The sequence below is a fragment of the Varanus komodoensis genome, unplaced genomic scaffold (assembly GCF_004798865.1).
Source record: "Varanus komodoensis strain SLA01 unplaced genomic scaffold, ASM479886v1 scaffold21, whole genome shotgun sequence".
NCBI classification, from domain to species: Eukaryota; Metazoa; Chordata; class Lepidosauria; order Squamata; family Varanidae; genus Varanus; species Varanus komodoensis.
In genome coordinates, this window is record NW_025335589.1 from 15,485,338 (window position 1) to 15,629,516 (window position 144,179).

A 144,179-nucleotide genomic window follows, 5' to 3' on the forward strand; every position below is an offset into this window, starting at 1 on the left:
CTCTTCAGGAAGGTAGTTGCTGTGATGGTGTGATTCTCTCCAGCTGCAAGGGGGCAGGGCCTGGACTCAGCTTTTGAAATAATCTGAATAATCCTATGGTCCTGACAGACATCAGGAAGCCAAAGGATTTATTATTATTATTTTTTATTTTTCGATTTATATCCTGCCTTTTTCCTACAAAGGGCTCAAGGCAGCTTACACCTCCTCCTCCATCTTATCCCCACAACAACAACCCTGTGAGGTAGGTTGGGCTGAGAATCTGTGACTGGCCCAAAGTCACTCAGTTGGCTCCATGGCTGAGCGGGGACTAGAACCCAGATCATCTGAGTCCCAGTCCCATGCTCTTAGCCACTACACCACACTAGCTATCTTAAGATTGCACCCTTAATTGCTACCTTGTTATTATTTCATTTCAGCTGAAGCTCTGGTATCTACTGTGATATCAATTCATTCTTATTCTGCTCACTAGAAGTCAACAAGGACTTGCTTTGTTGCACAAGTAAGCCTTAGAAGAGCGATTTTAGCAAACCACCAAATTATGGTGGCTGGGGAGAGGAGGAGAAGTGGGGTTCAACAGTCCTGCTGTACACTGGCATCATTCCAGTGGTGACCAAGCTTTGCAAAGTAATTCCACATTACCAGTAATTTGGTGCTTAGGAGAAACATAGCTGCTACCATTGCATTGAATTAGAACAATTAATGGTGAATGTTGAGGCATGCAAGGATAAAGGGATCTGTCTGCATAATGCAGAGGTGGACCACTCATGGGCTTCAGGACACAGCAAACCACCAAGATAGCCTCTGTCATGGCTATTTTATTTTTACATTTGAAGGCTAACAGGTTGGAGAAGGAGGGCCTGAAGGAAAGATTAAAATATTTAAATAAAATAATATTTTGAAATAAAGGCTCAATGTTCTATTTTTTTTAAAGCTAAGGCCTCAAAACATTGTCTTCTTAAAAACACTTAGCTACACTTTGCTGTCTGGATCCCAGCAGAAAATATACATGTTTAGCAAGTGAAAGAAAATAAACAATACATTTTTGGAAATGGATCCAAACAAACTAGTTTCAAATGTTAATCTAAATAGCATTCATACCCTTTCGCATCCTGTTGCCTTCCCAATGTTTTGAACTACAACTCCCATCATTCTAGCTGGGGATATCCCAACACATCTGAAGAACACCAGATTGGGAAAGCCATGGCGTATTTACTTCTCAGATGGTTACTTAAGCAAAGCTGAGAATGACATCAGGAGTCTAGGACTATTCTCTAAGGAGTGGGAGATATTTGCTCATTTCTTTTAATTTTCTCCCAGTCAGGAAGGAGATCAGATTTAGGCTGGAAGCGGGCAACACATTTTAAGAGGACTGAAAGTGATTTCGGAGGCATTGCTTGTCACCTTTGGTCAAATAGCCTTTATGAGTTGCATTGCAAAATTGTAAACCTGGTTATTCTTTCATCCTATAAAGCTGGTAAACAGGAGATGAAGAATACTTGGCTATAGCTGCTGGTGAGAGATGTTCAAGGGGTAGGGGTTCAAGTGTTCACTGAAGGTAGAGACTTGAGGCAGGGTAGCAGCTCTGCTAGTGCAAGCCCATACAGTCCACAGTAGTATTAACCACAGAAAAGTGCATGGCACACTAAGCTAAAAGTCAGTGATATGCTTCAGGCCATCCAGTTCATGTTTAAACCGTTTTCATGTACAACACTCTTTGACACTGTGACTTACCTTAATAGTAAATAATTAAAAGAGGTAAAATCACTGTAATTGGTTGTTTCAGCGAATATTACTAGATTTTCTATCTTTCATTTAACTAGCTAGGCACATTTCCTTGTTTTTGTATGCACAAAGTAAGCACACACATCAGCATAACCAAACTGGATTTTCAAGGCAGTTTTGGAGGGAATTTTCTAAATTCCTTTGCCTACAGGTCAAAGGAGACAATTTAAAGTTTAGGGCAAGTTTAGGCATTGCAGTAACTAAAATACTTAGAGGGACATTAAAGGGTATCCCAGTCTTCCCACCACACATTTGAGGCTACAACATAATCTCTCCTTGCACAGTGCCTTTGGACTGGTTGCTGGTTTCCACAAGAGTAGAAATCTCTCTTTACGGTTTTAACCCAAATGCTTTTTACCCTCTCCTTTTTGTAGTTTCAGTGTTCCAAACCAACTGTCTGATCCTCAGAAAAAGTGGACCATCCTATTTCTTCTGCAGTCATAAAATAGAACCAGTAGTCTTCAACTGCTTTGGTATTGCCAAATCTAAAAAATCCTGTTTTCAATTCCTGCTTACCTTGTTTCAGTGCCCCACCCCCTCCTATGCCTTATCCACTTATTATACCCCAATGGCCCATTGTCTAGGTCACTGTACTTGATGGCGGATTGCACCTGACTTCAGGTGGGTCATGCTGGCAAGTGTTAGGTAATTTCTACAGTATCTCTCTTGTTCTGGCCCTGCTGCTATGCAGCACTGTGAAGCAGCCTCCTTTGGGCAGCACCAGGCCAGAGGAATAAATGAAGGCAGCTGTTTGCGACTGTTGGCCAGGAGGGGAGTATTTTGAGTTCCCTTTCAGGCAGCAGAACATCTTGGGCCCCCACCATATCTTGGCACTGAGGATTTTCATATTACATTATGAAGTACACCATGGAGCTTCATAAATGCAGAAAGTAAAGAAATTAGACATCTGTTTGAAATTAGAGGGCTATTTGGAATAAAGTAAGAGTGTTTGTTACCACTTAATAATGTGCATTGTATGTGATACCTATTGAACTATTTGGGTTCCATTCAAAGGACATTGATATATTTAGGTTGTTTATTATTAATACCTATTATCTTCTTACATTAGCAGCAGCCTTTGTTCACAAGGGAGCAGTAAGTTTTGAAGCAATGCATTTTGTGTTCTGGGTACTTGTTTTCTGTCTAAAACAAAGCCCCTACATTGAGGCAGGAAAGTATTAAAAAAAGAGTGGAATATAACCATGCATATGAGCAAAGACTTCAGGCAACCTTTTAAAAAACAAGCACATGATCTGTAGTAGATCTGAGAAGCTGCCAGTTTTGAAAGTGAAGAAATATAGCAATCAAAAAAGGAATAAATTAAGGAAAGAAAACTCTGAAAGGGGTTCCCTTGAATTTGCTTCAGCACTGCTATAAGAAACCTAGATTGCAAAGCTACTTGCCAGAATTAATGTGATACCTATGGATGGTCTTTTTGTGAATGGGAAAATATTGCAAAAGCTTTTCTTTGCATAATATTGTCAAGTAATTATTCAGCCATAATATATCTTCTAATATTCATGGATTTGTTGTCACTGATGTCAGTATGTGTAAGATTTCCCAGGCATTTCTTTTTGCAAGCATGATACATCATTGCAGTATATGACGTAGAGTGGAACCCAGAAGAAAATCTAGTTTGCAGAAACAAAGGGAAGTTCTTTTTATTGTTGTTGTTTCTATATGAGTTGAATCTGAAGCTGTAACTGTCTGCCTAATAAATCAGGTATGTGGTCATAAATGTTCAGTAGCTTTGGACTACAGTTCACAGCATTTGTGGCCATTTATCATTTTGTCAGGGGCTTCTGGAAGCTGAAATGCAAAACATGTGAAGATCTACCTCCTGGCCAATATGCCAACAGATTTCTCCATTTCTTTAAATAAGCATATTGGTGGTGCTTTCCTGTTAGGCTTTTATGGCATCATCACCCTGCTTCATGCATGGAAGTTTATCAGGGTCCAAGTAACATCATCTTCTATTTGTGACCTTTCCATGTTTTTTTTACCGCTTGCCTTTTACCGCTTCCCTTTTTTCTTAATACAGAAATCTCTTAAGGAGGAAAAGATAGAACAGCAGAATAGTGCCTCCTGGCTGCTGGCACTCAGAGCCCTCTGTCTGGGAGCACCTTTTGTTCCTTAAGTGCAAATACACTTAAATGACAATGAAACTGCTCTACGGTTGAAGTGAATGGAAGATCCCTTGATTGTGGGGGCAGAAGTCCATGCGCACACTGTAGCCCCCTATTCTATTAATGCAAGATGAATTGGACAGGTGGCTCTAAGCTTGAATACATGAAAGCCTGTCCTAGAAGTCATAATTAAAACTAAATAAGATTTCCATTGGTGTATAAATTATGATGAGTGGGATCCAAAGAGCTAATGGACAAAGGACTGAGCATGCCAGTGGTTGGTTTTTTTACTCTTGTCCTCCCCACTTGGAACATCAGGCTAATACAGAATCACCAAGGCTGTCCTATGACTTTTTGCTTCCTGAGGTGAAAGACAAGATGATGTCCCCTCCTATTCCATGTACTAATGTTAACAGGACTAATGCTTTAATGTTTCCTTCAATATTGGCAGCATCTTCTACCACACCTGAAGGCACCAAGCTAGCTTAGGAGGTGCAGGGCAGGCTGTATTGTTTTTTCAACACCATGCTTCTGCCTCCAAGCATCTTCTCCCTGGGGCAACTATATTATTCTGTGTAGTGGCAGAGCTAGCCCATTAGTTAGATATGGATGACTATGTGACCTCCATGTATGCAATCTGGGAAAGACAAACCCGCTTTAGGAGTATGGGGCTCTGGTTGGGAGGGACATTCTTTGCATACTAAAAGTCCCAGGTTTAATTCCTGGCATTCCTAAAACACAAAAGTGAATCATAACCTCTGCTTGAGACCCTGTAATACCACTGCTAATCTGAATGAACAATAGTGTTGTAGGGACTGGGCCCACATTTCCCAAAATGCAGCATTCCAAGGCGGATACCTCTGATTCTGTATCTGAACTGGAAGAAGTGAGGTCAGAATGATTAGCTGAATTTCCAAGGTCAATGAATTATAAGATAATCCAATTGGCTGGTGAGAACTAGACACCTCTGGTTTCACAGGAGAAATGGTAGAATGGGAAGAGTCACAGGGGAAAGGTCTAAGTCAATCATTCCACTTGTCTGACACCAGGTCAAATGGGAGAGACCAATTAAGTAACATCTGGTGTTCCCACTGTCTGATCTACAAGCAGTGTGAACCTCCGTGAGGAGAGATCCAATCCCATTTCATGGGGAAGGGAGGAAGCATCAGTTTGAAATTGACTCCTGGCAAGGACAAAACTAAATCCACAATGAAAGCGTTCATTAATTTGATGGCTGCCTCTTGCTAGCAACCTTTCTTTTACTCACTTTGTACCACTCACTTTGGCTAGCTTTAACATAATAACAGACTGTAGAAGCTTCTCCTCTTGGTCTGCTGGGAATGGAAAAGGAGAGAAGTTGAGGGAGAAAGATACTAGCTCATAACATAAATCTGGTTGAACCCAGATTTAGGTTCAACTTGGTTGTCAGAAGCAGGTTCCCTGCTTCCTCCTTGCAGCAGTTCCTCCATCCTCCAGAAAATACTGTGTAGAGGGTTTGGGGAATGGCTTGAATGGGCTGAGCAGGGGGAAGGGGAGATGCACTTTCAGGAGTCCTTTCTTCCCAGAAAGCAATTCCTGGATCTAATCCAATGAGTGTAATAGATTAATTATTTAACTTTCTAACCAGGTTGCTTGGTTGTTTGGATTAACATCCTTACATTCAAATCTATTTAATTTAGTGGGGTAGGGGTTTGCTGTGTTTTCAAATGAGGGACTGTTTTGGCTACCCTTCGTATCTGCTTCACTCCTCCCCATGTGTATTGATCCACTCATGGCAGTGTCCTGCCACTGATTCTCCCTAATATAATCTTAGGGATGTGAGAATCTGGAGATATTTTCACTAATATCTCCAGAAATTCATATGGTTTTCTCATTCATTAGTTGTTTTCTTAGTGATTGGTTTATACTTGACCTGCATTGCAAGAGAATACTCCAAAAAGGATTAGATGCATCAGAGAAAGCACAGATTTTTTGCTTTAAACCTCTGCTTCCTCCATCCTCCATAATACCAGTATAGGAACATATGGAATTCCTGTAGTAAATGAATAACAGTTGTAATATTTTGGCCTTTTGTCTTTTACTCTAGATATCACCAAGTTGTAGGACTGCTTCTGGAGGCTTTAAAGAAATTGGCAAAGCAATTACAATAGTTTAACCTCTGTGATTGGAGCACAAAGTAGGGACTGTATATTGTAGTGAGTCATATTGCAATTTTGTACCAAAAGTCTTGTTGACCTTTATTCAGTCTATTTGCTTTAGAATTTGTTTCCTGCAAGGCTCACTGTGCACATCAAGTTTTTTCACTTGGTTGAAGTATAAATCTACTCTCATCTTTTGTTCAAACATCAGATAAACCACAAAGCAGAAATACCTATTTAGTAACCCAGTTTCACTCCTGTCAGGGTTGCTTCTCTTACATCTAGGTGGTCAATGATTCTTACTGATTCCCTAACATCAGCTCTTTGTTTTCTTTTAATAGTATTTCCAAATAGGTTTAGAGTCTACTGTGCCACTTGGAGAACTCACCTGTTGGATGCAGATTCAGGTCTTATATGGAAAAGGTACCTCCTTAATTTTCTGCCAGTTAAATTTATCAGTGAAGTATAACCACCTTCAAGAAAGAAGTAATTGTTACAAGCTGAATCTTCTCCTTGAGACTAGTCAAGACTGGTAAATATGCACTTTTACAGTGCAGAAAAAGCAGCAAGGCAGGAGAATTATTTAACATGGTTCAGGTGGACCATGAATGTGTATAGACCTTCCCTGGGTCCTTGTTTTATGCCTCCTTACCTTGAACTGTCTTTGTTGTGTTGCAGATCTCATTGTAAAGAAGCACAGTAGAGTGGCTTGTTGTTCAGAAATGTCATATGCTTCATTTTCCCTTCTGTTGTATGGCTTGTGGCTGTTAGAGATTCAAAAATCTCATCTGCTTTTGGTGGCCTTATCCTCAATCCCACTAGCCCCAGGTGACACCAGTGACCACTGACTTATGCACTGGCATCCTATCCAGGTGGAAGCTATTAAAACAAGAGAGACATTACAAGTCAGAGAGGTGGCTCTGACATAGGCTGCATTATCCAAATAACTCATAGCAAGGGCTGCAAAGTTTGAGTTAGTAATTGTCCTGGGGAGCAGGGGATGGATGATGAGAAATATTTTTCCCCAAGCACTAAACCATGTGAGTCTTCACCTTTGTCTACTCTGTACACTGCCCTTATTTTCCACATTGCTTTACTTCCAATACTTTTTTGTAAGTATTAAGCCAGTTCTGTCTTAATAGTGGTCGTATGGGTTATCCCAACCAATCACATATTGTATGGCATGATGTTGTGGTACTAAGGTAGCCAGTTGGATATGATTATTTAGTAAAATAATTGAAAGTGAAAAGTACTGCTTTACAGTGGCAATGCTTCCAGAATAGGTAAACAGTTTCAAACCCCCCTCCCCACACCCAACAATCATCATAAAAATTGATGAGTTATCCACTATTTGCTTCTCCAGAAATTTTAACAAAAATACCTCTTTTTGGTTTAGTGTTATTTAAAAGTATTTTGAAAGGGTGAACAGAATCAGTAGGTGCTACGCTTTTGAAATGGTCTGCAAATATTTGCAACAATGTCTTTGTCTATCCAATTTACTTTACTTTGGGTCCATAATGCAGTATGGAGTCTCAGAATATTTCAGTTCTTCTCTTTGCAAATATCTATACTGACTTTATAGACATATCTCAAGGAAAAAATGTTATTCCTGCCAAATTGTGATATGGTTTTATTTTTCTCAGAAGCATCCATTTAGGCTTGCCCTTGATCCACTTGAATTAATTTAATGCACAGCTTTAACCAAATTTCATTTCTCTAATTTGATAGGAAATATTTGATGTCCAGTTTTGTTTTTAAATTGATGGAAAATAAGCATTAAGTGTATGGGAATCAGTGAAATTTTATCCAAGTGAAGTCATTCAAGAAAGTCTTTCACTTTATTTCTAGTTTTGCAGGGTAATTTTGTGGCAATCAGTTCTGTTTCCTGCTCAAATATTTTGATGATCTATTCACTCCTTTTAAGAAGAACTGTAAAGCCAACCTTAATAACTAATTATAAAGCTAACCTTGAGCAAAGGAAGAGTTCCTCAGAAAATTATTTCCCAACTGCCCACTTTTCTTATCAGTACTTTTCCCAGATTGAATGCATTTTACTTCTTCATGAGAAACAATTCCCCTTTGTAATTAACTCAGCTTAGTTGATTTCCTGCAATTTTTTTTCTTGGTGTTTCTCTCTGCTCCTATCTTTTTTAATTACTCTTGGGTCTTTTAAAAAACAAATGGAAACTCATAAACAAGTATTCTGATAGCCCAATTAATACAGTTAATTCTGAAGATGTTGACAGGCTGCTTGGAATGGTGAGAAAAAGCACCTTCCCTCTTGATCTGTGTCCTTGGCTGATAGTCCAAGTTTTGGACACTTTGAGGGAGCAATTATGCCCTATCATCAATGCTGCCATCAAAGAGGGTAGGGTTCCCCCTTAAGAAACCTAAGAAGAAGCTGCCTTAGTCAATCCATTTGCTGTTTAGTATTTTAACACTAACCCCAACCCTAAAAAAGGTTTAAAACAATAGTAAGAATAGAGGAATTTGTATCAAGTGGGATACAAATACTTTAGCTTATATTTCAGGGTGGGAGTGAATGAGTGACTTAGTCATGATACAGTAGTTTGTGTTGATCTTTAATTTGCTTAAATGCTTTGGCAGTGCTTAACTCAAATGTTAGGTAACACACCCACTGGCTGATCATGTGTTTTTACTTCTATGCTTACAGTGTACAACAAATAGGAATTTGCACATTTTTTGGAGGCTAAAGGAACCTACAACACTGAAAGCAAGTGCTCAGTATAGACCCTTTTTACTCTGGTTTAGAGAAGGATCTATCTGAATAATTTGTTAAGTGAAAAACTGAACGTAAATTAGGTGCACATTTGAATGTGGAAGCTGTTTATTTTTCTGTACTGCATTAGTTTCAATGAGATGTATACAGAGTGTACATTCCTATCAGTTGTGGATGAGAACATACATTTGTGCATCCAAATGAACATCCCACTGAAATTGTGTGTAAGGGGATTCTTGATTTGGATGTACATTTCTGATGTTTATGATTCCTTATCTAGCAAGTAATAGATCCAGACACATATGTACACACCATAAATGCATGCCTTCCTGCTTTCTTGTGTAGATCTGTTCCTTTGGTTTGGGATATACCTTATTACTGATTGTTATTGTGCTATATTTTATATATACTGCTGTATATATAAACACCTGTGTAATGTACTTATTCCAACAAATGAATTAACGACAGCTTAATGAAATCAAAGAATCATTATAGATCTCTGTAAATACAGGAATTCCATAATTGAAAAAGAGCCTTTCTCTTTGGGAAAAACAGAATTTATATCTGTTGTACTTCTGTAAATGTTTCTCAAGTGAAATAGAGAACATGTGAATGAAACATGATTACTGACTATAAACAAAGTATAAAACCACAATCTTTTGGTTACAGGCAAAGCTGGTAAAGATGTAGACTGGTGTGGATCCCCCCAGAGCCTGGTACTTGCGTTGCATGTAGATGATGCCTGGATCAATCCTCAGCATCTCTAGGTTGGGCTGGAGAAAATCCTGCCTGAAATCCTGGAGAAGCATAGTTGCCAATCAGTGCCAACTGTACTGGGCTAGGTGGACAAATGGTTTGACTATGGCAGCTTCTTCTGTTGCCAACTTTCTTGACTTTGAAAGGCTCAGTTCCCTGTGCAGTTCACTAGATTAGGTTTATTATGTGGAAATAAACTCTGGCAGTTTCAGTGGGGATTATTTCTGTAATATATTATTTATTTCTAATATAATTTTGTTTCTGCTAGTAGTGTCAGGGTACTTACTAAAATTCAAGTGAAAGCATATGCTCAGAATAGACTTTGACTGGTGGGTTGAATGTAGAACTGCTGCTTGCAATAAGAAAACTATTTCATTTGATGCCAGCAGTAGCAATCACACCAATACAGCTCTAGCTTATCCTCAGATTTGCTTAAAATTAGTTGTTTCTCAGCTCTCCTGGCTTTGATTTCAACAGAGAAACTGACACTTTTGGCACCAAATCAAAATCTGGCAAATGTTGCATTGCATTGGACACTGCCAGTTTGATCAAGTATAGTTAGCTAAACACACTGATCTAATGATTTAAAGGAAAAGGTCTTTTACCTCCTGTGCCCAAGTCATCTTCACAAACATTGCTGCCACATCCTTGCCACTCACTGAGTGGGAGAGCAGCAGCAATAGCAGGAAAACTGGTAGGGGAATTTAGTCAGTCATAGACTGCATCTATGGCCCTGGGGTGAGAGGGCATGTGGCACAGGTTTGCACCCCCAATTTAACTGATTTATGAACTAGATTGGAAATCTATTTTCAAGGGGGATAAAAGATAGTTTCAGTGTTTTTTTGGGTATATGTACCCACGTATTAAATTAATTGTGGTATATATCTAATAAACCCCTCCCCCACCATTATATGAGCTCCACTAAACTGGAGGCAATTTTAAATGGTGGTTTGTATAAAGATGTTCTTGCAGAGGGACGTGAAGTTGCAAACCATGATATACTTTTCTCCAACTCAGTAGGCTTTAATAGACTTTCTTCATGTGTTGTGAAAAAATGTAGCATACTTGTCAGAGTAAATTTACCTGAGATTATCAGGTGGTTCAGCTGTATTGCAGGAACAAGCCTTCCTGTTCTCTCTGATCCTTATATAAGCTCCTTTCTGCAACACCTGTTGAGCTGAAATTAGCAAGTAGTGATAGATTTGACTGAAAGAAAAGAATTTATCTAAGTCCTGGCAATTGCAGTACTCTAACCCTAACCATTTAACCTTAACTGTATCTTTAAAAAATTAGCATTTAGCCTTCCTGGGTATCCTGGCCCCATGCTCTGTCTCCTCTGAAATTAAAAATGACACCCCTGGTGAGCAAGTTTAGCTTTGGTGCTTCTCACTAAAGAAACAAGCACCATTTTTTTCATTTTCTCTGAAAGCTAATAATGAACTGCTGGGTTTTTAAAAAAATTTGCTGTGAACATGTTGACTTTATTTCGTTAATCTTGATGTTCCAATGCCAGATAAGTTGGCACCAGCTGCAGTGTGCCTAAAAAGCTAAACATTCCTCTAAGGGTTTCTCTTATAAAAAGTTAATTCAGTCAAGTGTGTCTGTTTGATCAAGTCTTCTATGTTCCTTTGATCCTAACAAGCTGTTTTGGTGACATAGAATCTAAGTGTAATTTAATGCATTTGTTTACATGGAGTTCTTCCATCTGCAAAAAAAAAGGCATCAACAACAAAGGATGCAGCCCAAAGTTGCATGAAGTGACACACTTTCCTGGCCTTACTTCTGAACTAATGTGGAAATCAATGACTGTCAGGAAAGAGAAATGTCTTGAAATTTGATTTACTCTATTATCAGCATTTCTTTTGTGCAAGCTAAGATATATCCTGTAGGCACAATGAAAAAAAAACACTATTAGAGTTACTTTCAGGGTAGCATTAATAATTGAGTTCTCAGTTATTCCAGCAATGTCGGGATGCTATAGCAGGCAAATCTGGTTGGCAGAAGCATGCTGTTATTTCACCTTTGCCATAACATCACCTGGAATTTGAATCATTTAGGCTCTGAGATTGAAGGATGTAGAAGCACAATTCCCATGTTTATGTTGTACCTTCAGTTTGGCTGATGCAAGATCTGGACTGGAATAAGGATGACAACAAGCCAGAATCTTAAACCAACTGTAAAGCATGGTTTAAGATCTTGGCTTGTCTGGTAATCATAGTTGCAAGGCTGGGACATGATTGGAAATTAAGTCTAATTAACCAAAGAAGTAGAGAATTATAGGATGTTGAAATGGGAGGAGAGAAAGAATTGTGCAATGATGGAGTACACAGGCAAAAACCCCAGGCCTCTCTTGCCTTAAAATGATGACAGTTATACTACTGAACTAGGCATTTCTGTGCACTGTTGTCCTGTGGAGCATTTAATCAAAGCCTCTCGAAATACCTTATTTTCAAAAGCTGTGCAAATGCAGCATTTTTGCTATAAATTTGGATATTTCATAATAGAAAGTACTTCCACCTACAATAATTATTTCAGACTCAACAATAGCTTCACACAATGTAAAAACTATGGTGCTCACTGCCGCGGGTAGTGGTGATGGCCACCAATTTAGATGGCCTTGAAAGGGGCTGGACAGATTCACAGAGGAGGAGGAGATCAGTGGCTGCTGTGGGAGCCCTGGTGTCCTGACAGGCCCACAGCTATCACCCAGGTGAACCATTTCCTTGCCCGTCATGCAAGCAAGTGGTAGCAATGACGAGAAAGAGGACAAGGGGCAAGAGCAGCTGGTGACCATGGTAATGAGAAGATGACTTGCCCTCACTTGCTGAGGGTATCCTGCCAAAGGGTCCTCAAGAACCTGGAGCCCACAAGGCTACTGTACGATGTCTCTAAGATACTTCCCGACTGTTTCCATCAAGATGAACTCACTGAGGCTGGTTCATCTGGTTGGCAAGGGAGAGCTACCCTGCTTGCAGAACAATGCATGAACATGTGTACATTATGTGTACTTCAACCCATAAACATCTGACATGTGTGCTCTACTTACAGCCCTCTTCAAAAACTGAGTAAACTCAGTACTCTGTAATTTTTATGATTGAGGCCCACAGCACATAGTAATTAAAAACTGGGTGCTTTTAGCTTTGTGTCACACTGATTTCAGTGCTTAACAGTATTGCTTTCTTCTGACTATGTGCCTAGTGCTTCAATTTGTTCCAACTTTAACCCTTTTATCCACCTTTAAAAGTGGCCCTTTCCTTTCTTTTAAAGCAGCAAATGCTTTATGCCCTTGTACAACAAAGACTGCCCTCTGTTTGTGATTGAGGAGACCCTTAATTGGATTAATGTGTAAGAAGTATATCTGAGATCAGTAAATTTAACAAGTGTGACTGTCTGATTTACAAAGTTTTCCTTATTGAATGACTGTGGATTGAGTCTCACAGGAAACATTAGGGAATGCAGACAATGTCAGACTTACTTTTCTATTCTATACACATCTCTCTGATCATAAGTCATCCATGAAAGAAATCAATGATCTTTGTTTTCTGACAGCTTTTCTTACTGTTCCCAGAAACTGCTTTCTCTCTTTCCTCAAGAGGGCATTTAAAATTTTAAGCACTCTTTCTCTCGCACACAGCTTGTTTATATCTTATGTGCTGTACCATTCATTTGCAGAATGATTTCAATACCAAATCCTATCTTGGCAGTTGTGGAACCTTCTCCTTTCACACCCCAGAAAACAAGTGCTTCTCAGCTTCTCTGGGCAATGAATGGTTCTCCGCAATCCTGTGGAAGAGAGGTGATCTGGAATAAGGCAGGCTAAGAAGTCCTTGGCATTTGTGCCTATTTCTATGGTGACAGCATGGATTGGAAATAACAAATAGCTTGTAATGTTTCTTTAAGAGAAGAAGAGACAGCTTGTGTTTTCTTCATCAACCTGACAGAAGTCTGACTGGAGATGAGAGCCCTGCATATTTTCCCATGGTTTTATAATTCATGCATGGTGAGTTTTAAGCTTCCTTGGTTTCTTATTCTACCCCCAGTTCCATATGCATTTTGGAGCCAATGAAGGAACCCAAATACAACCACAAATAAATGTTCCCTTCAAGAAAACAGAATTTAGTTCAATACTTTATTGCAATAAGGGGCCACAAAGTTCCTTATGTTCACTGAGATTCTGGCACAAGACCAGAGCAAATGGTATTAAATGATTCATGGAACAACGCAAAGACTTGCCAGATGAGGTACATGTTTTGAACTTGTACCAAAAGATCACCCAGAGATGTCGTGACACATTGGTGCAAGGCTTTAGCAGCAGATATTATAATGGTGGGTCTCATATTTCACAGAACCTTCAGCTCTTGTGATGGAATCTGTCGCACAGCCTTCCTCAGCCTGATGCCTGGCTGTCAGACTCCAACTCCCACCAGCCACAGCCAGCATGTCCAAGGATCAGGAATGCTGAGAGTTGTACTTTGCAACATCTTGGGGCCACAGGTTGGGGGAGAATGCTGTAGCTCATCATTATATTTAAGTGGTGAACCAGTTTTTGTTTCATTCCCTGGGGTGTGGAATGAAGGAGGCTTCCAAACAATTAGAATCAAATGACAAATGAACAACTTCTTCTCTTCCAGCCGTCTGAATGGGAAAGTCTTGTTTTTTGACTGACAACAAAACTATTCCAGCCATTCTAGGTAAGTAATATGAGCAAGTAGTGAAAGATGTGCTTCCCCTCTCCAGCATGGAGACATTTATTAAAAAAAAGGGCAGATATGGCCAGACTATCCCCCCCCCCCCCAGTCCTCAGCAAGGCCCCCTGCTCCAGTATGTTTGCTGCATAGATAGGCCATTAGTGCTAAGGGCCTTGAGGATTGTGTAGAGCAGGGATGGGCAACCTCTGATCCTCCAAATGATTTTGGACCTCCACCCCCAGTAACTCTAGCCACTGTTGCTAATAGTGCAAGATCATGAGTTGTATACCAAAACATCTGGAGAGTCATACATTTGCCCACCCTGCTATGGAGATATGCATTTGTTGTGTGCTTTGTTTGTTCATGTGAATCAATAATCCCAGACACCACCACTGAAACAGTGACACGCAGTTCATTCTGTGCAAATTCTTTATTGAAACCAGGATCTCTCTGTACTATTGGCTACAAGTCCCCACTAGGCTGAATCAGGCTGCTACAGAGGCTTCTTTGCCTACAACTGTTTGGAAAGATTGAAATGAAAGCAGAGAAAGGTGGAGAGTATAAGGAAGGGATTGCCCTTGTTCATGCCTTTTTTCCTTTGGGTCCTTTGCTTTTTCTTCTTATCTTGAATTTCTCAGCTAATGACTCCAAGAAAGGGCACAGGCAGAGAGGCATATGGGGAACAGAATTCTCTTTGGTTATTTGCATGCTAGGGATGGCTCTTTCACAATCAACTCAATTCCACAATCCACTGATTGTAATTCCACAATCCACTGACTGTAATTCCACAATCAGCAGAATTAAAAAGGTGTTTGCCTTTGATAGGTAATATAGTGTTACATTAACATTTAGCAGTGCCTGAGCAAGATCTGATTTTATGAATTTAGGCAACTAGTGGCCCTCCAGATGTTTTGGCCTACAACTACCATCAGCCCTAGCAAGCATAGACAAGGGTTGAGGACTGATGGGAGTCGTATGTGAAAACAAGTGCAAGTCTGCAATCTCTTGCCCATCTCTGGTGTTGCTGATTCTAAGTCAGATGGACCAGACATCTGACTCGACACAAGGCAGCTGCTTAGGTTCCTGTGATTAATCAGAAATAAGTCCCATTACAGCAAAACTGCTTCTCTTGCTAATAACCCATGAAACAGAAGATGCCATTGCTCATTCTTTTACAAAGCTTTCTGCTTCTTTAACATTGCTTTCTGTTCAGGCCTGGAGCTGTGGCATTCCTGAAGTGCCCTTTAATGTCAGTGCTTGCTCAGGAATTTAGGGGTTTAACAACCTTTTTTTCCAGAGAATGCAATAACTCATTGTTTTATTTTGAGTAACATTTCATGTTTTAAAAAGCATGGAGAAAGCCAGTTAAAAGACCATTAGCCCTGAAGAGCTCCTATAACTCTTTGCCAGTCCATGCTGTACAGGATGGTATTGGTAAACATCAATGGGCGGACAACAGGGAAAACACCAGGGTGAATCTGTGTGACTGGACTTGAAAGCCAGATTTTCTCTAAAATGGAGTGAATGAATGAGGTCCATTCTGGACCACAGAGGAAGCAGCACAGCTGAGCTCCATCCTGGACCACAGAGGAAGCAGCACAGCTGAGCTCCTGTCTGTGCAGGAAAATGGCTTGGAACATGAGCTGGGGAGGAGGAGGAAGTGAGAAAGAAGTGGAGGAAGTGTGCATGCAGCAGAAAGAATTTTCCTGCACACCCCCACTAGCAACTAGTCAAGAGGAGCTTATTAGTGACAGAAGGCAGCCAAAGTCAGTTCTCTCTATAGTCCTCTCCCTCTCAGCTTTGCACACAATAATTACAGGCAAGAGGCACTTGCTACACTTCCCAATAAGCCACTTATGAGGACCATACTAGGACTCCATGACCCCAGTTCCATACAAAGTTGCCAATCAAGTCTGTACAATTTTCTTCTTTTAAAAACATAAGCACAGTTTTCCATTTGCAGCTATAAAACTGTGAAGACTTAATAAAATCAAGATACAGTCACAACACATTTCTGTAGCAGAATGTTACATTTGTCTTTAGATGAAGACATTTACTTCAGTGCAAGCATTATTTTGCAGCAAGGAAATTCTACATTCTGCAAATTTTAGCAGCTCACAAATACTCTTTTACCAAGAAGATAGCCTACATAATTATCAGCAACTGACAAAGTTTAGGCCTGAATAATTAACATTTTAATAGTTAATACATTTCCTTGAGATGTTGTCTATGTGCTGCCACAAAAGAAAACCTGATGATATATTACAGTACATGAGATTTGAACTATTGTAGGGTGACAAAGCCACAAATTCTCCAGGTATACTAGATCCACTGTTAACAATTTGGAAATATAGGCAGATACTGTCATCTTGAATTGCAGCCACTGCAAAATACACTGAAGACTATATTTAAAGAGAAGAGGGTATGAACTGAAAGCTGCAAGATCATATTGTACAAAACATGGGAAATGGGTAAGAGCCTTCAAGAAATGGATTACAACTAAACTAACCAAAGAACATTCATGGAAGTATCTGATCTGTATCATAAGACTACATGGATCCTTTTACCTCTGAGATTAGACAAAATTATGCTATGTGTTTACACCATAATCTAGTGAATTGCTTGTGTAATTCAGCAGACAAAGACAATTCCCATTCTCAACCAAAGACCACAATCCAGAGCCTTGTAGTCTTAGGCTGAGAGCCAAGGAAGCAACAGGTAAATGTGGGAAAGACCAGTTCACAGAACTTAAGAACTTTGCTTTCTGCTTTTACTGTGACAAGACATTGTCAAGGCTATGACCTGCTATTCAGATTGAGCACTATGTTTACTTTTGCATAATTTATTCTTTTATTGAACTGTTACAGATTTATACTTTTTGCATTTCATTGCCATTTAATCCCAATATTTAGAATTTTCCCCTAGACTCCTGTCCCTGCCAACTAGGGATAAGTAGGGATAATACTTCATTCATTTGGTGAAGTGGACTTTAGACTACAAAAGCTTATGCCATTCTAAATGTGTTAATCTTTAAGGTGCAATGAGACTTTTTATTGTTTAAACCTGTGGTTCATGTTATGTAAAAATAAGCATAATACAAAATGTTTCATCTACATATGCAATTTCTACCTATTTACATAACATTCTTGGCTTTCCATTGCTACCCTTTCAGAGCAGAAACTATATGTATTCTAAGATTTTTTTATCCAGTGCCAGTGCATATTAAATAGTGACTACAAAGGGTTGTCTATGAAAAGTAACAGGTAATAACCAGCAACTCTATTCATTATGACTTTAGAATTGCAATTATGCTATTATGTATTTATATTACTTTCAAGTATAATTCTAAAGATAATTTTTAATTCATGGTTTCCTCTAGAAATGCATTTTACTTACAACATTACATTGAGGAAATATGAAAACAGATAAAATTGGAAGGCTGTAGTCCTGAATTCAGTGGATTATATTCAGTGTTAGTCCTATGTAGAGAACACCCATTGGAATGAACAGGATTTAAGTTAGATCAACACAGATAACAACCCAGTATATCCCACTGAGTCCCACTAGCTTTACTATACCTAAGATTGCAGATACTGGTTTGCATAATTGCCACAGGCATTCTGAATCCATGGTGGGGGGCAGCACATACTACAGGCCGTTATTGTGGCTTGTCAAGGACTTACTCCGCACTGGGTTCAGACATCATAAACTGTGCAACCACTAAGCACAGCTTAAATATTCACAGTGGCTGTCAGCACACACTGTAGCTTAAATAAACCATGGTGAGCTGCAGCAATTGTGCAAACAAGCCCATATCTTTAGATAAACAAATAGAGTTCTATCTGTAGCATACAGAATGGCTGCTTCCTCTAACTTTTAAGTTCCACAAGGTAAGTAGATCTAATGCCTTGTGGAAATTAATAGCTAGAGGAAGCAGCCATTCTGTATGCTACAGAGGGAAAACCTTGATTTTTTTAGCCTAACTCTCTAGTTTCTCTTCTGAAATGCACACACAAACTATTTAGGACATACATTGTACCATACACTTGCAAAAATGATGATGATGATTTATGGCAATTAAGCCAAATTATGTTCACTGCAGGCTTTAGGCAAAATTCCCATCTGATTTGTCAGAGGGGACAAATAACTAATAGTTAATTCATGCTTTAAAAGGGCAACTCATGGACTGCTATGGATTTGAATAAGTTCAAATTCAGTTGACCTTTTTTGGTACTTTGTACTGCTCTGAATGCCATTTTTTTGATCATTAAACAAACATTAAATAATAATAAATCCCTACTTTTTAGGGTGACCAGCAGTCTGTGGCCTGCAGGGAGGGTGTCCACAGGGGCAAAAATGGCATCTACCTCTGCAGAAGTTGTTCACCCCTCACACAGACTATTTGTTAGGGAATAATTACATGAATTTCAATAAAACAATTCCAGATCTTTCATGATTCCCATGGTTTGGGAAACTATATCCCAAGGCTGGAATTAACAGGATTTATCAATAGCTGTACTCAGTTATTGCATCCTTGGTGAATGAATAGATGGAAGAAAAGGAGAAAGCAAAGACTGAAGTTTGAGTTACCATTTAACCAACTTCCCTTTTATCAATCAACCTTTTCCACATATTGTGTTATAGATCTGACAGTGTTTCACAAGAAAATATTTAACATTCCTGTAGTACTATATAATGAGATTTTTTGAGTTGATGGGAAGTCTAAAGGTTCTCCTTAGATCTATATATTCCTGAGTAGTGGAAGCAAAACTAGTCATTGGGTTTCTTGTTTCTTTTTAAGTAGCTACTAAAGTTAGTTTGTACATTATTTTCCAGGAAATTGTGCATGTATACATTAGGAAGTCTTAGAACAGGTAGAGAAAATCCTGCATGTGAGTTTTATCTTCTGTTCCTCTTTTCCTTAGCTTAATTTGATTGAATTAAATGACCTGCAGCAACAGCAGCAGCAAAAGACAAAAATGCTACCTGACTTAAGTGTGTTCCAAAGAGGAAGTTTACAACATCTGATGCTTTTTAATTGAGAAAAGAGGCAGGTAAGAGAGCGATCCTGTGGTCCTGGGGGAATGTTCTAGGGAGCATAGGATTCTTCAAAATTATCTCACTAACTCCATAGATACTCCTATGACCTCAGTGGAGAGACTGGAATTTCTTTCCCAGTCCCTTCAAGGTGTTGCAGAAGACACCTCTGAGGACTGGTGAGTGGGGAGGGGAGAGGCCAGAATACGACATTTCCTATGACCTCTCCAGACCCCATTTTGCTCCGAGCAGCACAACTAGTCTAGGTGAGCTCAGAAGCCCATCTAGAGGGAAATGTACCAGCCTGTCATTCCTCTTACCTTACTGGCAGCAGTCTGACAGGGCCCTGTATACTTGGACGTCTCCAAGGTCAGAGGGCTTTCATCTAGAAAGCATGCAACCCATAGGACTGTGCCCTAAAGAGATGGGCATGATAGAAGTATATAAAAGCATCCATGGTATAGAGCAGCGGTTCTCAACCTGGGGTGCCCACAACCCCGGGGTGCAAGAAGGCATGGGGAGGCAACAAAGAGAAAAGCTGTGTTGTGATTCACCAAAAACTATTCCACTGATAAAATTATTTATTACTGTTTTGTTTGCATTTGGATTCAGTTCTCTTTTGTTAATCAAGGCAAAATCTAGGAATCAGCTGAATCCACAGGCAAACTTTCAGATTGCAATCAGCAAGAAATTTCTACATTTTGACCAAATCATGAATGAGGAGGAGCTAAGAAGTCATTGAATTTTATGTTCATAGTTAGGATTGATTTTTCTGTTTACATTTTTCCCTAATTGCTCAATTTATATTTGAATTTTACACACTGAGTTAAAAGCTTATTTTGTTGCGTTCAGTTTGTTCACCCACAGTACTGTATGTGGTTCAATTTGTGATTCAAGAATTAGAAATGTGACTTCTTAATCTTCAAATGTGATATTGCATTTGTAGGGGGTGTGAACATAAATCAAATATTTTCTAGGAGTGTGGCGCATACAAAAGGTTGGGAACTACTGGTACGGAGAAAGAGAGATAGATAGATGTATGCTTTCTTCTATCATGCTCCCAGAACCTGGTGAGAGATGTAGGACAAACAGAAAGAAATATTTCTTCACAATGCTTCTTCCAGTTATGGAATTTGTTGCCACAAGATGTGACAATGGCCAACAGCTTAGCTGGATTAGAGAAAGGTTTGGGGCATTAGGGTATTGATGGCTGCTAGTCATGATGGCAGAGCTCCTTCTAGAGAGACACCATGCCTCTGGATACCAGTTGTGTGTGTGTGTGTGCACGGGGGGAATTGTGGTAGGGGGCTGGCTTCTTATGGGTTGGCCCCTATGGAAAATAGCATACTGGCCCAATCCAGCAGCAGGACTTTTTTGATGTTTTTAACAGGAGAGAGAGCAAAAATAAAGATGTTTTCTGTGACTATTCCACTGCATTATTCTCTTCTTAAATTCTTTACTCAGAGTCTGAACTGAACTATAAACATATATGCCTGGCTATTGAAGAATTAATAATTAATATAGGAAAAATATTTTTCTTAGGGATGTCATGGAAGTAAAATCGTTTTGACCCATGATAAAGTGGCCATCTGTGCTATAGTGATTGGCATCTCTGGGTCTAAGTTGTATATTATAACTAATAAGGTACAAACCAGCTCACAGTCATTATCCCCTGAATGATGGAAGCTTCAATTTGTTCACATCTATTTATATGGCAAAGTTACTTCATCTCCACCAGACCCAGCCTTAATACATGCCCAGTGGCAGGCTGTGTATAAATACCAGTGTGAATTTTCATCCATTGACTTCAAAGAGGGCTAATGACTTCTTTCCATGAAAATACAAGTTAGGTAAATTATTCAATTTTTCCTAATTACAGACTGTCATTGCCATTTACATAATAACAGCAACAGACTGCACAGTTACCTGCATTCATATCCCATTAAAATTAAATAGTTCTTTCCAAACAAGAGAAGGTTTCCAGCACTTTGTATAGAAGAGGGGATGTTTACAGGTGCAGTTTGCCATTAAAATGCCGGGGAAATATCACCTGTAGAAATTTCCCTGGTGAAGCTCTGTTCTTCTTTCTGTGGGGTCATTGTGATTGAGGAGTGGGTAGCCGTGCTGCAGGCTACAAGAGCCACTGCTCTTACATGACTTTCTGGTTGGAAGAAAAATCTCTCTTTCAACAGAAGCACATGACCTGTGCATCATTTTGTGAAGGAATTTTTTTTTCCCTCCCGAAGAAGAGGAGAAGAAAGATGGTGGGCATTTCCTCACCCTATTACAAAGTGTCTGACTCCAAATGAAAGAAATGGATTTGTCCTGGCACACACAGAAACCTTAATTCGGCTACTGAAATGTTATTTCTTGAGCAATATTTCAAACTCATGAGAGGTCACATGAATAGAGCGAGTGATGGGGCAATTAAAAAAAAAAGATTCCCTCCTCTGTGTAAATGGGAGCATTTCAACCATACAGCAAAACAGCTCTCCCATAGCTTTGACAGCTTTGCTCCAAAGTCAGCCTCCTCAGAACTTAGAACCCCTGTTTCTAAGCACAACACATGATTTCCGGTAACCAATTGCAAACAAGAGTTCTCTGAGGTAAATATTGTGTGAGCTTTTTTTTAAAAAAAAATTCCCATAACCAAAAAAGAGCAGTTAAATATTTGCACAGTTCCAAGTGTTTTGTCAAATCTGCTGGCTAAACTTAAGGTAAATTGTAAGGGGGAAAGGACCAAGGAAACCACATACATGCTTTGCTGCAACAGTCTTCAGGTAAGGCTTATTGGCAAAGACATCTTTTTGTTTTCAAAGGGCACTCCACCTAATTTTCTTGCAATGCATAGATTTGTGAAGAAACAATCATAAATGGCTTTCAAAAACAGTACATATGTCCTGGTCACTTTCCAGACTTGTCTCAGTAAGGCTGACTTCAGCAGATGGCTCTGAGGCTGGCTCAGCGGGTGGTGCCGATGCTTGGTCTCCCTCTTTCTCTTCCTTCTCTTCTTTAAGTTCTAGTGGTATGCCGTCTTGCGACTGGTCATCGACACAGTCCCTTTTGGTCAACTGGTGAACAGATACTTTGATTGCAATCTTGAGTGGTGGCTCGTGCAGAGAAGATGCATCTGAGTCAGCAGTGAGAGAACTGTTCCGCTTTAGGGAATTGGGGATCATGTACATCTCTTCCGTATCGGTGGTCTCCTGTCCTTCTGGTGACTGCCTTACAAAGTTCTGACCTTGCTCCTCTAGTCCCACCACTTCCATGATTTCTTCCATTATAGTTCTGCAGTTCATAATGAGTGGCGGCAGTGGGACACTCTTAGCCAGCTCTTCAATATAGCGGGCAAACTCCATTGTCTTGAACTGCGTTACTTTGGCAAGCTCAAGAGTTTTTGCAGATGTAATGATTGGGATGCGTTTAGCAATCTCAAAAGCTTTTTGCAGTTTTTCTGCTCCTTCTGTCCGAAAGAATTCATTAATAGCTTTTTCTGTCTTTTTCAGGTGACTGCTCATCATACATAGCCTGGTGATGTTTAAGATCAAAACAATGGTAAATGCTACAAGGCATACAATCATATAGTAGATCCCCATATCTCCAGAGGTAAAGACAACTCTCAACGTCACTGTATTATTCACTTGGCCATAGATATTAGAAGCAACACATGTGTATTTTCCTCGATCCTCAAATGACACACTAGTAATATTAAGTTGTCCATTGTCAAGAATCCATTTTCCTCCTGGAAGGAAAACAGAGATGATCAGTAGAATATATGTGCTATGATGAAATGATAGTGGAAAATTTATTATCGCAGCCATGCAGTGGAGAGCCGGCTGTGTAGCTGGGGATCAGAGTAGATGGCCTGGAAGACCCCTTCTGACTTGCTCTTTCTGTTTCTGTGCAGGCTTTTTCAGGGGGCAAAATGCCCAATGTGTTGTTATCTGCATAGAAATCAGAGCTTTTCTGATTAGCAATAATCTGTATTTTGGAATATCATCAGCTATATAAGCATTTAAAAACCAAGTCAGGTATTTGAATAGACCTGGGCATTAACTAGATCTAGCTAATATTCCAGACTGCTCCCTACAGGGCAGCAGTGGATGACTTGCCAAATATTCCTTGGTTCTAACACAGATTGTATTATTGGGGAAAACATCCTACAAGGCATTCCGGCTGATTAAATTGTGTACTCTGCTGGTAATTCTAAACTCATCTGACCTGCAGTTTAAACACCAATATTTTGTGCAAGTAAATAGAATTTAAGTGGTTTGTAAGCAAGCTGGAAAATGATCCAATCTTCTAAATAATGGATGTGTGGGGAAAGGGTCTTGGCTGCAATTTAGCACAGAGTTAGGGAGACTAATGCCCAATGAAATCAATAGGCTCATGTGCACTGAAACACCAATTCAGATTTTCAAAGCATTTTTGATTTGTTATGTAAGGACTGAGAGCAGAAAAAGAATGAGGAAGTGAGTGGGGGGAGCTGTTTAAGAATTTAGGAAGCTGTCTTAAGCCAGGCCAGACTATATTTTTCCCTTTAGTCTAACTGTCCACTTGGACTGGCAACAGCCCAGTGGCAGAAATCTTTCTCCACATTACTGCTTAGTTCTTTTAGCAACCATGGAAGCTGCCATGTGCCAAGTCAAATAATTAGTCCATCCATCCAGTATATTGGCTGGCAGCGCCTTTCTGGGGGTCAAACTGCACTAGGCATTCTTACTGACCTTGTAATATCTGTCTTGCTGGTATGACACATGACACCCACCCACCCCTCCTTGGTCTTTCTGCCATTATACCCTGGATTCCTTCAGACCAGTCATACCACAAGTAGTTTAGCTGTTGCCATTTCTCCTCTGGTGTATATATCTCAGGGTGTGCTGTCCAGCACTTGCAAATGCACTGCTGCACCCCCCTCTCCTCCCTGTCCTTTGGAAAAATAACGTTTGTGGTGGCTTTTCAAGCACTCCTGCTTGTCTCCTTTGTCCTTTTGCTCAGGAAGCAACTAGCTGAAATGCATGCTAGTTCAGAAATAGGTCAGGTTACCTTCAGTAGCCTGACCCACAAGTAAAGAATATTGACTTCAGTGAGGCTGAAGTGGGAAAGTCTGCATGGAAAGGGGCTTCACTTCCTCGTTTGCTATGGGATGGAGGGGAATGGCTTCACCCCACAGAGGCTGGGAGGCCAGGAGCAGGCAGCCCCACACCTTCTCATTCTCCATGACTTTTTGTGAGGGGGCAGGAGAGCTGTCAATTACCTCCCCCCCCCTTTAAAAAAATCCCATTCTTTTCTCATTCACTTAAGTATTTGAGCTAATAAAAACAGAAAGTGTATCTGAAAAGTCCATTTCTTCACACACAACCCCTTTCCAGCCCCTCCGACTTCTGCTGTTGCATGTGTATGGAAAGGAGCCATGCTTATATGTTCAGCTACATTGCATTTGTTAGCGTGTGCCTCAACTGTGATACACGTATTTTGCATAAATACTGGGCCACTACTAGGCCCCCATAAGTGGAAGGTCCTCTCCTACAGATCTCCTGTAGGAGCCCTTCCTAGTCATAGCTGGAGACTTCTGGGTTCAACTGCATACAAAGCAGGTGCTCTACCACTATCCTCTCCCAAATCCCTTAAAGCCTGAAATCCCAACATAAAAGCCTGTCTTAGGGGACATAGATGGGGACAGAAATTGGGTGTGGAGTGTGAGCAGGGGTGGCAGAGGCTGCCATGCTGCTGGGTGCCGGCAGTGGCCAAGTCTCCTTCCCATCCTACAAAGAGGTGCTTTGCTCATGCAGTCTTGCTGGGAATTGCATGTCTCCTGAAGAGCAGTGCGCTAAGGCCCCCAGCAGTATTATTCAGACTACAGCAGAATGACTTAAGCACAAAAGGCTGTGCTGCATTGCCTCCCACGCTGCTTCTGAAATTCCATTTTCCACAGTTCAGCTTGTTCCTTGCTTTGCCTTTAGACCAAAAATGTGTAAACACATTTCTGCCACACACATTTGGCTGCCCCAGAAGCAAGGATGGAAAGTAGTGTGCCCTTCTAGCTGCTTCTGGAAAGATGCCTCTGGAAAGCCCAAATGAGCACATGAGGTCAAGTAGTTCTCTCCCACTGCCATTTGCTATTGGCTGGGTTTCAGTGGCAGATTGCTTCCAAACAGGGAAATTTTACCTAGTTATCATGCCGAATTGCCAATGAGAGACCATCCTTCATAAGGTATACCTAGTTGCCCTTTAAAGGTTTGTAAGCTAGAAACAATCATTACATCTTGTGGCTGTGAGTTCCATAAATTAACTGTGTGGTTGTAAAGAAGAATTTCTTTCATCTTGAGTTTCTAGCCAATCAGTTTTGCTAGATGACTTGGAGTTCTAATATTATGAGTAAGAAAAATGTCTGTCTAGCCACTTTCCAAATTTCTATGGCCTCTCCACTTTTGTTACCTTTTTGCTAAATTAAAGGCATAATCTCATGTATGAATAGACAGGTAAAAAGGTGTAAAGCTCCCAACAAGTTGAGAGTTTATAGGCACTTTTATTTTTGGTCTATGTATGCCTAGGGCTGCAAACTAAGAACCTTTAGATATTGTAGCTTTCCCTTGTAGGGGAGCTGCTGTAACCCTGGCCCCAATCATTCCAGTTGATCTTTCCCAACTCTACAGTAACCTTGAAGACCACACTACAGAGGATGTTATACATATGCTGCTGGTTATTATTAATAAGAAAACTGCACAAGTTGATGTCACACAGGCATTTTTAACTGCAAATAGCGGCTGCTCTGGTGCGGGTCGACATGCCAACTGGCACCAATGGTACCTCAAGATGCGCTGGGCAAAACAGGAGCAAAAGCAGTGACCAAGACTCAGCTTGGCAGGGTTTTGAGGTAAGGCTGCTGAATTCTCTCTCCCTGACCTGCTCATTTTCTGAACATGCTGAAAATTCCAAAGAAGCAAGGGGTTTGTCTCTTCTGCTCAGATCCCCCTTTCTTGCTGTTCCCTGTAATATCTAGAGAAGTCAGAGGAAAGAATCTTTGTGATAGGCAGAGGTTTTTACTGGAGGAAAATGACGTGTCAAGTAGAGCTGTGGATCTCTGGATAAATACACACAAATTAATGTATATTTCCTTGTGATCCAAGGTAAAACATAATGCCATGATTGCAGCACGTCATGTATGCCACACACACATGCCACTTCTACTTAACGTTAGTCCTGTAATTACATATCATGAATGAAAAGTCTTTCAGAATATACCTTTGTTCCCATCTTCCTTCACCAAATGGCCATTGGAGTTGTACCACTTGTACTCTGGTCCTGGATGGCCTTCAATGTTGCAATCAATCAAGGCACTGTAACCTTCTTTGACTATAATGTGATCGATTCTGGAGATTACCACAGGCACAGATCCTAAGAGCGTGTTTGTGTGGTTTAAAGTGCTATCAGTAACATCTTCAGCAGTCATCAAAGCTGCTAGCAAGATGACAAGGCATATGGTAGTCCAATAATGCAAAAGGAAGGGACGGTTGAACATGTTCATCTGTCTTTGGTATACTGCTAAGCGAAGTCAGTGTTGGACCAGGAACTGTGTACTGTACAGTCCTGAAGAAGCCAGCAAAAGTATTAACACTGTTCCATGAAATGTCAAAAGCCAAGTAAATAAAACCCTGCAAAATATAACAGGTTAAATCAGCAAGAAGGTGTTGACTTAGCAATGCTTATAGCACCAATAATAAGTCTCAAAAGTCATCATTTCAGTGCTTAGCTCAATGTTAATAATATCACAGTTCTGCAAAACACACATTTTTATGGTCATTGAGTTCTAATTTTATAACAGAAAATACTGTTTTGTACAAATTAATCAGGGGACTCATTTAAATTTAATAAAGAAAATACAGTGAATGAAATAATCCTCACTTCCCATTAAAATATACATGGGAAAAGAAAGATACCCCCATTACTGTTGACATTGCTGGTTCAGTTCAAAACCATCATTCCAGTGAAATCAATAGAAAAGCATATAGGAGTAAGGATGATTAGTGTAAAAGCAATTGAGGTCCTTAGCTAATCCAGTTCTATCAAAATGCTTAAGCACATTTAGCAGAGGCTTCTAGATGGAGGGATTAAAAATGCATCTACAGACATAATATTTGCATACATGGTAGCATGTTCCTAATGGCATAGGTAAAATCCACGAACACATGTTAATCTCCTATAACCTTTGAGCAGTCTATTACCTAGCAAAAACGCTTTCCCCTGGAGGTGCAGTTATGCCTATTAACTCATAAAATATGAAATACAGTTCAGTATCTGCTCCATTAAATAAATGTAATGTGGCTGATTTCATTAACTCAGTAACAAAGTGGTTAATTGTTACACAGTCTTAAGCCATGGTCTTAGTGGACCATTATTCGTAATGTGTTCAGAACTGTCCTATTATTTGCTCAAAAAGAAAGGTAACTGACATGTTGGGCTTCATTAAAAAGGACCACTGAATCTCAACATGTATGTAAAGGGGAAGAGGACTTTTGTACATACAGAAGATCCCAGGTTCAATCTTTTCCATTACCAGGTAAAGGGATTTGGATCTCTGGTAGCAGGGCTGTACTGAGCTAGAAAAACCAGTGGCCTGCTTCCTAAGTGTATAATGGCACTTCTGGGTTATTGTTGCTAAGCATTTAGAGATGGACTGAGGCTATATATGCATGTCTGTTCAGAAGGAATTCTCAATTAGTTCAGCTCCCAGGTATGTATACATAGGATTGAAGCCTATAAAACATAACAATGTGTTTTCCATATGACTTACAGCTTTAGACATGACACTGATTGTTTTCTGCTTGAATCTAAACAGAAAAATTATAAAGTTTATATAGCAGCAGAAAAAAAATATATTTTCCAGGTGAAAAAATGAACGAACCACTGGAATTACATGTAAATATTGTATGTGCACGTATCTGAAGCCAATAGATTTTGACTTTGGAAAAAATTGCAGACATCAGAGTTTCAACACTTGCATTAGCAGGGTTGAAAAGTTCACTGGAAATTTGCAGGCTCATGGGTGTGAATTGTCCGGTTGAAGGTCAGGCAGTGGGGGACCAGAAAGGGAAATCAGTAAGTCAGTTCATTCAGGCTAGATGTGAATTGTCTAGCTGTTGGCAGTTTGTACATAAACATGCAGTAGTCCCTGTCTTTGAACAGTTTACAGCTGAACAACAATTTACATCCGCTGAGTATTTCTTTTATTGTTCTGTTTTTCCATTGTGTGTTTAATTGTTTTGCTTTCATGTTATATTTTAGCTATGATGTTGTTTTTAATCCATGTTATTATTTTGAGCCGACTTCAGTGCCATTGTTAGCAAATTACCTAGGATATATTGTTCTAGCCTGTTCACAGTACTATACCAATATTAAATTCACCAAACACAAAATATGTTCACTCAAACATAACTTTTTTCTCTCTCTCTTCACATCATGGCTTCCCAAAGCCCACCAAACAAACACCTTTCCGCAAGCAGAATTGGAATACAACTGGGAAAATATCACATGCTATGTAATTCTTTGCACATCTATTCAGAAGAAAGTCCCACTATGCTCAGTGGAACTTGTTCTCCATCCAGAAAGTATGGGTGACATTGCAACTTTACAGTGCAATGCTATACAAGTTACCTTAGGCGTTAAGTCCTATTCTTTTTATTGATACTTCCTCCAAGCATGTCTAGGATTTACCTGAGAGTAAAGCCTTGTTGAAGTTAATGAGACTTCTTGACAAAGGACTGTACAGTTAGGTAGGTAAAGCTATCTCACTTCCAGTTCCAGTATTTTCTTTTGTTTGTTTCATTTGGGGATTTCCCCTTGGACACAACAGCTTGTGATTCAAAACTGATATATATATATATATATATATAAAAAATAAATACAATGTCCTGGGGAAATCTGTGCATCATTGGAAAAATAGCAAGCATGTTCAAAGTGAGGGTAAATATAAAGAGGTACAGATCATGTTATGACTTCCCCTCCAGCAGTTGATGCTGCAATCTTATTTTCAAACAATTTTAGTTCTGTGATGGTTGTAACTGAAAGCACACTAGACCCACAGCCAAATATGCTAACCTTAAAGGCACAGGATTATGCTGTGACTGAGTGGTGGGGAAGGCATGTTCCCTGGGATCAGATCACACCAAGGGGCAGGCCTCTCCTCTGGAAGCCCCTCCACCCCAATCCTGGCTGCCGGACCCCATTGGATTCCTTTCTCTGTGTGCTTCCCTTTTCATGCTAGAAAAGGGCTGCCACTACTTCATCATTCTGCATTTTAAAAGTCCATATGGTGGGCTATAAAAATAATTAAGAGTAGGGAAAATATAACATAAAAGTAAACCTGGCAAATTCAGATGGGAGTAGTTGGTCCTGCAAATACCCCCCACCCCAGTCCTAAGCTGCTGCTGCTATTATATTTATTTATTTCCCACCTGTCTTCCTTTTGCAAGGAACTCAAGATGGCTTACAGGGGTTTCCTCCTTGACACTTTATCCTCACAGCAGCACTGCAAAGTAGGTTAGGCTGAGAGTACATTACTGGCCCAAAGTCATCCATTGAGCATCATGGGTGAGTGGAGACTAAAATCCAATTCTACTGAGTCCCATTCTAACACTCTAACCACTATACAATACTGTCTTGTTAAATCAATCATTTATAAAAGTTCAGCGCTTGGAATGTTATATTTTTGTGTGGGGATTAGGAAGCATGAGTGAGTTCTACATTAGCAAAACTGAATATTTTGTTTTATGTCTTGAATCAGCTATAAGGCTCAAGTAAAGGAAGAAGACAAAGTAGCATTGTTCAGTAAAGCATTTTTAGTGAATGAAAATGGTTTAATGGGTTTGTGCATTAAAATTTATCTGCATGCCTTTTAAAGGATATTGCTCTGCTACAGAAATCTGCTGAACAAAGACAACACTGTGCAATGTAGGTGAGTGTGTTGCTTTTCCAAGTTCTTTTGATTTTATGTCTTACTTTTAAGTTTGCTTAGCTCCTTGCTTGGTTGATTGCCTTCATCCTTCTGCAAGGTTTGTGACTACTACCATTACATAAATCGTCTGGCTTCATTTAGTAGTGCTGTTTATTTAGAAGGGGAGGCAAGCCATAGTCTGCAGTTTGGTACACAAAGCTCTTATTCCAGAAGCAGCTGTATCTCTTTACTAGATATTTGCTTAACCCATTACAAGACTACCTCAGGCTATGATTTGGAATATGGGTGCTGTTTCAGAGCCCTGGCATGTGCCCACTTACTCTCTCACACAGAAACACATTAGATAGTCAAACCCTGCATATTGTAAGATACAAAGGAAAGACGTGCAAAATTGGGCCTCTCAGCTGGAATGTTTCTTCCCTGCCATTTGCCTATTTTATTTTATTTTATTTTATTTTATTTTATTTTATTTTACATGTTCATGTTTGTTTCCATTGCTTAATTTCTAGAAAGAATCTGCAAGGGTTCAGGGCTCTGTTTGGGGAAGACACTCTGATCTAGAACTCTTTTCCCCTAATCCCTGTTACACAAGGATACTTTGTACTTACAGAATGCAGTACTTACAAAAACAACCTGTGCCAGCTTAGAAGCTTTTTTGTCCTTTCTTACTTAACATGCTCTTCTATTTCAGCTTTATACAAAGCAACAACAGTGAGAAACCCACAAATTTTCCAGTGTGCAGTATGAATCAAGCATTAGTCAGAGATGCATGAATAAGAAAATCAAATTCTGTATGATTGCCCTCCTTGCTTTCTTTTCTAAAAGGATCAAAGGATGGGGTGAACAGGAACTGTTTAGCCAAGCTCAGGAGCCATGGAACATGGGGGGTGGGGTTTGGCTTACACTGCAAACTCATTATCAGGAGGAAAACTGTTGGGTTAAAATAATACAGATTGTATTCATTCATTTTACATTTAAATCCCACTGTATATCCCACTTTCCTCTTGCAACAAAGTAGTTCACATGGCCATTTTATCTTCATAACAACCCTGCAAGCTGAATTAGATTGAGCATCAGTGCCTGGCACCCAGTGGGCTCCATGGAGAAGCACAGACTAGATCCTGGGTCTCCCAAGTTCACCACAACACTGCAGTGGCTGTCAAATTAATGAAGGTCATGCTTGGGGAAGTTGATGCAGTTATTTCTGTATATTTATGTTTCTATATGGTATGTTTAGATCTTGAAAGAAATATTCATTAGAAATCATGTCCCCCCCCCCCCATAAGCCTATTGCCCCATTTACTAGGGAGCAGAGGTGGCAGCAAACATGCTTTGTGTTAGGGCCCTTGTTAAGCCCTTGACATGGCCCCAGGCACATCCCAAGTGCTGGGAATTAGACATGTACCCAGAGCCAGTTCCTGCAACCCCAGCTGAGATTCTTCCCACCCCATTTATGCCTCGATCAGGATCTGCGTGGTGGAGCCTGGCTCAGTCACAGTTTGCAGGAATCAGCTTCTTTAGGCCGTGTTCAAGTTCCTTTCTTTGCGTGGAGAATGCTTTTCTTTTCCAAAGCCAGTGGTGCAGTTGATGTCAAGTGAAGGCCGGGGCTTCTTGACATCATCTAGTCTGCTGGCTTGACATGGGAGGTAATCCAACCCCTAAATGAGAGTGGTGGCCTCGCAACAACCTTTACTGCAATTTGTGATGTCCAGGATGCTGATGTAACTATGCCAAACAACATCCTGGGCATCAGCAGCCACGGTAACTATATTTCATTGAGTTGCTTCTGTCTGGGACACTGCTGAGACAGGCCAGTAGCCTTAAAGAAGGCCTCCCCATCATTGATGATTAACTAAATTAATTTATTTAAAGTCTTTATAAACTCTTCCTTAGTAAATACTCTCAGGATGGTGTAAGTGGGTAAGAATGGTTGGTTGAACAAGCAAGTGGGTAGAAAAGGGTGGTGCTGGGAAAATGCTGTTGCAAACAGAACTGCAACTCCAGTCATGTTTGGAGCAGGAACTATTTAGTTTGCCTTTCTCAGCCTTCACCTGTCCTAGACAGACATGCCTGTTGTGTTTTTTGGATTGAGTTCTAGGTCAAACTTCCTTATAATGCATTTGTAATTTTCCTGCTTGATGAATGAAAAAAGTTTTTAAAATTGTATTTCTCATGGTAATAACAGAATTCAGGGAAACCTCCCCTTGAAAGTTGCAAGGCAATGTGACACTTGCACATTTAAAAAAGTTATTAATTTCTTTTAAAAAGCTGTTAATGCTGATAAGAGCATCATAGTTCCTTGAGGCCTGTTTAGTGTTTTTTTTAATTGAACTGCTTGTTATTTTCACAAAAACTACAGTATTAGTAAAAGCCGTGATTAGCACAACACAGAGAAAATCCTCATTTGCATGCAGTAAAAGCATTTTTGTTTGAGTGTGGGTAGAAATTATATGAAGCTCTAATCCCCCTACCCTTCATTTGAAGTGAAATGTTTTAGGGGAACATGGTGGGTGTAATGTCCCCAGATTTTGCAACTCCATAGCATGCTGAGGGGAACCTGGATTCAGACAGGATGTAACCCCAGTTTGGGAGAAGTCTTCAGTTTTCCTTCTATTCCTGCTTGGCCAGAGGCTGTTGCTCTCCCATCCTCTTATTCTGAGGATGCCTTCCCTACTCCTAAGCTACACACGTGTTGAAAAGCATGAACATAAACATGCCACTTACCCAAATGAACCCCCAGCCCCCTCAAAATCCCAGAATTCTTTTCTGCCCCCTAAAAATGTATTTTTCTTATACCTTTTGGAAGAAAGAAGTCATGTTTTTAGTGGCAACATGTAGATAGGCCCTCTTTGCATTGGCACCCACCTTGCAGTGTGATTCCCCCTTCTGAGGCATGCCAGGGCTTAACAGTAGTGCATTTCGGGCATGTATGGAAAACACACCTGCCCAGTTTGGTTCCTCCCCAAAAGGTAGCTGTAGCTGCCTTTTATGACTGGTGTTTGTTTGTTTGACTGCCTTGCAATCTTGTTTAAAATGAGTGCCAATCTTGTGTTGCCAAAACAGCTCCATTAAGAAGAGGGAAGTTTCACCAAGCACAGAACTCCAGGTTTGCAGAAGTGCAGAAAACCTTTAGGGAAAAAACCTAAGCAGAATGAAGAACGAGCATACTTGCTGGCCACTGAACATCGAGTATTTGTTAGGGTGGGCTATGGGGCCACAGAATGGAGCCAGTCCCATTAGTTTCTTCTCCAAAAGTCAACTCCAAGCACATCCATACAATTTTGGCCCACCTGGTTCAGTCATACAAGGCACATTCAGAATAGCATGCTGGCAAGCCTATATGCCAACTGCCAGCTTTTTTACTTCATAACTGGTTTTATCTGTTCAGCTTTCTTGTTTTAAAAGTGAAAAAAACAACAACAGTGAATATCAAGCCTACATTGGCCCAATTTGCATGCCACAGCAATACATAATTGGTATCACTCATATATTTCATTGCACTGAAATCATCCTATGTTAGTTAAACTGCAGGATGTTGAAATTTGTTCCCCTTTAGCAACTCCGTCCACAATCAATCCACACCTCTCCCACTCCTCAAAATTATTGTACAGACAAATAAGAAGCAGGGCAAAAAGTAAATGAAGAAAAATACTGATTGTATTGTGATTCATTGTATGCAAAATTTTACCTATGTATTTGTGTCCATTGGTAAAACAACACAAAAAAGCAAAACTGGTGTGATTTTGCATAGGTATTCTTTTTTATGCAGTCATTGATCAGTGAATGTGCACATACAAAATGCTGCACAAAATATACGGAAGCAATCATGCCTATGATCAAATCAGAATTGCTCCTGCTTCTTCTTATCAGGGCACACATGTGTAACAGTATATTCTCCTGTGAATTACATTTTATTTTCTCCTTTATTTATTGATGTAAAACTGTTTCACTTTGCAACCTAGGCATATTAATGTACATCTAAAATTATTTCATTACTTAGCATGTGCAAATAACAGTACAGCCTTTTTCATTCAAGTGCAAAATGGTCTGGGAGAAATCCAGGACCTTTGGACAATAAAATCTTTGTATAGCAACTGTTGTAAACTGCCCAAAGAGCTACGGCTATTGGGTGCAGAAATGAAATAAATAATAAAACAGTAATACTTTAATCCAGTGCCCAAACAGTGGTTACTGCATTGTAAACAGAAAACTTACCTGCTCTTTTCTGACCAGTGAATTACGAATATTGAATAATATGTATATTGAAGAGACTACAATAGCCTATTTAGAAGCATACTTTCACTGGGGCTAAATCTGGCCAAAATCACAGCCTTGCCTAATATTTTAAGATAATTCTATAAACCAGCAGGTTTCTAGACCCAGGGTTTCCAGATCTTCAGGGTAAAATATCTACACTGTGTGTCTCCAACACCCCACATTCATTAATTTTTTTGTAATCCTTATTCTATTCCCCAGTAATAGCTTTGACACTGATTATAAATAAAACACCAATCTGGGGTCCAGCTTGCCAGGCTCAAATACTCACTGTTCATAAGTAATCTCTAACTTGTCTGATATTGATGTAGGCCAATCATAGCCATTTTGGACTTCAGCTCCCATCGGCTCAGGTAGAAACCATTGAAGGAGCATGAAGCACTGATCATGGCTTGTCAGCTCTGCTTTCTATGCTATGTGAATCCAGTGTGTAAGAGTGCGGGACTGGGACTCAAGTGACCTGGGTTCCAATCCCCGCTCAGCCATGGAGCCAGCTGGTTGACTTTGGGCCAGCCCCAGACTCTCAGCCCAACCTACCTCACAGGGTTGTTGTTGTGCAAATTTTATTTATTTATTTATTTATTAAACCATTTCTATGCCGCCCCTTGCCGAAGCCTTGGGGCGGCTCACAACATCTCAAATAAGATTGAGAGCTGTAGATCCTGTGTTAGAAGTCTACGTTTCTCCATTCCTACTCACTTTTCATTTGTGAACTACTGTTCAAGTTAAGGAGCAAGATATTTCTCACCAGGTGAAAGAGATTTTCCAGGTGAGAGAGACATACATATTACCAGTTAACTAAAGTGAAGAAAAGCTTCATTTCTAGTGGGACAGTGATCAAGAAACCCGAGCAAGCTGCTTTTACAGTAGCCAGCTGCTGGCAACCCTTGCTAAGGAATGTTTGCATTTTAAGTTTAACAGAAACTTTTCTACCATCTAGCAAACAATGGGCTGAAGACTGCAGGCACCACATGATATGGTGCTATCCTCCCTAATCATAGGTGCTGATGGAAGGTGCAGAAGTGGTTTCAGAGCACCCATGGGACATATGTTAATAGGGGCTAACAAAGACATGACCAGCTGAGTATACAGATTTGGAAGTGGTACCTGGAGGACTCATATCGTCTAAGAATAGCTGTATTAAGCCATTGGAAAGAACATAGGATGCTCTTGCACTGAGTTAGGACCACTGATCAAACCAGCTTGGTATTATACAACAGTGGCACCCTTTCCTTAGGATTTTAGGCAGAAATGTCATCTAGCACTGCCTGAAGTTGCCAGATTTGAATCAGAGACTTTAACTATGGAAACTAAGTATCATTCTATCATTTTTCTAAACAAGTCAAAGTGGCTTACATAATTCTTTTCCTCTGAATCTTATCTTCACAACAACACTCTTGTGAGGTAGGTTGGACTGAGAATCTGTGACTGACCCAAAGTCACCCAGCTGGCTCCATGGCTGAGCAGGGACTAGCACCCAGATCACACAAGTCCCAGTCCTGCACTCTTACCCGCTGCATCGCACTGGCTTTCCAATGTTTTACTACTATATACATACTATACAACTAATGGCATGTGGCTTCTCTTATTGCCCTATGCTAGGGAAAAATAACAAGAGCTATCCATCTCCTTATACAGGACCTTTTCAAGATCAAGTCTAATCTAATGGCTGCCACTGGAACCAAACTAGTGGAGCCATTTAATCTGATCTAATACAGAGAAAATTAGATTAAAATGCTATCGGGCAAATTATCTGCTAGAACAAAAGAGATCTCAAAAATTGCTTTCCAGTCTCTAAAGGAGTCAGCAATATTATTGAATACTAAAAATTTACAGCTTTATATATGAAATTCATTTGTTGTTTATAAAAAAACACAATACTCTTGTCTGCTGTTTACATGTGAGTATCCATTGGAGGGCTTGTATTGTACTATCTTATATTGCAGAAATATATCATGTAAGATTACTATGGAAGCTACAAGACTGCATGACTGTTCCTTAGGTGATTCACAGCATCTAGATAAGTATCACGTGGGACTACTGTAAGAAGATACACTTTATTAAAAGTGCTGAAAGATAGCTGACAGTCGAAATTAAAATCTAAGAACTTTGTGCATGTGTGTGCATGTGCGCCTGCACAACATTATAGTTTAAAAATTATTTGCTCATATTTGCTACTTCAGGGCATAGCATAATTAAAAAGCTAGTTCAAAGTTACTGATACTGAGCTGGGTAAGAGTTGGGGATTCTGGCTTAGAGATGTTCTTAAACTGATGAAAGCATTAAGAATAAATCTTGTATATTGGGCTGACTATTGTGGAGTGGAGAAAGAACAAATCTCTGTAAGTTCCAGCTGAATTTGCTTATTGGGGATTACCTTTTCAGTATTAGACTTGAGATGATGTGCATTGACTGCAACCAATGTCATAACCATTCTGGATCAGACTTAGCAGACTTCAAATCACAAGGGATAAGGAGTGGGTATTTTTCACTCTCCCTTTTTGCCACTGTTCCAACAATAATTGCAGGTCCAAAGGTTTTATTTGCATTTCAAGGGAATTATGTCAATGGAGGCTTCCATTGAAATATAAATAAGAGCTTTGGAAAGGTAAGTTTTGTTTGGGTTGCTGCAGGGAGAAAAAGGTTACACTCCCCATTCCAATGTTCCAGAGGTTTCTCGGGCTTCTCTGAAACTGCTATTTGTATTACTAAAAGCAGGCATATATACTTCCAACTCTTCTTTGTCCTTGATTCTACTTTCCTGAATTACTTGCAAACTATATTTTGTCTATCCTTGGTCTATAGAGGTATGTCCTTTCTGGACAGCTTGCCAGAAAGTCAAATTCAAATTATTGTATCTATGGTTCACCTTTGTGAAACACAGCAATTCCCTGCAAATGGTATAATAAATTCCAACAGCCACATTGTATTTGAAAGAAGGTAGCAGGGGGACGAAGCATGAAAAGTATTGCTATACCATTTTAGGACAGGTTAAAAAAAAAAGCCCCCTACAAAGCAGAATTTCATCCTGCTGCAAAGAAAAAGAGGGTAGAGGAAAAGATGCTGCCACAAGAAGGAATAATATGGCAATCTTAAAATGGGTGATTCATTATATTCTTTTCAGACTTACTCAAAAGAATTGTTTTTCGTCATATAATATTATGCAGCACAAAAGATGACAGCTTGTACTTATACTACGGGGACAAAGGAGCAACAGCCACTTTCCCTTTTAGAATATAATTGCTAGCAGTTCTTTGAATCTGACTACAGCACATCTGGGGGAGAGATCACTGTACAGTGACAGAGCATGTGATTGGCATTCACAAGGTCTCCAGCTCAATCCCAGAAAGCTCTAATGTAAATAGAGGATTAGGCAGCAGGTGGTGGAAAAGACCTCTGCCTAAGATCTTATAGAGCAGAATAGACCTTGATGGGCAAATAATCTGACCTGCTGCAAGGAAGTTTCCTATATATGGCACATAAAGTGCTTTTCCAGGGTTGGCTGCCTCCTCTGGAATTCTCTCCCTAGAGAATTTTGCTAGGGTTCTTCACCCAAGCTTTTGGGCACAGGGTTAAATCCCATTTTCTTTTAAACACACTGACATTGTTCAGTTATGTATTTGTGTTCATGCATGTCCAACCTCAGTTTGCTGTTTTACTGTTGTTTAAGCATCTATATTAAGGCTAGGCATGTTTAGAAAGAAAAAAAGTCTCACAACTCCCACATGCCTCAGCTAGTCTAGAGTAGAGTAGACAGCAATGTCCCACCCCACTTTTTTTAGGAGAGCCACTCAAACTCCCCCCCCCCAGGCTTTTGGGGGAGGCAAAGGTGGCTGTGAAAGGAGCAAGGAAGAGGGGATAGGAAACTGTCTAGTCACTTCTTTAGGTTAACTTTTATTAGGATTAGCTACTGTTCTAGCCTGCAAGGAGAAAAGGTACAATATAAATTTATTTAATCAACAGGAATATATGTCTTTCTGTCTCATGCTTTGATGCAGTTTCCCATGGCCCTGCTCAAGAGGGGAAGAGATGGCAGTGCAGAACAGGAACCAGAATAAAGTTGCATGTGGCTGGTTACTTGGAAATAGGGCCCAATGAGTTCAGTCAGATTGCCCTCCTGCTCTTGCTAAGGCATGCTGACATTCATAGCTGTTGGTGCCACTGGCACGCGAGTGTTGCCGGTTTGCCACCCACAGTCTCTGGCAACCAACTGCTCAAGTAGGTACACGTGGAACCATAATGGGAAATGCATGCAAAACAACATGTCAAAACAAAATTTCTGGGTGTGCCACCATATCTAACTGATAGATGACCTGATGGGCTTACTTCTGATTTACTCTTTTGTGTTGCCTCCATGGCTTCACTGTCCACTGAATTCTCCCTGGGCTCAAAGGAATGTGGGTGCCCAGACCACTCTCCAGCCCCAGAGTTGCACTTGCACAGATTTCTCATAGCAGAGCTTTACCACCTGGCCTGCAGTCTGTCATGCGCTGTTCTGACTGCAAGCCTTCTTTACTGAAGGACCCTTTGTGTGTTTCTGTTCCTTCCTTCCAGTGTGAGGCTACAGGGTGAAAGGGTGCCATCTGGTCAACCCCCTGCTCTTTCCACTGTGTAGCCTGAGAATTAACTCCTTATTTCTGTTGCGAGCTCTGGGGCTGGCAAAGACAGCCTTGTCTGACCCCTTTCCCCAAACGGATGCTTTCCAATGGCAAGGCAAAGGTTTCCACTTTCCTCCGTTCCTCTGAAATGTCACAGGTGAGTCAACATGACTGAAGGCCCTCCTACAAGAAAAACCATGACAGCTCGTAGCCAATCTCCAGCTTACCAACCTGCTTGGAACTGCTGTGAGTTCCACTTCTAGAAGCTCCTCCTCCTTTTATTATTATTATTTAGAAAGGTTATGCTCCAAAAATCAGGATTACTGGCCTGGAAGTCTTTCTTCCCATGTTAAATGTATGGAGGATTATAGCTACCTTCTGTGATGAGAGGAAAGTACTTTGCCCATGCTCAAAGGCATCTCTTTTAAAATAATTATTACTCCACTTGTTCCACTGCAGGAAGCCTCCTGCTGGAGATAGCTATATCTCTCCTCTTTCCCAGTCGTGTGTTCCTTTTATATCGCACCCTTTAAACCCAATCCTGTATCTGCATACTCAGACACAAGTCCCATACAGTTTAGTGAGTTTTGTCCCAGGCAAGCGGGTTTAGCATTGCATTCTATTTTACAGTGCAAATCTCCAGTGCTTTTGCCAGAAAGGCCGTGCATATAAATAGAGGTAATGCAGAGAAGGAAATAGTTCTGCCCTGGCACGGTTTGAACCGTGGCCAATTTTTACTGTGGAGAAGCGTGATTTAGACCTTGCCCGTCCTTTATCTCCCGAAAAGCCAGAACTTCTACAAGTTGTAACGAACGGAGCTGCCGAGGAACTGTCATCTCCCTCCGAAAACATCACCGATGCCTTTCTCCCCTCGACCTCCCTCGTTCGCCAGTCCAATCATTCCGCCTCGCTGGGCAAGCGCGCTCGCTCCTCTTTCCCATCCCCAAACCCCCGTCCCGACGTGATTTGGGCCACCCGTCGCCTTCTCCCCCCGCCGCGTTCCACGACACGGTAGCGACTCGGACGCGAGGGGCTTACGCAAGGGTGGCTCCGCTCGCCGTTTTCAGCCCGCAGCCCTTCTTAGGGGCTCCCGCGACGGCATTTAGCCCGCTGCTTCCGGGCGACGTTCGCTCGTGGAACGTCGGCGGGTCTAAGCCGGCTCTACCGGGGAACGTCGGGATGCGGCTGCACCATTCCCCGCGCGCGCGCGCCCGCCCGCCGCTCGCCAGTGCGCCTCTCCTGAAAGCCGCAGCGCCGCCTCAGTCTCTCCCTCTCCCCCTCTGTCGAGCACGCACACACACACACACACACAGCGAAGCGACAGTCGGAGCGCTCCGGCTCGGACACGCGTAAGGAGGTCAGGGAGCCACAGCGCATGCTCACCGCTAAGCCAGGGTGCCGTGGAAGCGCTTGTCTCAGCCTCTTTGCTCTCGGAACCCCCCCCCCCCCCCGAACCGACTGGATGGGCGGCGAGAAGGGGGCTCGCCGCTGAGGAGCGCTCCCTCCTGCCGTAGGGGACGCGCGTGGGGGAGAAAATCCAGCCGGTATCCCCGCAGCAAATTGCAGGGATACGGGGTTCACGGAACGGTGCTAGGTACCCAAAAGATCCGGGGTTCAGGCCTGCAACGCAAAGCAACACAAAAACACAGTTTCACACATGCTGATACACATATGCCCTAAAATGTGCGCACGTGTTCGTCTGAAAAGGACCCAGTCGCCTAAAGAAGCTTCTATTTGTTAAAAAAATATGCATGGATAGGGAAGAAGATGGCATTTGTTTCCAGAAAAAGATTCAAGGGAGGCAGCAGAAGGTGACGCACATGTGGGCAAAATGGCAACTGGAGGGCTAGTGGAAAGATCATCAAGATTCCTGACCCTTTAACTCAGCAAGTGTCCTTGGAGAGCAGGCAGGGGTGGGGGCAGCCCTTTTGGGTCTAGCCATTTGCACCTGGCCCTGCTCCATCCAGGCTCTCTAAGGAGCTACTGCCATTGAAACAGCTCTGCTGTAAGGCCAACGATCTTTGGGAAGCATGGAGAGTTTTCTTCAATTACTTGGAGGAAGAAAAAGGCGTTTTACAGCACCTGCCATATAATAGCCATTGGGGCAGTATCAAGCAGTTCATCAGTCTGGGCACTCACAGGACTGCTGCAGTCATTAATTTCATTGCAGACCTCTGCTACAGCAATAAAGCCCTCAGGTACTGGGATTCTGCAACCATTTCCTGCATTGCCATTGGTACTGATTCTCAGTTGCTTCTTCCTTTTTCTGCTGCATTTATGAGTTCACAGGTTTGTCAGTTCACTTTGGATTTTGGTAGTCTCTTATCACTCTGCTGGGTGATTGCTGTCCTCTGTTGGGCTTTGTCATTTCATGATGGGCATTGCCATTCCATAGGATAAGCTGCCTATCAAATGGTTGTGTTTTTATGTATTGGATTTGCATTGCATTTGATCTTCCAGTGTGCCCAGGCTTCATGATACTGCTTCTCAGCTTGCATCGTGCCCTCTGAAAGCCTGGCAGCTCGCTGAGACATTGGCAATGGGGCCCAGCCATTGTGGTGTGTCCACCACACCAGCCTGAGAGCATAGGCCAGGCAGAGTTTCTCATTAGTCTTTCAATAAGTGTGCCCATAATCTCCTAAATCTTACCATGGTTACACCCAACAAAATCAGGGGGCTGAACTGCTTGAAGAGGGATGGAAAATACAGGGTGTTACTTAAATGCTTATGATAGCAATTCAGTATTTTTAAGTTGTGTAAATTGGACTTGCAGCAAAATATTGCAGTATGGAATTCAGGCTGCCAGCCAGCCAGCCAGCCAGCCATGGTTTCTTTCTGTTAGTCCATTCTCCCTTTCCCTTGCTTTTATTTAGTTACTTATTATTATAACTTGCCTTTTTAATTTCTATGCCCTCAAGATAGCTTACATATTCCTCCTCCTCCTCTCAGTTTTGTCCTCACAACAACCCTGTGAGGTAGGCTGGGCTGAGACTCTGTAACTGGCCCAAAATCAGACAGTGAGCTCCATGGTTGAGTGGGAACTAGGAATTCCCACATCCCCACACCCCCAGTCCAACACTCTAGCCCAGTAATGACGAACCTTTTAGAGACCAAGTGCCCAAACTGCAACCCCAAACCCACTTATTTATCTCAAAGTGCCAACCCTACAATAAAACCTGAAAACTGAGGGTTTAGTTTAAAAAAAACTCACAGCCAGTCCAAGCAAATATATATATATATATCCTTGGCAGCGTACTGACCGGCCATGCGAAAGCTCGGTCAAGTCACTGCTAATGAGTTGCGGCTTGTGACATCATCGCCCGGTGCCGCTACTCCTTTCTGAGCTGGTGCATGGCTCCTGTGTGCGCTGTTATCTGATGCTCAGCTGCTGGGGCGATGCCGGGGCGACTTGGCTCGTGTGCCGACAGAGAGGGCTCTGCATGCCCACTGTGACACACGTGCCATAGGTTCGCCACCACTGGCCTAACCCTACCCATGTGCACTCCCTTAAACCTAATATAGAGGTAAAAGACATTGAAAGAGGGGATTTTGAAAAAGCCTTCCTTGAGTAACTTTTTCTGCACAGCTCAACATTTCTACCCATTCTAAACACATTCCAACCCTCAAAATCATGCCAGGACACCTTGTTTTTCTAACCCTAATCCTACCCTGGTGCACATGGAAAAGAGGGCGATTTTGAAAAAGCCTTCAAGTGGCTTTTTCTGCACAGCTCATCATTTCTGCCCATTCTAAACACATTCCACCCATCAAAATCATGCCAGGACACCTCATTTTTCTAACCCTAACCCAGTGATGGTGAACCTTTTAGAGACTGAGTGCCCAAACTGCAACCCAAAACTCATTTATCGCAAAGTCTGAACACTGCAAAAAACCTGAATACTGAGGTTTTCGTTTAGAAAAAAACAACTCACAGCCAGCCCAAGCAAATAGATATATATCCTTGGCAGCACACTGACCAGCCATGCGAAAGCTCAGATGAGTCGCGGCTAACGTGTCGTGGCTTGTGACGTCATCACCTGGCACCACTACTCCTTTCTGAGCATGCACATGGTGCACTGTTATCTGATGCTCATCTGCTGGGGCGATCCGGGGGCAACTTGGTTCACGCGCTGACAGAGAGGGCTCTGCGTGCCCGCTCTGGCATGCGTGCCATAGGTTCACCTCCACTGCTCTAGCCACTATGTCTTACATGCTCTCAACAGCCTCTTTACCATCTCAATAGCCAGCATTACATGCCCACTGAGCTAAAATTTGTTTTGGCAGGTGGAGGGCATTTTAAATAATTTGTCAAACTTCTGTGAACCTTGCATTTTCCCCAAGCCTCCATTATCTCCTTCTTGAGCACGGGTGGTAACATAAGGTTGCAGAAGGGTCCACACCAAACAGGGGTAATAACAGACTCTTTCTCTGGGGATGGCCCATCATTTTTCTAGACCAAACAGCTTTAACTAATCAATGCTTTTGACAGCAGAGAGTTCTCAGAGCTCTAAGCAGCCCAGCATCATCTAGAATCAGTAGAGCTGGAAGGGGGCCATAGGGCCCAACCCCTTGTTCAGTGCAGGACTCTAGATCAAAGCATCCCTCTTAGATGGCTGTCCAGTTGCATCTGAATGCCTCCGTATAGATCACTGGGAAGCATCCCAGCCTGTTCGTGTGCCACAGAAACTGCTCAGTAGCCATTCTTTTTTTTGGTGTGAACACTAGTTATTCCACATTGGAAATCAAAGTCCCATGAAAGAAATGTAGATCTTACTCTTCCATCCATCATGTGTTGTGAAAATACTCTGCAGTTGAATAGCAATAGTATTTTTTTGCTAGGGTAGTAACTATATACATAACATACATATAAACATACATACATACATATTGTTTTTCTGTTGCTTGGTTTCTGCTGCCTTTTTAAGGGATGTTCTTCACCTGCTAAGTAATCTGCATTAAATCTATGTCCACAGGTCATTGGCTTTTCAAGCAGGATGACTTGCAATTCCACGGTATGATTACAATATTAGGAGTCATACCATCTCAAGGAAAACAGCTTGCTTTTGATGCCAAATGCACTATTGAACTGTCTGGGAACTCAAGGGTGAGATGTGGGGTGTGTAATATAACCTTCAAAACATTCATAGTTTGTGTCATCAGGGAAAAGAGCCAAATTATGAATGAGGCTGTGGGAGAAGGTGATGAAATGTGCAGAGTGAAACTTGTCAAAACCATGTTGGGGTAGGTAGGAAGAAATAATTATTCCAGCCTTTGTTATGTTCCAGTGTTATACCCTATATGAAAATTAAATCTTTGAAAGGGGTTGCAAAGAGAAATCTGTCTCCATGTATTTATTTAAAATACTTACACCTTCCTTTCAGCTTAAATGATACCTTCATTATGTATAAAAACCTATGAAACTAGCTGTAGAACCCTATCTCCAAATTATGCCTGCTGGACTTGATAGGATCGGTCCTAAACCAATGTTTGTGGGTGGAACAGAATGCTGGTGTGCTGGGAAAATCCAAACCCATCACAGTGAGACAACAACACTGGTGTGCCAGCGGGACTTCAGTGCAAAAGGAAAAATAGGAGGGGAAAGTGGAGATGGATCAAAATCAAGCCACTATCCTTGCTTGACAGTTGGTTCTGTTTTGGAAATGGTTTCACGGAAGACCCACAAAAGAGTTGGCATTTTTAAATAACTCCATTGTAGTGCCAAAAGAATTGGCACCCCACCCATTGCCTCACTCTCTGCTCTTACAACCACATCAGAGGAAAAGATTCTCCTCACTATACCAGATCATGACAAAGCACTATGAGTAAGAATCAATAATAATAATAATAATAATAATAATAATAATAATAATAATAATACTGGGAGCAAGAAGAAGGCTTTTTTAAAATCCAATGTAATAATAGAATGTGCGCTGCAGGAAAGGAACACAGCTCACATATTTCTATACTAGAAATGTGTTTTTGCACAGGTGAGAATGACTTTCTGCTTGATACTGCACTTGATAATCCCTACTCCCCAATATTTCCCAGATTGTGCAGGGAACAGATCCCCAAATACAGGAAATTGTCCACCATGTGCTGGTGAAGGCAACAGAGAATGAAAGCAGTTCCACTGGTCAGAACTAGGCATTCCCTCTATTTGCACTTCTGGATCAACATTTATGACTCACTTTTCTTCGCTTGTACCTGCTGCCTGGAGATGGGTCTTGTCTTAGCAGAAATAAGATGATTAAAAATGGATACCAGGCATGTGCAGCTCCTCCCTCAGTAAAGTTGACCTACTACTAAGATGGCTGCAGATTAATCCAAGCATGAAAATTGAGATGATGGATCTTTTCCTGTCATCTCTTCAAATGTTCTGCAAGATGAAGTGGGTTCGCTTGCCAGGAGAGTTTAGCAAACACACGCATGCCCACACAATAAATAATAGATGAAGGTGTAACGAAAGAGGCAGGTTCAATAGTTTAAAAAGAAATCAATTCCCAAGCTAGGATAGGATCAATTATTCTGAAAATTCTCAACTGACAGTGCAATCCCGTACATGTTTGCTCAGATGTAACTCCCACAGTGAGCTATGAGGTAAGCATCTTAGTACATCTGTCTAAAATGGCAACTTTAGGCTGCAGTCCAACATACAGTGATTAGGGAGCAAAGCCATATTTAAATAAACAATTTAAATAAATAGGCTTAAAATGTAATTTTTATCCTGCTTCTCAGTCAAACAGGTTCTCAGAGAGAGAGAAGGGTGAGTAGGAAGAGCGAGAGAGAGAAAAGGAGATGGGAGAAAGAAAAGAGGAACAATCCACTAGGTTTGGCTTTGGCCCTGCCCACTGCTGACATATGCCTTGTGATGGGTTACCTTGGTTGGCATCTGCCCCTGGACAGCCAGTCCTGGTTTCCTCTTGATTCTTTCCTGTGGCAGACTGCATTTTCAGTGGATTTATTCTATATATTGGGAAGGATATACATCAACAGATGTATTTGCAAAAGTGCAGGGTGTTTGCTTTAATTACGTATATTACTACAATGCCAGTGAGCATGTTACTTGCCCATGAACACCCCAATGGTGTTATTAGGATGATTATTTTGATAGATGGCCTTCAGATTTATTATGTTCTGTGATAACAGGCAAACCTTTTAATAGCCTCATTTCACCAGCTTTGTTTGCTTCTGTGCTTTAATATAATCCAGAAATGAACCAGATACAGATTATGAGGTTAGGAATATCTCACATTGTAGCAAGGATGAAATATCCGTTAAATTGTCTCCTAAACCCCTGTGCCTCTGAATGTGGCTTTGAGGAATGCAGAAACACTTCTTGTATGCCACTGACTTACACTTCTATTGCAGTATAAAATTGGGATTTCCACTATTAACTAGTGGGCGTGTGTTACTCTCACACTTTCCCTCTGTCTGTTGTGCCTATATGTTGTCCCCTTTACAGCAAATAACAGCCGCCTTATGGTTGTGGCAGATTGTGGCTGTGTGGTGAAAGTCCACTCAGCCTCAGTGGCTCTGATTCAGATTGGTGGTTCCACACCTGCTTTCAGAAAATGAAAATTACAGGGTGGCTCCAGCCACTGATTCCCCATTTATTGTCTAGTGAGGTGTTCAGCTGTGCATATGTTAACTCTGTATATATTGGCAAAAGAAGAAGTTTATAAAACTCATATGCATTCTTCTTGGTGCCCAGAGTTTTATTACCAACATGCATTTCAAACATCTTTCATATTTACGCAGTTAATCCTCTAAAAGCATACACTGCAGCAAGCGTTCTTTTATGTTTAAAGACACATTTAAACAAACATTTAAGTTTTATGTTGCAGATAAATATAGGTAACCTATATGCTTTACATACAGCATCCTGAAATTATTAATAATTCATGTACTGTTTTAAGTATATCATGTTCAATACCTAAAATCCTTGGCTTTTTAAAGCTTTTTAAGCTTAGGTTTTTTTTCATGAAGCAAGTGTGCCACCTGCTGGTGATATGTAATTGGCATATAAGATTAAAAGCAAATTAAATAAAAGCGGGAGGAATTTCTTCCCTGAACTGGAGAGGGTAGAGTATGCTGTTTTCTTCATCCATTTTGTGAAAAATTATTATACCTATAAAATTATAAGGAAAGAGAAAGAAAAGTACCTCTTTTTTATTTTTATTTTACTTGAAACTTTTCTATCCCGTCCTTTGCATAGCCTCAGCAGGGCTTACAACAATTCCATATGTTTCTATCTTACAAAAGGAATTCATTTTCTATGTTCATGTGGCTTTGAGGCGTGTTTTCCCCTAGTGCAATTCCTATCGTTTAGGCCTCTGTACTAAACGAAGAATCAGCGCTTTCCCAAACACAGAGCAGGTGTGGATGAGCTTACCACGGTGGAAGACCCTGATCTTGATTGCAAAAACAGGTTAAGGAATTGCTCTCTCCCTCAGTGTTCCTGATGTGATAAACTCCCCGCATCCACCCCTAAATTCCACCGATGTTATGGATTGGTTTTGGATGGCTTTCATTCAGGGTTGCCATAAGACAGAGATGACTTGACGGCACGTTGTAGCAACAACATTCCATTGATGGGAGCGATGATTATTGTTGTCGTGAGTAAAATCTTGTGGCTATTATGTTTTTGAGAATGACCACTAGAGGGAGCTAATGTAAAGGTTTATACTTAAGCGAGGAGTGTGGGATTCCTCATTTTGCTGTGAAAATGCATGCAGAGGGTAACTGCTGCTTGCAGAGTTTAGAATGATAGGCTGGGGAGACAGATTTTTTTCTATTCTTAATCCCGGGTCAACACTCCATCTGTGTATGTTATGTCAGTTTGGGTAATTCAAATTTTAGATGTTTCATTTCCCCTGGCTGGAAATAGGCAGGGCTGGCACCAGATTTAACAGGGCTGCCAGTGCACCTTTTGGATAGAGGATTGCCTTCCCATGACAGGCATGGGCAGGTGCAGCATCAGCTAAGAAGCTTGTCTAGCTGGCAGTCACCTTGGAGCGATCTCTGTGGTGCTCCTGAAGCATTGTGGGAGAACTGAAAGGTGGGAGCCCCAACACCTGCCTACGCTTGAGGTCTGGTCGGCTGGGGGCTTTCCTTCTCTCAGCAGTGAAAGGATTGCTGGACCCAGGTGGCATTTCAGATTGGTGGCTGGCTGCACAGTAACCTCTTCTGAGGGTTTGGGCTGTTGCAAAGAGCCCTCCGATAACAAGCCTGAACATAGGCAATGCTTCTCCTGCCAATATGCTTTTAAAGAACACTTTATTAAGTGCCCTTGGCATAATGCTCTGAAAACAAATCTTTAGCACAAGTAAGGAATTATAGTAAGTACAACATTACAATATTACTATAATAACATGTTGGCTGCTGCTTTTGCAAAAGCAGCTGCATGAGATTTAAAAATCGTGGATGGCAGGCATACAATTAAAGTCTTAATGGACAGCTTATCCAGTGAAGTTAGAGAGATAGTTTCTGAATGACAGCCAGTGAAGGTTTTTGGTTGCTGCCAATTTGCCGTAGATTTCATTGAGTTTCTTCCTTTATAAGTTCACTCAGCGTCCGAAAAGCCTAAATAAAATGAGGAAGAATTTTTAACAGGAAAAATAATCATCATCATTCATTTTGGCAAAATTCAGTCTTATTGAATGAATGTTACACAATCACACAACTGCAACTCTCTTGGTTGTTAGTTAAATACTCTCTTTAGCGGAATGTTTTTCTTGGCATAAACTAAATGTCAGGAGCAGATAGTGTTTATCAGTGTATCCAGTATCGATAATTCTGTGAGGCTACTTCATTAACAGAGCCAGCCATGCGGGAGCATCTGAGGTGAGAGCTTCCAAGATCCCAAGGCCTTTCCAGCATGAACATGGCGGGCTGGAATTCAGGAGGGCATGGAAGTGGTTGCTTTCCCCTCTGCTTTCCATTGCCCCACCCCTCGATTAGGTTGGTTCCTTCCCACTGACATCGGTAAGTTTTTCTATGGGCCACATTGGGTTCACACAGCCCAACAACCCACACTACAGAGTAGTGTATGGGTTGCCCTTGAACTGTAGGTTGTTGTTAAAATGTGGGTTATTGTATTGTTTGAACCCAGCTGTGTTAATCACAAACAGGCATGAGGAGAACAGATGGTTTGTTGTTGAACTGTGGACTGTGGGTTGTTCATGGTTAAAAAACATTGTTTGATGAAACTGACTCAAAGCAGCGGATTAATTTGTGTGCATCTTAATGCAGACAAAGGAAGTGTATATCTCTGCAAACAATTTGAAAGAAACTGGACAGCATCTGAGTGGGACGATGTAAATTGGTGTCTGCAACAGCAGGGATTGGACCCAATGGCCTTCATGACCCCTTCCAACCCTACTATTCTATGAGTCTGTGAATCAAGAGAGAGATTTGCATACCTCCTTTGCCATACGCACTGTGTTAACTTACTCTTTGTAACATAATTTTTCATTTGTAAACATAAAAGGGAACACTGTGCACTTAAACTGGAATCTTCAAATCAAGGGGTCTGGTAAATAGCTAGATGGTCATAGTGGGGCTTATTTACCTGGACTAATAATTTTAAATGAAATAGTTGTAATTTGGTACAGTTTTCACATGCCAAGCTTCCCTTTGCTTTCCACAAAACCAAACGGCATGCCCAGCCCATGGGCCAAGTCTACTTGCCAGACTCCAGGAGACAACCTTCTCCCTCTCCAAGCCCTGCCTCTTCTGAGCTGTTCGGGAGAGGAACTCTGCTGTCATCCCCCAGTGTCATCACCTCCAGTTGGGAAGGGAAGTGATGTGCTAGCCCGGCTCTCGGTTGTGACTTCCATGCACTGTTCAGAGCTCAAGGGGAGGACATCCTGCAAAGAGAGCCCTTGGCCATCTGGTGGGGCTAATGGGAGTAGAAGACAACCAACAGCTGCCACATTGACCCTACAGCCAAATATCAAGAACTGTGCTAGTCTTTTTTCTTTATGAACACTGAGATGGCAGAAGCACTTGCCTGGTCCATTTGATCCGGAGAAGCAAAAGAGAAGGAAGCTCTGATATAGGGACATGGTTCTGAGGAATCCGTCATAAAAGCTGACCCAGGAAGCAAAGATACCTACAACGTTTATTGCTTTTATTACTCACGTGGCAGTAAATGTTAAAATATGCATTCATCAAATATAACCTTTCTAGACTTATAATTGTCTCCATATTATTTCCATATTAGGCCAGAACAAACATTACTTTTGCCTAGCAATGTATCCAGCAGCTATGTATTGTTTTCTTGTTTACTCAAGAGTAGACCCAGGGCTCTTGAGCCAGATCTTAAACTCTCCCCCTTCCCCATGCTAGGTTCTCAATTCAAGCCAGGGTCTCTGCACCTAATCTTGAATAATAATACCAGCAACAACATGTAGCTACCATATATGGATTTAAAGAGATGTCTGTTTTGGCCTTAAGTGAATGGAAGGCAGGAGACAGGACCAAAGGAGACAAACCATAGCTTAGAAATGAAGCCCAATTTATTTTAATGTAGAATAATTGGTAGAATAATATATTTCCCCCTACCTTTCTCTTCAATGCTTTTTCCATGATCATCGGATATGTGTCAGAAATCCCTTTAATTTTAATCCATAAATACAGACCAGCTTTAGGGACAAGCCAGTCTGCTAAACCTAGAGGACAAAGCAAAACTATTAAGCGAAGGTACAGTAATGAGATGATCAAGCATGTGTATTCCCACAGAACTGAACAATTGTGACAGCTATACTCCTGTAGAACAACACTTCAGCCTTCTTGCCTCTTCAGGGAGTTACCCAAAGTGTTTATTGCAGGAAAGTTAAGGTACTCTGTCAGATTGTGCCAGTTTGGAGATATCCAAAATAACTTGTACATGTGCATTCCATCTGAGCAATAAGCACAGTGTCTCTTAATATTTGAAGAACCCAGTTCACACAATCTGAGTTTACACATGTGGATCAAGTAGACAACCATTAGACCTGGGTCTATAGTTGCATTGGCCAGTTTATTGCTCAGCACTTGCAAAGCAATTAATTTGAGACACATATTAAGATGATTTTAAAGAGAACCAATTCTGAATCAAGATTAACTCTGCACCCAATTTAATCTAATCTTGGTTTAGTCAAGGCATTTTGTAACACAAAAGCCATGTGTAACTTTAAGGTAATTTTAAAAAATTGAGCTGCAGTCTTTAATTTTATCAGATGCAAGGAATGTGGAGATTTGTGTTATTGTCACTCTTATTCCAACTCTCAGTCAATAAACTCTCAACAAAAGTAAAAAAAATCTGGTGAATTGGATCTGCATGGCACTTTCTCCAGAGTGCTGTAATAACCCACAGGACAACATCGAAGTCACTTCTTTCACCTGACACAGAGCTTCCACACATGCACTTCTGGAGGAGGCCAGTGCTGCTGACACAAACACTTGTCACACATGTGATGTGGACATATAGATCAATAATGGACTGGAGAAGCATGTGGAGCAGATAACTGCATTCTCTTTCAAGTAGTATCTGTCCAATAAAAATGGACAACGGTGCAGTGTTATGCCTGCACGGTTTGCTCACTGACCTTTCAACCATTTCTCTGCTGCAGCCAGCATTGCATCTCTCTGTTTTTTGTATAATTCTGATACTCTGGAAGCAAACAATCACACATTGTTAGAAAACAGAAGTGTAGCACTTCCCTTCAATTACACTCAGGAAGTCGCATTCAACACAAATAGAACAAAAATGTGCTGTGATGCCCTCCATCTTTGTATGTTGGGAGCCTACAAGAGACAGATGTTTAGGTCAGATGAAAGCTAGAAATAGTTCACTGGGAAGAAGTGATGGTGAAGTATGTTTCTTCTACTTTTTGTTTTGTGTACCAGGCAAAATGCATTGATACTAACGTAGGATGATTGAGGAATTGGATCTTCGTGAATTCCCATGCAAACTCACCTGATTGTTATCTCCTGAACTAATAAATGGATTGGAATATAAAAATCGTAAACATCCTTTGGTTTTTGCACTTCTCAGGATATTGTGATGCAGTTGTCAGCTCAAAAATATTCCAAAATATATCTTGAAATATGTATTCCCCCATCCAGGTGTTGCTTTGGTGACTGCTTCATCCCGTACCTTCTGACCACATTTTCTCTGTACAATTGACTTTATTAAATGTTCTTCATATACCGTGGAATCAGCATTTGAGTCCTCCTTAGTATTTCTTGAAACCATTGTGTGAGGGAGCCTTTCTCTTCTGTGAGGTCATGGCTGTTATGCTAATGCCTGCCAAACTCCACTGTGGTAACAGGTCATCCAATGATACCAAGAGAACTAAAGTGGGCAGGGAGCTCAGATGTTAAGGAGTAAATGATTAAAGGGAGAGGTTCAAGAACGAAGGACTGCATCCATCCAAAGGTCTTCTCAATGGTAATGCCCTTCTTGAGGAAATCTTCCAAAAGAGAGACCCCCATATTTTATATTTTTTTATGCCAGGCCACCTTTTTGCCATATTTTAATTCATGCATTTCCACATTTTTATTTGTCCAGATAGATAAAAAGCACCACTTTTTATTTACTGAGTCCATTTGGTCTTTTATCTGATTTTACTGATAAATTGCTGCTGTTTTCTCCTTTTTGTCTGCTATTGGTTTTATTTTATTGTAATTTAATTGTCTCATTATTTTTGTTCTGTATAGCAAGCCACCACGAGCACTCACATTTGATAAATAGATAAATTAAAAACAAAATTAAGTGACTGCAGAACCATTTTAAGAGCTTTAAATGGCATGCAAAAGTAGTAATGTGTGATAGAAATTAATGAAGATGACACAGTATGTGGCTCCAAACATGTTAGTGTTTTCATAAATCCTTTACCTATCCACATGCTCCAGAAAACCATCTTGCCCCCACTTTTTAAGAAGTTGGAATATGAGGATCTGCAAGAGGAAAAAAAACCCCAGATTGACTTCGTAACCTAAATCAAATCTGCAGGATTTGTGACTTCAAGAAGAATTCCATTTCTGTAAAAGATTTATCTAGACAATGTTTAAAATGGCTTACTAGCAATATCTTACTAGCAAATTTAAATTTGGGGTGTGTGTGTGTGCACAGCGTTTTGGATATAAAAATCAAATTTGCCCATAGTACAAGCTCTTTCCACAGACTGCATTCGCAGAATTTCTGCAAGTTCTTCCCCAGCAAACTACAGTAACTTTTCTTCTTGAAACACCTCCCAGTCATGGTTTCAGAAGACCTTTTTGTGGCAGTGCTATGCTGTGTCTGAGCAGGGCTGTGTTCCCCCTGCCTCTCCCTGCCACTGAAAGAAAGGTCATCGCCTGTCCCCCCTGGGCAAGTGCTCAGCTTATTTTTCACTACATTTGCAGTGCTGTGCATGGCACTGACTCGCTGCTTCCTCTCCCTTGACCTCCTGCTTTAGTATTCCAGGTATGAACTTGTTGGGTGTGTGTGATGGGTGCACACGCTGCAGTTGTTACACCAGCAATGCAGTCAGCAGAAAAAGCTGTCAGGGTGCTTGTGAGGACAGCCCCACTGCCCCGCACATATGCGTAGGATGAGGTCTCCTGTGCCTGTGCAGGATCTCGCCCTCATTTTTGGAACAGAGTTCCATTTTGGAACAAGGTGCTTATCGCTAATAGCTGTAGGTGCGACTTCTTTCCTTTTTGACAGGGTCATTCACCAGCGTGTTCCTCCCATCCTGTCACTGAGGTGAGGACAGGAAGCGTGAGGTGTGAAGATGGCAGAACCCTTGGCTTCCGTCTTTTGCTTTCGTGAGCCCACACAGCACAGACAGAGAGCGAATCAATGCCCCCCATTCCCCCCTCTTAGTTTCTCTGTTCTGGTAAAGGGAGTGGCTGCTGGAGCAGAGAGCTATGGACCCGCAAGGGCTGATTGTGATGCAGTGCACCTCTGCCCTCCCACCTGTATTCACGGTCCTGCAGCAGTTTGCCTTAGAGTCGCTCTCCTGGGCCATCAGGATTGCTGCTGGAACTGAGAAATGCAAGTTCTGCTTTGTGAGGTCTCGTTTTGTGTTGCCCTTCGGTGGGTCCGAACACCTCACAAATCACCGCTTGCCCTTTCTGTGCGAAGGGTGGCCTCTTCCCTCTTGTAAAATGTAGTTTGGCCTCTAGGGTAGAGCATTGTCCAGTCCTGGCCTCCTTTAAGTAAATCCAGTTGATTGCAGTAGATTTTGCCTTCAGAGAGGCTTTTTACTGGGATCCTGTGCATGCATTAAAAGAACAGTAGGGTGATCTCTCAAGCAAGTAATTGTGGGTTGCAAGCCTATACTAATTCTCTAGGAAAAAGCCCTACTGCACTTAAAAGGACTTATTTCTGAGTGATATTGCAGGAGTGTAGTGTGAGTTCTGAAAAGCGAACTGATAAATTACTAACACTTACCTGTGTAAAAGTGCTGGTCTGCATTGTTGAAGCTTGTATATGTAGGATAACCTTGTTGATAAGAGGTTCAGGTCCTGTTAGAAAGCCTATTCTTAGCCTAAAAAGAGAGTACAAGAATAAGTTCAAAGGCAGGCAGGCTAGCAATATTTGTTACATAAGGCATTGGCACTATGTATTTGTTTTTCTTTTCTAAAACGGACTTCTAGAGTTTACTTTGCAAAGGCCATCAAACCACAGAAAACTGCATAAGCACACAGAAAACGTGAATTTTCTGAATTTGACAATGAAAACTTTTTCTCTGGCGATGCTGAATATGTTTGTGTCAAAATACCTCTTCTAAACTATCTGCCTAAAGTAGCTTCTAGTTAAGGTGATGAGTGCATTGAAGATGGTAAACATGTTCAGTTTGTACTCACCCAGCAGAGACAACCTTAGAGAAAGAATCCCCTCTGATGACTCGGCCGTCAACATCCATTGAAAGAAAGGATGGCGCTTTTGTCTTCAAACAGAAAAGGCACTTGGTTGTTAAAATGAAAACAGCCATTCAGCACATTGGATCAATAAGCAATCTTAAGGCTTGGTAAGGCACATGCGATGGGATGGAGTCTTTTCCTAGGTGTCAGCATTACCGATGAGGGACAGTCATCGGGCAGTAATAACTGTTGCAGCCCTCATAGCCACAGCCCCAGGGAGATTCCGAAAATCCAGGCGTCTTGTTGATCCTTTGCCAACTGCATGTATTCAAGGGCTGTTGGATCGCAGCTTTGGTTAAGCTGACACACTCACAAAGGTCCCATCATTATAGACCCTCAAATTCCACTGGTTATTAAAGCAAAACCTTTTGAGCTAGTAACTTGAAACTTGATGTGGTATGCAATTTTACATAATGTCAGGCTGAGCTGCTACAAAGTGCCACAATTACAGTGGCTTAAAAAGTGCTGAAAATTGACATATTTGTTCTTTTTGCTTCAAGCTGTGGCTCAGCATATCTTATACCACTTACAAATTTGGGTGAACACTGGAGAGGTGCTTTGTTCAGGCTTGTTGAGAAGGCATACCTTTCATCAGCCTGGTTAAGTTCGAAGCGGCAGTTCAAAAATAATTAAGGTTTTCTATCCCCTGAAAGCTCAATGGATGGCAGAGTCAGGCATTCTTTGTTTCACTTTGAAGTGAGAATGTTGTTTGTATTCCAAGGTTTTCAAAGGAATTCCGTAACGGGACTTTTATGTGCCATGCCTTTTCGTTAGTTATGGAACGTGAATTCACAAGGTGAGAGCCTGCATCTTATTATATGGAATGGGATCCCATCATGGGCAGCTAGGGAGACCATAATCCTGTTTAGTGGACATGCAAGGGTGGTATTTCACACTAGAGATATATCTACACTTTGCACGGAATGTCCGTTCACACTCACTAAGCTGATTGGGAGACTCTAGCCCTATTTAGAAATACACTGAGGAGAGGGTAGGATTACCAGCTCTGTAACTGTGAATTTCCTTCTCACATGGTAGGCACGTCATAAGTGGAGCTGGCTAGAGCCGGGATTCAGACTAGATGACCCAGGAGACCCCTTCTGACTCGCTCTGTTTCTATGTTTCTAAATCAGGGAAACTTAATGATAAACAATCCCTTCTGGTTTAGAAGGCTACATGTTGAGTTTAAGGAGATAAGGGTATTTCATGTTGGATCAAACTCCAGAGAACCGGGAAACTGGAAGCTAAGATAGGTTGGTGCCTTAACCAAGGCAGCAATATATCCTTGATCAGTGACACTGGTGCAATGTCACAAATTGTGCTTGCTCACTACTTACCCTCCATGCACCAACATTTTGCCTTGGTCATGACAACTGCCCCATGTTATTCTGCCCCTGTATTGCCTAATAAAGCAGTGAACCTTGCTAGTGGAAGAGGGCTACTTTTCACCATTCAGCTCCTTCTGTCAGCAGCAAATGTAAGCAGCAGACTGGCACAGTTCCCTTCATAAGAGGATTCCTCTAGAAAAACAGTAAAAATTCAGTTTTTTTCCAAGGCAATACATGGCCAGGACAACATGAAGCAGCTTTGTTGGTCCAAGGTACTTCATTCTTCCCATTTGGATTTAAGTCCATTGGGTTTCCATAGTGTTTATAAGCATTGCGTTTATTCATTATCACAAAGCACTCCTACCAGAGGCATTTAGTAAGCACTCATGATTCTTTACAGTTGTTATTGAGTTCCTTAGAGAATACTATGATCCCCTCCCCAGTTTTGTTTCTATGTTTTAAGAGCTCTTTTTCTAGGATGTTTAAAGCAGGGAAAACAGGGAATTATTTTTAAAAGCAAAAGAAAAGGTACTTGCCTACTTGTGTTTTTGAGCGCATTGCACTATAGAACAGTTCCACCTAGAGCAGGGGTCTCAAACTCAACTTACCTGGGGGCCGCTGGAAGTAGAGTCTGGGTGAGGCTGGGCCGCATCAAGTATTCCACCACCGCGGTGGTGGTGGGCCGCTCATCCCGCGTCGCTCCTGGAGGCCGGCCCGGGTGCCGCCGGCGCTTTGAAGTCCGCAGGGCCCCTCCCCCGTGCCCCGCCTGTCCCGGCAATTGGCCCGCGGGCCGCGAGTTTGAGACCCCTGACCTAGAGGCTGTGTAGTGGAAAAGCAGGAAAGGAAAGACTGTGCTGGGCTTGGATCTCAGTTGTGTGATGACACCAAAAGTAGTCAGGGTAATTAACAGCGTTGTGTAAGGAAGCTCAAAATATTTCATATTTTTCATCTCTTTTGACTGAAATGGCAGAAGGACAGATTTCCAACATTTTGTGAGTAATACACATGCCTCGGCTAGGATACAAGTAACCATTTTTTAAATTTTTATGACTTTTAGTTGCCTCTGATGAAGAGAGGTTGCTCTTCAAATGTAAAAAGGCACAACAGGTGTAATTTTATGATGTTAAGAATAATATTTTCTTCAGCACATTCTTCAGTTTTCTTCTGCCCCCCCCCCTTTTTTGGTGGGAGGGGTTCCACCCAAAACTCTGAGGATCAGCTACTGGCCCTTTCACAATGGGTTGAAGCCAGGTGTAGCTATATTTTGGAAAGACTCAAAGTCAGTTATGATAGAAGGCCAGTCTTGTGTTTCCTTATCCGCCTGAAAGAACTTAGAATTTAAAAACAGGAATTGTATGAATTTTTTAAAAAACATTACATTGAAAGGATACATCAAAGCATAACAATTCGTACATATGTACGTAGGTTTGGTTTTACCTTTTCAAACTGGAGGAAGTAGTATGGATCATCCTCTATGATAAGAAAGTTGTATTCTTGGGCAAGCTACAAAGATAAAAGATAAAAATGGTGAAATGGTGAATTGTGATTGGTCTCTATATCTCATGTTATCAACAAGCTGAAGCAACAGTGGTTCCATCAAAAATGTGAACAGCCTTGCAGGATTTCTGGATGCTTGTAAAAATAGGATGTTTCTGAACAAGGCTTTTATTGTGTAATTGCACTGCCTCATTTATGGAATTTTATGGGACTGGAAGAGATCCAGACATTGTTGTCTACAATGCCATCTGTGTTCTCTCACTGGCTTTTCCATCCAAAACAATCAATTAACAAGGAAAAGGCAGAAAAGTTGCACAGTGCCTTTTGACCATTCACCCTCTGCCTGGCAGGAACCATAGACTCCTTGAAGCTATGCCTTTTGCATCATTTTGAAGAAGCCTCTAGATTCCTTCATAAATGCCTTGTTGTACAACTCTATACCTAAGTATATATAGGGTATATCTATAGTATATACAGTATTATTGAAAGTACCCAAAGTGGCCATCTAAACAGCAATGGATTGACTATTTGGAGGATGAATCCCTGCCCCACAGGCAAGGAATCCTAAAGTTCCATGAGACCACCACCATCCCCAGCTGGCCTCAGTGGGAGTGAGCTAGCATCAGCCCAAGTGAGTGGAGAGCCAGCGTCCATTCTGCCACTTGGTACCATCATTCCAGGGAGCAGACAGTGCAGGCAACAGCAGATATAACGGGAGCAGCACCTGCTTCAAATATCATATGAAAACATGTGCGCGCGCACATGCTTTGGGAGGTTCATATTGCCGAGTATGCGTGTGTGTAGTTGTTAGGTGTGCATATATGCAAAAATGCCCCCTCTCAAAAAGCCAAGCCAAGCCAAGCCAAGCCAAGCCAAGCCAAGCCAAGCCAAGCCAAGCCCTTTCTAATGGTGATGATGTTTAGACCACAAGATTGGCCTGGCTGGTCAGTAACCATTTAACTGGCAACTCCAGCTCCTTCCAGTAAGTGTTTGCTCTTGCTAGAACAGTAGGTGCCTTCTGCTCTCGAGACTCTTTGATCTTGCACTTGCCTGGCATTCACTGGCCTGTCTCCTGTGCTGGTTGGCTGCTTCCCTTCCCTTTGGGCTGGCTCTTTCAGCCCAGTTTACAGCCCCCTGCAGCAGCCTTGCCTGGACTCTGGCTGCAACCTGGCTATTCCACATGAGACCTAATCTGGGGGTTAGGTCTCATGTGGAACAGCCCAATCTCAGCCTTTCTCTTCATCCATTCCTTGCCATAGAGGATAGTGTGCCAGGGAGAAAGCTAGGCTAGAACTTTTCTCTCCCAATACATTACTTTTCTATTTTAAGAGATATACATGTCATGAAGGAGCATTTTAGCATGTTATCTTTCCCGCGCAGTCTAAAGCAGTACAGGTCTCACACGTTATTTCTGCCTCAGGAAGAGCCAGGCCACAGCCATTACTTTCTTGTCTGTAACCTCATATTTTTTTCCCTGGTATTTCTCCCTGACTGTCTTGCCTTTTAGTGCCCCCCTATAGAACCAGGCTTTCCATTTTTGCTTCACTGCTGCAAGCAGCAGAGAAAAATAGGATCGATAGTTCCTGGACAAGTCTCTTCCATTCCGTGTTAAATTCATTGTGCTAACAGCTGCTCTAGGCACATGTCTAAAGTTGCCCAATGGAAACACTGCCCATGTTTCTGCTTGCAAGTAAAAATGATGCCAGCATCTCATGGATTACCTGGTAAATCTCTTTCTTGCGGTCTGCTGTCAAGGAGCTCCCAGAAGGGTTGCCACCATTGGGAACAGTGTACAGGAACTTGGGGATCTTGTTACCGGGCTTACGCACTTTGTCGGATTTCCACCTGGAAAGAATCTCCTCTAAGGCTTTTGGAATGATTCCATGAGCATCACTAGGGACTTTGATCATGTTGCATCCCAAGGGCTGCAGCTGTTTATGAAAAGAAACAAGGTGTTACAGATAATTCAGTATGCAGGTGACAGAAACAATTCAAGTCAGGACATTCCGTAGCAGTAGCTAAACTTGGAATCATGTCTCTGTTTGTTCCTTAAGGGTGGTCCCGAAAGGTCTGTAGCAGGTGGCAATGAAAAGACTTAGTGACAGACAGGATAACATCTGCCCCTGTTCCTGCAAATGGCTTGAAACTTTGTGCACCATTGACCTGTGCTGGAAGCTGGACCTTGTAGTATCAGGCTACAAGTGAATTGGTGTGGCAAGTGAATGCACCAAGTGCTCATGCAACCTTCTCCTCCACTGCTACCTCGCTTTCCTCTGGCCAGTGGAAGGTTTTAGGCTCTCCAATAGGCAGAAGAAGAGGGTGGTGACAGTGGAGGTAGCAATGATTAGGTTCACACAATCACCACAACCCAGTGTGGTTTATTTAAGCCACAGTGGATTACAGCATATGCCAGGCAACTTTTGAACATTCAAGCCATGACCGCTGCTTGTTGCATTGTTTACACCCACTGAGGATGAGCTGTTGGCATGGTTAACAAATCTCCTTTAACGCACAGGCTGTTGTAGAGTTTGTTGGCTGCTTCATTAACCATGCCAACAATCCACTTTTGCTGGGTTTGGGTGACACAACTAGCTATGCTCATGGTTTGAAGGTTCAAAAATGGCCCAGTATAAGTTTAAGGCACAACAGGCTCACGGATCATGCAAACCAGCCTAGTGCATTCTTCTCGAGTCCTTCTCCAATCTTGTTCATGGAAAGTTTCAAGGTAGGCCTTGCTTGGTGTGACCAGTTTACTGAGAATTCAGCACAGCTATTTGCAATTTTAGCAACACCTTTCCTTTCCAGTGAAGCATACATGGCCACTCTGATTCCCATTAGCAATCTTGATGATTTCTAAAGCATCTTATCTGCTGCACAGAGAAGCAGAGCTGCTGCATGGTTATGTGCCCCCCCCCCCAAAAAGGCAACTCACCGCTGCTAGTGTCCCAGTGAAGTTTGGATCATCTAAAAGGATATTATCTCCAGGGTTGAGGAGCATGTCATAAACCTGCAAGAGAAGAACAAAAAACTGCACATCAGGGAGTACTGAACAGTGCTTGATTTGGTGGGTGGCTTCTCTCTTCAGCTTTTAAGGTGCAACCCTATGCATGCTTAGACTGAAAAAAAGGCTTATAGCATCCAGCATGCCCCAACATTTTGTAGTCCCTTTTCTGCATAGGATCATGCCTTAATATTAAAATATTTTTGTGAAACATGAGGAAAAGAAGATATGCATGGGAGCTTTTTGCCCCCCTGTCTTGGTTGGTAGACATATGGATTATTTTTCAGGACTACAGTGCAGGAGAGAAGGTCTTCCCATGCTGTACTCCCAATTCAAGTTGTGTTGTCTCCATGTATTTTTATGTTTACATTAACCTTTCCACATGGATGTGCATGCCATGGGTTAGATCCAGACTTAGCCCACAGAAGCAGAGAACTCTGCCCCTCTTCCCACAGAGGCCCTTCTGGTTCTCTCCAAATGCTACATAATGACTGAATTTAGAGAGCATGCTATTCAAAGATTGAACTGTGGGCTTTTGTTGAAGCATGAGTTATGCTATTGTCTGAATCCCACTGAGCTAAGAAATAGTTGTGAGCAACCCACACTTCGTAACCCAACAACAAACCATGGGTTCTCTTTATGAATAATTCATGGTAAACAAACCATGGTTAAGCATGTTTCAACAACCAACAGTTTAATAGCAACCCACACTCAACCTTTGAATGTGGATTATTGTGTTGTCTGAACCCAGCCAGAGGATTAGCAATCCTACACAATGGAGTAGGCTGTGGTGTGGGAGAAAGAATTCTGAGGTCTAGGCAGAGGAACCTCCACGACTGGACATGATTCTATTTCTGTGGTTTGAAAAATCAGGCTAACTAGCATCACATAACTGTACAACTAGAAGTATTCCCATTTGCTTCCGGTTCTGCTTTCACTGAGCAGATGATCAATGTGGGTTGGATCTAGAAAAAGGGAAGTGATTTTTTCACCAATTCTTTCTTTTCAGATGCCTTGAAAAGCTGCTCTTCATGTGTGAGATGGTGGTAGAGGAAAGGGGACCCAGAGGGAGTTTCCTTTGGTGTATCCCACAAAGGAATGCTCCAAATCTATCCCTCATTGATCACTCTTAATGGCAAAATATGCACAACAGAACCATCATTACCTTTGCCAGAATGCTGTACTTTTATTTTTCATTGTGAAGTAGTCAATTCAAACATCTCCAAGTATTAACTTTGCCCATCTGATGTCATGGAAGGAAATAATTTCTTCCCCTCTTCATTTCTGATTTGATTGCAAAAGGTTTTCTTCCTACCCCACTGATCCTGAAGCCCCGATCCTGGCATTATCATCCCTCACAGCAGCAGTGGCACAACAATTGCATAAGTGAGGCAGCAGCCTCTTGCTTTCCCTAGGACCACAATCCAGTCTGGGTTGCTACTTGACTGAGAGTGATAGCAGTGGCAACACAGTGACCTGGTTGGAGATTGTGGTGTGTGAGTGTGAGAGACTGTGCGCATGTGCATACGTGCTGAGTCCCTGCACCCTTGTGGACATCAAGGGTGGCCCTGGGGCTGAAAAGGCTGTGCGCCCTTCCAGCAGAGGAACCCAACCATTGGACGCATTTAACTCAACGAGCCCATTTATGCCAGTATTTGAACTGAACATACTTTGCTGAGTCCATCTTGGCTGCCTGCAGTGACACATATCTTCATTTGGCCTTTCTCAGGAGCATATGAAGCTGTTGGTGGGTTATGGAGTTTCATCTGTAATTTTTCTAACCATGACAATAATTCTGGAATTCTGGAAGATAGATTTTATTATTTTTAGAATGATTAGGATGGCATACATAACATTCAACTGCAGTCTAGTTTGACAGTTTTGGATTAAAGATCTGATGAATAGCAAAACATAAAAATACAGGCTTGGCTCTAAAGATAGCTGAAAGAAGTTCATGAGGAAAGTTTCTCATTCTTTCTTTCCATCTGCAGTCACCCCCATTCCCAACTCACTGGAAAGGAAAATCTTCCTGGAAAATGTGAGGTAGGAACAGGAGGCTGCTGGAGGACTGAGAATTGAGGAGCCACCTGAAATTTATTTAGGAACATAAGATGGTGTGATTTTGAGTTTCCTTTTGCTTTCAGCCTCACCCACCCCTAAGAGGTTCTCCAAAATGGAATTTGCTCCTTTGCCTGAAAGAGGTTCTCCAGCTTTCTTTCTGTGTATGTATAATTTATTGCTCATGCGTTTTGTTGTGCTTAGGCAGGAAATCATAGGACGTAAGACTAGATCGGAGCGAGCAACTGTTTGGAGTCCAGGCCCACATATCCTCAGAGGTCACCGCTCAGATGCAACTTAGGGCATGGAGTGGAGACTAATTAAAATCCATTCATCTATCATCCATCTACCTTCCGATCCATTCATTATTTTTCATATCCATACCACCAACCATTCACACAAAAGTCAAGGACACCATGTGTAAACAATCTCATGGAGTGCCTTTCTCCCCATACTTCTCCAACTGCCTTAATCTCTCCTCAAATTCAGCATCACCCATAGATCTCCACCAACTCACTTTTATTTTGCTCATGCCCACTCCAGCCTGTGCTGTTATTTGGCTTACTTGAGCATTTTTGCTTGTATTACTTTGCTCCATTCAGGTGACAACCTGAATATGGGATTTCTCCTCAAGTACTAAGATTCCTCATGCACAGACTCACTTGCAACAGCTGCTACCCACTATGGGGCATAGATAATATTGGAACTCAGTCTGATCTAGTTAGGGTCCTTACTCCCTATTATCCTGGGGTTAAACTGGATTTTAAAAAGAAGCAGCTACTGTGTGTAAGGTTGGATGAGTACCCATCTGCAGAACTGTACTGGAGAGCTCTCTTCATCAGTTCTTCCCCAATTTCAATGGTTGTTCCATCGACAAGGGAGATACTTGCTGTTTTGATTGGGAAATAGTCCGGGTTTGGCAAACCTCCAGAAAGCATGATTATGGAGGGCATCATCTCTACCAGTTCATCTATTGTTAACATAAGTAAGAGAGAGTCCACTAAGAGATTTTGAAGCTACAAGAGACAATGACCATTAATAGAAAAAATGAGCAAGGTAGCACATATTATTGTTGTCAAAGATACAAATCTCATGATAGTAACTCCTACTAATGATGATAAAATATGTACTAGCATATTAACAAATGCATGAATAAGGAATTATATGAATATATTTATTATGACCAGCTGGTATTCTTTGGACAAGAAGAATGAGGGACAGTGGGACAGAACTGATGTGGCAAGGAAAAAACCTCGAATAAAGGTTTTGTCATGGTGAAAAAATGAAATTAAATTTGAAGTTGCATTTGTTGCATTATAAATTGGTCACTAGAACAAAATCCGTCCATTTCCTTTTTGAAAGAGCTTGATAAAGGCTCGTGTGTGAAATATTATTTGGAAGTAGTACTTGTAGAACAACTTATGTAAAAAAGTTTAATTTCAAAGCTACTAAGAGTAAAGGAATGACAGAAAAAAATCTATTGAGGCCACTGGTATCTCTTTTGAGCTCAGTGACAGAAAAGTGAGAAGCATGGCTAAGCCTAACATTTAAAATCTGGAAAAAGATGTGAAAACAAATTTGTATCTGATACATGAGTGAGAAGCCAGATTTTTGAAATACAGAAGAATGTGAAACATGGCAGTTGTTATCAGCGCCTTAATATATGCTAGATTTCATTTTGTATAAGCAGCTCTCATGTCTATGTTGTGATTCTCTAGCTGTACACAATTTTGGTGGTTGAGAAATACATTTGTATACTTGACTAGGAATGGTGAAATGGGTGGCTTCTGGAGGAAGAAAGGTCTTCCTGGAAACTAGAAATGCAAACTTAAAAATTTTCCCTTGAAACTTTTCATATTCTGTTTCAAATAGGCTGTATTATTTTCTGGTGCTGGATAACTTCAGTTCTTTCAAGAAAATAATTACAAACAAAGCAACCAAACAGCCAGTGGTTAAATGAAATGACTCATAATGAGTAATTCAGTGTTTTCTATTTGTATTGTGAAATGCACATTTATGTTATTACTGGACAGTCAAATGTAGCACATTTATGTTATTACTGAGCAGAAAAATTTTGTATACCAGCTCAGACAAAGTTTTCACCTAGCTCAGTATCTACTCCAAAATAGCTCTGTAGGTTGTCAATCAAATGATTGTCCCATCACATACTACTAGATTCTTTTTTTAAAGCTGGAGATGCCAGGGATAATACTGTGCATTTGTCCTAGAGGTTCTCCCTGTCCTTTCATGTTGCTGTTTCACACAGCAACCTCAACATGACCCTAGCAAGCACCTCCAAAGTGCATCCATTTACTGTAAAGCTAACATTGCATGGAACACATCAAACAAAAGTACTGATGGCTGTAGCACTCACTTGTCATTCTTACAGTGTTTGTTTTCCTTGCTGCACTTACACTGGACAGGAAATGAGAGTAATCCATTGTGTTGTGGCAATTCACGGTTCCAGACTTCATTGGAAAATCACATTAAAAATGTACAGAAAAAGGGAAATATTACTTTCGGCTGAACTTTCTAACATCCTTTTCTTAAGATAGTACATTCAGCTGCTAAAAGCAATAACAAATGACACCAAATATCATTGCTAAATTAATGTTAATTGGGGGGATTTGTAAATATCACATTAACACTGCAGCATTATTTGGAATAGAGAAAGGGTGTCTATAAATTCCTTTCAAATGGCAGGAGAAAAAAAAGACTTTATTGATTTTATCCAAAGCAGGTTTTATCAAAAGTGACAAAGCCAAGTAAAATGGCCATGCAGAATAGTCATTTAGGAGAAAACTCTGGCGCAGCCCAGAGCATTTCCTTAACCAGGGAAATGCCCCGATTCCAAAGTTGGGGCACCACTGCTGAAAAGACCCTCCTCCGGGAGCTCTCTTTGAAGGACATTAGGAGGGTAGCTACCTGGAGAAGGGACTTTGCAACACGCTCCCCATGGAGATATGCCTGGCACCATCACCTTATTCTTTTTGGTGTCAGGTGAAGACCTTTTTATTTTCCAATATTTTAACAGTTCATTGGTTTTATCTTTGATATTATCATTAATGGTCGGATGCAGTGTGTTGTGTAAGTTGTTGTTGCTTTTAGTAAGCTGTCCAGAGACTTTAGTAGTGGACAGCATATAAAAATTTTAAATAATTAAATGAATAATAAACCTCTCTTGTTTTTCCAGTTTTGGTGCTGGTTACAGATACTCTCAGCCATCATGCCTGCAAGCTGTTTCTGCTTCTTTACCACTTTCCCTTTCTGCTGTCTACCTTCTAGAGTGGCCCCAGGCAATCAGGGCTCACAAAGTAAGCCTAGTAATCTCACTGAGTGAAAATGCAGTTGACTTAGAGCACAGGCAGTACTTTCTGGACTAGAGGGATGTATTATCCTACCCAGCCATGACCTCCTTGTCTCTCTAAACAAGCAAAGCACTTGCAGACTGAAAGAAGGAGTCGGGGAGATATGGTGGACTGCCTTCTTTAAAGTGGCAATTTGCAAGCACTAAAGTGGCAAACCGCTTGCAAACTACAAAGACAAACTACAAAACTACAGTGAAAAGTATTAATTGACTAGAGAGAGACAGAAAAGGATTCTGATTTTTTTATTCCTATATTTGCCCCAGGCCCATATTAAAAATGACCATAGTGCTCATTTTTGTGAAGAATGGAATGGCCTCTCTTTTTGGCTCAGCCATAATACAAATAATATTGCAGTTCATAAAGAAATCCTTAAAATAAATTTAAATATATGGAACTTACAGTCTATAGAGAGATGGAAAATGGGCAGAAAACACCAGATGTTCCAATAAAAACTATTTTTCTTCAACCATCAGACACAGAGAACAGCTGTTAGATTATCGTAGCAGGACAGAAGGGTTCTTCTTCAAAGAGGCAATATACGGGATGACTCTTTTTTATTTCAAAATGCCCCCGTCTCAAGCAGACTTTGCCCAAGTGCTTAATAATTTACTGAGGAAACAGTGGACCCTCAGGCAGTGCTAGACTTTGGATTCAGGTCCTCACCCTTTAGATGATGATGTGTCTTACTTCGGTAGGTGCTAGGCAAGTTTTGCAAGGAAGAGATGGCTGAACTTTCTGCTTATCTTCCCTTGAAAGCTCATTGTCTTCCAGTGTACAGCAAGAGCCCCTATACCTGAAGCTTGCCTCATCCTAGCATAGTACCTCCACAGAAAAAAACATGAGGTGTATCAGGGTGCTGTGCATATTGGTTCTCATGGAAAACCCATTGCAGGCATTAACACGGAGCACATGGTTGAGCACACATGTGTTCCCCCCCCCCCCCCTGTCTTCACGTTCAGCAGAGGCCCCATGCAGGTCCTGTGAGGTTTCTATCACACTCAAGTGAATCAGATTAGAAATCCCTGCAGAATTGCTTGCTCAGCACAGAAATCATGGAGGTTGTGCCCTGTCCCTTTTATATATGGGCATGCATCCTGTTTGGGAATGATGCCTGAATAGGGCTAGAGTTCCACTGTGGATCTGACATCAGAATATAAGGAGAGCCATGTTGGATCTATCTAGTCCGGCATTCTCCGTGGCTGATCATCTCCCCACAGAAAACCCACAAGCAGGACACGAGAGCAGCTGTTCCCTCTTATGCCTGTTCCCAGGAATTGATGCACACAGGCATGCTGCCTGTCGGGACTGGTTTCAATTAATACACATATTCTCTGCCCAATGCAACGATGCAAGCATCCTTCTCAAAGGAGCCTAACACTAATCACCTCCAATAGTTAGAAGGCACACTCACAGCCTAAGGTGGATGTTTATTTTCCATGTTTGGCAGTTCATGGCAAACACAATTAAATAGTTAGAGACATTTAAGCCAGCAGTTACTTTTCTGACAAAGAATCCATTGTTCTTATCTTTCAAAAAAACACTTCTTTCTTTGTCTCAAAATGTGCAAGCTCTGCTTAATGTTTCCATGCTCAGCACTCAAATGATTACTCTGACTATCAAGCAAACAACAGCAGGTATGTCCAGTAATGACTTACTCCTCTTTCCATGCTAGTTAGCACTTCTGATTTTGAAATGTTCAAAGTTCAAAGACAGTGGCTTCAAGACATTAAGTTCAATGTTTAGAAGTACCTAATGCTGATATTAACACATCTCTGGCCACATATAGTTTTGATTCTTACCATCTTCTTATGAACATTAAGGTCAAATTAAGAAGTTTATAATTAAAAATCACTACTATGCCACCAAAGCAGAACTATAACAAAAAGCATCATTATATTGAATCTCTCTGCTGCCCACCCAATTAGCAGAGACATGAGCTTTCTGGGTCTAGTCATAAGGGTGTACCAATAACTTGCTTTGTGTACTAATACCTTGCTCACAGTTGCTTTAGTATCATAGAGCAATCTAATAAGTTGCAACAGCCTTTTCCTTGAGTCCCAGGCTGACCTTAGGGAGTAAGTTTGACTTAAACAGCTGCATACACAAAGAGCAGTATCCAGCTACATCATTCTGTAAATGATGCCTCCATCTTCTTTCTGCCCCTTTCAGATTCTTCTATACATTTAAGGCAAAGGGCACAGTTCAGAGAGGGTTACCCTAAATCCCATAAAAATGAGTGCTAAGCTAAATCAGGAGACTTGTGAACATTCTTTTCCTCTACATTTTTGTTCCTAATATGTATATGCGTGTGGGTATGTATATTTCATAGCTCTTTGTGAAAAAGTGTGCCATCTCCATTCATATGCTTCCCATTTCTAGTATATATGTACTATGTAGAGCTGTTTGTTGTACTTTTAGAAAATAGTCAATTTTCTTCTACTGGAATTGCAGGGAAGGCTATTGAGAAATTTATTTATTTAAAACTCTTTTTATACCGTTCACTACCGACGTCTCAGGAAATTATTAACCCACCTATCTAAAAAAAATATTAGGTGTCTTCTTATGGAACGTGGTCAGGATCTAAGGCCGCTTCGGGGCTCCATCTGCTGGCTGAGCACTGGAATAGGAGCATTGGTAGTTGCAGGATTGTTCTCTCAGTATGCTGCAGCTGCTAGGACTCTGATGAGCACCACCTGGGAGCCCTGGGGAAATTGTGCTGGCTCGTCCCTCCAGAGGCTGCTTCAGCAGTAAATGTTTCCTGGCTTGCTGTGGTGTGTCTTGTTTCCTTGTTGCTGCCGCCGCCGCCGCCTGAGCTCCTGCTTCTGGCTCCTGCCTTGGCCCCAAGGTATTCTCTCTGGTTTGTGTTGCTTTACCAGTTACTCTCTCCTGCCCTGCCTTGCTTATGCTGTTGTCTAGTGGACTGTACTTGGTTACTCTTGGCTCTGATTTTGGCTTATTGGACTTGATTGCCTGGATCTTTGCTGCCCATATCCCCAACTCTGACAAATGCTAAGTGCTGAACCCCTGAAAATGCTTAGTGATGCATAATTAGGCTCTGGGTGACATCAATAAGTGCTTATCAGCTGAATAGCTTGCTTGGAGCCATTTTGTTGTATGTGTTGTTTGAAATGCATTAATCAGATATGTGTAATTAGGTAACTTTTGCCACTCTTCACACATTGGAACTATTGTTTGGAAACACTTAGCAAAGGCCAGATCTTTACCAGTTGGATCAGCCACGTCTTACTGAATAGTCTGATGGGACATGAAGCCATCGACAGAGCATGGCAAGAAGGATGGCATTTGCCAGATGGCCTTGGGCAGTGGTAATAGTCCTACAACATTCAGGATGAGGTTAATGGGAAAGCTTCATTTGCCTAGAATGGTACTGACAAAGAGACTGATCTGATTGGCTATGTGTTGCTGTGAGGGTGTTATATTTGTGCTATGATCATGCATCCATCTCTGCAGTGAGAACAAAATGGTATCAATGTGTCAGCAGATTACGGGGGCAATAGCAGTAACAGGCATGAAAAAAATAGGAATAACTGTGTGCTATTTTGGGGTGCAGCATTCTCCAGCAATAACAACTTTCACAGCAGCAGCCAAAAAAAAAAAAAAAAAAGTCACAGGAAAATCAATTAGTTAACTGTGTGCACAAGCCTCTTTTGATTTAAATTTAACCCTCTGGTTTGCCCCCAATATATTGAAATGGTATAGCTTTTGTGTTCCAGGTTCTGTGATCAAAATGATTAAACTTTGTATGGAATCTTTAACATTGGCATGCTTGCATTGATAGTCTGTATGGTAACATGGATACTTCAGACTATTTTGGGGGAAGTTCATTAGGATCATACGGGCTTCCATATGTGTTGTTGCATGATGGGATGCTAGCAGAGATGCAGGGCAGACTTAAGGCCTCAGCTATTATATATAGTACTAAATGTTGTATGTTAAAATCTTTGAACGTGGACCTTATTCAGGGCAGAGATATGTCTTAGCTTCACTCTTGATTACTTGACACAGTACATTAAGATAATTATTGTTCTGCAGATCTTAAAGTTAAAAAACAATCCATTAGTGCTCTAGATTTTCAGCAACAAAGCATTGATTTCCTTTCACATAATACAAAAACAATGTTTTATGTTGTAATGAATTCCTTGTAAAAAAAATAAGGCTATAGAAAACATGTCACTGAAATATATCTTCCTGGGGACAGTTGTTTTTATTTGGACAGCTAACGTAAATCATTTTTAATTGGATCGGAGATATAAAAGAAGCACCCAGGTAATATTTATTTGTCACAGTTTTACCATGATTAATACATTTCTACAAGATTTAAACAGATAATGCAGCCTAAACATCAATACCCAAAACAGTGACAGATACTGCTGCGTCTAAGGAAAGAATTTGCTTATTAAAGTTTGATGCAGTTTGATAAAGAAAGAGATTCAACTGTTAATGTTAGTTTGCTAAAATATACATCCCATTTGTGGTCCAGGCACAGACTGTGATATTATAGATACTTAACTGGAAGAAAGATCCTCATGGGACTTACTTCTGAGTAGAGATGGATAGAATTGCACTGGAAATTACTGGAAAGCTAGCTTCTTCATATGAGCCTCCAGGTATTGTGGTCTTAAATTCCCATTATCCCTCACTATTGACAGTGCCGGCTAGAGCCAGTAAGAGTTGCAGACCAAAACACTGTCATCTACCATGTTGGGGAGCCTAAGCACTATGCGATATTCTCTGTGCCACTCTGGTAACTTGCCAGAAGAGGTCGCTATTGATCCAATATTCACTGTGACTATGGATTACCATTGCAGATGGCTTAATGCTGTAGTTTTGGTTGTTTGGATTGTTAGGGATAAGGTGACATGATGGACCAATGGGTTTCCATCTGGCACTGAAACATCTCTGATCCTGCCTTGATTTCTTAGTTTGAGCAATTCAACTTTCAGGGAAGAACAAGTTGTCATGGAACCTACTTCTTTGCCAGCTCTTTTCTCCGCATCACAGTTCCTCACTCATTGCCCTACCGGTTCTCTTGTTGACTCCTTTCCACCTCAGCTGTCCAGCAGTTGGTTCATTTTATGCTGGACTTACAGGTCAGGTGGGAGACCAGAAGTTCAGAAGAGTAACTACAAATGCTACCAAATAGAAACCAGTGGCTAGCTGGTGCAGTTTAGGAAAATGAAGCTGGAAAGTGCTTTTTAAGGAAACTGCTGTTGAGAACCAGGCAATGCCAAGGAGCCTCTTGGGTCAGGATCTGGGGAAGCCTAGACCCTCAGAGCACCACTAGAACAGCCTTGCAAGAGGGGAGTTTGGTCTCTAGGGTGGTGACTACCAAGCCCTGAGAACATAATGGTCTCAAGAGGTAGGAGAAAAGGCTTCCTTTGAGAGGTGCTTGATTTCAAAGGAGAACTCCTCAGGAGCAAGGCCCTCCTCTGGACTTAGGGAGGGCTGAGGAAGAATTGCCATTATAAGCTTTCAGTTTTAACCTAGCTGCTGTTGGAGTAATATTGTTGTATTGGTGCCAGTGACTTAGTCTTTGTTTTCTGGACCATCCCTTGTGATTGGTCCTCTGTCTATTGATTCTTGGACTCCTGCTTGACTCTGTGTATTGTATCTGACTGCTTCACTGTGCTTTGACCTTTGCTGTCTTAGTTTGTTACCATATTGAACTGATAACTTGTGCTTGACCATTTGCCTGTTTTTTGTTGCTTTGCCTTCTGAATTGCCCCATAATTTGCTGTAGTGCTGACTGTGATTCAACCTTAGCAAGGACCATGTGGTGACAGCATAATATGATGTTTTGAAGAGATCTGACCTATTTTTCCCAGAGTTCCCATAGTAACCATGGCACAAGATCAGATCAGAGTTCTGGCTTTATATTAATTTGTGTGTTTAAGTAGCTGGTAGTAGAGAATTCAGTTTACAGAAACACCTCTTTTATTAAAGTGTAAAAGTTCTCCCAGAAACAATCAAGCTTAGAGTGACAGAATCTTAATTCCATCTGTTAATGTGTAATCTAAATTCACACCTTATTTAATTCAATCAAAGGAATAGCAGTAGCCTAGTTTGGGAAAACATTTCCAAATAAATGAAATGTTAAAATGATCCATTTATACAGGAAAAAGAGCAATCCCGTGGCTTTTTCAAAGGCATTTTGAGGAGCCATAAAATCATGAGAATTCCTCTGTGTCTCTGGGGGCATAGACACAGCTATCACCTGTACCAGTGGAAACTGGCATGTGGATTTTTCTCCCTCTTTACAGGCATTTTTCTGCCTCTTACATTCCTGTTTACAGCCCCTAGAGAAAGCACCATGGTAGCTGCTCTTCCAAGGACACAGAAGGTGAAAAGAGGCTTTCCAAGGGGAGGGAAATGGAGAGAGAGAATTGGATCCACTGAATTCAAGAGACTTTCAGTTGCTGTCACTCCCTGATTGCTATTAAACAAGATGGAGTGAAGCATGTCAAGCTGACAACTTTAAAGCAAGATGAACTGAAGGCTTAAATCCTCCATCCTCTTCCTACTCTGTCTGACTTGTGCCTGTGGAACTTTAACTATTATTACTATTATTTATTCCATTTCTATACTGCCCAGTAGCTGACGCCATGGGTGGTTTACAACCATTCATAAAAACAACCACAATATCATTACTCTTTCTCAAAATACAAACATTAATCTTTTTCAAAACAAAACAATGCTCCCCCAGCTAAAAGGACATCCAAGGAAGCGTAGCTCTGTAAAAACACCTGGGATGAGTAAGCCCTTCAACCCTTACTCATTGCAACACATATCTTTAAAAGTTGCAGCATAAAGGGCCATCTTAACCTGGTGCCAAAAGGATGACAAGGTTGGCGGTAGGCAGGTCTCTGTGGGAAGGTCATTCTATAGATAGGGGATCAACAAAGAGAATTGTTGCTACCCTCTGAATAGCCCTTGGAGCTGTTGTAGTCTCAAGCTATGTAAGGCTTCATTGGTTAAATTCAGCACCTTGAGTTGGGCTTGGAAGCATACAGGCGACCAATGCAAGAGGACCATAACTGGCCCTGCACACTGGGGTCTGTGGGCCTCAGTTATTAATCTGGCTGCTGCTTTTGGCACAAGCTGAAGGTGCAAGGGCAGCCCCATATAGATATATTGCAGTAATTGAGAGACCACCAGGGCATACTTTACAGAAACCCATCAGCTGCTAGCCAGCCTACACACCCTTTCTGGGGAGAGATAGCCAGAAGGCACCCCATGCCACTGGGAGCACCTGAGTCTCAATTGACAAAGATGCATGGTGCTCCTTCAAAGGGAGTGCAACACCCCCTCCTCTGCCCATCAGATCGGGTTGAACAAACTCCAGAGGCTCAGTCTCTTAGGATTTGCACTAATCTGTTGTGCAAATAGGACTCTTAGGATTGTGATCTAAAATATTTCGCCACCAAATATGGGATTAGTTATATTTTTCAGATGATAATTGAGCAAAACAAATTGTCTAGTTAGCATTCCTCAGACTGTACAGCATTGAAAACGAATTAACTGCTTATGGCTGTTGCATCAACACCTTTTATTCAGAGTGGGCCCAGATCACATGCTATGGACAAAGTCAAGAAATTACTCTGTTGCGCTGTCAGATGATATCATAAAGAATGGAGATCAAGTTGTGCTTGGTTGTGTCAAGTGTCCAAAGATCCATGCTTAAAAAAATTGCCTTGATGAATGTGACGTGTCAGCACAACTTCTCTCTCAAGACTTTCAAGTTGCAATTATTGTTTCTGTATGGTACATCTTCTTCAGAAATAAGAACAGACCTTGTGTCCTCAAAGGCATGGCTCGAAGCATTTCCTCACAATCAGTTTTGCGCTTCTGTTGCATTATTTATGTTAAGACTTGATTGTTGCTCTTGAACAAATGAAAGCTGAGAGGCAGTGTTTGTAATACAATCAGTATTCCAGGCCATGTGGTGCTTCATATTTGCATTACAAACCTGCATTGACACAAGAGCCCTTTAAGCTTCATGTATGAAAATGTCCCAAGAGGTGGAGAGAGAAAGGAAGAGTCTTAAAACACAATGATCAAAAAAGCAGAAGCTAGTAATCTGGAATGATAGATAGCAGCTGGTCAGTCTCCCAGGCCTTTCAAATTGTGAACATTTTAAATGTATGTTTTAAAAATTAATGTATTCTAAACTGTGGTGGAAGAGTTTGAACACAGTTGCTACTTCCCTTTGTTTTCAGGGCAAAGAATGCTTAGAATGTCTGCCTGTCTTCACTTCTACTTTCACAGAGAAGTAAAGTTTACTGAAAAGCATTGGGTAACTTCTAACCCCATCCATGTAGGTGTAATAACCCTTAGTAAAAGTTGGCACTTGTGCTTCTTCATTGCAAGAAGGCGCCCTGAATTTGGGAGGGAACCTTTGTGAGATACCGTTTAATGAGGAGATCTTAAAAGTCCCTATATATAAGAAACAGCTCTTTGTTCTGGTTGGATCCTGGCCACATATGCTACCCGTAGGTTTCCAGCCTGCAAATGAACAGTTTATCACATGTAAAACTGGCACTGAAATATTTATCACTGATTTCCAAGATTTTAGAATCACTCTTTACCCAGAGGGTAAAATTGTTGAAAGTTCATCCCACAAGTGAGAGAAAAGCAACTATGCAAAGATATTAGTTTAAAATGATCCAATCTTTCAGTTTGTAGTATAGTATTGCTATAGGAACAATTCATTTGATCCTTTTTTTAGGCTACAAGTAACAAATGTTTAACAATATACAGAATGTCCTTTTCTATACTATACGATTCTCTTCTACATGCTCACGAATTTAAAAAAAGCCATGCACATTCTCTCCTCTATTGTTAGTAGCAGAAATTCAAATCTGAGCTGGTTTCAGACACAAAAAATGTTCCAGTCAAAGGCACAATCCTATGGCTGCTAGATGTTGTCTAGATGGCCATTGGAAAATCTGGAGCCCCAGCTGGGAAAAAGTGCCTTCAGGGTGGAGCTGGGGCTCTGACCTTAACAATGCCTACCTTGCAGCCAGTGTATGTTTTTCCACACTGGCTGTGGTTGCAAAGTCACGTGCAATTTTGAAGGTGGTTTATGGGGGACATTCCTGGGGATCAGGAGTGGAGGAGCAGGGATCTCCCAGGATATGAGGAGTCCTGGCAGTACTCCGTTCTGCCTCCTCGTGAGCAAGGGTGAAACACTCAGATGACTGAAAGCAGCTGCCTACATGTTTGTAAAGCAACAGTGGCCTCCGAGTTTACAGGAGTGGTTGCTTTTGCAAGTCAACGTATAATATGATAAATCCTCTTTGTAGCTGTTGCGGACTGACGGATGGAAAGTGTGGGGGAAGGCACATAAGAGTCCAAGCTGTCCAGTCATATTTGGACTTAGATTCCATTTTGCTTCTAGCATCTTCTGTCTCTGAAAAAAGCTAGTCTAGAAACAAAGTGGGAGAATGGACAGACTTCCAAGAACATTGGAAGTCTGCCCTTTTCAACTGGAAGCAGAACAAAAGGGGTATTGTTAGAGGCATCTAGGATAACTCTGAGGCAGCCTTCACCAACCTGGTACTCTCCAGATGGGTTGGAAGGGTATTGAATTCCTTTCTCCTGAGGCCCAAATGTCGGAGAAGCACTTAGGGAACACATTCCCATGACTTGCAGGACCAAAGGCCAAAACACCACCAATTTCAACATATTTTAGCTTAAAGCTCTTCTTGCTAGTAACGAAGCCTCAGGAAAGACATTTCAACATTTTTGAATAAGGGGAGAAATTCACAAAAGCTGAGAAACCACCAAATACTTGATGCTTGGGCTACAATCTTTTGGATAGCTCCAAAGGGTTGGATTTGGCTTGTGGATGAGGTTCATATATACAAATACACCCCTTCTGTTTGTGTGCATGTGTGAAGAGGCAAAAATACATTCTTGTAAAACAGCTATTACTGTCATAGGCAAGTGGCCAGTAGGACCAATACTTGCATAAGCGTTGTCTATATGTCTGTCTTAAAGTATGTTTCATTTACTGTGTATACTTACTCTCAGGTAAGTATGCACAAGATTGCAGCTTTAATCCAAGGCCTTCAAAGCAACAAGGTGATGAGGAATTGCTTATGGTATCAAAACAGCCTTTAATTCTGCACAAGTAACACATATTTGACTTGTACCCTGCCTTTCTGCCAAGAACATTAAAAAAATCCTTTAAAACTTGTGTCCATTTTAAATGTCAAAGCAATGTAATAGTGTGGAATATGGTTAATTCAGAATATTTTTGATTAAAATATGAGGAACAGAAAAAGATACACAAGAAGATTAAAAGGGATAGATTTTATGAGTTAATTTCAGTCCGGCAAATGTGAACTTGCCTCGAAATTCATAATGCTCAATGTCAGGCAGAATAAAAAGAGACAAATATCAGCACTGTAGAGCCTGAAAGATATTAAACTCTTTGCTGGCAGATGGTGTTTTCTTTGCTTCAAGTAACACTCCCATGGCAGATTAGTTAATCAGTGTGTAAGTACATATATTACCTTAACTCAGTGTTCTGAGATGTTAATATACAGCCTCAAAATAACCATTCCAATAGGAAGAAAAAGTAAAACACATACATTTCACTTCACAGCATACTCTGAAGAAAGTTGGAAACCCAAATGGAGTTTCTCTTGAACTTTCTCTAGCTTTTTAAGCAATGTCCACATGGGGAAATCATACAGCTTCTTTGATGAGTTCAGCCAATCTTTGAAACCCCTGTGTAAAGGAATAAAAATGAGGAAGATCATTGGGATCTGGGACAGTCAAGGATGGGCCCTGAGTCTGCACATGAAAGTGTCACACAGGGTTCAATATAGTTTTAGTTATTCTAGTTTGTATGCAATGTTATATTTTTAAAAGACCCACTGAAATGAATGGAATGGGTCAGACTGACATTGGATACTACTGTTTCTCCTACCAATGTGAACTCATGAACAGATGTGCAGGCATGCAGTGGACATTCCAAGGAATGGGAGGACCAAGTGCATATTCTGTATCTACTTCCATCTACCATACATGTGCCTGAAGAGCCAGAGTGGGATTAAAAAAGTGTACATAGCTTTCCTATTCTCTGAAATTCCCCCTCGCTGTTGTGCATTCAGATTGATGCAGAGGAAACAGAGACCTAAATTAACAGAGTTGGCTACTTTGATAGACAAACCAGTTTGATGAAGAATGAGACCTGCAGAACATTTTGAGGTACACCTAAAAATGTAAGTGGTATGTATGGATACGCTTGCACAATACAGAAGAAACTCTATGTCACGTGTGCCTGCAGTGGAAAGTACACTTCTGGTACATAAGAAAGGAAGATGGCTTTAAGGTCACCTTACCCTGGGGTGGGAAACGTAGGGCCTTCCAGCTGTTTGAACTACCATTCCATAATGTTGTACCTTTTATTTTTCATGCTGGGTTTAGCTGATAAGAGTTGTAGTCCAAAACAGACACTACACTGGCTGTTCCTGCTCTTACCCATTAACTTACTAGGTCCTTGTCCCAGCAAGCAACAATTATTGAGTCAATGCCAATCAGTCTATATCTATATCATCTATGTCTATGAAAGAAGGCCTTAGATGCACAAACTGGCCCAGAGTAATTGGAAGATGATGGCAATCGCATCCCTGCATTTCCTGTGGCAGGAGGGAAAGCACTGAAAGTGGGGATGAAAAAGTTTAACTGCGTTTACAGAGAAGTAGATTTAGAGATAGCAAGTCTAATAAGGTAGTTGGCAAGATGGTCCAGCAAAGCTATGCTCACCTGATCAATTTGACTTGGAGTAGACAGTGAGAAGGAAGCTCTCACATAAGGGCTCAGATCGGAACTGCTAATGTTAAAGGCTCTTCCAGGAACCAGCAGCACCTAAAGAGGAATCTTTCTAATTCAGTTATTAGAGTCTTTGTTTTGTTCAAATATTAGAAATTGTTCATTTATTATGAGCCCTCTTTCCCAGTACATATTTAGATATAGTAAATATTTTGCATACTTGTTTGTCTAAAGCTTTTTTCATGATCAGGTCCTGTGTGTCAGAAACTCCTTTAATTTTAATCCATAGGAACATTCCAGCGGCAGGTGAGTGCCACTCTGCTAGGCCTTGAGAGAGAGAAACAAATAGCCAGGTGAAAACACAGGCATGTTTAAGGTGCTACTTTAGAATAGCACTGGAGGTACCCATCAAGCCATGTGTTCACTTCTTCAGTCTTATCCTGGAATACAAGAAACCATTTGAAGTCTACATTCTCCTTAGGCAGTGGTGAACAAAGTAACATATAACTTCATTTCTGCAATAGGACTGGATTTCTTTGGTTGAAATCCTGTGTGCCCATGGAAATAAGTTCCTCAGAGTTTCTCAGCAGGTATGTATGTAGTCAAATATTCTATTTTTTAACTATAAATGAGAAATTCTGCACACAGCACATGGTTCAGCTATGGAATCACTTCCACAAGATGGAGTGATTCTTGCCAGTCTGGATGGCTTTCAGCAGGGACTAGGGAAATCCATGGAGGAAAAGGCTCTCACTGGCTCCGAGTCCTGGTGGCTCTATGGTATCCCCAGTATCAGGCAGCATGCTTCTGTATACCGGCTACTGAGGAACTTGGGCAGGTGTGTGCTTGCATGTTTCCTGTGGGCAGCTGGTTGTCTGCAGTGTGAACCAAATGCTGGACTAGATAGATTCTTGCTCTGATCCAGCATGGCTCTTCTAATGTCATTATAAGCATCATGAAGTTCTGTTGAACACCTGCTGTGCATATCTCCTTACATGATACTCTGCATAAACCAGAGATGTAGAACATCAGGTCCTAATCCAGACATCCCCTGACCCCAACCCCCTATCATTTGGTGGCTACCCAGCATTTGTGCAGTTTTTGTCCAGCTCAAAAGCCATGCCTCTCCCATGGCTTATTTACTGGCAGTAAGAGTTTAATGCATAAATATGTTAGTGCTTTTGGTTCCATCCCTTTTGCCTTCAGTCCCACCCATCCCGGAATGCAGTATTGGAGAGTTTCTCTGAAATGGACTCTGGCCCTTATGTTGAAAGAGATTCAGCATCTCTGCTCTAAACCTCCCACCTTCCTCAGTTATACACAGGAAAATGATGCTTTATAATTCAAGCATTTATCACTTTCTCCAACCTTTTAGCCACTTGTCTGCCGCAGCAAGCATTGCATCCCGCTGTTTCTTGTAGAAATCCACCACACTGAAAAACAAAATAGGAAAATAATCAGCGAGAAGACTCTGTTTTGTTAAAATGCCAATGGCAGAAACAAGGCATGGTTGAATTTATAATGGAAACATAAATCTCATATAAACAGAGGGCTGCTCTGCACAAAATAGCTTGCACACGGAGGTTGGCTTTAATTCCTCACTGCCCAGAAATCATCCATGTGCATTAGCTAACCATGCAAAGGAAGAGTTATGAGCCTCATTCAGGCATTCAGAATCTGTGTACAGTGAGTGCATGAGCAAAAGCATATTGCTGTCCTACCCGCTCCTTGGGTGTTTCCATTGCCCTGTACTTGTGCAGGGTGACTTTCTAAAAAAGAGACCCTGATGTCATGGTGACAGGCTGAGACTCTCCAACCCCAGGGCTGCCTTGTTGTGCATGCAGGGCTTGTCCAATGGATTTCAATCAATCTCCTCTTACTAAGTCTATAACCAATCCTATGAAGAAAATGTCATTGTATGCTGCAAAACTCAGAGTTAGCTAGATATTTTGGTACATACAGACTTAAATCAGTGTGAGGGCAATGATGAACAAGTAAACAAACTATCATTAAGTATCACTGTATTACCTGTCTACATGGTTCAGGAAACCTTTTTGTCCCCACTGTTGAAGAAGCTGGGCTATTATAATCTATTGGAAAAAAGGCTTCAGTTAATTATCTTTAATAAACAGAATGACATAACGTTTAGGGTTTCTGAAAGCCATGCCATTCTATGAATGCTTGCTTAGAAGTAAGTTCAGTGGGGCTTATTCTATATTATGCTATACAGGATTGAAATCTAGGCTCCTTTAAATTCCTTTAATAATATCATTAAACCTATATGCCAGTTCTCAATTTCAAGGTGCTCTGCCTGTATAACTCTGTTAAAATGATTAGGTCAAGAATAATTTTGAGTGATTTGTACAGCCTCAATCAAAAACTGAAGGCCTTGGGCCCTTGTTTGTCCCATTTTCCCATGCCATCATTCTCAATTACTAACCTGAACAACAGAAAGGGAATAAACAAGAGGCCAGCTGAAGAAAACTTTATGTCCCTTAACAGGCTGTGTTGGTAATTAGCATCACAGATGTCAAGGGTTGAAAGTTATTTAAATGAAATCCAGTCCTCTTAAATAATTCATAAGGAACTTTTAATATGTAGTACAAGTAGCAGGGTAGCATGAAGGTATTCTGAACATCTTTGCCTGTATTTACACCTTTGTAATCCTTTCCTCTTTAAAAAAATACCTCGTATGAGATTTATGCTGAAATGAAAGTACAAAAGAGCTGGGAATGGAAAACTATGAATAATGAAGGATTTTCTCGGTGTGACTCTAGATGGCTCCCCAGTCTGCAAAGCAAACCCAACTGGATTTTCATACTGATGTTTCCTCCTAAAGAATCTCTATATAGTAAAGGCTCCTACCTGAGTGAAAGTGCTAGTGTGCATTGTGGAAACCTGTATATGTAGAATGACTCTGTCAATAAGAGGTTTAGGCCCAGTTAGAAACCCAATTCTTAACCTATGGAAGAGGAGAAAAAAAAAGATCTTATTCAAACATGCTATTAATATATACATTTACAATTCAGAGTCTTTCTGTTGACTTCTGTCATCTCAATTCTGACACAATGAAAGAGAATTGTTAAAGAGGACAATCCTGTGCTAGCTGACCACATATCTTGGAGTCCATGCAACTTTAGCTGTGGAATGAAACAATGAATGGGGCTGATTGGCCACAGTGCAGCAAATCATGATAGTTTTTCTTACTTTCCTGTAAATGTGGACAGTCCCTGTTAAGACCGGGATCACGGTGCTCTGGATGGAGAGGTTAAAAACGCTCCCACTGACTTAACCTGAGATGTTTGATTTTTTTTAAACTGTTCCCCCATCTCTACAGGGGTAGATTGAATGCCAGGAGAAAAATAGGTGAAAGGAAGGACTAACCACAGTATTGTGATCTGAATTGCGGCACCTTGTGACCATATAGAAATAAAACTATTATGTACTAAAGTATGTGTGATTAGAAGAACTGGTCTGTTGAAAATGGTGGAAGAAGCTAATGCTTATGTAGGAACCGGCCCTCCTCCCAAAATACAGCATTCCAAGGTGGATACCTCAGACTGTGACTCTGAAGAGGAAGGAAAGGAGGAGTTGGAATACTTAGCTGAATTGCCAAGGCCAATGAGTTGTAATTGAACCATTTGGTGAGAACTAGATTGCCTCTGGTTCAGGGGGAGACACTGTTGTTGTTGTTGTTATTTTGTGGGAGGATGGCCAGAAGAGAAGGGGCATCCAGTGGTTAGATGCCAGATTAGTGGACTATTAAATAATTGTCCAGTGCTCTCACCATCTGGCCCACAAACATCCAACCCTGCTTGGTGAGGAGGGAGCAGGGGAATTCATCTGGGAATCAATTTCCTAGAATGAGCAGAAGTAACTATAAAATTAGAGGGATCATTAACTTGATAGATGTGTCTTATTAACAACCTCCATATTACTCCATTGTATTAGAAAGTCAGACCAGGTTGCCCAGCTTAGCATAATCAGACTGTTGTTAGAAGTCTCTTGCCTTGATCTGCTGGGAAGTCAAAGGAGAGAGACCAGCTCACAGTGGCCTGTCTAATTTCTTTTGTATGCGTCATATCAATAGCTTGAGGAATCACCCAAAGTTTTCATCCCACGAATCTGAAAAACCCAGAACCCTCATCATTAGATCCTTGCTGTAACTGTAGGGTTCAGATGTGACATTCTCCTTACCCAGAAGAGAGGATCTTGGAGAAGGAGTCAGTTCTGATAACTCGGCCATCAGTGTCCATTGAAAGAAAGGTTGGTGCCCAAGGCTTGAAAAAAGAATGAAACAGTTTGTTATTAAAAGTTCATAGTTGAATTTCACTTAAATATGTGGCTTCTCTACATGAGGCATTTGTTCTGGGACCTGTTACTCATAATAATTCCCAAGTCCTTTGCATGATGATGTTATCTTTTAGGGTCTCTCCTGTGTTTTGCAGCCATTTAAAATTGAGAAAATGAGCCATTATTTCCATATTTCATGATGAAGCACTATGAAAGCCTGTGTAAATTCATAGCTCTGTTATACCACAGCACTACTTTGGGGTTGTGAAATGGAATGTATGGAAGGGCACGGAAAGCAAAAACTGGAAAAAACCACATGCAACTAAGACAATCTTACTCCTGTGAGGAAAATGATAGAAGCAGCCCCTCAAAATGCAGCTGAGTAAATGCTTCATGGAGAGAACACCAAGGAGAGCAGGATCATGTGGGGAAGTTTTTATTTTTTAAAAATGGTTCTTATTGACAGCTTTGCATTCAGATGTAGGCAGATGTAACTGGTCTAGTGAACCTCCATACACCTTCCTCCTCACAGCAGCACCTTAGTCCTGAAAATACAGCTCAGAGGGCCAGGGACCATGCTGCATGGGGTAAGCTGTGATGTGGAAGATGGAGGATTCCTGTAGACATTGCTGGGGCAGAGCCCTTCCATTCTCAGAAGACAGATCCTGGATCCAATCTAGTGTTTTCAACCTATTTACACAGCAACATGGCTCTACCCGTGGGGAGTCCTGCTGCCCCTCCACACACTCTTCCTCCTTATGGTTCAGGTTTTCTGCAAAGAATGGAGGAATGCAGAGATGAGTGGTCTGTCAAGTGATGGAGAAGGCAGGAAAGCAGAGAAAAACATGAGGAATTTTGGAGTAAGGTAAACTGCAACTCATCCACTTCTATCTGTTACTCTTACACCATCACTTATGATGACCTTCTCCCCATTATTCTATACTCACTCTAGGACTGGTGATGTCCTTTACATTTTTCCTCCTCTCCTACAATGGATCAAATATTTAGAATGTTCTGTGGCCCCCAGTATTCTAGGCCAGTGATGGCGAACCTTTTAGAGACTGAGTGCCCAAACTGGAACCCAAAATCCACGTATTTTTTGCAAAGTGCCAACACTGCAATAAAACGTGAAAACTGAGGTTTTAGTTTAGGAAAAACACCTCACAGCCAGTCCAAGTAAATCTCTCTCTCTCTCTCTCCTTGGCAGCACACCGGCTGGCCATGTGAAAGCTTGAATGAGTCGCGGCGAATGAGTCGTGGCTTATGACATCATTGCCTGGCTACTCCTTTCTGAGCCATGTGCATAGCCACTATGTGCACTGTTATCTGATGCTCGGTTGCTGGGGCGATGCTGGGGCAACTTGGCTCTCATGCTGACAGAGGGGGCTCTGCTTGCCCACTGTGGCATGCATGCCATGGGTTTGCCACCATTGGCCTAACCCTACCCTGGTGCGCTATCCTTAATATAACCCCCTAACCTTAATGTAGGGGTAAAATACAATAGAAAAGTATAGATCTCTCTCTCCCTCTCCCTCTCCCCCCTTGGCGGCTCACTGACTGGCCATGTGAAAGCTCGGACAAGTTGCGGCTTAGCCAATATGTTGTTTCTTTGTAAACCTCCAGGACTTGTGCATTGTACCCAGCCTGAAATCAGCTGCCTTCAGCCACAGTTAAGTGTCTTGTTCTTTTGCAAGGAAGTCTGCAAAGTCTGAAATGACAATGTGTTACGGCTAGCAGGGACTTAGGCATTCCTTCCACTACATGGAAGCATATGATAAAGAAGTAAATGAGCAGTACAATCTCAATTTACTCAAGCATAAATACCACCAAGTTTAAAGGGCTTTAGTCCCAAGTGCAGGTGGGCTTGCATGGATGAATATAGGGACACCAGTTCAGATAAAAAGGATCCCTATATTCAGTGATGTTGCCATACAACATAATACTATCTTTTAAGTATGAAAGAAGGAAAATGTATCTGGTTGACTTTAAAGAATGTGGCCCAATCTAATGTTCACTTCCTGGACTAAAATGTGGATTAGAAAAAAGTTACCCTTTATTTGCATCTACGCGCTTCTTTGAATGTTACACTGCAATTTTCAGCTCATGTGAAACTGACAGATATAGGGAAGGCCAAATTAATCTCTTTCCATTTCAGATTTAGATTTTTTTGAGACTAACTTTTTAGACTAGTGTAGGATAAAATAGTGGTTAGAGTGTTGCACTGGGATCTGAGATCTGTGTTCTACTCCCCTTTAGGCCACAAAACTCACTGGGTGATTTTGGGCCAGTCACTGACTCTCAGGCTAGGCTACCTCACAGCATTGTTGTGAGGATACAGTTAAGAAGAGGAGAAAGATTACATAAGATACCTTGAGTTTCTTGAAGGAAAAAAGGTGGGCTTTAATAAAGTAATACACTACTGCTGATCGTTATTTGCTGTATTTTATCAGCAGTTGTAAATTGTGGATCTTGTTAGCAGCAGCTTCTCAAGATGTAGAGTATAGATTTTGTCCTATATGGTGCCTTTAACTTGCCTTCAGTAGGATGTGAGTAATTCTCTTCACAGAAATACTTCATGAGGTTTTAATTATTGGAAATAATAACTGTGATAAGCTGTATACATATAACTACTATAAAAATGAATGTTACTCTGAGGCTTATAATGTCCCTTTGATTAGGCAGTTTGAAGAAAAGTACCATGATTGAACAAAATAAGCTACTGAGTGGGGTCAGATCACTCTGGAATGTGGTATTAAGGATGCAACTTAGTGCAGACTTTGCTACTCTTTCCAATGCAGAAAACATCTAAATAGCAGTGAATCTAACTTGAGGCCTCACCTTATTGAACTGAAGAAAGTAATATGGATCATCTTCTATGATAAGGAAATCATAGTGCCTCGCAAGCTGAAAGAAAAAAACAAAACAAACACCCATACATTCATGAGTTCATGAAAGCTTTCAATCAAATCAAGAGAGTCAGTGTGGTGTAGTGGTTAAGAGCACAGACCTGGGACTCAGGATCTCTAGCTTCTAGTCCCTGTTCAGCCATGGAGCCAAATAGGTGACTTTGGGCCAGTCTCAGGGTGGTTGTTGTGGGCATAAGATTGATTGCAAAAGGAGAATGATGTAAGCTGCTTTGAGTTCTTTAAAAGAAAAAAGGTGAAATATAAATCTAAGAAATAACTAAATAAATCAGAATGACTCCAACTTCCATGCAGTCCAATTTTCCTTATCCTGCCCTCTCACATAATCAAGTTGCCTTCAGATGTTCCAGATGAATCCAAGCCTAATTTTAGTTCAGGTATGAAACACACACACACACACACACACACACACACACACACAGTGTCTTGATCCCAAGATCAGTGGACATTTGTTTGCCATAAAGCTTGAGAATAAAGGATTAAAATGCAATACAGTGATTTGAATGCAGCAGAAACAGTGAAATGTTCCTAAACAGTTTCCTCTTATCAGCAGAAAAATGAGTTCATTGAGGAGCTGATATCTTAAATGTTTTTTTAATATAAGATGGTTGAGACAAGTGTGGGAAAACTCTGCATATGATGGATTAAAACTTCCTGAATCATTGGAGTCAAAGATCATCTGGAAGGCTGCAATGTTTAAAAGGCATATGGATATACAACCACTTTTCTTGAAAATGACAGTTTCCTGGTTAATTTCAATGGAAGAACCTGATCCAAGTACCATATTTTTCGCTCTATAAGAGGCGCCTGACCATAAGATGCATCTAATTTTTAGAGGAAGAAAACAAGAAAAAAAATATTCTGAATCAAATGGGCACATAATCACAGGCACATTTCCCATCACTTCCCCATGGGCTGCACATCTGACGGACTTACTGCACACACATATTCACGCTATAAGACGCACAGACATTTCCCCTTACTTTTGAGGGGGGGAAAGAGCGTCTTATAGAGCAAAAAATATGGTAGGTAAAGGACATGTTGCTGCAAAAAGGACAAATGCTATTTTAGGCTGAATGATTTAGAGATCTCACTTCTAAATCACTTGATGTACTAGTTCCCCTTTACTCAGCACTGGTTAGGCTTCATCTGGAGTGTTGTGTCCAGTTCTGGGAACCTAAGTATTAAAAAGATGCAGAAATGCTGGATTGGGTTCAGAGAAGGGCAATGAGGGTGATTCAGGGACTGAAAGCAAAGCCCTGTGAGAAGAGAAGACTAAGGAGTGATATGATAGCACCCTACAAGTATTTGAAAGGCTGTCACAAAGAGGAAGGACAAAAGCTCTTCTCACTCATCCCCAATTGCAAGACATGGAATAATGGAAACCAGATTCTGATTAGACATCAGGAAAAATTTCCTGACTGTTGAAGCAGTACGACAATGGAAGCAATTACCCAGGGAGGTTGTGGGTTCTCCCACACTAGAGGCATTCAAGATGCAACTGGACAGACATCTGAGAGGGATGGTTTAACTTGGAGTCCTGCACTGAACAGGGGGTTGGACCCAATGGTCCTTTTGTCTCTTCCAACTCTACTATTCTATGATTCTATGTATGCATTTTCTACAGAATGTAGTCTAAATTCAAATTTACAAATGTTCATTGTTCTGACCATGAGGGCTTGATCTAGCCAATACACCCTGCTTTAGGTTTGAGTATACTTAAGATGATACAAAGATGAGGTGAAGAGTGTGATTCTCTAAGCAAAAGCACTTTCTTATATACAGAATTATTTGGGAAGACAGCTTCCATGCCATTACCTCTGGTGCCCTTCTTAACAAGCTGAAGGTCATGAGGCCTTGGCAGCCTTTCAAGAACCTATTTTGCCTGGGAAAGTTCACTACATTAACTGACAAACCTTGATAACCTCCTCACCCCCTGTTCTGGCCCAAACAATTCATGCACTCCTGGGTTTGGAAGTCTGCTGGATCAGACTGCTCTGTACCATATTCAGATTGTCTGTGTTTAATTAAGTAATGCTTTAATCACAGGTTTTAAAACTGTATCTGTTAATTGAAGAAATAATTAACCATATACTGAAGAGTTCCCTGTGCTAAAAATTATGTTCAATCTGAGTAGAAGGGGAAAAAAAGACAGGAATATTGAATTTTTCAGATCTCAGCCATGCTAACTGCAGGCATCTGTTTATTTAGCAGATGTCTATCCTGTCTTACAATAAGCTTTCTGGTTAACAAGAAAAATCTTTAGAATATAACAATTAAACTATATTAGAATAAAAAGTGTGTCAGCAATATGAGACAAAGCTGAAATGAGTTGTTGAGTAAAGGTGTGGAACTACCACCAAAATGGCCCTGGTACTTGATTGACCTTCATGGCAGGCCAGAGGGCAGGTCCTTTGAAGTCCATCTTCGGGTCTAGGTGGGCTTTTATGACCATAAACAGTCATACACATCAGCACATCATAGACTATTCAAAGTTTTGAACAGATACTGTAAATATACTAGATGCACTATTTAATCCTGCTAATGCTAATTCTAAAGTGTTTAAAATCATGGCTGGATAATACTGACAGGATGGTAGAATCCATCGATGTTTTGGTAGCACTATCCACTTCACCCTTCTCAGAAATCATGCTGACCAAGCCTGAATGGGAGAGGTCATCCCCTATTTCACTTTGAGACCTGCTTTCAACACGGGTGGAGCTTATGATCAGGGCTATGTATTCTTGTGTAGAGAATGAGCCAAGATACATTGGATCCTCCTCCTAAGAGGCCTTGTAAGATGCAAGTCCCTTCTCCATCCTTTCACGGTAGGTGCTTTGGTAGTGCATGCGCTAATTCATCTTTAAATCTTCTTTAAATAATTACAGAGTATATTACCCAAGCTGTGACTCTGACATACCTGATAGATCTCTTTCTTGCGGTCTGCTGTCAATGAGGCTCCTGTAGGATTCCCACCATTAGGAATGGTATAAAGAAATTTGGGGACATGACTGTTGAGGTTTTTTGCAGCTTCCGGAGTCCACCTGGAGAGAATGTCCTTCAGGGCTTTTGGAATAATTCCATGTTGGTCACTAGGGACATTAATGATGTTACAGCCCAATGGTCTCAGCTGTTTCAATAAAAATAATAACACAAGGCAACAAGAGAGAACATTTGGTTAAAACAAATAGTTATGCATGTTGTAAATTGCCATATTCCTGTGGTGTCAGTAGCCCCCTAAATGGTGAGGAGCCATCTCTCCAGCCCTCCTGTAGACATCCTTGTATGTATCAAGACTGCTGTGGGAGAGAGTGCAAAGACCCCCTTAGCTCACTTCCTCATAGACCCTCATACAGAGCACAATTTTGCTGCTGCTGCTGCTGCTGCTGCTAGCAGCAAAGACAGCACAATCTGTGGAGAAGGGTGGAGAGGAGGGTAGCATTTGTGGACCTGTGTGTGCATGTGTATGTGCGTGCAGCCCCTCAACTACCAAACCAGAAACTCATGTGGGCGTCAGGGTAGAGACAGTAGTGTGCCCCTGCCCCTGCTGTAAATTAACCAACCATGTTTAATTTCACTCATGTACCCATCTTCACTGTCCATCATGCAAATAAAATTTGTCCTTATTTTTATCTTTGCTTATGTGTTAATTCTGTAAACCTCGCAGAGAGCCTTTCTGCCTAGGGGGCAGTATAGAAATGTAATGTAAGACAGTCTGTGCGATGGCTGTTGTCAAGTCATGAATTGCACATGCTGCAAACGTCATCACATATCATTGTCTTTATTGTTTAGCTCTTTGCAGCCACTACACCTGCACAACTCAACCCAAAACAACAGCCACCACATAGTAAGAGCAGGTAACTGCTCTGAGAGCAAGGCATGGAGCAACAGAACTAAAATTTCTGTGGGCACAAAAAATAGGAAGGTGTGGGCAATTAAAGAAGAGTGCGCACAAAATAAAGAGTGTGCAATTCCTCTCTCTGCACTAAGCAGCTCTTCATTTATTAGGCTTTAAATGAAATGTGGCTGCATTCAGGTTTTATATTGCCCCCCTGGAATGGACGATGAAAAAACTCTGCCAATAATACGCTAAGTCAAGTAATAAATCACCAAGACACCCGCCATGATTTGTAGAAGCAGGAAATGCTGAACTATTATATGTAATATTGACAGGTCTAAGATTTATTCCAGCATTTATTCCAGCATATCCGTGAATTTATGCATTAGTGTATTTCATCTGAATGCATGAGGTGCATGTGAAACACCGCAGGGACACAAAGCTGGCTTTTGCATGTGCGGGCTGCCTCTTTAGTGTCTGCACAAGTGTGGAATTCTCAGGCATGGCACTCAGCATGCCTTTGGAAGCCAAGTCAGTGCTTTAAAAAAATAATGAGGGGCATGCTCCCCCTCCAATTTTCAGTGGGGTTCCAGCAAATACGAGGGAAGGATTGCCCCTTTGTTCTCCAACTATGATGCAATGGGAACATCCCTCCCGAAGCTAGTGGGAAGGAGGTGGGGTAGCTATCTGATGGGACCACAGGGTGGAGGAAGAATGCAAGCACTCCTCCCTTTATGTGGTGATCTCAAAGAAAATTACTCCCCCACTTCACGCATTAACAATTTGTTTAAAGACCCGCCAACCATTCCGTCTACTTTGGTCCACAGTGTGAGGAAGGCTGTCCCTGGAGTCAGGCCAGACCCCTCCCTGTGGCCATGGGGTCTGGGCAATAGTGTGGACATGACTGCAGAATTGACTGCAGGCCCTGCTCAAGCACAGTTCAGCTCACCAGGAGCCTAATCAAATATTGTTTATTGGTGAGGAACTATGTGCCTTCCAGATGGTTTGGACTACAGTTCCCAACAGTGCTGAGCATTGCCCATGCTGCCTAGTGCAGATGGGAGTGAAAGTCCGAAACATCTGTAGAGTATCAGGTGGGGGAGGGTGGAAGAAACAGTAAAGGCATGTTTTGGGCATGCAAATCAGGCCACAGTTCCACTTTAAAGATTCCTTCCTGAGTGTTCCCCCTCCTTATGAAACACGGCAGCACAAACATCATTCTGATCACAGGTGTAACCTTTTGGATATTCAGCAATGCAAAAAAGAATACTTGGGGACCCTGAATGGTGAGTCCCATGCATTTCTAAGGAGCAGTCCCTGTGGGAAAGTTTCGTAGAGTTGTAGAACTTATACCGCTCTCACAACTGCGTATCTCAAAGAAAAACTATGCTGATCCTGCCCTTCTAGTCCTTGGCTAAATCGGGGACTATGAAAAATATGCACATTTAGAAGAAAACTTTACGAAGCCTAAATTAGCATTTTGAAGAACATTCTTTAGCTGCCTTGAACTACCCAGAGCTCAAGGAAGGATAAAAAATCCTTCAGCTCACTGCAGCATTCATACTACAACACAGGAGTTTAAAAGTGCAGAAAAGATCCCCACCAGCATCCTTCAAGGTCACAGTCTTCCTTCTATTGCCGCAGAATACTCACAGCTGCTAATGTCCCAGGATAGGAGGGTGCATCCAAAAGAATATTGTCTCCAGGATTAATAAGCATTTCAAACACCTGCAAATAAAACAAATATTTTAAAAGATTGGCTGCAAGACACTAGTCCCTGAAGACCCGGTTCACACAAATAAACAGATTTGTCTTAGAGAGCATTTCTTTTCATCTTCAGCATGAGTGTTACCAAAGCCTGGATAGAGGCAGCTTGAACTAGAGAGAATGAAGCTATTCTAACTAACTGGCTAGAAAGGGTTGGGGCCACACAGCTCATGGACTGCCTATGCCCTCTCCCTCCATGACAGCCAGTGCAGTTTGCAATGGTGGCAAAAGGACTGTCCATTTGCTCCTGAAAAAGAGTGGCAAACCACTACAGAATGCTACAGTGGCCAAGTTCATTTACTTTTGTCTTGTCGACATGGCTTCATTTTGATGGGGTAGGCAGAATGTGTCCAACTGACAAGTGTGAACATATGCTCAAAGACTTGTAAGGACTATTCAGTCCATGCCAAGCCAAGTCAGTTCATGGGTTTTTATATATAAAAGTGAACAGTTTGCCTTCGGCATGGGAGAAGTGTCACAATAGACAATTCTATTAGTAATGGAATTCAGGTTTGGGCTTATGCAACTGGGCTGACAGGAACAGGTTTTCCTGTCCCCTCCACCTAAAGGCAGCTCCCCAAGCTCTGCACCCAATGCTACACAGAGGTCTGGGGCCCCTGATGACTGAGGGATCCCCCAAGTGAGTCTATGTATGATATTAGGGGTGGGACTTGAAGAGCTGCTGTGAAGAAGATGTCTGCTTCCATCAGCCCAGTTGCATATGCCTAAATCTGGATCCAGCCCAACATCTCAGAGGCAACATGGAACTGAAGGGAGACTGAGTTTATCCTGCAGAAGAAAACAAATGATCAATACTGCTTTTAAAGATATGTTTATTGGGATTGTAAGACATACTTTCTACTAGTATTACTAGTAGATTATTATCTACCATACCTCTGCAATGACTTTATCTTTGCAAAAGAAGTTAATAAAGCACCAGAATGAGGAAAAGAATCATTTATTGATACAACAGGCAAGAATTACTATATTCAGTACAGTCTTCACTATGTTAGTTTTGCCTTACTTTACACAACCCTTCTTGACTGCCAGTGGTGACACACAATTCCATTTGTCCGTCATCAGGTGCATAGTCAGCTGTTGGAGGGTTATGGAGACTCTTCTGTAAATCCTTTAACCAGGACAGCAGCTCTGGAATACTAAATGTGAATTCATCTTTTAACTGATTACATCAACAGGCTCATCAGAAATATGCATTCTCCATTATCTTTCAAGGTTCTCATCCATTAGCTTTTCCTGGATAAAACATATATACATATACATTTTGACCTCAAGGAATGGGGAAGGGGGCAAGAAGAGAAATAAATTTGCACTCAGACTGAGTGCTGCATTATTTCATATCAAAGCTCCACAGTGTATTCTGTTCTGCATAAAAGAGAGATGCCTCAAGACCAATGTATTTTCCAACCTAGATTTATTCTAGAGGGTTTTTGCTCCCTCTGACACTTAACTCAGGTGGGATATGCCAATGGTTTTGAAATCCAAATGCCAACAAGAGGAAAATACTGAGAATTATAGAAGTATATAAAAGGCACGTGTCTTTGTGTGACTAACACCTACAGGAAGAAAAGGGATGCACACATGTACTGATGTAGAGAAGAAGGTTGGCGAAGAGCTCAAAAGGAATGCAAGAGCATGAAAGTCAATTAGCCAAGCTGCCTACTCAGAGTATTTCAAAATGGTTCAAGAAAAAACCATTGTGAAGGGTATGTGAAGAGGAGGAGGAAGAAGAGAAGGAAGTAAAGGGAGAACACTGTGGAGAAGTGTAAGAAGTACATGGAAAGCATGAATGCAGAGTAGACAGTTCCCACTAAGCTGCAAGCCCCATTTGTTTAAGCTCTTTAAATCAGCCCATGGAATAGGCTATTGGCCACTTCTCATTTGCAGGAATTAGAGGTTTTAGGATTAGGACATGGTCTGGTACACCCAGTTAAATGTTTGAAGCTGTGATTTGATCTTTACAGGCCACCCTAGGGCCACCAACGGAGCAAAAGCTGGGGTGGGGGTGGGCAGGAGGGCTGCTACCTTTCCAGCTGTGGCTGTTCCATCAGACCAGGAAGGCTCCCACCTGTCTTCTTCCAGCAAGCAAACAATTGTGTATGCTGCAGTCAGCCACACTCTCATCACACTCAACCATTCTGGCCCTTGTCTGTGTCCATGCACACACAGTGAATGCTAAAAATGCTCTGGGCCTCCAACCAGAAAGGTCGCAGTATGACCAGAGGGGGTGCTGCCAGTGTGAGCGGGTGAGGCATGTGTGGAAATTCACACAATTCATCTGGTACAGGGAGAGGTAAGGAGGCAGTTTGAGGGGCAGGTATAAAGCACGTGCAGGACAGACATCAATCACCTAGTGTGCAGTTCCTCCTACAGATTAAGCATCTCCAGCAATTGCTCCAACAGCATCGTTATAATCCAGCCTTGGAGCAGCTTAGAAATGCATGTTTTCCTTTGGTGATTCTTATGGAAGTTCTGCAATCCTTCCCACATTCTCTGGGGGTCTTATGCATCCTAAGTATCCTTAGGCATGATAATAAATCTAGCTACTGTACGTGCAAATTCCGCGTTCAGCCTGATCCTCATGAGGCACTGATTCACCTGCTGGTGTGTAGTGGCATCATATGCCAGGTCCATGCCTGTAGCCACTTCTCTTTGCCATCCCCAAGGCCAAATAGCCACGGCTTCCCTTAGCACTAATATAAATGATGGGCACATTTTTTTCACCAGCAATGGAAAATCATATTGTTGGCACTGTGTACACTGCACAAATGGATACAAGAGATCCTGCCTCCCTTCCCCACCTTCCTTTGCCATGCTCTTTTTAATAAGTTTGCTACTTCAAAAACAGATATCAGGTGCCTGGAAAGTACCCTGCGGAAGCAGAATACTGGAGAGCTCGCTTCATCAAGTCTTCCCCAATTTCAACTGTGGTTCCATCTCCAATGGTAATGCTGGCAGTTTTGAAAGGAAAGGTATTGGGATTGGGTGCTCCTCCCGCCAGAGAGATTAATGATGGTGGAGACCTCTGCATCAATTCAGCTGAAGTAGAAAAAAACGAACAAACAAATAGAAAGAAAAATAGGAACTAAGATCACATAATCAGAAGATTTAAGGCATAATGCTTTCTTTTAATGAGCCTCTTTATTCACTTGTTTATGTACTTACTCCCCTCTGGGCTGTCAAAGCAGGCAGCAACATGAAAACAAAATGCAATATAACATAGGTCCACCCCATGTATAACAGTAACAACCAACATCTAAATTGCAATCTAAAATACTATAAGCTCTAGCAGGCGGCTAGACACAGAATGTAGGACCACTTATATACAGACTGTGCATGAGCCATGGTTCCTCCCTTGAAAAAATAAAACATTTTGGGGAAAAAGCAATTTCTCACACTTTTACTGGAGTTGTGGGCTGAGAACCTGGTGCTTGATATTGTATGTCTGCAGAGCAGCCCAACTCAGCCTTGCTGGGTTACACCCATTGCTCCTATGCTATGGGGAGCCTCAGAAGATGGACAATGAATGTTTGCGAGGAGCTGCTACGTAGCTGAAGGGAAGAACTTCTGGCCTCTGCCACTTGCCAAGAAACTGTAATGTTGCCTCTCCTGTCTCCCAGGAACAACTTGGTAGCATGGGGGAGACCAGTAGAGCCCTTTCCATTGCCCAGAGATGGAGTGGTGGCTCCAGTGTTTGCTTTCTCTTCCTTCCACATTCCTTTTGTATCACATTTACTGAATCGTGAGTTTCTAGGCAGCGGCTGTCTATCTTTCAATATCTGTAAAGCACTTAGAAAATAAGTGTGCATTAATACTTACCACTGCTATTTAATTACTATTTTTATGCTGACTTATCTTGATAGCTCAAGGAGTTATTTAAGGCAGACAGACCCACATTTTGGCCCTTTTGTTATCATTCTTCGCATGTGGTATCAAATGACACATGGCCAAATGGTAACAGAGACTGATTTTGCATAGATAGTGGGGTCCTTTTCTCAACTAGGACAGCCTCTCTTTCTGTGTCTGTGTGCTCCCTCATAAAAGCCCTCTCTACCACAAATCAGTACTAACCTTGAGGAAAATACGTGGTTTGAGTAATGAAGTACACACTTACTGAGGACTCTTATTGGAGAAGCTTTTCTTGCCGCACTTACTGCAGTAATAAACCGTGAATAATTCATGCCTAATGGGCCAAGTACCAACGCAGCCTCTATATAAAGTGGACACGGGCTTAAATAAAAAGAAATAAACATGAAACATAATTTTTCAATATGATCTAACATATCATTATAAATGCCCCCCCAAAAGCACTTCCAAAACCATAACTTCTCCATAGAGAATGCCCCATTCCTGTTCATTTATTCATTTTTCAGTTATTCAAAATTCCTAGATATTCCATGTGACTGTGCATCCCGTATTGGCCAGAGAAAAGATAACATTTAGAAAATAAGATCCAAAACCAAACATTTCTTGGATGATACAGTTTGAAAGCTGGTAGATACATTTATTACCATTATTGTTTAAGATGGAATCACAGGGTTACTGATACTTCTAGACAGATCACTCTAAGTCAGGGGTCCTCAAACTTTTCCATCAGGGGGCCAGTTGAAAGCTTCTGGTGCTGGGCGCGGGCTGGAAAGGTGGCGCCGATGGTGCGGGGACGGGCACGTGTCGCGAGGCAGGCACGTGAGGCAGCGGCTTGCTCGCTTGGAGATGGTTTTCTCCGAGTGAGCAAACTGCTGCCTCCCCGCGTGCGGGGTGAGGTGGGCGGCAGCGGGTGCACGCACGTGGCGGGTCCAAATGGGCATGGCGGGTCCAGATGGACATGGCAGGCCGGCCCCAGCCCCCAGGCCGTAGTTTGAGGACCCATGCTCTAAAAGATAAAAAAGGCACCTCCTATGAATAGATTTGTTGTAAAAGTGCTTAGCTTGGAGAGGTAATTGTCCTTAATAGCAATAGCAGCATCTGAAACTGACAAAAGCACACTTGGAAAAATGAATAATTATGAAGGGAAAGGAAACGGGTGGTTTCTACAGGCGCTCTAGAGGATATTTGAAAAAAGCATGAATTCTGCCTCCCATCCCCTCTTGCCAATTTGTGTTTCTAAACCTCAAACTTGCTCGAGAAATTGGAACACGTCTACGTTGCTTCCACGAGGGCTGCTGCTCCGTGCGCCGGCAGTGTCCCTGGCTGCATGCAGTGTGCAACACACCCAGGGAAGCAAAGGCTAGGCTGGCACTGGGCAGATCAGTCAGTCATCCCAGTGCTAGCCAAGCTCCTGCTGCCCATTTCGTTGCTATGACCTCCAACCCGAATTGAGAGATAACACTGGAGGATTCTCCCCTGTCCAGTTCCCCTCCCAGCTGAAAGGGCAAGTAGCTTACTGGGGGACTCTCCACTGCTATCTCAGAATAGGGTTGCAAGTTGGAGGGTCGGGGATCTAAATGGATCAACCGAAGTGAACCTAATAATGCACTCATAATACATTCTTGGTCACCCATGTATAAATCTGGCTTAGAAATGATTATGCTGGGTTACAGTCTTAGTACTCAGCTGCCTTAAAAACCTATTAGATGAAAGCACTGTTAGATCAAATGGGCAAACGTGAATAACTTTGTAGGCAAGGAAAAGGTTGATTTCGCTAATCTCAGGCACTCTAAAGAACCATGTGCTGTTTCTTCTTCTCTCATGCTTCTTTAGATAAGGCAGCCCTGCACAGCTCTGGTGCATGCAAACCTCTGTCTTCACTCCTCTTTCAAACCGCTCTAAAATGGTAGACCTTCATCTGCTCCACTGCTGGAGAATAAACAGGTTTATAAAATACAGGGAACATGGATTCAGATGTAACCTAAACCCACTGAAACAAATGGCAATTCAATTAGCCTTGACTAACTTGCTTGAAGGGGTCTATTCTAATTTAATATTAAGTCTGAATCTAACCTAAGGTTCCCCTCAGATTGTGGGATGAATAAGACCATCACCTCATTCATCACTTTATAACAGGTGCACAAACTTTCTGGCTCTGAGAGTCACACTCAGTGTCCGCAGGGTGTGTGGGCAGCCACGCTGACTGATGGGTGGGAGGGATTCAGATGTGTGAATGCAGCACTTTCTTGCGGTTTGCATCTGGCCTGTAGGCCACAGGTTGTGTTCTCTCTATTACACTGAATAGTACTACAGTTACGTTCTTTTTCCCTGATGTGCTCCCTATGAGCCTGATAGGGTCTGCAAACAGTACCACTAGTCAGCCTGTCTAAAGCTGATGCACAGAACCTCAGATCTCAGTGCACAGAAAACTGGCGTTTTCTTTCAACTGGCTCTGCAATACAGTGGTTGTCTGATGGCTTTTGTCTTGTGGCCAAATCAGTTTGCAGCCTGTGACTGATGCTTTGTGCCCATTCACTTCATCCCACACTGAAAATGGACCCAGCTATAATAAAATGAAAGTTTTGCCACACAGTCAAGTCGGAATCTGTTGCGCATCCAGAGTTGTTTTGAGGCCACATGATTCAGTCCTTAATTAAGCCGTATTCAGCACCCTCCAGTATTTAAGAAAATCAAACTTGGGGGTGGGGGGATATAATCAATGTATTTAGAAGTTAGTGAGATATTGATAACACTGAAATGTTTTCCATTTTTTTGTTCCATGTTTTTGGAAGCAATTGTGGTATTATAACCTTGCCTCTGAACTAACTGAGAGGTGTAACAAATCTGTAATACTTTTCAGTACTTTTAAGTGGAACCCACCTGTGGCTTTTTTTAGCTGTATTATAATATTCCACCTAATGCAAGCACCCATAAGGTGTCACAATATGTCAAACTCCATAATAATGTAATTCTTGCCACTAGAAAGAACAATTGAAAATTGTCTTTCAAAAGGTTTCAAACTGATTTTTCCATTTCCTGGTTTCTTTTGCCTTCAAAAAAACCACTTCAGTTTGTGAAAACATTTTACCTAATATTTGCAGTCTGCATTTGGAAAATAAACTATAGTCCATTTATTTAATATGTAAAGGTAACGCTGTATGCATATGTTGTATGAAAAGAATAACAAGGTGGAAAAGGAATTGGACAATGTGTGGAATACTTCTATATAATAAGATGAAAAAGCTCAGTGACATTATAGCACAGATTGACAAATTATGGAACTAAATCTTTACTGTCTCTCCCTCTCCTATCTCCTTGCAGGATATCTTTCTTTATATGTAAAATTATTCCATGTGTTTATGTGAAAAAATGACAATCTTCTTTTTATTATTCAACACAGGATTTTAGTGTTATTTTTTATTAAGAGTCTCTGAATAGCAAATATTCCTTTGCCACAATTTCGGCAATTACCACTGCAAAAATAACCTGAGTCCAAATACATCTGCCAAGTATGGACTTCTAAATTCTCTCTCAGGAAAGGGAAATAGGGCAGTAGCTTACTGTCACCATATAGAAAGATCATATAAGCTATAATTACAGGGCTTCTGTTCTATTCCAGTTGGCGTGTGAGGTGCATGCATGTGTGCTTTTCTACATGTGTGTTTCCTACATGTGTGAGGCTGCTGATTGCTGTTACCAACTTTTGGTATGATTTGCCATACTGAGATATGAGCTCTAGCACAAACAGTTCTTCCTTTCCTGCTGTAAAACCTCTGGGTGGAGCTGGCCTTGCATTACAAAATAGTTTCATGAAGAAGTCCCTAAAAGCAGAAATTATCTGGTACAATTGTGACATAGAAATATCTTCATGGCCACCTTACGGCACTTGCTTAGCTCCTGTTCCCTTCTGTACCTTAAATTCATGGATGACATCTTTTTTATTTGAATTACTTTTAAAAATGGATTCATGGACAGGATGCCCTGAAAAAGTTCCAAAAGGATTTCAGTAACTTTCACCCCAAGATTAGCTTGTGCCTTGACCAGTCCCTGCAACAAGTTTGCCTTCTCAAAACAACTGTATCCCATCTTATCCTGGAAATCTACTGCTTGCAACACATAGTTAAATGTTTTCATTTTCTGCTTAAAGCACACCACAAAGTCCATTGTAAATGAACAAGCTCTATATTACAGCCAGTTCTATTCAGATTCATTGGACAACTTAATGATCCAAATCAGGCATTCCTCAAGACTACCCACCCTATGAACTGAGAGAACCAATTTACCAGGCCACATTTTTCCTGGGTATCAATCTATGACAGACAGATGCATACAGGAAAACAACAGAATGCCACCTGTTGTCACCTACAGCTCCCAAATGAATTCACTCAAATGTATCATCAGTGATCTATAGTCTATCCTGGACGAGGACACTTCTCTCCCACAGGCAATGGGTGAAAGGCCTTTACTGGAATATTGACAGTCCTTCAACCTAAAACAGTTACTTGCCCGCAACAAAAAGGATACAAACACAGGCATAAGATCTGATGCCAAACTCAGATTCCAGTTCTGTTCCTATTTCTTACCCTGGAAACCCTATCACAGGCCTAATCATTTTACCCATAATGTTAAGCATTCATTAATTTCCTCATCTTTGAGCACAATACATGCCATCTTCTACCAGCTAAAGTCTTCGTTCTGCATAGGATAATAGGTCAGTTGCTCCAGAAAATAATAAATGGACCTAAATTTGACACTTCAAACAATAATATTAAAAAACCATTGGCAGAAGCACCCCAACTGCCAGTGGCTCTCCTGGCTTTCTAGGTAAGGCCCTTTCATGCCAGTTGCTATCTGACCCTTCCAAGCTGGAGGTGCTATGGATTAAACAGGAGACCTATTGTATGTAAGGGATATGCTCTACCAGTAAGCTTCACACTCCACCCCTCCCCCCATATGGGCAGAGACCCCTAAAACAGCCCTCTTTAACCTGTTCTCCAAGATGTTTGTGCACTCAGAATTGGCTATGGTTGCTGGGGTTGATGGAAGCTGAAGTCCAAAATATCTGGAGGTCATTGGGTTGCACTAAAAAGTGAAAGAAGGCTGCTGAGCCAGGTCTGCTCCATATGCATCCCAGTTCTAGTTATCACAATTAATTAGTTCTAGTGGGCAAATCTCTCATCAGATTTCCAGCTATTACTTTCCTATTCTTTTATTAATTCCTTCTTTCAGTAATACCTTTGATAGCAACAAAGCAACTCAGATTGTGAACAGTTTGAGATAGAATCAGGGTTCCAGGGGAAAATTTCCTTATAAATAGCATCCTAAATTCACTGGGTTGGGCTGCAATCCGATACACACTTACCTGGGAGTAAATCTCCTTGAAACCAATGGGTATATGCTGAGCAGCTTGACCAACTTTGGGGCTCAGGCACACCCAAGGAAAAAAGGGCACAAATGTGCATCTCTTAATTTAGTTCTAAAGCTTGTGTACATGTTTATAAAAGAGGCTGTCATCCAAGGGCACCCTTTTAAGAAAAGGGATGCTTGGGGAGGGTGCACAATTTCAGACCATCCTCAGGCAGAAAGATTCAAAAGGGGAGGGCAGCAAGCTGTCCATGCTGGCTGATCCAGGATGATCAGATACAACACGTTATCAGGGCTGCTGGGCCTTATTTCAAGATAAGGTGCAGCCCTTGGACAATAGGGTGGCAGATAGCTTCCCAGACATATGGGGCTGCAGCCCTAAGGGTCTGTCTCCCAACACTGTCTTTGCTGCATAGACAGATATAGGGTTACACTGTTCATTTATGATCTTTTAAGAAAGCTTTTGTGGAACTAGACTTCTCTCCAAAGCAGATCTCCATAACTTTTTCACTTTTTTGGTGCCCATTCGTGTATTCTTCCAATGCTTCCATTTCCCCGCTCCCCGACCAACCCAGAAGTAGAGATTCACTCCAGAAACTGCCAGGAAGTATTGTTATTCATTTTTAATGCGGAAACACAGAAACAGCGCGAGACAGAAGAGGCCTTTCGGGCCATCTAGTCTGATCGCGGCTCCAGCCGGCTCCGCTCACGACATGCCTACCATGTGCATGTGCAGTCCTGCGCACAGCAGTCTTCCCCCGAGGGGCAAAGAGCAGCTTGGGAGGCGAGAGATTTGCGCTGGAAAGAGCCGTGGACCGACAACGGCGCCCCCACTCGCTGGCGAGCGAGGCTCTTGATCGCCTGCTCGCCGGAGCTGCAGAAGCCTGGTCCGAGAAGCGCGGCCGAGCGCGACAGCAGCGCACGCCTCTCGGCGCGGGAGAAGCGGGAGCCCGCAAAGCGCAGCGGCCGAGCCTGGCCGATCTCCTTCGCTCGGGCAGCAAGAGCGCCCGCCCCACTTCCGCCGGAGCTGCACTAACCTTCCGAGTCAGCCGCGGCCGCCGCCAGCCGAGCTTGCACCGCGTCAGGCGGGCGAAGTGGCTGCCGCTGCGCCGTCGCGGTTGCCCCGCTTACCAAGATCCTCCCCTCCGCCGAGGCCTGCCCGGCCAGAACCGCTGTGGACGGGCAGAGACCTTTGCCTGCCTGCCCGCCGCCCGCCTGCCCGCCCCCCCTTGGCGCGGGTGCGCTGCGGTCTCAGATCCTTGGCTGGCACGATAACGGGGCTTCCGCGGAAGCGAGTCCCTGTTGCGTACCTAGGCAGGAAGGCCCGGCTTCTTGGTTTCTTTTCTTCATTGAAAAGAGTGCCCCCTTTCAGTTAGAAGGGCGCTTCAGTGTTACAACTACCCCAGTTAAACGCAAACACGTACAGTGCTCTGTTATTAACGATGGGTTGTGGGGCCAGGTTTTTATTTGAGATAGGATTCCTCAGGGCTGGATCGTGTGACGTTACAAATAAAGGTTCACTGGCCATGTGCAAAGTGCCGCTGTTCTGTCAATGGTCTCACATTCCGTTAAACATTAAGCCTGTAAGAACAGATGTGACTTCTCCCAGTAAACACACTATCAAATGCCTTCTCTAGTTGGATTCTGTCTCAGTTGCTGGACAGTGCAATCCAGGCTAGGTCTATTCAGAAACAAGTCTAGTGGGACTTAATTTTTGGTAAAGGGAAACATAGGATTGCAGCCTTAGGATGCTTCCAGAGCGGCCCCTAGTGCTACCTATCAAAAGGTACTGTGCAGTTGTTGCTGGCAGGAAAAGGGAAAAAGTAGTGGGAAAACAGGACTACAGAAAACAAAATGAGGATGTCTGTACTGCTCCGGTTCCATCAGTGAGGCAGGGTAATTGCATCATCATGGCCTTGTCTAGAAGCAGATTGAATGGGTGTTTACTTAGGACCAAAGCCACACTGAATTCAAATACTCTTAATTAAGACTAAATCTGGATCCAACCTGTTAAATACATTTGGCCATGCATACTTTTACAATAAATACCTGGATCCTTTCAAATTCTTATTCTGTTCATCTACAAGCCTGAAACTTACATTAAGAATAATATACATTTAGACTCATTTTTTAAAACCACTGCTTGTGTGAATGAATGGAGCATTAATACTAAAAACATGTATATTTACTGATCACTGTTCACCTGAATTAGGAATTGTCACTTCTGTTTTTGTTCTGAAGTGATGTTGCAAAGAAAAAAAATGCATTTTTAAAGATATTGTGTGCCAAGATTTTTCCTGAGGCAATTCTTTTAGGATTTAATTTCAGTAGTGAGCCAGCTCTCAAATCCTCGATATGAACAGGTTTCATTTCTGTTCATTTGAAGGCATATAGTGTATGACCTAGTGGAACTGGTTGGTTGAGGTTAGTGGTTTAAGGTGCTAAACTGTTGCAATTCTAGGGAAAACGTACGCTGTATTTCTGCAGCCTTTTGCCTAAAAGGATGTTAAATTATCTTACTTCTGAATAGGGCATGTGTGGGCTATAATTAGTCCTGTATGGCCACTAGATGTCGCCTATACACTTTATTTTGGAACGGTGAACAATAAATAAATAAATAAAAATGGCAATTCCAAGCAGAATTCTGTCAGCTTATTCCATTTGATAGTAATTGCTTCACTGCAGGCAGTTTGTGAAACTGGAAGAAATGAGTCCCGCCTGAGCTATTACCAACCCGAATTTCATTGGAAGGGTTAAATCCAGTCAGAAGCCATTAGTGGTTAGTGAAATAACTAGATAAGAGGGTGTAGAAAGTGATATTGCTAGATTGGCATTACAAATGTGCACATATGTAAGGCTTGCTTTGACATCAGTAAGGAAATGATAAATGGTATGCTAAAACAAAGAATCTTCATATTATAAAGTAAAGTGCATTCTAGAATCACATGGTAGAGGCTGCAGCTAAGCACTTACTCCACATCCACAATGTGTGAAGCACCCTTCAGACCCTGGGTGGTGTTTTCCTTTAGTAGGACACCACCTGTTTGGTCAGCCACCTTTTGATATTCATTGTATTCTTTTTAGCAGTTCAGCTGTGCTGCATAGCACAAAAAAGCTACCTGTGAAAAGCTATTTTCACCTTTAGAGATGGGTACCAAGAGGAATAGACAGTCTACAGCTTGAAGATTTAATTGTTTTAGAGCTTTAAAAATTATGTGCACCTCAAATGTCCACAGATCCATCAATCATAATCAAATTGCAATATTCAAATTATTTTTCTGCATTCCTAAAGGAGTAATCTGTATTCGGTATGCCTAAAACAATAATCTATTTTGTGCTTCTTCCTGAAAGTTATAACAAATTGGTATTTTATCTTTAAAGTAATAATTTTGAATTTGTTATTTATGGTGAGCATATTTATTTTTCTATGAAAAGCCAAAATACCAGTACATTTGAATATTTTCATATACCTGAAATGCAGTATTTTTGAAGCACCCCGAAGGCAGTGACTAAACTAAGAAGCCCATTTTCTTGCTCTTTCCCAGAAACATTATTCTGGCATCTGCAATGACTAACATTTATGAATTTTCTTGATGATATCTATTGCATGTTTCCAAAAGGTATACATATTTGGAGATTTCCACCATGTATGTATAGAAGCTCTCTTTATTTCATATGCTTTACAGGATTGATGCATTTTTAAAAAAAAATCTCTAGGAGGCAAGATGCTATCGACTTCTATCATAGCAATGTGCTTAATTTAGTTTTAAAGTTTGTCTGTTTAGAAGTATATATCAACACTGAATCAGAACGAAGTCACTAAAGTATAACTCTGACTATTATTAAATCTACTGCAGCTTAATACTGTCTCCAGACCTAAATACCAGACTAAGTGGGACTAGATTGGCATTACAGCTAAGTGTGCATAGAATCACTTTGCAACCATGGAAACTGAAGTAGCACAAGTAGGAAGGAATTTTAGTTATTTTGGAATATCAAACTTTTTGAATTTGAAAGGGAAGGAAATTTCATAATTTGGAAGTAATCTGACATAGTTTTTAACATAAACGATCTTTTCCTCTGCAGGTGAATATTCATTTATGCAATATTTCACATGCAGTCAAAGTATTGAAGTCAAGATTTTTTTTTAACATTTGCCATAGAGAAAGTGCTTGTGAACTACATAGTTGGAGTACCATTTGCTGTTATGCATACGAGGACAGGTGAAGGCACTTCCAAAATCTAGCATCTGGCAGTCATCCTGAAAAGAGGAATGCAAATGTATGAGAATGATAGCCACCATATTATATAGTCTTTGATGTGTATGGAAACCTCTTTGGAATGCAACATTAATTAGGCATGTTAATAGTATAAATCACAGGATTTGCCAGATCTCCTTTCCCTAATGACTAAAGAAAGAAACAACAATACGGGAAGATGATCTGAACATTTTAAAAAAATGCCATACACAGTGTTTAGTTAGCATGATCCAATCTTCTTATGAAATCCAATGAGTTTATTCTGAGGAGGATAGCAAGCATGTTAATGGAAACTATACTTCATAACTGCATGGATGATGAGTTGTACTGCTCGCGAATAAAGGCTTTCCCTTTGACGTTTACTAAACTACTTTTAAAAACAAAAAACACAACTTTAATACATTGTATGCCTACTTTTTGTTCAGACATATGACATAAATGAACAGCAATAGCATTGCTTCTTGAATTTTTACAGTGTTACAGAATTTTAGGCCTGGGAGTATCTTTCCAGGTTGCATTTGTTTAAACCCTGCCAGTTAGGTTCAATTCACTGATCTCCCAGCAGCACCAACATATCAACAGTGTGATCCTATCCTTGATTTGCATCCATTGCACAGGAGGAGATAAACCCGCTCAGCTTGGCTGAACACAAAGCTATCTCAGCAGAAAATAATATGCCTGCATAGTGATGCTCTTGTGCTGAATGGAAGTTGCTGAGATTCAGTCAGTACAAGGAAAGGAACTGGTGGAGCTGGAGGCCTAGCACTGTAGGAGCATGGCTTGCATCAAAAAGATACGCTTGCTTGGCAGTGGGTTCAACCCCCATGGCAAAATAATGTTGGGTCTTCAGAGAAGGAGGTGTTAAGCTGACATACTCCAATTGGGGTCGATGGAGGACACTTTATTAATTTATTATTTAATTGATTTTTATACTGCCGAATACCTGAGTCCCTCTGACCGGTTAACACAATTTGACATTAAACGAAAGTTAAGAAGGACACACATGCACACACAATTAATTGGAAAACAAAATCATAATTGCTATTATTCAGTACAGAAGCATAGTAGTGAAGAATAAAATGGGATATAGAAAAACAAAGTTTAAAGTTTTGATTGCTAAATTCCTGGGAGAATAAAAAGGTCATCACCTGGCACCAAAGCTATTCAAAGTAGTCACCAGGCACACCTGTTTGGAGAGCTTTTTCAAAAGCCAGGGTGCCACAACCAGAAAGGCCCTCCTCCTGGTAGCCACCTACTTTACTCTTTAGAAAGGATTCCTAGAGAAGGATCCCCAAAGATGACCTTGGGTTCTAAGTAGAAACATATTGAACGAGGCAATCCTTCAGATATCCTGGCCCCAAGCAGTTTGGAGCTTTGAATGTTAGCACTAGCACCTTGAATCAGGCCTGGATTTTACCTGGCAGTCATTGTAGCTGGAAGAGGACTGGTGCAATGTGTTCTTATGAATCAGTCCCCATTAACAGTCTTTCAGATGAAGTTTCAGTTGAAGTTTCTGGACCATTTTCAGTGGCAGCCCCATGTACAGTGCATTGCAGTAATCCAAACGAGGAGTTACCAGAGCATGGATAAGTGTAGCTCTGTGCCACAGAATTCACTGGTGCCTTGAGTGATAATTCTGGGTCCAGGAGCACCCCGAACTATAAACGTTGTCCTTTAGGGAAAGTGCAACCCCATCCCAAACAGGCTGAATATCACCCAAGTGGACAGACAAACCATCCACTAACAGCACCTCTGTCTCATCTGGATTGAGTCCCAGGTAACATTATTCTCTTCCATCTCCTCCGCTACCTTTGTAGACACAGTGGGTCAAATCACATGACAACAGCAGTTCACCATGGGTTGCTTTATCCACAGGGGGGATATGGCGTCTGTGCAGCTGCCAGTTTGCATATTCAGCCTCCACTCAGGGATTGCTGTGCCATATGGACCCGGCAAGTGTGGGTAATGCAAAGGTTATTTAAGTGGCTTCATAGAACCCATGCTTGACAGGTTGGCATGACATGACACTCTCTTAACAGTTATTTAACCCTAAGATAACCCTTACTACTTGCCTGATTTGCCCAAACAAGAAACTCTGATATGGAAAATGGTGCTCACCGTTAAATAACCCATGATAGGCTGCACCATGTTATGTGAATATGGCCAGTGACTCAGGATATATGATGGAACATATTTGTTTGTTAACCTTGGGTTGTTTGGAGGGCTCAGATGTGAGTGAGTGTACTGGCCCCTGACCACTCTTCCAATAGACCAAAAAGGTCAGGTTGGCGACATTCCTTAGTTGTTCTCCCTGATGCGTCAGTCCAGAATTCTGTGTTGCTGAGTACTCCATCTTGGGTTATTTAGCACAATGGAAGTGATTGAAACAAATGAAAGGTAACAGTTTAGCAGTAGTTTGTTTGTTTCAGTGAGCAGTGAGGTGGTTAATGGAAGTGATTGAAACAAAACATTGCCAAGCTAAAGCAGAAAAATGGTGAGCAGCTTCTCCACTCATGCTTTTTCCTTCCTCCTCCTACCAGTTCATAGCTGCTCAAGATGGGTGGTCCCCTGGAAATGACTAAGAGGCAGCCCACATTGTGCAAATTGAGAGGGTGGTTAGTTCTGTCTGCCCAATAAGATTTTCTCCTTTTGATTTTCAGAAACACCCTGCACACAGAAGCAAAATGAAAGGTCTCATTAAGTGCATGGAAGCTTTGAGCATGCCTAAAGTATATTTCTGAATTATTCATTGTTGAGTCTTGCTCTTTGCTGTGATTGGAAGAACGCTATTCCATCTGCTAATCTTTTCTGTAACACAAAAAACTACTTAAAAGAGAAAGCAAAGACATAAGTGAGAAAGCAAATACAGGAATCAAGGCAAAAGGCAAATGACAATAAACATTTGCTTACTGCTCAAATGCCCACATCGTTGCTAAGCAGTGCCTTCAGAATACAGCTCAGCAGGGACATCCTGAATACAGGCAAAGGGACTACACAGCACCCCTTTATCTTCTGAATCCCCAAAAAACTGCACCAGAATGAGAGAATGGGGCATGGGAGAGATCAGCCACTGCAGGTTGTCAGAGATCTTGGCTGTTCCTGCACTTGACACTTTTGGGGAAGTCTTAGGGTTCAGTGCCTCTAAAAAGTTTGCTGGCTGTGCTTTAATGTTTGCTGGCTGTGCTTTAATGCTTCAGTGCCTCTAAAAAGTTTGGTGGATTTGGCTCAGGCTTCACTTATCCTATACTTATAAATAACTCCAATTGATATTGAGCTTCAATGGTTGATACTGCCTATTTTGTAATGCATTTAAAATGTCAAATGGGCTGAGTTATTATTGTAATTACGTATTATTGCAATTGATGGATTAATATGCAGTCTTGTTTTTGTACTGCCATTGTGAGTCATTTGGGATACATTTTGTGGAACAGCAGAATACAAATTAAGGTGGTGGTGGTGGTGGTGGTGGTGGTGATGAATTCAGAGATGTGCTACTCCAGAAAAAAGGCTCTGGCTTGAATACAAAGGTGCGCTGCAAGTGGGAAGCCAAGTGGGACAGCCATCTTTCCCCATATTGCCAAGACTGTCCAAGAAATGACATTATACGAAGATGTAGCATTCCTATTGGGCCATTCTATCCCAAATTGGGAAAAAAAGATCACTAGGTTTCTAAGGGCAGCCAGGTTGCTGCTTAAAGCAAAGGTTTCCTTTTTTAAGCAAAAAAGCGAAACCATTCACTCTGTGCCTTGCTACATGAAGCATTTATTAAATTCTTATGAATCATCACTCTCATCAGCTCGTGCGGACTGTACAAGAAAGAACCTAGGCCTCCCCTATGGTTTGCAGACAACCAGTTTTGCACTGTCTATAAGTACAAGGACAATACACATTTGCTAGCTATTGTGCTAAAACAAGCTTGTGTATTTTGGCAATTGCACTTATGTAATAAAACATGCGGGAAAGCAGTGGAATTTAAACACATATAAAATACCTGCTCTTATGGCAGGGGGTGTGGGGAACATCCCTGAAGAAGCTCAGTGAAGCAATGGGTAACACGCTTCACATAGAGAGGACCATGGTCTTTCCGAATCCCATCCTCCACTTCCTTTTCAGATTTGCCTCCAAGTCACTGAAATTCCCTCCCGCAAAAGGGGGAAGATATTCAATTGTGTGTGAGTGTGCATGCGAAGTACGTCCATGCCTCATGACCACAATTTGCATTCTAACCTCCCAATTTTTACGTTCTTACTTTCACAGACATGTGGTAAGAGTGATTGCTCCCATGTGCCTTCCTATGTGTCCTTATAAATGAACTGTGTGAGAGAAGCGCTTTGAGAATCAAGGGCCCTAAATCCTGCTGGTCATGCACAGCCAATCGCATGGTTCTCTGGATTGTGGCTGTAGGCTGTGAAAGTATGTGCAGGTAGCAGGAAAATGCCAGAATATTCTTCTTTCTTAGCAGAATAATCTATACCTTAGCTGCAAATGGAATTGCCAGTGCTTTTCATCTCTATTTTTAATGCAGTCCTTGCTGTGTGGATAACTGAAAGCTATACTGCATATTACAAAGGAGATGTGCATTTCCTGTGTGATTGATTCAGTCACGTTTGACATTTTATATCAAACTTAGGTAACTTTGGTTGTATCAGGAAAACAAAAGGCTATCCAGCTGAAAAATGATGTGCAGATGGTGGTGATATAAAGACCAGGAACTTTAAGCCATAATACTCTGTCTCCGAAATATCTAAGCAGCTTGTTTTCCAAGCAGCCTGACTCCATTTTAGGTGCACTATAATTACTATCTTTTACTCTGGGCTCTATAAACCCAAGTTATCATCAGCATTTCTATTAAAAATAAGCTAGAGCAGACATTTTTCAGATCAAATTTTTGTCTTTATGGCAAAGCCAAAATTGGATGGAGCAAAGATCAATAATGTATCCAACTAATACACTAAAATATAAATGAAATGAATCATAAGAAATGAAATTACTTTCTCTGACAACTTAGAGATAAATACTGTCCCACAAAACTACAGGCCTGTCAATTTGGATTTATTTTGTTAGTGACCCAGGAATACTATACAAACCATACTATATAAGACCATCATCTTCCAGTATTGGAATAATTCAATTATTCTGAGGTAAAGCAGTTTGAGGAGTGTGGCATATGTTTCCTAGGCTATTGATAATTAGTAACTTGCTATGAATAGGTAGCATTTCAGAACTAACTTTAATTCAGGAAATTTCTTCTGTTCCCTCTTCCTGATCAAACATTGCTGAATGTAACCATGTGCCTAGTCACTCTTAAAACAATGAAGCTTTCCTTATGTTTATTCATTGATGTCACTTGTCTGATCCTTTCTACAGTAGTTTCTAAGCACAATAAACACCTGCATCAATCCAGCTATGGAATAAAAAGGAACAACCAAATGAGGGAGAGGGAGAGGGAGAGGAGGAAATGCACACTCGCACCCACCCCAAAATATACTAAAGATTCATCTATGAATAAACAGCATCACTGATGCATACCATCAGCATTCTGAGCATTGGCTTGCTTGGAATGAAAATCACCGTAGTATGGGAGAGTTTAGAAACAATCTATTAAATATTTGTCAAACACATACAGATACCAACTTTAATCACAATGGGTTATACTTGGTAATATGGGAGCTTTGCATGCATTTTCAAATAAGATTTTAGTGCCCTCCATGCTTTCATTGCTTGAAGATTAAATGCAACGATCGGACTGCAACGGTGCCTGCAGCACATCCATGTCCTGGACATGTGCAAATAGGAGATCTACATGCAGAGGGGGAGCTCTCCTGGTCCTTGTATGGAATATCTTTCAACCAATTAATATAGGAGGGAGAGGATTAACAGCATGGACCCTTATACTAGCATGAAAAGAATACCATTGATACCTTGTCTTACATGAGAACATATTTGCTTATTGTATCTTTGTAGGTGAGTTCACAAAAGTTTCTAGTCTGCAAGGATTTTTCCTAGCTGCTGCGGAGTTGCCTTTCCATGCTAGGAGAAGAGAATCAGGGTTTCCATCCTATTGCAGCCCACTAAGTTTTTATGCTTAAAAAGAGCAGGGATAGGACCTTACTGTTAGACAGAGTCTTACCGTGGGACTAGATTGGTCTTGCCTAGCAGGCATCTTCTCTTCTTCTCTTCTTCTTCACACTCATCTGAAAAGCCCCAGATGTCTTTGGTCTTTACGCTTTTGGAGAACACATCCTGACTTAGGATGCATTATAGTTGGTCATGGACAGTTTCCTAGAGGAGGCGTCCATCAAATATCAACAGGAAGCACATGCAGTGGCATTCTTGCCAGTTCTGAAATAAACAAGCCAGTGTGGGCTTTTATGCTTCCAGGGTGGTTTCCACACTGATAAGAAAATGACCAGAGGCTGCTATGGTTAGCAGCCATGGAAGTGACATCCAGCCCTTTGGCAGTGAGTTATATATTGGGACCAATCGCTGGCAGACATGGTGACAAGGCTGACGTGTGAACTGAACCTGCTGTCCAGCACAGGCACTGAGTCTGGCCACAGATACTTCTTAGGCTCAATTAATGGGAGAAAGCTGTAGGGCAGTGATGGCGAACCTTTCTGAGACCAAGTGCCCAAACTGCAACCCAAAACCCACTCATTTTTCACAAAGTGCCAGGACTACAATAAAACCTGAAAAGTGAGATTTTAGTTTAGAAAAAAAAACCTCACAGCCACTCCAAGCAAATATCTATCTATCTACCCCCCCCCCCCCCCCACCCATCCTTGGCAGTGCACTGACTGGCCATGTGAAAGCTCGGATGAGTCGTAGCAAATGAGTCGCGGCTCGTGACATCATCGCCTGGCGCCACTACTCGTTTCCGAGCATGCGCATGGCCCATATGTGCACCGTTGTCATGCTCAGCTGCTGGGGCTATCCTGGGGCGACTTGGCTCGCATGGTGACAGAGAGGGCTCTGCTTGCCTGCTGTGGCACATGTGCCATAGGTTCACCACCACTGCCCTAACCCATAACCCTAATATAGGGCTAAAGTTCCATTGATAATAATGTGATTCTGAAAAAGCCTTCCTTGAGTAGCTTTTTCTACACAACTCATCATTTCTGCACATTCTAATCACACTCCAACCATCGAAAGCATGCCAGGACACCTCGTTTTTGTAACCCTAATGCATTGAAGGTGAACCATTTAGAGACCAAGTGCCCAAACTGCAACCCATAACCCACTTATTGATCGCAAAGTTCCAACACTACAATAAAACCTGGAAACTGAGGTTTTAGTTTAGAAAAAAGCAACTCGCAGCCAGTCTAAGCAAATATATATATATCCTTGGCAGTGCACTGACTGGCCATGTGCAGGCTCAGCTGAGTTGTGACTACTGAGTCCCAGCTTGTAATGTCATGTCTGGCATCACTACTTCTTTCCAAGCATGTGCATGGTCCCTATGTGCACTGTTATTTGAAGACTGGCTGCTGGGGCGACGCTGGGGTGACTAGGCTCGTGCCGACAGAGAGGGCTCTGCATGCCCACTGTGGCACGTGTGCCATTGGTTCACCACCACTGCTGTAGGGTCTCAGTGCAGGTATGAGATCGCTATCTCCCCAGTACTTGAGATAAGGATGTTTACACACCTTTATACTCAGGGGTGCTGCTTGGTCGGGAACACTCCAACTCCAGATGCAAAACCCCTGAGGCAAATGATTATATTTGCTAATTTGTATGCAACTTTGTAGCTAAAAGAATGTACATTTTACAAAGGCAAGTCAGCTTCCCATCTGAATTGCTCCAAAACCTCCAACAAGGATTATGTATCTTCAGTGCTGATAGCCCGGAATGCATCCAAGACTGATAAAGACTCTTGGATTTTTCTATGTTTGGACCCATATAGCATGGAAATATCATAATGGTTGCTGAAATATCTGTGTCTCTGGGATTACTCTGGATTTACTTCTGAATGTATGTCTTGACTCTTGGATTTGATAGGTTTTGACCTATGACACACAGAGGTTCCAATGAAGATTTCAAGTCTGGATTAACCTCTGTGTCTATGGCTATATTAGCTTTTTTCTAGAATACTTGTCTTTGCTTGCCTGAATAGTTTCTGCTGGGAAACCATCAAGCCCCTTGCACTGTATTCTGAATCACAGTGATTCCAGGGGGAAACCAAAGTTGCATGGCTCTTTGACATGGTTATAGTTCTTTGCTTTTGATGGTTTTTGAGCCTACAGCTAATTGCCACCAGCTATATTATTTTTGAAGAGTACAACTCTTACTCCTTTACCACGAGATTTGCTGCAATAAAGAACATCACTGATTTGGGATGTCCTGTGTCAGAATGCCAGAGTATATGCTCTTCTAAAGCTTGGTTTTGGGTTGTCTACCCCAATCTCCAGCCATGCACTGCACAAGTGAATAAGATTATAAACAAAGTCAATCAGATGCCTGCCCACCTAGCTCCTAAGAGACCCTGCACCACGGACATGAGAACTGGGCTAGAGTCAGGCCTAGTAATTATCCGGGAATACTATGGAAGTATTACTGTAGATATTAGGTAATTAATTCATCCTCCCCTTAGGGGAGCTGAGGCTGTTGTATACAGAAGCTGAAAACATTTGCAGTAAACAAAACTCTTCAGAAATGTTCAAAACTTTGGGGCAGCAGAGAAAAAGAAAGACACACTATCCCAACTTTGTATTTTTTATTATCTAACTGTCAGACTAGAGAAAATAGATCACACTTTAGAGGCTTGATCATTACCATTGAAGTCAAGGCGATGGTGACTTAAGAAATCTAAACTGCTGTGAAGCTAAAATGAGAATAAGAATCCAGCTAGGCTGAAAAATGAGAAGGCAAATCCTTGGGTTACTGGTAATTCTAGCTTTTTTAGATTTAGTGGTCCACATTGTCAATCTGAAGTGAGCAGAAGGAGATAGCTAGATAAAGCGCAATTTGAAGGAAAATGCCTTGCTGAAATGATAGATGCATGTAAAGTAGGGGAAAGGAAAATGGCTCGTAAAGGTAACAAATGGAATCACTAAAAATCAAGTGAACAGAATCCCTGAAAGCCACTCTGGGAGGCAGAGAAGAGCCTTTCGGCAGTGTTGCCACATTCCAGCCTCAGTATGAAGGTTGTGAACACACAGAGATGAAGTCTGGATAGGATCCTGCTCCCGGTTTTCAGGAATACTGGGCAAAGTGTCCCCTGTCCCTCACCTTTGTTAGAGGGTCCTGATAAGCTTCCCTGGCTTTGGAGTCAGCTCTGGCTGGATGGCTGTAGCCACCATTTCAGTTTCCCACAATGCCTTCCAGCAGTGCTAATGTGTCATTTCCCAGAAGCTGCTGTTGCAGCCTGTGTCTGTGAAAGTGGCCTGTGTGTACACACATGTACACACACAGATGACAGTCATGCAAGCTGGTAAAGTACCAGCAGAGACTCAGCCATGGTGAAGAGCCTTCTTAGTCATCAGGAACACACAGAAGTTTGAGACCGGTGGGGGAAAACCCTGAAGCAAGAGTGCACGTCAAAGCAGGCCTTCTGTTTAACTGACAAATGGTCAAATTCTGGATCCAGTTCTTTTGTGAGTGAAGGGTTTTAGCGGATGTTCATGGAGTGAAGAGGGGAGGAGACCTCTTGGTGATGCCACAGCCCCCTTCCATCCCTTTCCAAAACTCTACATTTAGATGGCCAAAATCAACCACCTAGCTGCTGTACAGTGCTGGAAGAGCTCAGAGGTGAACTTCACCTCAACGCTCCTATTGATCTGCACAGGATGCCTGTACTCCTGAGTTCTGAAGTTGCAAGCATCCCCAGAGATTGTGCCCTAAGTCTCGCACGCTCAGAAACAGATGTTGTTTCGAAACGGATACATCTTGGCATGCAAATGCATTTCATCATATCTTTTTGACCTGTACACAAACACATCACACATTTTTGAAAGCACAACTCATGTCATTGGTGCTCTCTGCTCCAAGTGATCCTAGAAAGTCTAATTTGGACTTCCCGTTGCTCGGGAAAAGAGGTTCATACTGCTGGGGGAAGTTGCTTTAATTCACAGTTTGTGTTCATCCACACCAAATATACTTGGTAGTTCTGCATTCTTTGTCCTTATTTCTAGATCATAACAAGTTATTAGGTGTGAGATGGCAAACTTCTTTGATGGTACTCCTTGCTAAAAGACTACACTTTCTTCTCTAATGAGAGGGGGGGGGGGGGGGGGGGGGGGAGAGAGAGAGAGAGAGAGAGAGAGAGAGAGAGAGAGAGAGAGAGAGAGAGAGAGAGAGAGAGTCAGTCCCAAGGCAAAAGTACATTTTTCTGTTGAAAGTAAACTTGGGACTTTAGTTACAGATGGATATAGGCAAATAAAGTGAGCAGACATTGCTTATGTGCTAATTGTTCTCCATTAAAGACACAATTGTGTCTTTATGACTGGTCAATACATAAAGTCCTAAAGACTGAGGACTTCAATAATTATAGCCATTCATATTTATAACCCATTTTATGCCCTTAATTACTAAGCAATCATGACCTGGTGGACACTGGATACTGGGGACCCAAAAGTGCTTTCAATGACCCCTTTGTCTCACATTAAAAAATCAGGTACTGCATAAGTCTTTCAGCTCTCATTTTCTTTTGCAAGATACAAATCCATTTAAATTCATGGAAATATGAAAATTATACTGGTGTGAGTTGAACCAAGCTAAATTTAGAAGAACACATACACACATACCCCTTGGTAGTATTGTAATACCAAGGGTTAGCAATCCACTTGAAAAACCATTTCTTTTCCAATAGTGCTTAAGGAATCCTGGGAAACTTACTAGAATCTATAACTCTAGTAATGGTGGATGAGTTTCCCGGAAATACTGCTTGCCTCCTACTTCCTTTCTTCTGTGCTAATAGGAATTCTGTAAACTGTCTTACTCAGATGAGACAAGTTCTCTAAGTCAGGAGAATCTGACTGGAACAGTTCCGGGCAGTGGGTATTTGCTACCTGGAGGTGCCTGGAGAATTCTTGATGCTTTTTAGTGTGCACACTTGCTTTTTATGTGAGATAATAATGAGGCTTTGAATTCTTCTGTAATATGCATGACAGATTCTCAGGAACTTCTTGGTAGATAATTTAGTCTGGTAAATAATTATTCCCTGAAAGTTAAAAGTTTAAAACCATTGCAAAAGAAAACAAGCTGGTGGACAAAGGGCCATATATTCTAAAGGCAAGCCATACGGTATACATCACAAAAGGAAAGTGGATTATGGCTATCACAGAGGGACAACAAAACATGAGAGATCTTGATAAAACAAACGAGCAAACAAAAGCACATATACACATGTTGTATTGCATTTTGGATTAATCTCCATACCACATCTTTGCAAAAAGCTTTGTTCTCAAAGATCCATAGTATGAAGAGTTTCTGTCTTTTTATTTTTTTAAACAAGCATTTTAGGTTTGTGGTCTAAGAAGCTAATGAAAAGCAACCAGGTGGCTAAATGGCGGCCATATGAGACGCTTCTGGAATTCATTAGCTTTTTCCATCACAAGAGCATCTACCCTTTTGTAATCAATCTGTTCAGCAACAGTGGATCTGGGTGTTGCCATTATGCTGCTATAACTATTCCTGCTGCAAGCATTAAATGGTAGAGTTATTGATAGAATTTCAGCTTATTACCCACATCCGTAGCCCAGAAGGGCATATAAAGGAGATAATACCAACTGCTGTCTTGCTGGGCAAATATTCAGCAACTTGATCCCAAAGAATGCTCATTTCAGGAGATTATCACAAATGTAGAAATGCTGTGTCTAAAGAGTTATATTTCTGCCAATATCCCATTTTGAGATTATTATTCATTTTTATTACTCTCCCCTTGACTCTGTAAATTGTTCAGGCAGCAACATTTTTGTGTTTCCAGATTTTGGTGTTTGCAGTGTTGTCAGGTCTTTGAAGAGAAATTGGCTGCTTCTCTTGAAATGATCATTAAGGGCAGGGCATATTGTTTACATGCAATTGACAATTGGCATTAAGGCTTGCTTAACTTGTCAGCGATATCAGTCCTGCACCTAGAGGATCCCAGAGGTTTGTGTTTCACTTCAAATTCTGTTTTGTTGGGTAAGACACGTAATGGGAAGGTTAGCCACAAAATGAGAAAGCCTTTGCTTGCAGGAGCCTGTGTAAGGTGGGGTGACACTCTGTCCACTGGACAACTTTAGGAGTTGCTCATTGGAAATAGGGAGTATTCTTTCCATGTAGATATGTTTTCTAGGCTCCCAGCTCTGGGCTGCAATTTTCAGGGCCTAAAGCTCATTCTTTGCGTACAGAAGGGCTCAGGCTCAGTCCTGTGACTGAACGGATACCAGGTAGCAGATGAAGTGGAAGACCTCAGCCTGAAAACCAACAAAATTGCCACTAGTGTGAGCAGAAGATACTGGGTTAGATAAATCCAGTGTTTGATCTGCTACACAGCAGGTCCCTGTGTTTCTAAGCAATTTTATGAATGGTTGCCACATCTGAACATATGACAGAGGAAGACTTGAGGCCAAACTTGTCCCATGCTGCTTTCATCAGAGTTGATGTTAAGGGCAGCCATGGTAGAGGACCTTTTGAAGGCCTACACCACAGCAGGGACCGCTTTTATGACAGCAATAAACACGAAGCAAGGAGTATTGCTTTTTACATTCCCTTTGCTTATATTTAGTTCTCTCTCATATATTTATTGTAAAGATTCATACTACCTTTTCCCCTGCTTTACCATCTACTGTTAAAATCTGAATTGCATGCTCTTTTGGGATGGATACCCCCTTTTGTCATTTATATGCTCTGTAAGGAATATTGGTATTGACAGCATGAGAGTTTAATGAAACATGGGAAGGTTATTTAGGGCACCATGTTTAGGCAGCATTCCCCAGCCAGCCATGCTGTCTGAGCATGCATAGCATTGCATCCTTAGTTACTTGGCAACCAAAAAGGACTAGCCAGAGCTCATGAAAAGTTAAGGGTTTATATGAATAGAAGAAGGCACTCTTCATGACTGGAAACCAGACATGTAGATGGGTACTGCACATGCAATTTCCCAGCTGAATCCAGCAACCTGGAACTCATCCTCATAGGCTGGTTCAGATAGTCAGTGATAGCACAGATAATCTTAAATGGTGGAAGAAATGAGGATTGGTCTCTTTTCCCACCCTGTCCTTCCTATGAAAGATTGGTGACCAGACAATGGGGCTTCTTCACCTTCCATAGTTGCATAATAGGCGTAGCTTGTTATGCATTATTCCAAGTTCTGGAACCTTGTCTTCTTGTGCATCTTGCAACCTAAAGTACTAATTGGTGGGACTCTGCTGCTCTGATGGAGCTGCTGTAGTGTGTGCAGGCAACTCAGCACAATCTCTCTGTACAAAGTACAGTACAAAGTTAAAGATTCACATTTCATAGTTTGAAGATGAAGCAATAATGCCGGCTTCACAGATCAAAACACAATGGATTTTCAGAGGACAACAGATTGCTTTGCAAAGCATGTTCATCTTTAATTAGGGCTTTTTTAAAAATATTGTCTTTTTCCTTTCTGCTAGAAGGTCAATATTAGAAACATTGTCTAACACACTGAGGCTAAAATACATTCACTGGAAGTAAATTGCATTGATTGTAATGGAACTTATATCCAATTAAACTTCAAGAAGATCATAGTCTTAGGATGAAAGAAATTGCCAAGCTGACTGCTATCAAATATGCACATTTGACAGAAATGCACAATCTGTCCAACATTCCATCTAAATCAGCTTGAAATTTAATGAGTGGCCAATGCATATATTTAGATGGACATGATTTTTTCTCCTGCTGTGTGGAAAGCTATATGGAACTTTAGCAGTTACTGTTGAAGAAGTAGCACTATATTTTCAACAAATAGGCTTTCCACAACCTCAGGAAGTCAGTGAAATCTGGTAATCTGTCCAGGCTAGAACTACTCAAGGAGTCCACTTCCATTTTGATTCTACTAGCAGAAAGTACAAATCTCTCTTTGTGGGGAAAAAAAAAAAAGAGCTCTGCACACTGAAATGGGCAGCACTTGCGTAGAGAGCAACACCAGTGTGAAAGATAAAGCAGACTTCTTTAGTTATCTGAAGCAACAAGGGCAGCGGTGGCGAGGAACGCCTTCCTTCAGCTTCGGCTGATTAATCAGCTGCGCCCCTACCTGGAGTACGACTGCCTGGCGACGGTGACACACGCGCCGGTGACTTCCCGCCTAGACTTCTGTAACGCGCTTTACGTGGGGCTTCCCCTGAAGACAGTCCGAACACTTCAATTGGTGCAAAATAGAGCTGCCAGGTTGCTGACGGGGACGGGGCGTTATGCTCACAGGACTCCAGTCCTCCGTCAGCTTCACTGGCTTCCCATTGAAGCCCGGGCCCAATTCAAGGTGTTGATTATGACCTACAAAGCCCTAAACGGCTTGGGTCCTGGCTACCTGAACGAGCGCTTACGTCCGTATATGCCCGACCGCCCTTTGAGATCTGCGGGAGAGTCCCTTCTCCGGGAACCCTCCATGAAAGAAATTAGGAGAGTAAGTACTCAGAGGAGGGCTTTCTCTGCGGTGGCACCCAACCTATGGAATTCACTCCCCAAAGAGGTCCTCCTGGCACCGTCGTTACTGGTTTTTCAGCGCCAGGTAAAGACCTTTTTATTTAAACATCATTTGAATTGTTAAAACATACGATCTGGCCAGGGCAACTTCTTCTTCCTTCTCTTTCTCCTCCTATATTTTTATTTACTTAATTTATACTGATAATTTTAATCTTATATTTGTAAATCAATGTATTTTTGTATTTTGTATTTAATGGTAATTTATTATGTGCTATTGTATTTCATTGTATTTTATTGTGTTGTAAGCCGCCCCGAGGTTTTGGCAAGGGGTGGCATAGAAATGTAATAATAATAATAATAATAATAATAATAATAATAATAATAATAATAATACATGACAAATCATAGCAAGCAGCAGTGACACTTGGCCATGCCAGCTGATACTGATGAATAAACCCCATGCAAAAACTCAACCAAGGCCCCCAATCTTTGGTTCTCTTGTATAGAATTAATTATGAGATGAGACTGTGACACACATTTGTTTGCCATTCATGAACCCTGGATAAAACCTGAAATAGGCTATGGCTGTATTCCTGTACACAAGTACTGGGAAGAAAATCCCACTGAAATCAATGGGACTTGATGCTGAACAAACATGGCCAAGATCAGCCTGTGCATATCTTTGCTTTCTTGACAATCACATTCAATGAAATAATTTCCTGCTACCCCCAGGTAGGCAGAAGCATTTGTTTCTCAACCAGTTCATTTCTTCAGTATACTTCTGTGTCAGAATTTCTCTAGACAGGGAGCTCTTGATCTTGTTTTTTCCATGTGTTGTACGGGAAACTAATAAGGCATTTCTGGTAGTGACTGCTGCCTTCTGAGGCAGTGAACTTCCTCGAGGGATTGGTTATTAGAATGCTAAAAGGAATGATTCTACCACGACTATCTAAGCAAATCCCCTGGAGGTAGGAGAGAAAAACCTGTTAGCAGTTGGCTCAGACCTTTGGAGACTTCAAAAGCCATCCTTTGATCTTTAGCCAAGGGCTTTGAAGTGACCAAAGACACAGAACGGAGATAAAAAGACTGGGATGCACAGGATGCTGAAATCCATTATGTATTCCCCAAATTATAGGAGCACTGTGGAGATTTAATATTTGAAAATGGCATGCCATTTGCAAAGGAAAGTTTCTTTCTTGTCACAGGGGCCACATAATTGGGACAAAGTAGCTTGGAGTTTTCAGAGCTGGGGAGATGATTGGAGAGCCTTCTAGAAATGCATGCCAACTGAGTTGTGAAGTACTCCCACTAGCCTTTAAACCTCACAGTTGTGTCAGATCGTCTCTGTGTTACTCCACTTTTACTCGGACTAAGGCTGCAATCCTATGCACACTTACCAGAGAGAACAAGTCCCTTGGCATTCAGGGCTTGGCTCTAAGGATATAGACATAGGATTGCATTGCTAATCTAAAAGACAAAGTGATGCAATCCATAGTCCTTGACACAAATGGAAGATCTCTAGTTGAAATACAATGGCTATGGCTTACTTAAGCCTAAGCACTAAAACCGTGTATCACCAGCTGTGTCCCAATATTTTGGTGCCTGCATTGTAGGACTTGGAGAACACCACATCCAATTTAAATGCTGGCATCTCAAGTTCTGGATTGTGTCAAGAGAATCTGTTGGATCAAAACAATCACCATCCATATGTCTGTTGCTGGTGCCACTTGTTCCCTTTCAATCCCTAGCACATGTTTTGTTTTGTCTTGTCCATATGGCACATGTTAATTCTACCACCCATTATGCAGAGAGTAGGCTTTTTCCACCACTAAGCATCTGCCAACACTTAGAGCAGCTCCATCAGAGAAGAGGCAATCCCACCAAATGAGTTTTTGGGGTGGTGAGATGTGAAAGAAGACAGGGTTCCTGAACCTCTAATAGTGCATGAGAAGCTACATCTCCTGAAATTCCCTCCACTGCACAAGTAGAAAAGGTGCAGGAGCCCCATCCTCTTTGCCTCTGGCTTTTGCAGGGAGGACAGAGCAGTGGGAAGAGAGACAAAAGCCTCCATTCTCACTCCATTCTGGCCATCACTGGCCATCTGAACTGAGCTTCAGAAAGAAGTTGCTGAATTAGACTGGGGAATTGCATGTGCAATACCCATTTGCATGTCCAGTTTCCCAATCATGAGGAGTGCCCTTTTTCCATGCATGTATGGAATCAGAGCTCTCCTCTCTCTCTCTCTCTCTCTCTGTGTGTGTGTGTGTGTGCGCATGTGTGCGTGTGTGCGAGAGAGAGAGATTGTCAGATATGGTTCCGTCTCTTGATATGGTTCCCATCTAAAGCTTAAGATCGGAACTTTGATGTGAGATCAGAGATAAAGGAATTCCCTTGCTTGCACTAGCAGAGAAACGCAGGGGTTCCATTGGTACCACTAACAAATGTGTGTATATATTTGTGTGCACGTGAGTGTATGTGCACATCCACTTGGCCATAAATCTTGTGCACTCTTGATTTAAGTATATCACTCAGAATTCACTTTGGCAAGAAGCAAAAGAAGGCAATGGTTAGGACCATGATTCCAACTGATAGTGTGCAATTCAGATGAAGAGCAACCCAGCCTTTTAGTGTTACCATTACACTCACTCACCAAACACTTTTCCTCTAGCAGTGAAGTCCAATATTGTCCCACCTGAAATAAGATTGGAATATAGTCAGAACAAATTAATTCCACTCAGGCTGCACTGAAATCAACAAGTCAGTAATGACTTCCAAGAGTTCATTTATGTTATTCACAATTAAAGCATCTTTTGTTTTCCAAAAGCATGTCAACATTTTACAGTTATTTGCTTGGGTTTTGTGGAAGGAATTTAATGTGTGACTGAGAGATTGGTTCTGGGAAGAATTCAACCCAAGGCACTAAGAGTTTGGTTCTGGGAACTGAACTGAAAGCTTTTTAAGCCACTTCTGAAGTCAGGGCTAGTTCATGTAATCTATAACCCTTCCTCACCTACTCGTTCAATTTTTGGAGGGGTCATTTGAATTTCATTTCTAAATAACAACAACAACTTAATCTGAGGTTAACATAAACCTTCCTTTAGAGATTTTCTGTCTCTAAAGATGAGAAGGACCAACCTCTTATACCACTCTTTCTCGATAGCATAGTAAACTTGCAAATATTGTTCCCTGTACACAGTGGTGGCAACATCACAACACTTTTCTTCTTTTTAAGGACAGATCCATTTAGCTTGTAAGTTTTAAAAAGATTGACACAATATATTTGATGGATATGGCAACACTTGCTGGCAAACAGCTCCCCTCTTCTGCAAGACGTTTCATTTTTAAAGCATGGGGTTTTGTTATCAAATGGCCCAGATAGCTGAATACTCCTAAGTACCAAGCAGGTGCCACATCATTTCCTTAAGTATATTATGGGTCATTGATTATTATGGATTCTAACAATATGCTGCTACTTTATTTATGCAAGATTGCATACAAGAATGTAGCCAGTGGAGGAACATAATTGCCACATTTCTCTTTCTTCTTTATTGCACAAAGGGAAGACCAAAAGGAAGCTGTAGCACACTTCTGGCCTACTTCTACTCCCCCCCCCACCCCACCGCAGGCACACTTTTCCTGGGAGTACATTGAACATAATAACATTTACTTTGGAGTAAACGTGAATAGGATTGTGCTGTGGTCTAATGTAATACAACGTTGATTCAAGCAGAGCCATATCCTATTTGCTAAGGCTTCAGGTTTTCCCCCTTTCTTTAGAAATCATGGGATGATGTAAAGCAGGGGTGGGCAAATTATTGTCCTCCAGATGTTTTGGCCTACAACTCTCCTCCTTTTCCACAATTGGCAGTGCTGGCTAGGACTGATGAGAATTATAGGCCCACCATAACTGATGTAGATCAATACTTTCCCGATATTGCAAATGTGAAGTTGGTGCTAAGACAATTTTGCCAATCCAATGTTAAGAGCATAAGAAGATCCCTGATGGATCAGAGGAAAGACCCACCTGGACATTCTCAGTGTCCAACCCTCCACACACTCATCTTCTGCAGAAACTGGCATACTCCCTGTGATATTGAAGGCAATAAGTCTGATCCTCTATGATAACCATTCTGGATGGTGGTCCTCACTATATTTTGCAGTAGCAAATTTAATTATGTTTTGTATGAAGAAGGACTTCCTCTAGTGAGATACATAGCTTGCATTTCCTGTTGTGACACCTATATGTTGTACCTCTATCTCTCATATTCACAAGATCAAGGGAAGATTCTCACGTGAGGCAGTCTGGAGCTGTGTTCCTGGTCATTTACATGTACAGTGAAGGCTGCACACCCACCGTGACACCTTGCCTGTCCCAAGGGGAAAATACCCTAAGCAACTTGATTTCCCTGAAATTGCTTGGGAGATGGAGACCCTGCAAGTCTTGCAGCTCTTCATATATCTGGATTCAGGGCATAATGACTTGTCCAAGGGCAGCAGTGAGGTTCCAGTGCAGCTGGGTTTGGGGTTGAATTTTCCTAAGTCCTTTCTGCACTGGCTCAAGTTTGTTTTGTAACAAAGCCAGAACAGGAGTGGAATGGTAATCCAGGGACAAAGAGGTGGCTTTCAAAGGCTTGGTTTGATATCCCAGGCAGTTCAGCTCAGTAGTTCTTGGTAAGTCACTACCTCTGGAGTTCTCCATCTGTTAAATGGGAGCAGAGTGCCTGGTTTCAAAGGGCTCCTGTGGTAATGGGTGAAATGAGGACTTCTGTAATATAATTTACCTGCAGCTGGCACCTTGATCTTAAATATTTGTGTCCTGCCTGAGAAGTTGGAATAACATCTCCGCCATTTCAGTGGGTAACATTATCATTGTGGCTTGTGAAATTCTAGCGGCATCATGTTTGCTATAAATAGGTACAAATATCATCTTGATCATTTTTTAAAACAGCACATTTACTGAGTTGCCAAAGAGTTCACTTAACAAAAGGAAAAAAGAATCTCCAAATAAATGAACTTGTGCTGCAAGTCAGGTTGGTTCTTAAAAATTACAGATGATGTTACTCACCCTTTCTGCATTTTTTTTCCTAATCAACTTCTTTAGAAAAGGAAAGAAAAAATAACTGACTGGACGTTAAACTGTAATTGAGAAAGTCTGCAACTTTCCTAGATAAACCCCTATGACAAAGCCAGTAACCTAAGCTATGCTCTTCTCCATATTGCGCTACAAAGCAAAATAGAAATTCTGCTGGGGGGAAAAAAACTACCTCTTATGAACAACAAATGCTCTATAAGCTTGAAAACACTAAATGCATTGGGGAATGACAACATTCCTTTGGAGAGGAGCTATTAATAAAGCATAAAAATAAAACAGTCTGAATTTAGTCAGCCTTATATGCCAATTTCCTAGGGTACCAATTATCTGGACTCCTTGGGTTAGCATGTCTGTTGTATGATTAAAGAAAGAATGAAGAAGAATGGTGCTAAAAATATAAAAGCAAGGTGGGGTGAGACAATTAGCAATTTATTCAGAACTCATCATTGCACAAATTAGGACCCATTAAATTTTGCTACTGTCTTTAATGAAGGTAGCAGCTGCTGTGCCACTTCTTGTATACACGATAATATCTTAACACTACACAAAGGAATTTGTTTATTTCTTTCCCCCTAGACCAAGCAGCAGACAGGAAATTCAGCAGGTGCTATTTTGCAAAAATGGAATATATTATGAAAGGTTCATTATTCCCCCGAATCCGTCTAACTATTTATCTCCATCTCCATCTCCTCATTAGTAATAGAGGGGGGAAATCATTTACTACTAAGTTATCAGGAAAACAGTTTCTTTGGATAATGAATGTAAAGTAAAGCCAGGGACAAGTCAATATAGCATTATTATGATCATGCATATTATACCAATAACTTCACCCCAAATGACACATGTACTGATTGTTGCAGTGATAGAATTTAAAGACCTAGGTGCATAAAACTTAATGGTTGAGAGACAGGAATGTGAAGATGAGTGCTTACTGTTAACCAAAAATAGGCTAACAGCAGTGGTGGAACCTCTGTTTTCTTTTTTAAGTAATTATTTCTCACCCCCATAATTGGTCCTTATAAAGCACAATAAAAAGTCAGGGAAACTATATGATTGCTAGAGTGAGATTAAATTCCAAATAGGAGAGATCATTTTTGAGTTTTTTTCTCTTTTCTTCTTAAATCAGAGTAAAAATAAATAGATTTTCTCTATTTATTTTTTCAAATACTGCTCTGCAAAGTCTACACTTTATGCAGAATTTGGATTATTATGCCAGTCAGCCTTGTGGGACTAGAAGGAGGAAAATAAGTGAGCAACATTGGTAGCTATCATAAAGGTCTAGATGAACAAAGCTATTTTGTGTATTGCTGTACATGCTGTCTGAATTTGAAAAATGATCTTCCCTCTAGATGTTTCTGAAGCTTGGTAGCTGAAAGTGCTTGTTCAATGAGCGTTCATGACTTTTAGCCCTACTGAAAGCCGTGGGATAGCTTACTGCATTCCACTCCTCTGTGTTTCAGTTCTTACTAGGTCAATGGGTGAGTTAATCTAAATTGATTTAAATTTGCTGCAGGGCCCCTTCAAATGGGATGCACTTCCACATAGCTAAGGTCAGTGTAGACAATCACATGTGACCATTGCACAGTTTGTTTTTTCCTGCTGGGAGGCTGAACTTGCCTGTGACTTCACAATGTACACACACAGTATTCATATGTGATCATCATACACCACAACTTTTATGTGGTTTGCAAAGTGTTTCTGCCCACAAAACGATTTTCCTGTTAGAATAAATTAAATTGCCTTCATAGTGTAACTCTAAGCAATTCTATTTGGACACAAGACCCATGGAGTTCAGTAGGACTTACTTCTATGTAATTAAGACCAGAAGGTTAGTCTGCAGTCCTAAGTATGCATATTCTTAGAAAGCCCTTATTGGACACTATGGATCCTATTTTTAAGTAAACATGCAAAGATTACACTGTTGAGACTATGAAATGTATCAACATATTAATGGAGCAGCCATATACAAAATAGGTCGGGGTCTTAGTTGTTTCAGAGAGAGAATTTCAGCAGGTCTACTTCATCAGAGGTGTAGCCAGTCACCCAAACTCAGGGATACAAAGGATCTGTCATCCTGAGGGCTTAGTTCCATTAGGAGAAACTCTTGGGGACAATATCCCAGAGTGGGTAGGGAGAAATACATAGCCTGTCTTAGTTTAAAGCCTTCACTGCCAGTAATTAAGGACAGACATTTCAAATGTTATGATGTGGAAAAAATGCAGACAAGCCAGGAAACCTTCAAAAGATCATTGATTGGATACAGGTGGTGGATCAAGGGGGACATACACTTTTGAGGCCCAGATTTAACTCCTGGGCCTGAGGGTTCTTCACCTTGGCCCTAAGAAGATAGGAGACAATGCCCTGCCTTCTCCATAGTTAGGCATAAGTTGGATACAAACAGACTTGAAATGGCTGAACACTCTCAGAATGTAGAATAAGAGTAGCTTTTGATTTTGTTCAGCTGTAACTCAATTTCTGCTCACATCTTTTTGGATGCCTGCAGTAAAATCTTAACTTCACAGAAATCAATGGCTCCCTTTAACTTCACTAAGTTTACCTTAGGGCCTATCCTCCTGGAGACCAAGAGAGCCAGAGAAACTTCTTAGTTTTCATTTTGAATGTGAATATAAATACACAGTAGTTCCTTGTTTTGACAACCAGTTTGCTTAAAGAAGGCTTGGAAAATTTAGATCTCATGCTGAAGGGAACGGGGTTCATATGGGAGCTGCACTTGGTGCATTACACCATGGTTAAACCATTTATTCTGTAGTAGCTACACTGGAATAAATGGGGTTGCTTTGAAAAAAGTTGTAAAGACTCCAGCCTTAAAGCATTTCCTGTGCAACTTCCCATATTTTTGTGAGTCAGCATCTTGTTGTGCCTGGAGTATTGCTTTAGGTCTGCTCAGGCAGCTTTGAAGTCAGTCAATGACTTCATTTGTTTTATTCATTTTATTTATCTGTTTTTCCATATTCAAAGCAATTTTCAGAAGGCATGATGAAGAAACTATTGCAATAAATGTTAAAGAAAAGTCATATCAGTTTCTGAACAAATACATAAAAGAACATGAATATCAAAACCATGATTCTAAAAGCAAAAAAAGTAACATAATCAAAGGCATTTTTATTTCAGAGTGGTTGAATTCTACATCCCTCTATTTTGGCCATAAAATCACTTAAATCCCCCAAATCTAGGTAATTTGGTTGATGGACATTATGGAAAACATTACAATTGCTTGACAAAACAAGTAATTTTTTTACTTCATAAATAATAAACTTACCCGACTCCTTTCTTCAATTGCATTATTAGAATCTCTTCATTCCTCTGTTCTTGTTACCATGTACAACTGGAAGTTATAGAAGAAAGCAAGAGTAATTATAATGATGTAAATCACAATAGGTATATTTTCCCATTGATTTGTGATTTCAAAATGGTACATGTTTTAAATTTCAAATAAGCTCCACTGTATATCTATACCTCGCAGCATCAAAATGTCCATGTATTGCCTATTATACGTAAGGTAAACTGGGAATGTTGAGTTGCTTCCTTCAGGCCCTAATTAAAAAAGCAATGCATTTTAGAAATAAATAGAGCACAGGGACCAAAGAAACAAACTTTCACTTTTCTGGGATCACAGTGGTTGGTTATTCCCATGAAGTTACGCAGAGCTAAGAATTCTGTGACAAAGATAATAGAAGTGTTGTCTGTCCCAGTGGAAGGTACAACCTGCATATTGCCAGCTCATGCCTTAACAGTGTGTTCATGAAACTCCAGAGCATCTTATATGTTGAAAACCTATGAGCAGAGGACCTCTTAGCACATTGCTTGCACAATATGTCACTCATCTCAACCCATTCAGCACTCCTTTTCTGCTGAATTGGAAACTTCCAGGTATTACTACTGCACAGTGCATGCACAATACATTAAGAATATCTTAGCACCATGCATGTATCTCCTGGGGAAGAAGTTCTCCACCTGTGGATTATTAGTGGGTTGTGAGCGCCACTCAGTGGGTCCCCTAAAAAGTTTCGAGTCAGATGAACATATCTGTAGGTGGCCCTGCACGTGACCCCCCCCCCCCCGGTTTTTTGAGCAGGATGGGAATATCAAACAGACATATAAGGCTGTAGCTGCTTGATTTTTCCCAGTATGGCATTGGTACAGTGTCTGCTCATTCCTCCTACAAATGTGACATTTAAAAGGGCACTTCTTGATGCTCTGGTCAAGGGTCTGTGTTGATGATGACCCATGTAGTAATAAAATGCTGTTTAAAATATGAGTATAAGTACTTTGATTTATAAAACAAAAACAGTTGAAGTTGCCTGCTGAGACTTGCTGAAAGTTTTTAGTGATTCAAGGTAAAAGTTTGAGAATTGCTGCACTAGAGAAAGCCTAGCAAGGATTCTTTGCGATTGCAGAAAATGATTTTCTCCCTCCACTTACTGTGTACATATATACACCCATTAAAATGAAAATAAATAAAAACATTTCTTGTATTCAGCCAGAATGTGTCACTCAGTTGGATTTTACTACATGCAGTTTCAGGGCATGCACAATAACAATAATCAAAGCAACTCACCCATGCCGTTACTCTGTATACAGATTTTCAATCTGAAGAGAGGGAAAATTTGAAAGGGGGAAAGAGTGACACAGGCTTTCTTTGACTATTTTTACGAAGAAGTCTGAAGCAAGTGTTCATGGATGGCTTGGACATGTTGGGAGACCTTTAGTCTATCTAAACATGAACAATTGCACCCTTGTTCAAGTATTTTAGCTACTTTTCAGGGCTACACTTTTGCAAAGCAGCATGCAAGCAAGAGCATTGAGAGACACAAGATCTTACAGCCACAGTACCAAGTATACAGAATATCTGACAAAGCTGCTTTCAGCACATAAGACAATTGCAAGTTCAACCGAAGACAACTCTAAAACAGAAGGCTCCCTACTGCTCACCTAAACACCTACCTAGAAGGTAGAAAGGGTCTCTAGGAAAATTGTTCACTATATGACAGAGGGCAGCACAAAGTAGTTCCTATTTCTTCCATATGCCAACTAACAGTTCTTAAAGGCAGGCACTTTAGAAGTATTTCTGACAGATTTTAGCGGAGTCAAAATTATATGAGTGAAGGTGATTTGATCCCAAACTGTTTAGTGCTTTAAATCCTATGCAAGTTAAGGAAAAAAAAATCCTACAGCTCCCAGAATAAGATTATGCTCTTAAAGGTTTAGACCAGCACTTTGGATTTGAAATGGAAATTTATTGGCAGCCAATGCCATTGCCACAAATTCAGAGTTGTGTCTTCTGGCTTCCTAGCTCCTAATAGCATTGGGGCAACTCCATTTTGTAGCAATAGGGTTTATGCCTGAGTAGACATATAGAGGATTAGAATGTAGGTGGCATGATCCTACCCGTCTGGCTGCAATCTGGTCCACCTGGTTGGTTGCATTTTGACCCCAATAATGGATGTTTTGAGTGCTAGAACATACACATTTTGTTTTAAGCATATTGCTTGGTGTTTCTACGTCCAGGACAGCAGAGTGCAATGCTCGTAGAAAATCTCTATATATCTTGCTGTGGAGTTCCACAAATCAAGATGATTTAGCTTTGGCATACTCAGATGAATACCCTCCTAATGGTTTCTACTAAGTGTTTGGCATGGGTCAGTGCAGTTCTCACATCTATGCATGTTGTATTTTATAGTATTTATGCCCAAATATGAGAGCTTGAGAGACAGAGTAGCCTCCACTGACTAAAATCAGTATAGAAAAGATAAGAAAGTACAATAAATCAGTAGATGGCACATGGGGGAGTGAGGAGACGGGGAGATTTTAGGGTTTCCTCACCCTTATCACACTTCACGCTGTTCAGTTTAGAGACCCCATGCTCAGACTCACCTCCTCCTAAGGAGGATTAAGGGGTAAGAAAATCATTCAAGTCTTTCAGTATCATATTATGTTGAGATAAGCACTGGATCTTCTCAGGTCACAGGGCACCTTCACTAGCCGTGCCTTCTTACATTCAATCTGTGAAGGCAAATTGAGTGTTGTTCCTGATAGACTGAATAGGACCGTTAGTGACCTTAATAAAAAAGCTTTTCTTTTTATACCGTGAAGAAGCAAGCTTACCACCAGAACTGTAAATTACAGGCACCTCATATCAAGTTATGACAAAAAAGAGGAAAATGTCAGATATTTACATGTATTTTACAGTACGCATATCCACCAAACTCACAGGAATTAAGTACAGCAAGCCATTGAAATGCACACACACTCACACACATGATCTTAAAGCTTCTACAACCCAGATTTTAGATCTATCTAAATTTGGGTGGTATTTTAATGGTCATATGAAAATTGTTCAGGATGTAATTCTATGAATGTTTAGATACTAAAAGGGTCAGAATGGTTTCAGGCCTTTTTTCTGACTGAACAAGCACAGGATTGTGCCTTAAAAGACCTTTTAAAATCACGAGTGCTCAATATTCTTCTAAGGATATTCTTGTTAAGTTTCATTTCATTTATTTAGAATGGACTGTGGTGTTGCAAGTGTAATCTATTTGATGTTTTGGTTTTAATAATACTCTTGAACCACCAGGAGGAGGAATAATGGATATACATGAGTGGGAGGGATATACATGCTGAAAATAAATGAACATACATCAAATTAATAAACCCACTGGTTCCTTTCATAAAGAGAAGCAGCCCTTCGATTCATGGAAGAGTCTTTGACCTGGTGTATGTCTTTGCTATGAGAAGAGAAAGGAAGCAGTTATGTGCCCTTTCCCCATGCCATCTCTACCCCTCCTTCCATGCCTTTTAGTTCTAGAGTATCCCTCAAACATTTCTGTAGACTGGGGAGATGGAAGGGCTCAGAGGAATGCAGTGGGGAGGAAAGGTCAGTCCATGTTTCATCCATGGATCAGACAGTAATGTCATTTTTATAGCTCTCCTAACATGTATACATTTGCGTGCAAGATTATATGGATTAGGGGTCAAGGATTTAAACATGAGCTATCTAGAATCACCAACTAACACTCAGCCAAGGGCTTAAGGAATTTAAGGCATGGGCCCCTGACCATTTTGGCTGATCATTTGCACTTCTGGGTCAGTGTTATAGGTTTACTTGCAAGATGACTTCCATGAGCCACCATGTCTCTTTGCTCAACAGCTGTGAAGCTGCCATGGCTGGTGACAGAACACTCATTTCCTGGAAGCCAAGCAAAAGGAAAAGTAACTTGCCCAAGAACTTACATGCAAGGAAGAAATGGTGCCTGATCTCCAAATGACTCCTTTAAATCCTCACAAAGTTGGTGCTTGAGGACAACTTTTTCAGCAATCCAGACTCCCAGATTTTTAAAAAAGTGTTTTTTAAAATAGAAATTATATAAAAATCACCAGGGTAAGAAGTCTAGCAGCCTCCAGTATGAGGGACCACACACCAGCAATTCAAATTTGCAGTCAGTAGTGTTTTGCATAAGGAGTTCTTACACTGTAAGAATGAATGAATCTGTTTGTTTGTGTGTACGAACAGTGTGATTCAGTGAGCACCCCCAAGGTCAGAAGACATGGAGGCAAGGAATCACGGGAGGCCTCACTGGAATCACTGGCCGGCCTTTTACCCATCTTGCAGCATGTGGAGGAAGCGGTCTCTTCTGCTTGTATGCAAAGACATCCCACTGCTTTGCTGCTCCCTCTCTGCTGGACTGTTGCCAAGATCTCTGCCTTTTGTGATATTGTTTATTCATCACTTGATAAAGACACTTAAAAACTTTCCTAAGCCACACTATTATCTCTGGCGCATGAACACTTTATGTTTCATTTCTCATTTTTGGCAGGAAAAATATACCTCATTGTTTTCCACCACCAATGTGACTGAAAAATGGATACCTTTGCCAGGCTATAATTTTTCAGATATTTGTGCTCAGGTATAAGTGATTTTGCCAAGTGATTTGGAGTCATTTTGCCTCTTACATAATTGTAAAGTTATTTTAAATCATCTGTATCTTAGATATTTGAAATTCCACTTGTTCCCCCCGTTCTTTCAATCCAAATGCAAGATTGTATTTATTCCCCATGACCTTGTGAGGTGGCTTGCTAAACCTCCATCATACCTTGGAAGCTGATATAAATCTCAAGCACAGTAATTCTGGGTTAAATAACATTCTAGCAAAAGAAAAGAATGATTCATTTTAAAAGTGTGTTGTCAGGTTGCCAGACTTTTGTTTCAATGTTGATCCCTTCTGCTCTTAACCTTGATATTCTGTTGGACTGAAGGGATCTAAGCCAGATTTATAGATATTTTATTTTGACTTACAGTATTCCTTTCTCTTAACATTTCACAGTTTTTCAAACTAGTTCTATTTAATTGCAATGGCTTGACCAAGTTTATTTTGGTTAAATTGTAGCTCATTTTGTCCACACAAATATTACTGAAAAAGGCTCTCTGACACATATCTGGTAGTCCAGAGGTGAGAAGAGAAATCAAGATGATTGACTAGGGCATTAATCACATCAGATTGTCTCTTATGTACCATCCTATCATTCTATACAAGGTGTGGGCAGAAACTGGATCTCCATATGTTTCGGACTCCTCCTGGCAAAAGGTCAGGAATGCTGGGAACTGACATCCAAAACATATGGCAATCTAATAGCTAAGCGGTAACCCTACAGGCACTTCAGTATAGACTATAGTTTCCCAAGATTCAATCCTTGGCACCCACATGATCTCTCATGGTCTTGTCATGGCATTGTTCATACACAGCCCCCAAACCCATGGGATCAACTAATGGAAAAGTGATTTATGCATATATAAAGTGAACCCAAAGAACTATCACACCTTTTGTTGCTGCCTGATATGTTGCTCGGGTATACAGACAGCCTCTGTACCTGTCTGGAGAGACTGTATGTTGCAATCTGGATCAAGCAGCCAGTTGAGAAAAGGAGAACTATAGAAAGCAGTTGAAATTAAGAAGATGGCTATGGCCTAGATATGCTACTAAAATCAGTCAATGAGGGTTAAAGTAGATGCTACATAAAATGTGCAGCATGCAGCTGATCCTCACAGTTTTCTGCCCTGAGGTCATCAACTCATTGCATGAGTAGAGGAAATCTAACCTTCCTACCCAGCTACTTTCCTTCCTAAATTTGCAGCTTCCCAAAAGAGGGAAAAAGAAAAAAAGAAGAAAGAAAAAAAAGAGAAAGAAGGAAAGGAAGATTTTCCATTGTCCCCCATGGAACCTCTAGCTTCTAGATTGTTTGCATGATTACACTGATTCGAAACTGGATGGGTAGAACATGTGGAAGCAGAGCAGTGGGTTGGATTCGAGGGCCTTATAGGTGGGACCCTTCCAACTGGACTTCTATTCTATTCTCTCTGCTGGAAGCATCTACAGGCCTGATAACAGTGCTGTGAGAACTTGCACAGTGAATCCGGCTACCTGCTTTATCAAGCCACCAAAGGATATGTAATGCTCTACAGATCTGGATATCCACAATGGGGAGAAAATAAGATATACATGTAATAATAATATCTCACTTCTTTTCAGTATCATGACACCCAGTCCATTTTGTTCCCACCAGACCTCTCTCAGGTTTCAAAACAACCACAGCATGGTGGAATCTCAGTGTGGTTGTGAGCAATTGTTTTTTGTCACGTTGCACTTCCAAATCCAGAATAAGAAACTTCAGCTCTTGCATCTTTCAGTTTTACTGTAATGCCACATAAAACCTACTCAGGGTTGAGTCAAACAAAAAGGATGCTGATGGGTGCTAGCACAGAGCCCCTACTGCTGTTTATCTATCCTGCCATCTCTTGTGCCAAGCAGTTAACAGGAATAGCAACTCACAGGTGGACACAGTAAGGCTCCAATGCTTCATTCGGCAATACAGGGCAGGAAAACATGGTACGTCTTTGCTGGTATCAGGCACTCCATTCTGCCTATCAGAATTTTGGCCTGAAGAACCAAGGAAAAGTGTGGTTGCATGGCGGGTATATTGTACGCAAATGCAATTTCTGACATTTGCACTGTGGCATAACTGATCAGGGTTCACTCCACTTAAGGCATGAGCTCTGGCTTGGCTTTGTGGAGCTTGACCCAACATGATTATAACTCTGGTTTTAAAGTAGAAATCTGTTTGATCATTGAATAAATGGCCAGTTTTCCAGCAGGATCATAGTGCCCTGAGGTTGCCTCTATAACCTAACTGGCAAAAGACTGTCCTGAGCTGTTAATCTCATCTACTTAAGCTTGTGGTTGCTTCTCCCACTGCTTGATCTGCTCTGCTGAAGAAATTTAACAAAACACTCTTGTGTTGGGTGCAGAAGCAGAGAACAGAAGCCTGATAGGTTTCATAGTAAGTTTTGAAGATGGGCAGTCAGCACTGCTGAAAAATGTAGTTGTGGTCTGCGTTTTATATTATGTCCATCCTCTGTCTATAACCTAAACAATTCAGCTGAGTCAGTTCCACACATGTAGAAGCTTTGTTGAGTGATTTACCTGCATATGTAAAGTAGCTCTAAATATACACTAACTAGATTGATGTTAAAGAAAGTTCCATAAATGGAACCTACTCGCATCCCCATTAAATGGCCCTGGTACATCAGCATAAGTGGAATTGTCTCTAATATACTGAAATAAGAATAAGATATTGACTTGTAGAAGGAAGCCCCTCAGCTAGTCACACCTGCATTCTTTATCACTACTGTCTGGTAAGTATGTATGGTTTCAGTATTTCATATTGATATCCCAGCATTTGTTTTGAATTCATAAAATGCTGTATGTTGGCAAAACCTCTCACTGGAACAGCTACAAATGATGTAGTGTTTAATTTGGATAAAATAGTCAACATTGTTTAGAAACAAGAATTGCATTAGCACTGAAGTCTCCTGCTCTGAAATTATTCAAACCTTGTTAATGAAACTTGAATTCTAAATAACAGCACCATCATTTAAAGAGAAGTTTGCATTTACACAGAGACCCCTATTCAAGTATATTGGGCCACCTGCTTTAGACAGTAGAGGCATAGGAGAAAGGCAACTGCTGAGAAGGATGCTGGCAGGGGGCAGAGCAAGTATGCTTATCCTCAAGTCACTCTCCCTCATGGACTTCTTAATTTAAGCTGCAATCCCATGCATACGTAGATAGCTTGGTTGGTGGGGAATGTGGCAAAGTTGTAGGAATGTTTCTGTCTAAATGTGCAAAGGACTGTGCATTGTTGTATTGGGCTGTGGAATTTTATTAGTAATTGTTTCAATGGTTTTATCATTAATTGTTCTTACAATTGTTTCACATTGTAACTTTTACTTTTTAAAAAAAGTGCAGCACAATTGTGTCAACAGGGAAAATCCAAAGAAGCAGGATTCATATGAAATACAGTAATTTTGAACTTCTTTCTTGATATAGGGAAAAGAAAAAGAAAGGATTCCCATAGAAATGTATACATTAATGTAAGCAATTTTTGTATCTAACTATCCATATTAGCTGAACAGTTGTAAGAGATATGCTGTTACATAGAAAGAGCAGTAAGATCTTTAGTTCATTGAGTGATAGGTGGTGGATGTTTTTACTTTCAAACTGGAAGTATGATAGAACAATCCTATGACTTGCAGATACACTCTAGAAGACATAGGATTTAATCTTCAGATTCTCCAATCCCAAGTTGGAAAAGAGCATGAACTCTCTCCTAGCCTGGATTTCCCCAAACTTATTCTTAGTAAGCCTCTGTCCAATATATATGAAACATCAATTTTTCTAGAATCAACCACTTTTTAAAATTTCCAAAAATAGTATATGTGGCTGCTAAAGCAACTTTCCATTGATTAAACTGTATAGGACATTCCAATTCCTTATTCCATTCATCTCTGATCTAATATAAACTTTTATTAACAGTTTTTGTATGCTTTGCTTTCTGTAAGGAACCAATTATTTCTTTCAACAAAGCAGGAGCTGCTGAAGCACTCATCCTTGATGGACCATATATAGACTCCAGCAAATGCTGAGGTTGAATATATGGCCAACTAGAACTAGATGATAAATGATATCTAATCCACAATACTGAAAATGGCAAGAATTCATTGGCCAAGCCTATTAACTGATATAAAGTATATATTTTATTGTCAGCCCAATTTCTTCAGGTAAAAAAAGTCATCTCTCTATTTTCAAAACTGGATTCTCTCAGAAAGTGAGTTTAGTGACAGAATATGGATTAAACTACAATTGGTGAAGCACTGCTTTGCAAGTCTCTCTTTTGACTGAAATTGTTTGTGGAGCCAGTCTTTCCTTTTTAATCTATGTAGATACTAAGGCCATTCAGCTTCAAACGGGTGCAAATAATTGATTCTAAAACAGCCCTTCAAGGAATATTTAAAAAGATCTGTTGTCAAATCATTATTGTGGGCTAATAAATAAGCATTGTAATATAAACTAACATATGGAAAATTAAACCCCTCTTCTTTACAACTGCATATTCTTCAATGGAAGTGCACTTGCCCTCCAAATAAACTTCAAAATAAACATATAGTTTTTGAAAATATGCTTGTGGAATAGAAAAGAGGAATATTATTCAATACATAAATTATTTCTGGCAAGACATTCATCTCAAGTATATTATTCTTACCCTCAAGTGTGTAAATTAAGTGATGCCTATCTTTCCAAGCTGACAGATATTTCTACCAGTATTATATTGAATTTAAGTAGTTGAAAAAATATCTCTAGGCAGCAGTGTTATCAAGATACATGATCACTTCTGGGCACCAGCAAAATTAGTAAGTTCTTTGGATAACTTGAATCAACCTACAGGGCTTAATTTCAGTAAAACGTATTCTAATCTACTAATGAATAACACCAAATCATCTGCATAATAGCCAATTATACAGTGTGCACAAAGCAAAAAATATCTGTATTCTGCCTAATTGCATATACTAAGGGTTGCAAGAACAAACCAAAGATCAAGGAAGGCAGCACTGTTTTGTATCCTCTTCCATCCTAAAGTTTTTGAGAACTGTCAACACTCATGACACAAAAGAGAGAAATAAGTTACTACTTAATTGTAATTTTAGAAAATTCCATGGAAATCTATTTTTTCCAAAAGGAAACATAAACAAACATAAACTTCCAATGTAAGTTGTCCATTGCTTTCTCAGTGTCAAGTGAGATAACTGCTCACAAATCCATTTAGATTTCATTGCAACCAGATTTTCTCCAAGACTTGATCTTTCTTTGTCTCTGACAAATGCATCCCACTTGGTCAGGGTGAACTAATGTATGTCACACTTTCTGATGTCTCTTAGCTAATACGGCCATTAATATTTTAGTACCCACATTAATTAAGAAAAGTGACTTATAATTTGCTCAATTGGTATGGTCTTTGCCAGTTTTAGGGCTAACTAATATATAAGTATAATAATGTAAAATATTTCTGATTAAAAGGCCTTACAATTGATTAAAAAAGACTCAAGAAATCTACATGTCCCTTGTACAATTCTATACCATTCTTTGTCCCTGGCACTCCTCATCACCCCCAATATTCTCAGGACTTAACTATATTTCAATCTGTTGATGGATTTATCTGGGGTTGTATAAACATTATGATAATGTATAACTATAATTTCAAGTATTTTCTTGTTTCTTGCTTCAACTGAAATGCCAAGATCTTGCCTTCTCATCTCTCCCAGTGCCTCGAACATGGTCAAGCCAACACACATTCTGCTTTGGAGGATTATAATATATTCAGGCCACATTTAGCGTGTTGTAGTATTTGATAGAGGTCTGGGGAGGGACAGGCTGCAATTGACTTCCTAAGGACCTTTAGCCAGTTCTGCTTTATTCAGTTCTGCCTCTTGAATAACCTTAAGCTTCTTTTATAAGACAAAAATGTAATAGTCTTTTACCCCATGTAAGCCTCCTACTCAAGATGTGATTGTGCCCTTGTTAATCTCAACATATTTATTAAATTCAGGATCCCTCTGTGTTTTGAAATTACCATTAAGCAACAAAACATGCTTATGCCAAATGTTTAACAGTTGTATATTTATTTTTTTTTTCTGTAAGATGTATTTTTTCTGAATTTGTTTAAAAAGGGGCACTTATGATTTATTATTGTTGCATGTATAATATGAATGCTTGAAAATGCCCCTGTGCTATGCATTCAGCACAATATCCAGTTTCATACCAGCTCATGCATTTCTTGTTGCCAAATGGCCACATGAAGGGTGCTGGGCTAAAATGAGGATATTGACTATTTGTTGCAATGTAACATTACCCGTCCAATGTACCCGTCCAATGTAAATTAGATGAGCAATAAACAAATGTGAAGGGAGAAAGATGAGGAAAGCCCTGTAGCTGTTATGTTGTACTGTATTAGTTGAATCTGCTTAGCAGTTTATAAAAAAACCACGCAACTATTGCTGCCACTTGAGACTGCTACAAGAAAAGACATTGCAACAACTGCGGTACACCTAGCTTTTGGAAGAAGAATAAATGATGTGTTTGAATAGGATCCCTACTTCTTTCAAAATTGTGCGCATAAATAGCCTGAAGTCTGCCTGGTGTGGGGTTAATTCATTTTGTGTGAGGTTAGAGATTCCAGAGGTTAAATCTCTTCTCTTTGATAGAAGCTGCCTCTACGGATCTTTGATGTAGTACACTTTAAAAGACAACAGCACTATATGATTTGGGTGGCTGCTGAAATTGCTCGTGCTGCTAAAACACAGTTTCTGGATTTGAGGAAAAATTCGGTATTGTATAGGCCAGAAAAAATAGGCTATGTGTTTTGAACTTGTAGTTCAGCTTTTCTTTTTGGTGCTACACCACTTCTTTAGAACGAAGCAAAACCCATCTTCTGACCTTTTGTTTTTATGAGGTTTGGAAATAAGCTATCATAACAACACAGAAGTTTTATTACAGAAGATATTGCATTATTTCCATCTTTTTACTGAAAGGGGGCAAAGACTGACATTTTCATTAAAATTTGAAAACTACAAAACTGTCTATTATTTCTCAAAGTCTTTTGCTGTCAGGTACAACCAATATGGTTTTTCAGCATTGTGGTAACAGCTTTCTAAGAGAAATATGAGCTATGACAATGTTGATGTATATTAATATTTGCTTTTCCTTTATTACATTATGGAAAATGTGCATGCACACCCACTGGATCATGGCCCTTTGTTGCAACCCTGTAAATTTTTTGTTGTACGGACTCTCAGTTTGTGGAGACTTTGATTGTTTAGGCTGTGAATTCATACTCAGACAATCCTATACTCCCACTGAACTCAGCAGAATGTACTTCTGAATAGGATTGCCCTGCTAGTATATATAAAGTAAAATTTAGCATCGATTAGATTTAACTGCAGTCATCCAACTTTAATAGTTTGCTATTTGTTGCATTATATCCCAGATGTCTTTGAAGGAGGCCAAGATGATGCACAAGTTCCTGCTTTACTACATTTTATCCACACAACCACAGAATGAGCTGTTAGACTACGTCTCAGTGACTGCCCCCAGAGCACCCAGTGAGTTTTATGGGGACTAGAGCCCAGGTGGGGACTAGCGCCCAGGTCTCCTGATCAGTAGCTTAAGCTGTTCCCCTTCCTGTCCCTTGAGGAGATCCCTTCAGCCTGATTTCAGGATTTTGGGTCCTCACTTTACAGGTGGAAGGCTACAACTCCGCTTGTGTGCCTGCTGCACCAAAAACCAGAGATCACCTGACATCATGCTCTGAGGGTCTTCCAGGTTAACATATGTGCCTTTAGCATTTATTAACTGACCAGTTCTCATTTATTCTGTATCTAAGCTTTGAAGCAGAGTTGGTGGATACCCTCTAACCTTATGATAATGCATACATGAGGATGCTAACAACATAATCCCCATTATAATGGCCATATCTGGCAAGCGTAACTATAACTATATATAGCATATATAACTATATGACTAAAAACAGTATCTGTAAGAGACATTACTTACCTTAGCAAGTGGACCACTCCATCCAGAGCAGCTTACTCCAGCCTCACAACTGAGTAGTTAGCTGTGCCTTTCCTACTTTGCTAAGGATTCCCTAGCCCAGGACAGCTGCTGCCATCCCAAAGAGGGGCTGACTCAATCTCAGGCAGGTACCTCCAAGCTCACTGTTGCTTCTCATCCATATCAGACAATGAATCATTTCTTAAGTTAGGAAGCAAGCTCGACTGCCTCAGATAAACAACACCTGAGTCCCGGTCTAACACCATATCCACTGACATAGAAAGAGGATATTGAATCTTTTAAGGTTCTGTGCATATGGAATAACCTAGTAACTGAAACAAAACTTCATTGAAAAGAAGCAACACATGTTTTAATTCATAGCTAGTTTTTTTATTCCTACCCAATCCCCACAACACGATTGTGTGCTGACAGTACTGTGCAACTAGCTTGAACTAGCTTTAAAAAAAGAATTAATTTGGACTTTTTATAAATATGCAAATATACATATTGTTAGAAAGGTGCACTCCTATTGTTCCTGCACTGGACACTTGTAAGCCGTCCAAGGCAGGGCCTGAGGCATGGTGGCACCAGTCTGTGCTGTACCTTGGAGCCTTCCTTTTTTGATGGTCATTTTCAGCCATCTAGACTTAGTAGCAGGGAAGGGGAGGGAAGGATGCTGGAGCCCTGAGTGGGCCCTGTGTAAATCAGCCTCAGCCTCAGCCTCCACCCCTTCCCACCACTCAGCACATTCCATTTTATCCCTCTGAGACCCATCTGCAACCTGTGTGGGGAATCTGACACAGTTCTTGCAACGCTGGGTGAGAGGGGGCAGGATGGGGAAGATGCTCAGCTTTGGAGCCCCAGCTCTGGGGGCACAGGATCTTGGAGCAGGGATGCTGATGAATCCTATGGCCTCCCAGACAATATGGGAGGTCATAGCATTGCTCTCTGAGTGTTTCTAGTATTTTAATTAAGATTAATAACCTGAGCTTATACTTTCTGTATAATTATTAAGTAAAATGACAAAATAGCACAACATATAAGACAACTTTAAAAATATAAAGAGAGGGGAGAAAAACAAGCTGTGCTCTTTCATAATAAATAAGGCATGAAGGCTAAAATTTAGTAGAATTCTTTCCCACTCTTATAGAAAGAGACCATCTGAATAAAGCATTTTCAGAAATACATCTGCCTCAGGCTGGCATATTATATGTTACCAGATTCTATTCAAGTAAAGAAGAAATAGATTTTTCCCAATAATAAGTAATATCAACCTTTTCTGACATTAATAAACTGATGACCATTTCTGAGTTATTATAATCATGTGATGTAAATGACTAGTTTCTTATAACACCTCCCCTCCTTTTCAACTTGTATTCATTGTATTTGACATTTAGAAATGAATTCCTGGCCATTTTTCTGTTCAGATGATTAGCCTGGTAACTGGAAGTAGAATTAGATATAAATACGTGACTCAACAGCAGTTCAGAAAAAAAAAAAAAGGTATAGCATGGACTAAATTTAAGCTTAACTCTTCCTGTTTGGTAACTACTACAATGAAATATTAAGGGCAGTTCTGATTGCTTTCCCTCTTTTTTACCTCTCTCTTTTCATATTCTGTTTTCTTTTTGAAGACAATACTTTAAGCTAAGGTGGTAAAATACCCATCTACCCATGCATCTACCCATCAAAATGGGCATGACCTCATGGGAAAAGAACTCGTGTGCACCTTTCTTTTCAGCTTTCTGCCTTCAGTAACAGACTTGACAGAACAATCTGCATATCTTTTGCCGTGAATGGTGCTTAGAATTCAGGTCCAACTGGCAGAAAACTAGAATAATATATTTTGGAATGACAGATCCTTCATCAACCGGTTGCCACCTTGTCCTCTACCTACTATTGATTCTAGGAGGTAGATATTAGTTTGCATTGTGGAAAAGGAAAAAAATAATGTTCCTTCATTATGCCAAGAGGATACCCATTCAAATGGAGAACACCTTCAAATAGAGAACCTTCTTTGGTAAAGCAGGGCACTTAGCCACTCTACCTGGCAGTTTCTCCATAGCATCGACAAAGTCATTTTCCATCTTTTCTATTTGATAGCATTTTTAAACACGAAATATCTCAGCAATTACTGACAGTGTGTAATCGCAAAAGTATGCATTCTTCTAAAGGGGTGGGCAGATATAGGGTTGCACTCTAAAAATGTACACTTACCTGTTAGCAATATATATAGTCACCTGGTTTAAAGAACCAAGCCTCACCTGCAGAAGGGTAAAAAGTAAAGGCCCAGCAAGTCTACATACTTTACAAAAAATTTATTACAAAGAACCAGCTGTAGATTGGTTGCTCAATATTTATTTTTGTTTCATCAGCCTTGAAATGGGAATGGGAATTGGTTTGATAAATGGATTCAAGGGTTGTTTAGCTTTGCTCTACCTTCAGTAAGAGAGTAGGAATGAAATGCTCGCTATAACTTCTGCAGTGTTTCTTACTAACAGCAGTGATTGCCTTTGGTTTCATATGTGGCAGATGACACTTTCCTTCATTGCAGAAAAGTACCTGTGCAAATCCTGGTACCTTGAGTAACTGCAGGAAACAGTAAATTCCAAAGAATTCCAGTGAATTGGGCTGTATAGACATATAAGAAATGAAAAGAATGAATACTATGCTATAGGAATGAAGCTGCTGTGAGGGTTTCTATTCTTCCCCATACAAAGTATTACCCTATGATAATAGAACCTTCAATTTTTTGAGACTGCCAGAGTAAGTGATGGCAAGATTGACATATTGCAGATGACATTTGAATCTCCCTTCAGTTTCAAAAGAGCACTGCCATGTGACATAAGGGTTGTTGTTGAAGAGAAACAGTCCAAATCTCTCTAGGTGGTTAGTTCTTTGGACCTAGGCCAGGAAGCTGTCTTGTGACTAAAGATGATTTGGGTCAGGTTGTGAGTTAACCTAAATCTCATCACTTACGATCTGATGGATTTGCTCTGCTTAGCTCTAGGCAGAAACTGAGCATATCATTTCCAGCAAAATCTGAGAATATTAGACTTCTTTTCTCACCCTTTTCTTCTGCTATATGTACTGGATGTCCTAGCTGCCATCCTTCAAAGCAGTGGTGGTAGCAGGAAAACTTTGGCATATTCTTTTTCTGCGCATCACACCAGGGTTCTCACAACCACCTTTGCATGTGGTGCTGGATCTGGCAGTGTGCCTAAGAGCTACAATGCTGCAGGTGGCCCAGAGAGTGGAAAACTCCTGGGGCTGAATCCAAACTCTGTTTGCTATGCTTATTTCTATTGGAATCAAAGTGCAAAGTGATTCAAGGCTAACTCCCATCCCACTGGTTTCAGAGGGATCTAAATGTAGCTAACTTGGTATGGATTCAATCCAGTGAAATATGTTCAGACTGCTGGAATAAGTTAAGAACTCTCTTCAATGTTACCTAAGCAGACATCCACCCATGCAGTGGGACTTCCACTTGCTTTGCTTCTCTGCCCCACCATACAGCATCCAGGTTTCCCCTGTATGGGGGAACAGATGGGGGGAGTATAAGTGAGGGGCTGTACTCCACCCTATCAGCAGTTTCCATTCTGCTGATGCGCATACAACAGTTTTCAGTAGCCATTTTCAGAATGAATGTGAATAGATCTCCTATGAATTTTGTTATGAACCTGCTTAGGCAGTTAACTTTATATTAGGTAGAATGGGGTATGCTAAATTTTAAATGCTTGCGTGAAAAATCAGTAGGATTTGTTTTCAGCTCTGTGGAACAGAAACAACCAACCTGCAGAGACTCCTAAAACAACTTGACAGTAGTTTTATTATATCGCAAGTAGTTATTCACCATATCTATGTTGTCTCAGAAACAAAGCCTGCCATTCTACAATCCTTGTCATGTGCAACCATGAAAACATAAAAAAGGAAGTTGTAAAACATGGATAAAGCCAGTGAGCTGGTGGCTTTAAAATTCTTCTTGCCTATATGTCAAGGGGCCCTACTGTCAGTCTATTTGCTTGACCGATCATTCCCAGTTTTTTCCATTTTGAGACCCACTTTATGTTTGAAGGGCACTCTTTCCATCTGTTTGAACACAAGAAGGCTCCATGCTATGGGAAATACTGCTTTTGATTAGAGCTTTTGATTGCGGAGAGGTTTTCA

The 144,179-nt window shown here is 41.1% G+C and overlaps 3 protein-coding genes across 8 annotated transcripts; all 3 read right to left on the minus strand.

Moving 5' to 3' along the window:
* Positions 1-20,205: 20,205 nt before the first annotated feature.
* On the minus strand, positions 20,206-40,223 carry MFAP3L (microfibril associated protein 3 like). The gene is made up of 3 exons (XM_044430818.1): positions 40,133-40,223; positions 26,513-26,922; positions 20,206-23,009 (listed from the first exon to the last, which is right to left on the minus strand). Exons 2-3 carry the CDS (start codon positions 26,793-26,795, stop codon positions 22,135-22,137), a joined length of 1,158 nt encoding a protein of 385 aa, XP_044286753.1. The 5' UTR covers positions 26,796-26,922; positions 40,133-40,223; the 3' UTR covers positions 20,206-22,134.
* An 8,191-nt stretch (positions 40,224-48,414) lies between these two features.
* Positions 48,415-80,104, minus strand: LOC123023817 (kynurenine/alpha-aminoadipate aminotransferase, mitochondrial-like). Of its 2 annotated transcripts, XM_044430856.1 has the most exons (15): positions 80,074-80,104; positions 79,414-79,478; positions 65,250-65,343; positions 63,680-63,845; positions 62,488-62,620; positions 60,749-60,823; positions 59,538-59,747; positions 57,757-57,822; positions 54,935-55,017; positions 54,519-54,615; positions 52,977-53,038; positions 51,685-51,749; positions 50,660-50,766; positions 50,106-50,207; positions 48,415-48,676 (listed from the first exon to the last, which is right to left on the minus strand). In XM_044430856.1, the coding sequence occupies exons 3-15, from the start codon at positions 65,314-65,316 to the stop codon at positions 48,632-48,634; spliced, it is 1,278 nt and encodes a 425-aa protein (XP_044286791.1). In that variant the 5' UTR covers positions 65,317-65,343; positions 79,414-79,478; positions 80,074-80,104; the 3' UTR covers positions 48,415-48,631. The 2 variants fall into 2 exon arrangements, with proteins under 2 accessions (XP_044286791.1, XP_044286790.1); XM_044430855.1 differs by lacking the exons at positions 79,414-79,478; positions 80,074-80,104 and adding an exon at positions 76,860-76,931.
* Positions 73,784-110,580, minus strand: LOC123023816 (kynurenine/alpha-aminoadipate aminotransferase, mitochondrial-like). 5 transcript variants are annotated; one of them, XR_006414812.1, is made up of 15 exons: positions 100,838-101,009; positions 95,000-95,115; positions 93,756-93,924; positions 91,892-92,024; positions 90,754-90,828; positions 88,183-88,392; positions 85,177-85,242; positions 82,243-82,325; positions 80,911-81,007; positions 80,074-80,135; positions 79,414-79,478; positions 78,266-78,372; positions 78,040-78,141; positions 76,860-76,998; positions 73,784-74,341 (listed from the first exon to the last, which is right to left on the minus strand). XR_006414812.1 is itself a non-coding variant. In XM_044430852.1 (14 exons), exons 2-14 carry the CDS (start codon positions 95,064-95,066, stop codon positions 76,957-76,959), a joined length of 1,278 nt encoding a protein of 425 aa, XP_044286787.1. In that variant the 5' UTR covers positions 95,067-95,115; positions 110,506-110,580; the 3' UTR covers positions 73,784-76,956. The 5 variants fall into 5 exon arrangements, 4 of the variants coding, with proteins under 4 accessions (XP_044286787.1, XP_044286786.1, XP_044286785.1 ...); XM_044430852.1 differs by lacking the exon at positions 100,838-101,009 and adding an exon at positions 110,506-110,580 and having other exon boundaries at positions 73,784-76,998; XM_044430851.1 differs by lacking the exon at positions 100,838-101,009 and adding an exon at positions 101,154-101,216 and having other exon boundaries at positions 73,784-76,998.
* Between the last annotated feature and the right edge of the window lie 33,599 nt (positions 110,581-144,179).

What these genes read in the sequence shown, in the direction of transcription:
- MFAP3L (XM_044430818.1), bottom strand. Translation starts at nt 26,795, where the DNA reads ATGAACATGTTCAACCGTCCCTTCCTTTTGCATTATTGGACTACCATA. An exon ending in GAAGGAAGATGGGAACAAAG is followed by an intron (nt 23,010 to 26,512) that starts GTATATTCTGAA and finishes TTTTCCTTCCAG; the next exon opens with GAGGAAAATGGATTCTTGAC.
- LOC123023817 (XM_044430856.1), bottom strand. Translation starts at nt 65,316, where the DNA reads ATGGATTACTCTCATTTCCTGTCCAGTGTAAGTGCAGCAAGGAAAACA. An exon ending in CAGTACAGTTCTGCAGATGG is followed by an intron (nt 62,621 to 63,679) that starts GTACTCATCCAA and finishes TCTATCTTCCAG; the next exon opens with AATTCCAGAATTATTGTCAT. An exon ending in TCACTGGGACACTAGCAGCG is followed by an intron (nt 59,748 to 60,748) that starts GTGAGTTGCCTT and finishes TTTCATAAACAG; the next exon opens with CTGCAGCCCTTGGGATGCAA.
- LOC123023816 (XM_044430852.1), bottom strand. Translation starts at nt 95,066, where the DNA reads ATGAATTATTCACGGTTTATTACTGCAGTAAGTGCGGCAAGAAAAGCT. An exon ending in GTCAAGAAGGGTTGTGTAAA is followed by an intron (nt 90,829 to 91,891) that starts GTAAGGCAAAAC and finishes TTTTATTTGCAG; the next exon opens with GTGTTTGAAATGCTTATTAA. An exon ending in GCAAGAAAGAGATCTATCAG is followed by an intron (nt 85,243 to 88,182) that starts GTATGTCAGAGT and finishes TTTTTCTTTCAG; the next exon opens with CTTGCGAGGCACTATGATTT.